Raw genomic sequence first — 133530 nt, 5'->3', positions numbered from 1 at the left:
CTGTGTTGCCATCTGGTCCTGACTTCGGGTGCTGTTGTTGTGGTTCCCTGATCCTCAAAATTAAGACAGGCGACACGGAGAATTCTTCGAGAAGTTAAAAGCCTTTATTTGCAAACAACGGCTGGAACAATCAGGAAGCCAACCGCCTGACTGCCCACTTAGTACACCGGGCAGTCTATGTTTATAGGATTATTCCAAACCTTATCTTCTTTACATTACCTCTTACCCACACTCCTTTCTTCAGTCATTCATTTCTTTGCAGTCACCCGTCTGTCCCGTCACCATTAAATCCCATTCAGTAATTTATCCATATCTCAATGCTCACATCCCTTCATACTTGGCCTCCCTTGTTTCCCTGCTAGTCCATCCCTCACATCCATCCATCACCCCAACGCTTATGTCTTTCCTTATCTGCCACCATTATCTTTCATCCAAATGTAACAAGGTTACAGACAGTTGCAATGTACTAAAGTATAAGGAATGCCTACGCTGTTAAATTTAAATGGCTAATAATGATTACAGCAGTTACAATGTAACAAACTAACATACAAAATACAACACTGTCTGTATGGAGTTTGCACGTTCCTATTATGACCACATGGGTTTTCTCTAGGTGCTCCAGTTTCCCTCCCACGTTCCCAAGCTGTGTGAAGGAAGAAACGGCAGACGCTGGTTTAAACCGAAGATAGCCACAAAAAGCTGGAGTAACTCTGGAGCATCTCTGGAGAGAAGGAATGGGTGACGCTTCTGGACGAAATCCTTCAGACTCGTTCCGACCCGAAACGTCACCTATTCCCATTCTCCAGAGATGCTGCCTCACCCACTGAGTTACCTGAGACCCTGCATTAGACTGTAGACCGGTCTCGACCCAAAACCTGAATGGTGGCCGATTAGGAGAAGGGGAGATGCAACGAGACCTGGGTGTCATGGTACACCAGTCATTGAAAGTAGGCATGCGGGTGCTGCAGGCAGTGAAGAAAGCGAATGGTATGTTGGCATTCATAGCGAGGGGATTTGAGTATAGGAGCAGAGCAGGGAGGTTCTGCCGCATTTGTACAGGGCATTGGTGAGACCACACCTGGAGTATTGCCTACAGTTTTGGTCTCCTAATCTGAGGAAAGACATTCTTGCCATAGAGGGAGTACAGAGAAGGTTCACCAGATTGATTCCTGGGATGGCAGGACTTTCATATGAAGAAAGGCTGGATAGACTCGGCTTGTTCTCGCTGGAATTTAGAAGATTGAGGGGGGATCTTATAGAAACTTACAAAATTCTTAAGGGGTTGGACAGGCTAGATGCAGGAAGATTCTGAAGAAGGGTCTCGACCCGAAACGTCACCCATTCCTTCTCTCCCGAGATGCTGCCTGACCTGCTGAGTTACTCCAGCATTTTGTGAATAAAAAGATTGTTCCCGATGTTGGGGAAGTCCAGAACAAGGGGTCACAGTTTAGGGATAAGGGGGAAGTCTTTTAGGACCGAGATGAGAACGTTTTTTTTCACACAGAGAGTGGTGAATCGGTGGAATTCTCTGCCACAGAAGGTAGTTGAGGCCAGTTCGTTGGCTATATTTAAGAGGGAGTTAGATGTGGCCCTTGTGGCTAAAGGGATCAGGGGGTATGGAGAGAAGGCAGGTACGGGATACTGAGTTGGATGATCAGCCATGATCATATTGAATGGCGGTGCGTACAGGCTCGAAGGGCCGAATGGCCTCCTCCTGCACCTATTTTTTATGTTTCTATGTCACCCATTCATCCCTTCTCTCCAGAGATGCTGCCTGTCCTGCTGAGTTACTCCAGCTTTTTGTGTCCATCGTCCCAAGCTGTCTGCTCGCCCCGCACCAGATGGCGATGCAGGTAGCTTTCTGTAACATTGCGCCACTGGGCACAGGCAACGCAGTTACCGTTCCAGAGAGCCGCTGCAAAGCTGGGCAGGAGCAAACCGATGAGCAGAGTTGGCTACAAGTCTGACTGAAATTCACTCACTGAATAAAAAAACTTTTTGCTTTCAGGCAGACGGTGAAAACACATCCCCTCAGACCCTGGAACAGCTTCTTCCCCCAAGCAAAGCACTGGAGTGCCTCCGCGGGTCAGGCAGCATCTGTGGAGGGCATGTCTTGAGTTGAGTTAACAGAGGGTGGTGGGTGCCTGGAATGCGCTGCCAGAGGTGGTGGTGGAGATGGATATGACGGTGGTGTTTAAGAGACTTTGACGGGTCTGAGCCTGCACTCGAGGGGTGAACTCATTGAAACATACCGAATAGTGAAACATAGAAAGGCCTGGAAAGAGTGGATTGGTTTAGTTTAGAGATATAGCAGGGAAACCTGCTATATATGCAGCGTGACCTGGGTGTCATGGTGCACCAGTCATTGAAAGTAGGCATGTAGGTGCAGCAGGCAGTGAAGAAAGCGAATGGTATGTTGGCATTCATAGCGAGGGGATTTGAGTATAGGAGCAGGGAGGTTCTGCTGCAGTTGTACAGGGCATTGGTGAGACCACACCTGGAGTATTGCGTACAGTTTTGGTCTCCTAATCTGAGGAAAGACATTCTTGCCATAGAGGGAGTACAGAGAAGGTTCACCAGATTGATTCCTGGGATGGCAGGACTTTCATATGAAGAAAGACTGGATAGACTCGGCTTGTACTCGCTGGAATTTAGAAGATTGAGGGGGGATCTTATAGAAACTTACAAAATTCTTAAGGGGTTGGAGAGGCTAGATGCAGGAAGATTGTTCCCGATGTTGGGGAAGTCCAGAACAAGGGGTCACAGTTTAAGGATAAGGGGGAAGTCTTTTAGGACCGAGATGAGAAAACATTTCTTCACACAGAGAGTGGTGAGTCTGTGGAATTCTCTGCCACAGAAGGTAGTTGAGGCCAGTTCATTGGCTATATTTAAGAGGGAGTTAGATGTGGCCCTTGTGGCTAAAGGGATCAGGGGGTATGGAGAGAAGGCAGGTACGGGATACTGAGTTGGATGATCAGCCATGATCATATTGAATGGCGGTGCAGGCTCGAAGGGCCGAATGGCCTACTCCTGCACCTATTTTCAATGTTTCTATGTTTCTATGAAACAGGCCCTTCAGCCCACGATCAAGTCCAGCGATCACCCGTACAAGTTCTATCCTAACACTCGGGACAATTTTACGGAAACTAATTAACCTACAAGCCTACAATGTGGAAGGAAACCGGAGCAGCTGGAAGAAACTGATGCGGTCACGGGGAGAACGTGCAAACTCCGAACAGACAGCAACCGTAGTCAGGATCAACCCGGGTGTCCGGTGCTGAGGCAGCAACTCTACCTCTGTACCACCGTTCCGCCCTGAGGATGTGGAGAGGATGTTTCCACTAGTGGGAGAGTCTAGGACCAATGGGCACAGCCTCAGAATTAAAGGATGGACCTTTAGAAAGATGAGGAGGAACGTCTTTAGTCAGGGACAATAGACAATGGACAATAGGTGCGGGAGGAGGCCATTCGGCCCTTCAAGCCTGTACGCACCGCCATTCAATGTGATCATGGCTGATCATTCTCAATCAGTACCCCATTCCTGCCTTCTCCCCATACCCCCTGACTCCGCTATCCTTAAGAGCTCTATCTAGCTCTCTCTTGAATGCATTCCAGAGAATTGGCCTCCACTGCCTTCTGAGGCAGAGAATTCCACAGATTCACAACTCTGACTGAAAAAGTTTTTCCTCATCTCAGTTCTAAATGGCCTACCCCTTATTCTTAAACTGTGGCCCCTGGTTCTGGACTCCCCCAACATTGGGAACATGTTTCCTGCCTCTACACTTGTCCAACCCCTTAATAATCTTATACGTTTCGATAAGATCTCCTCTCATCCTTCTAAGTGGTGAATCTGTGGAATTCATTGCCACAGATGGCGATGGAGGCCGTCATTGGCTATTTTTGAAGTGGAGATTGATAGGTTCTTGATTAGTAAGATTGTCAAGGGTTATGGGAAGAAGGCAGGAGAATAGGGTTGAGAGGGAAAGAGATCTAGCTGAGTCTCGATGGGCCGAATGACCTAATTCTGCTCCTAAGAAATATGAGATGCTGTTCTGGTCTGCACGCGGCCTCCCTCAGGCAATGGAGGAGGTCCAGGACAGAAAGGTCAGCATAGGAATGGGAAGGAGAGGCAAAACCGTGAGATCCAGCAGGCTCTGGTGGACCGAGTTCGGGCAAACGGTCGATGAGTCTTAGCTTGGTCTTGCAGGAGGCCACTTCGGAAATACTGGATGCAGTAAATGAGGTTAGAGGAGGTGGACGGGGCAGCACAGTAGCACAGCAGTAGAGGTGCTGCCTTGCAGTGCCAGAGACCAAAGTTTGATCCTGACTGTGGGCGATGTATGTACAGAGTTTGTACGTTCTCCCTGTGACCACGTGGGTTTTCTCCGGGCGCTCGTTTCCTCCCACACTCCAAAAGACGTGCGGTTTTGTAGATTAATTGGCTTCGGTAAAAACTGTGCCTGGTGTGTAGGATAGTGTTAGTGTAAGGGGTAATTGCTGGTTGGCGCGGACTCAGTGGGCCTTTTCTTGCATTGTATCTCTACAGTAAGGAAAGGTAAAGTGCATGTGAACTTTTGACTCACCTGGAAGGACTACTGGGGTCCCCGGAGAGAGGTGAGAGAGGAGGTGCAGGGGTAGATGTTATATCTCTCGAGGTAAAAATGTATCCTCTGGGGAGATTATGCTTGGAATTGATCTGTAGAGCATTTGACAAGGGGGAAGCACTTCACTTCAAGTTACATAAAACAAGCCTGGGGGAAAATTACTGGTAGTGCTAATGTTTAGACACAGCACAAAAGTTGTATAATTGGTGTATAATGCAGTCTATGTCTGCATTGTGACATCAATCGGCCATGGTGCTGAACTATTGAGTCTACCCCAGAAGGCCGTGTATGTCAAGACTTTCCTATGTTCCAGGGCGTATTTTGTGGCCAGTGGAATTAACTGCCGCTGCAAATGCAGAGTTGCTAATTGCCACAAAGCAAGGAGCCACAGTTTAGTTAACCTCACAATGATCAGTGTGTTTCAGTGCTTGAAGCCATTTCAAAGATGAAAAGGTTAGAGTGTGTGGGGTTATAGACAATAGGTGCAGGAGGAGGCCATTCGGCCCTTCGAGCCAGCACCGCCATTCAATGTGATCATGGCTGATCATTCTCAATCAGTACCCCGTTCCTGCCTTCTCCCCATACCCCCTGATTCCGCTATCCTTAAGAGCTCTATCTAGCTCTCTCTTGAATGCATTCAGAGAATTGGCCTCCACTGCCTTCTGAGGCAGAGAATTCCACAGATTCACAACTCTCTGACTGAAAAAGGTTTTTCCTCATCTCAGTTCTAAATGGCCGACCCCTTATTCTTAAACTGTGGCCCCTTGTTCTGGAACACAGGGTTTGGCCTGTGTCTCTGGTCATTGTGTAAATCACTGTATGGACAGACAGCTACGGGCTAAATGCAGGCATTAAAAAACTGAACACCGGGACCACTGGTTGCAGTTGGATAAGACGTTGATGGGGCCACATTTAGAGTATTGTGTACAGTTTTGGTCACCATGTTATAGGAAAGATGTTGTCAAGCTGGATTTACAAGGATGTTGCCAGGACTCGAGGGTGGGGCGGGCAGGCTAGGACTCTATTCCTTGGAGCGCAGGAGGCTGAGGGATGATCTTATCTGAATGGTGTCAAGTTAGGAAAAGGGGACAACGTGATCTGGGTGTCTTAGTGCATCAGTCACTGAAAGGAAGCAGGCAGGTACAGCAGGCAGTGAAGAAAGCCAATGGAATGTTGGCCTTCATAACAAGAGGAGTTGAGTATAGGAGCAAAGAGGTCCTTCTGCAGTTGTACAGGGCCCTAGTGAGACCGCACCTGGAGTACTGTGTGCAGTTTTGTTCTCCAAATTTGAGGAAGGATATTCTTGCTATTGAGGGCGTGCAGCGTAGGTTTACTAGGTTAATTCCCGGAATGGCGGCACTGTCATATGTTGAAAGACTGGAGCGATAAGATAAGATAGGTTTGTATACACAGGAATTTAGAAGGATGAGAGGGGATCTTATCGAAACGTATAAGATTATTAAGGGGTTGGACACGTTAGAGGCAGGAAACATGTTCCCAATGTTGGGGGAGTCCAGAACCAGGGGCCACAGTTTAAGAATAAGGGGTAGGCCATTTAGAACAGAGATGAGGAAAAACTTTTTTAGTCAGAGAGTTGTGAATCTGTGGAATTCTCTGCCTCAGAGGGCAGTGGAGGCCAATTCTCTGAATACATTCAAGAGAGAGCTAGATAGAGCTCTTAAGGATAGCGGAGTCAGGGGGTATGGGGAGAAAGCAGGAACGGGGTACTGATTGAGAATGATCAACCATGATCACATTGAATGGCGGTGCTGGCTCGAAGGGCCGAATGGCCTACTCCTGCACCTATTGTCTATTGTCTATTATGAAGGTGTAAAAAAATAATGAGAGGAATAGATCGGATAAATGCAGAGGGGAATCAAGAACCAGAGGACATAGGTTTAAGGTGAGGGAGGAAAGATTTAATAGGAACCCGAGGGGTAGCTTTTTACACAAAGGGTGATGGGTATATGGAATGAGCTGCTGGAAGTAGTTGAGGCAGTTTCTATCGCAACGTGTAAGAAACATTTATGACTCTATGACCAGGTTCAAGAACAATTTAGTAGAACAGTACAGCACAGGAATGGGCCCTTCCGGCAATCAAGTGAATGCTAGTTCTATCCTACACAGTAGGGGGCGATTCACAGAGGGTCAATTCACCTACAAACCCGAACGTCTCTGGAATGTGGTAGGAAACCAGAGCACCTGGAGGAAACCCATGCCATCAGAGGGAGAATGTACAAACGCCACACAGACAGTAGTCAGGATCCAACCCGGGTCTCTAGCGATGTAAGGCAGCAACTCTACCGCTGCGTCACTATGCCGCCTTAAATATTAGTCTAACTTGGCAACATGTTTGGCACAAACATTGTGGGCCGAAGGGTAGCTCAGCAGGTCATGCAGCATCTCTGGGGGACACGGATAGGCGACGTTTCAGGTCAAGACCCTTCTTCGTTAAACACTCTTGAATCTTGACAAATAGAACTAGCCCAGAATACTGTTGGTCAGCATGGATAAGGTGGGCTGAAGGATCTGTTTCCGTGCTGTACGGCTCTACGAGTCAATGTAGTTTCTGGGAGCTCGCTGGGTTGCAACAGACCCGCTCATCTCCATCTCTCTGCTACTGAGAGTGGTGCAGAAACATTGTTCCGTCAGAAAATCTCTTGACGTGCAAAAAATTTATGACTCTACGACCAGGTTCAAGAACAGTTTAGTAAAACAGTACAGCACAGGAATGGGCCCTTCCGCCAATCAAGTGTACGCTAGTTCTATCCTACACACTAGGGGGTGGCTGATCTGGCACTCTGGTGTCAGGACAATAGCCTCCTCTTGAATGTCAAAAAAACTAAGGAACTGATTGTGGACTTTAGAAGGGCTCAACATCCAAGGCTGTACACGCCACTGGAAATAAATGGGTCCACTGTGGATAGGGTGAGCAGCTTTAAATACCTGGGAGTCCACATCACAGAGGATCTGACATGGGCAACGCACATTGCCGCACTGGTGGGTAAGGCAAAGCAGCGCCTTTACCACCTTAGACAGCTGAGGAAATTCAGAGTGTCTCTGAGGATCCTTCATTGCTTCTACTCTGGGGCTGTAGAGAGCATCCTGTCCGGCAACATTACAGTCTGGTTTGGGAACAGCTCTGCCCAGGACAGGAAGGCCCTGCAGAGAGTAGTGCGTTCGGCAGAACGCACCATGGGAACTACACTCGCCCCCCTGCAGGACCTATACATCAGGAGGTGTAGATCGAGAGCAAGCAAGATTATGAGGGACCCCTACCACCCCAGGCAAACGCCTCCGCCGTCACGCTGTGAAAACGGAGAGGATGAGACGGACTTTCTTCCCACAGGCCATCAGGACTGTTAACTTTTATAACTCCAGGGACTAAATTTTGTCTTCTCTGTATTAACTTTAATTTATATGCTGTAACTGTAATTCTTTTTTGTGCACAATCCGCAGGCATTGCCACTTTCATTTCACTGCACATCGTGTATGTGCATGTGACAAATAAACTTGACTTGACTTGAAATCCTGGTGAGTGCAGGAAAAAGAATCAAGGGCCACACAGTGCAGGACAAGAGCAATGTACAGTTACATTCGTCTTTTTGCACACTATTCAGTGGCAACCCTGCTTTACATTCAGTGACACATTCATATGAAGTATAAGAGTGTAAGAAAGTAGACCACACGGAATCAGTACAAAAGAGTCGCCACATTTTGGGTGCCATCATGTACCCTTCAATTTGTCATATGTAGGTTGGCACAGGGTCAACGGTACAATGAAATGTATTTGACAAGACAACGGGTCACCTCAGCAGTAATATTCTAAGGATAAATAAGACTTAAAAATGACATTAGTAAGGTAAAAAGACAATATTAAAAATAGTTAAAAAGACAATATTAAAAAAATAATCGACATATATGATTTGAAATGTGTTTATAAGTTCAGAAACCTGATGGTAGAAACTGTTCTTGAGTCTGGTGGTACGTGCAGCCATACTCCTGTATCGTCTGCCTGACGATAACAAGGAGAACAGCCTGCGTGCTGGGTGGCTGTGGTCCTTGATGATGCTGCGTGCCTTCCGCAGGCACCGCCGGTAGAAAATGTCCTGAATGGCCGGGACCTGTGCTGTGCCGTCTTCACCACTCTCTGTAGTGATTTGTGGCCATGGGCAGAACAGTTCCCGTACCAGACTGTAATGCAGCCCGTCAGCAGGCTCTCGATGGTGCATCTGTAGAAGTTTGTGAGGATGCTGGCGTTCATGCCAAACTTCCTCAGTCTTCTCAGGAAAAAGAGCCGCTGGTGGGCCTTCTTTGTTATTGTGTTTGTTTTGAATTTCTTTAAGTCTTTGTGGCCAAATCTTAACTTAGCCATGAAGGCCCTTGCCCTGGCGGCTGCACTGGGTCAGAGTTGCAGGGGTTGGGACGAGTCATAGAAACATAGAAAATAGGTGCACAGTTGAGTATAGGAGCAAAGAGGTCCTTCTGCAGTTGTACAGGGCCCTAGTGAGACCGCACCTGGAGTACTGTGTGCAGTTTTGGTCTCCAAATTTGAGGAAGGATATTCTTGCTATTGAGGGCGTGCAGCGTAGGTTTACTAGGTTAATTCCCGGAATGGCGGGACTATCATACGTTGAAAGACTGGAGCGACTAGGCTTGTATACACTGGAATTTAAAAGGATGAGAGGAGATCTTATCGAAACGTATAAGATTATTAAGGGGTTGGACACGTTAGAGGAAGGAAACATGTTCCCAATGTTGGGGGAGTCCCGAACCAGGGGCCACAGTTTAAGAATAAGGGGTGGCCATTTAGAACTGAGATGAGGAAAAACTTTTTCAGTCAGAGTTGTGAATCTGTGGAATTCTCTGCCTCAGAAGGCAGTGGAGGCCAATTCTCTGAATGCATTCAAGAGAGAGCTAGATAGAGCTCTTAAGGATAGCGGAGTCAGGGGGTATGGGGAGAAGGCAGGAACGGGTTACTGATTGAGAATGATCAGCCATGATCACATTGAATGGCGGTGCTGGCTCGAAGGGCCGAAGGGCCGAATGGCCTCCTCCTGCACCTATTGACTATTGTCTATTCAGCCCTTTGAGCCAGCACCGCCATTCAATATGATCATGGCTGATCACACCCTGGCCGCTCCCTCTTCTCCCCTCTTCCATCGGCAAAAGGTACGCCTCCAGATTCAGGGACAGTTTCTACCCAGCTGTGAAGTGGCAACTGAGCCATTGTACCACAACTAGACAGTGTTCCTGACCTGGCATCTAATTCATTGACGGCCCTCGAACTTTACTGGACTTTATCTTGCACCAAATGTTATTCCCTTATCATGTATCTGTACACGGTGGACGGCTCAATTGTAACATAGAAAATAGGTGCAGGAGTAGGCCATTCGGCCCTTCGAGCCTGCACCGCCATTCAATATGATCATGGCTGATCATCCAACTCAGTATCCCGTACCTGCCTTCTCTCCATACCCCCTGATCCCTTTAGCCACAAGGGCCACATCTAACTCCCTCTTAAATATAGCCAACGAACTGGCCTCAACTACCTTCTGTGGCAGAGAATTCCACAGATTCACCACTCTCTGTACTCCCTCTATGGCAAGAATGTCTTTCCTCAGATTAGGAGACCAGAATGTCTTTCCTCAGATTAGGAGACCAGAATGTAATCATGTAGAGTGTAGTTTAGTTTCGGAGGCACAGGACAGAAACAGGCCCTTCGGCCCACCGAGTCTGCAATATCCGCACATTAACACTATACACGCATTAGGCATTATTTTACATTTATACCAAGGCAATTAACCTACAAACCTGCACTTCTTTGGAATGTGGGCGAAATCCGAAGATCTTGGAGAAAACCCACGCAGTCACGGGGGAGAAACGGTCAGGCGCATGGACCACTCCCGTCAGTGAGAGAGGAGACATAGAGTGATACAGCGTGGAAACAGGCCCTTCGGCCCAACTTTTGCCCACACCAGCCAACATGTCCCAGCTACACTAGTCCAAGGTCCATATCCCTCCAAACCTGTCCTATCCAAGTGGGAAAGAAAACTGCAGATGCTGGTTTAAATCGTAGACACAAAATGCTGGAGTAACTCAGCGGGTTAGGCAGCACCTCTGGAGAGAAGGAATGGGTGACGTTTCGGGTCGAGACCCTTCTTCAGACTGTCTGAAGAAGGGTCTCGACCCGAAACGTCACCCATTCCTTCTCTCCAGAGATGTTGCCTGACCTGCTGAGTTACTCCAGCATTTTGTGTCTACCTGTCCTATCCATGTACCTGTCTAACTGTTTCTTAAACGTTGGGATAGTCCCAGCCTCAACTACCTCCTCTGGCAGCTCGTTCCATACACCCACCACCTTCTGTGTGAAAAAAGGTTACCCCTCAGATTCCCATTAAATTTTTTCCCCTTCACCTTGAACCTATGTCCACTGGTCGTCGATTCCCCCGACTCTGGGCAAGAGACTCAGATCTACCTGATCTGTTCCTTGTGATTTTATACATCTCCATGAGATCTCCCCTCATCCTCCAGCGTTCCATGGAATAGAGACCCAGCCTACTCAACCTCTCCCTGTAACTCACACCCTCTAGTCCAGGCAACATCCTCGTTAAATCTTCTCTGTACCCTTTCCAGCTTGACGACATCTGTCCGACAACATGGTGCCGAGAACTGAACGCAATACTCTAAATGCGGCCTCACCAATGTCTTGTACAACTGCAACATCACCTCCCAACTTCTATACTTGAGGAGGGAGGGAAGGGAGAAGGAAAGGGAAGTAAAAGAAAGGGAGGGAAGCAGGGGGAGGGGCGGGGGCATGGGGGAGGAGGGGGGAGGGAGGGAAGGGAGAGAGGAAAGGGAAGTAAAGGAAAGGGAGGGAAGCAGGGGGAGGGGCGGGGGCATGGGGACGAGGGGCTGGGAGAAGGGAGGGGAGGAGGAGGGGAGAGGGAGGAGGGGAGAGGGAGGAGGGGAGAGGGAGGAGGAGAGGAGGAGAAATGGGGGGGAGGGGGAATGGGGGGAGGCGGGTGAATACGGGGAGGGAGTAGAAATGGATGTGGAGGTTGGAATGAGGGGAGGGGGAATGCGGGGGGGAGGGGGAATGGGGGAGGGGAGGAGAAATGGGGGGAGGGGGAATGGGGGAGGGGAGGAGAAATGGGGGTGAGGGGGAATGGGGGGAGGGGGAGGCGGGGGAATGCGGGAGAGGGAATGGGGGGAGGGGGAGGCGGGGGAATGGGAGGAATGAGGGGAGGGGGAATGGGGAGGCGGGGGAATGGGTGGGGAGGAGAAATGGGGGTGAGGGGGAAATGCGGGGGAGGGGGAATGGGGGAGGGGGAGGCGGGGGGAATGGGGGGGAGGAGAAATGGGGGTGAGGGTGGGAATGCGGGGCGGGGCGGGGGAATGGGGGAGGCGGAATGGGGGGAGGGGGAATGGGGAGGCGGGGAATGGGGGGGAGGGGGGGAATGCGGGGGAAGGGGGGATGCGGGCTGATTGGTAGAGGGGGAGAGGGATGGGGGGGAGGAGGAGAAACGGAGGGGGGAAGAGAAACAGTCCCCGCCCCCGCCAGTAAGAGAAATGTAGAGGGGGGAGGAGAAACCGTGGCCTGTTGGAAGGAGGAGGGGGAGAAGAAACAGTCGTCGCGCGGCTCCGCCCTCGCCAATGATTGAGATGTGGGGGGGAGGAGAAACCGTCGCCACGCCTGTTGGAAGGAGGGGGGGAGGCGAAACAGTCCCGCCCGAGACAAAGGGGGAGGAGAAACGGTCGCCACGCCCCGCCTGTTAGAAGGAGGGGGGGTGGAGAAACAGTCGCCACGCCCCGCTTGTTGGAAGACGGGGGGGGGGGGGAGAAACAGTTGTCCCGCCCGAGATGAGGGAGACGGAGGGGGGGAGGAGAAACCGTCGCCACGCCCCGCTTGTTGGAAGGAGGGGGGAGGCGAAACAGTCGTCCCGCCCGAGACGAGGGAGACGGAGGGGGGGGGGGGAGGAGAAACCGTCGCCACGCCCTGCCTGTTAGAAGGAGGGGGGTGGAGAAACCGTCTCCACGCCTGACAGAACAGTCTTGCGCGCGCGTCCCCGTCAGTGAGAGGAGGAGGGGAGAGGGGGGAGGAGGAACCGTCACCCCGCCTGACAGAAGGAAAGGGAGGGGGGGGGGGGTTGGAGAAACCGTCACCCGGCCCGACAGACGAGGAGGGGGGGGAGGAGAAACCGTCGCCACGCCCCGCCCGACAGGAGGGGGAGGGGGATTTTAGAAACCGCCTCGCGAGAGCCCGGCGCCCATTGCCACTGTGACGCGCTGGAAATAATTTGAAAATGGCCGCCGCGCCGAGCGGAGGAGAGAGGCTGTGAGTAGCCGCGGGGAGCGGGATAGGGAGAGGCGGCGGCTGGGTGGGTGGGTGCGTGTGTGAGAGAGGGAGGCGGGGAGCGGCGGCTGGGTGTGTGTGTGTTTGTGTGAGAGGGGAGGGGGGGGGAGAGAGAGAGGGGAAAAAAAACCCCGGGCGGGGCGGCGGAGAAGTTGTTGAGGGGGAGCGGGAGGGGAGGGAGGGTTTGGACTGAGGCGGGCCCCTTTAAGAAGCTGGGCGGAATTGTAATTGTAATCGGGAGGGCGAATAAAATATTATAATAAATAAACGGCCCCGACGATGAGGGGGGGAGGGGGCAAAGCGGGTGTATTTTTTATTGTGAGGGGGGGGGGGGCGGAGGGTCGGTACTCACCAGCCGACGCCGCCGCCACCGGCGGTTGGAGTGAGGGCGGGAAGCGAGCAACGGCCGAGCGCGGCTCCCATGGCAACGGCGGGCCCTCGAGCGCCGCCCCCCCCCCCCCCCATGGCAACCCTCCCCTTCATGGCAACCGTCCCCAGCCAATGGGAATGTCACTCACTGCATGGCCCCTGCTCCCCCCCCCCCCCCCCCCCCCCCCCCCCCCGGCCAATCGGAAAGCCTCCCGCCAACCGGGCCCCGGCCAATCGGACCGTCCTCACCGACCGGCCCCGGCCAATCGGAAGATCCCTACGGACCGGCACCGGCCAATCAGAACATCCCAGCGGTTTCGGCCGATCGTAACGCCCTCGCCAGCCGCCCCCCCGGACATTCGGAGCGTCCTCCCCGACAACCGGAACGTCTCCGCCGACCGCCCCCCGGACAATCGGAACGTCCTCGCCAGCCAGCCAGCCCCGGACAATCGGAATGTCACCAATGACCAGCCCCGGACAATCAGGACATCCCCGCCAACCGGCACCGGCCAATCAGAACATCCCTACGGTTTCGGCCAATCGGAACATCCTTGCCAGCCGCCCCCCGGACAATTGGAACGTCCCCAACAACCGGCACCGGTCAACAGGAAAGTCCTCACCGACCGGCCCCGGACAATCGGAGCGTCCCCAACAACAACCGGCCCCGGACAATCGGAACGTCTTCGCCGCCCCCCGGACAATCGGAACGTCCTCATCGACCGGCCCCGGACAATCGGAACGTCCCCAACAACAACCAGCACCGGACAATCAGAACGTCTTCACCGACCCTCGGACAATCGGAACGTCCTCATCGACCGGCCCTGGACAATTGGAGCGTCCCCAACAACAACCGACCCTGGACAATTGGAACGCCTCTCGCAACTGGCCCGGACAATCGGAACGTCCTCACCAACAGGCCGCGGACAATCGGAAAGTCTCCCGCAACTGGCCCGGACAATCGGAACGTCCCTGCAAACCGGCCCCGGACAATCGGAACATCCCAAACAACCGGCCCCGGACAATCGGAACGTCCCCACCAACAACCAGCCCTGGACAATTGGAACGTCCTCAACAACCGGCCCCGGACAATCGGAACGTCCCCACCAACAACCAGCCCTGGACAATCGGAACGTCCCCGACAACTGGCCCCGGACAATCGGAACGTCCCCGACAACCGGCCCCGGACAATCGGAACGTCCTCATCGACCGGCCCCGGACAATCGGAACGTCCTCATCGACCGGCCCCGGACAATCGGAACGTCCCCAACAACAACCGGCCCCGGACAAGCGGAACGTCCCCAACAACCGGCCCGAGCCAATCGGAACGTCCCTGCACACCCCCCCCGGACAATCGGAACGTCCTCATCGACCGCCACCGGACAATCGGAACGTCCCCAACAACCGGCCCCGGACAATTGGAACGTCCTCACCGACCAGCCCCGGACAATCGGAACGTCCCCAACAACCGGCCCCGGACAATCGGAACGTCCTTGCCAACCGGCCCCGGACAATCGGAACGTCCTCGCTGACCGGCCCCGGACAATTGGAACGTCACCAACCACCAGCCCCGGACAATCGTAACGTCCTCGCTGACCGGCCCTGGACAATTGGAACGTCACCAACCACCAGCCCCGGACAATCGGAATGTCCTCGCTGACCGACCCCGGACAATTGGAACTTCACCAACCACCAGCCCCGGAAAATCGGAACGTCCTTGCCAACCGGCCTCGGACAATCAGAACGTCCTCAACAACAACCGGCCCCGGACACTCGGAACGACTCCCACCGACTGGCACCAACCAATCGGAATGTCCTTCCACCAACAGGTTTTGGCCAATCGGAACATCTCCCGCCGACAGACCCCGGCCAATATGGCATCGCCGCAGCCAACCAGCCCCGGCTGTTCACGGTGTTACCCCCACCCGCCAATTGGCATTTAATGGAAAGGCAAGGTTGCGATGGCACCTTCGTCTGTTTGTGGGCATTAGCTGGTTTATCCGACTAGTTTTGCCGTGTATTTTGGTACCGTCTTTCTGTTCGGAGAAGAGGGTAACAGTAAGACAATTAACAAGCTCTTAATACAGTTATTTCTTTATTTTTAGTTCCCTTCAGTATTGTGGTGAACACAATATTATATTTATATTTAACATATATAACGGAAAATATTCCTATTTGCGTTGGTGAGTCTACAATGCAGGCTTAACGTAATTGCAAAGGGGATAGGCGTTTTTTTTTTACACTCAATGAGATTTGACTAAGAACCATGAAATGCATTCAGTAACGACTTTCAAAGAAGAAATGGATAAATACTCAAGGAAACGTGCAGCAGCTTTTCGGAAAGTCTAATGCTAAATATATAACTCTTGATGTCTTCCTGTCTGTACAGTTCTGTGCATTATGGTCAGGTAGTGACAAACTTGGTTTGACTAATATGGTGATATTTTTGTTTGTCATATCAAAACTTGGCCACATAATGCCGCTTTTTAAAATCGTTGCAGTGCGGTTATATTTTTCTCATTGCTTGCTTGCCTTGAGCCATAAATATAGAAAAAGTGTGATTTTAATAAAGAAGTGCTTCTTTTAAAAAATCCCCTTACACCTCCCATATACTGGATATGACATTCTTTGTAATTAAAAAAAATCTTATTATTACTTTATGCTGAGCTGTTTAGTTGTCTTGAAACAAAAATGTTGGAAATTTTTAGCGAGTCATTTAGCGACTGTGGGGAGAGAAACAGAAATAACAGTTCAAGTCAAAGATTCTTGTGCAACGAAGATTTACGAGTATGTTGGCTAGACTTGAGGGCCTAGATTGGGCAGACTGATTTGATTCCTTGGAGCGCTGGGGGGTGAGGGGCGATCTTATAGAGGTGTAGGGCAATCATGGACCAGAGGAAATGTGTAGGAAAGAACTGCAGATGCACACTAGAGAACACAGGTTTAAGATGAGCGGGAAAAGATTTAATAGGAACCTGAGGGGCACTTTTTCCACACAGAGGGTGGTGGGTATATCGAACGAGCTGCCAGTGGAGGTGGTTAACAACATTTAAAAGACATTTGGACAGGTACATGGATGGGAAAGGTTTGGAGAGAGAGATATATGGGCCAAGCACAAGCAGGTGGGACAAATGTAGATGGGGCATGTTGTCCCAAGGGACGAGTTGGGCCCAAGGGCTTGTTTCCACGCTGTTTGACTCTATGACACTTTGTTTGAGTTTTACGTCGTTGTCTTGACTCGTAATGGAAATAGAACTTATGATGTGAAATGTCTGAAGGCAGGAGTCCTCTGCCACACACAATATTTTAGCTGGCGCAAATACTGTTAGTGGCATTTCCTTGCAAATATGCTCGGTCCTGTGAATGACTAGGATGTTTTTTAAAATTCATGTTACAGAGTGAGTGAGTGTGTGTGTGGCACGCTGGTGAGGCTGATATTTGTTGCCCCTCGCTAATTGTCCCTTGAGATCGTGACTGATGAACCTCTGTCTTGAACTGTTGCAGTGGTAGAACAGTACGGCACAGAAGCAGGCCATTCGGCCCAACTCATCCATGCTGACCAATATGCCCCATCAAAGATGGTTACAATCCCTGCAGTGCATTGGATGGGCAGTTCCAGGATTGGGATCAGTCTGTTTAGTTTATTGTCACGTGTACCGAGGTACAGTGAAAAGCTTTTGTCGCGTGCTATCCAGTCAGCAGAACGACAACAGATGATTACAGTCGGCACTTTGACAGTGGTCGGCTGAAGGACCTGTTTCCATTCTGTATCTCTAAACTAAACTGATTTGGTATGATGACAATTCTTTGTGTTCGATGGCGCAGTGTTAGAATTGCTGCCTTGCAGCGCTAGAGACCCGGGTTTGATCCTCACTATGGGTGCTGTCTGTACGGAGTTTGTACGTTCTCCCCGTGACCTGCGTGGGTTTTCTCCAAGATCTTTGGTTTCCTCCCACTGTCCAAAGATGTACTTGGAAGATGTAGGTTAATTGGCTTGGTATAAATATAAAATTGTCCCGAGTGTGTGTAGGGTAGTGTTAGTGTACGGGGATCGATGGTCGGTCGGACTCGGTGGGCCGAAGGTCCTGCTTCTGCGCTGTATCTCTAAACTAAACTAAATTACTGAAGATAGACACAAAATGCTGGAGTAGCTCAGCGGGACAGGCAGCATCTCTGGAGAGAAGGAATGGGTGACGTTTCGGGTCGAGACCCTTCTCCAGACTGTAGAAGGGTCTCGACCCGCAAAGTTACCCATTCCTTCTCTCCAGAAATGCTGCCTGACCAGGGTTTGTGTCTATCTTCGGTTTAAAGCAACATCTGCAGTAAATTACTGGCAAGTCAAACTCCCCATCTGTTGCTCCTCAAACTGTGAATTTTTCGTTTGAGAGGGAAACTGAGGGCATCAGGTTAACATCTCATCCAAGAGGACCTTGCAATGCTGCCAGGCATGTTTCTGTTCAAGTCAGAGGGGTGAGGCAAGAAGCTGATGGACTGAGTGGCGTTTAAACAGTCGATTTTGAATTGTCCCTGTGGTTTGGGGTGGGAGGTGGAACTGAAATTCAAGTTGCTGTTGTTTGGGGCAATTATGGATTGATTTTCCTGAAAACGTCCTAAACAACAGCAGTATCATTTGAAAGCTGCACTTGCAAAAACACCTGCTGAGCGTGACTTATGCTGCAGACAGTTGTCGTATGGAACAGCGGAAATCTGAATGCTGACAGTCACAGTGGTGAAGAAAGGAAAATGATTCACCCCACTGGACCCAGACCTCGCCCTCTTATTACCAATGGGCAGTGGAGATGGGTGCCTGTACGTTGTTTGTACGTTCTCCCAGTGACCGCTTGGGTTTTCTCTGGGTGCTCCGGTTTCCTCCCACCCTCCAAATACATGCCTGTGCAGGGTTGTAGGTTAATCGGCCCTTGTCTATAGGATGCAAAAATGGGATAACATAGAACTAGTGTATGTGATCGATGGTCAGAATGGGCTTGGTGGGGCTGTTTCCACGCTATCACTAAACTGAACTGTGTTTTTTTTGCTGTCTGTGATCGTTTTGTCGGTACTCAGGAAAGACTGATTTTAAGCAGTGTGTGTGGTGTGTGTGTGTCATGCCACATACACAATTGTTTGGAAATTGTAAAACATTTCATTGTTGTTTTTAATTTGCTATTTGAACAAGAGGATTATGAAAGCAACTCCGATTCGTTAAGTCTTGTCACAAATTTCATGAGACTTTTGAAATGGAAAAAAATGTTTTAAGCTAACAAGTCGAAGGAGACACAGCGGTAGAGTTGCTGCGCTTATAGCGCCAGAGACCCGGGTTCAATTCTGACTATGGGTGTTGTCTGTGCGGAGTTTGTTCGTCCTCCCCGTGACCTGCGTGGGTTTTCTCCGGTTTCCTCCCACACTCAAAAGACGTCCAAGTTTGCAGGTTAATTGGCTTGGGCATAATTGTAAATTGTCCCTAGTGTGTGTAGTAGGATGGTGTTGAGGTGCGGGGATCGCTGGTCGGCGTGGGCAGAGGGCCTGTCTCCACGCTGTATCTCTAAACTAAACTACGCTGAAAAATTCTTCTTGTTCTGTACTTGGCACTGCCGACTTCGGATTTGTGTTGGAGCATGACGATAAAAAGACGGAAAGTAATGATTCTCATTCTGAAACATGGCTTTGGTTACAGAGAGAGTTCCATTGGTGGTTCCCCACATCACCCTGCCTGTGTGCGTTCTCCCCCTCTGGACGACCTTCTCCCCTCCCCTCCCTTCCGTGTGACCATTGCCTTTCTAAATCGAGGAGCTGCATATGACAGTTTATGCGAAAAGTGCTGGAATAAGTCAGCGGATCAGGCAGCATCCTTGGAGAACATGGATAGGTGACGTTTCGGCTCAGAACCCTTCCTCAGACTGTCATCAAACTTTAGTTTAGAGATACAGCACCTTCAGCTCACTGAGTCCACGCCGACCATTAATCACTCGCTCGCACTAGTTCTACGTTGTCCCACTTTCACGTCCACTCAACTACACACTGGGGACAATTTAGCAGTTTACACAAAAAGAGACAAAGTGCTGGAATAAGCACGCTGGCGCAGCGATAGGGTTGCTGCCTTACAGCGAATGCAGCGCCGGAGACTCGGGTTCGATCCTGACTACGGGCGACGTCTGTACGGAGTTTGTACGTTCTTCCCGTGACCTGCGTGGGTTTTCTCCGAGATCTTCGGTTTCCTCCCACACTCCAAAGACGTACAGGTTTGTAGGTTAAAGGTTCAACTTTAGATAGCTCCTCTGTCCCTCCCTTCCCCTCCTCCTTCCCAGATCTCCCTCTATCTTCCTGTCTCCACCTATATCCTTCCTTTGTCCCGCCCCCCTGACATCAGTCTGAAGAAGGGTCTCGACCCGAAACGTCACCCATTCCTTCTCTCCCGAGATGCTGCCTGACCTGCTGAGTTACTCCAGCATTTTGTGAATAAACAGGTTTGTAGGTTAATTGGCTGGGCAAATGTAAAAATTGCCCCTAGTGTGTGTAGGATGGTGTTAGTGTGCGGGGATCGCATGGTGGCACGGAACTGGTGGGCCGAAGGGCCTGTTTCTGCGCTGTATTCTCTAAATCTAAATCTAAAATAACTCAGCGGATCAGGCAGCATCCTTTTAAAAAAAAGTTTGCAGTTAAGTAAGCATTGTAAATGGGCTGTGTATCTTGGTCCCTGAGAAACTAATAGTGGCTGTGTTGTCTTTCTAATTCAATGAGCATGACTTCAAATACCTTCCATCAAGTGGGCAGCACGGTGGCTCAGCGAGTAGAGCCGCTACCTCACAGCGCCAGAGGCGTGGGTTGGATCTTTGATGCTGTCTGTGTGGAGCCTGCACGTTCTCCCTGTGACCGCGTGGGTTTCCTCTGGGTGCTCCAGTTTTTCCCAAAAGTGCGGGTTTGTAGGTTAATTGGCCCGTTTGTAGGTTAATTGGCCCACTGTGATCGGTGGTCGGCGCAGTCTCGATTAGCCGAAGGGCCTGTTTCCATGCTGTATCTCTAAACTAAAGTGGATTTGCAGATGAGGATCTGTATCTGGGCATTGTGGGTTTGCAGCAGCGAGAGTTGAAAGATCATTCTGCATTGCCTGGATGTTGGATCAGATCCAAATTGGGGCCCCAATTTTAACCCCCTCCGTCATCTGGCTGCAATTAGCATTGAAGCCTTGCGTGTTTTTACAAGGAGACAAAAAGAACTGCAGGTGCTGGAATCTTACGTAAAACACAAACCGCTGGAGTAACGCAGCTGGTCGGGCAGCATCTGTGGAGGACGTGGGTGGCATTTCAGGTTGAGACCTTTCATCAGATTCTCCTGTCTATGTCCGCCACAGATGCCGCCCCGCTGCTGAGTTACTCCAGCACTTTTTGTATGTATCGCTCAATCCTGACCACGTATGGCAGTACGGTGGCACAGCTGGTGGGGCTGCTGCCTCACAGCACCAGTGATCCGGGTTCCATCCTCACCTCTGGGTGCTTTAGTTTTTTTTAGTTTTAGTGATACAGGGCGGAAACAGGCCCTTTGGCCCACTGAGTCCGCGCCGACCAGCGCTTCCCATTAAAGGTCTCGACCCGAAACGTCACCCTTTCCTTCTCTCCTGAGATGCTGCCTGACCTGCTGAGTTACTCCAGCATTTTGTGAATAAATACCCTCGATTTGTACCAGCATCTGCAGTTATTGTCTTATACTACCCGTTAAACAAGTGCACACTACACTAAAGGAACAATTTATAATTTTTACCGAAGCCAATTAACTTATAAACCTGTAAGAAGGTAACTGCAGATGCTCGTAAAAATCAAAGGTATTTATTTTACAAAATGCTGGAGTAACTCAGCAGGTCAGGCAGCATCTCAGGAGAGAAGGAATGGGTGACGTTTCGGGTCGGGACCCTTCCCGTCCCGAAACGTCACCCATTCCTTCTCTCCTGAGATGCTGCCTGACCTGCTGAGTTACTCCAGCATTTTGTGAAATAAACTTATAAACCTGCACGTCTTTGGAGAGTGGGAGTAAACCGGAGCACCCGGAGAAAACCCATGCGGTCACAGGGAGAACGTGCAGACAGCACCTGCGGTCAGGATCTAACTTCTGACTCAGGCGCTGTGAGGCAGCAACTCTACCACTGCCACCTGTCTGTGTGCAAGTTGTGCGTTTGCCCTGTGACCTGCGTGGGTTTTCTTCGGTTTCCTCCCATATCCGAAGATAGACGCAAAATGCTGGAGTAACTCAGCAGGACAGGCAGCATCTCTGGAGAGAAGGAATGGGTGATGTTTCTGGTCATGACCCCACTTCAGAGTCTGAACAAGAGTCTCGACCCGAAATGGAACCCATTCCTTCTCTCCAGAGATGCTGCCTCTCCCGCAGAGTTACTCCAACATTTTGTGCCTATCTTTGATTTAAACCAGCATCTGAATGTCCTTCCTACACAGGTTTGTAGGTTAATTGGCCCTCTGTAAATTTGCCAAGTGTGTGGATCACACAGAACTAGCATGAATAGGTGATCGTTGGTCGGCATGGACTCAGTGGGCCGAAGGGCCTGTTTCCTTGCTGTATTTCTAAACGAATGTACGTCAAACGTGAGGGGCTCGGTTTAGAAGGACATGGGCCAAACACAGGCCGTTGGGATTAGTGTAGATGGGGCATGTCGGTCGGCGTGGGCAAGTTGTGCCGAAGGGCCTTTCTCCGTGCTGTATCACTATTATGTAGCAACTCCGGGTGGAGTGAGGGGTTAGGTTTCCACCATTTGTTGAAATCCGCAGGGTTTTGTTTGTGTGACCAGAGCCTGTAAGACCCTAAAGTACGGAGTCGCTGGTTAGATCTATTCCTTTCGGTTTACACGCAGCGATTTTTTTTTTAACAAGAAGAAAATAAGCCTGGAGGTGCAGTGGTGTATGTGGTAATAATTATAATTTACAATGCTTCAATGTGCTATAATATTCTGAAGCAACTATTATTCTGCAGTGGGGCAGAGCCTGCTAATGGGCTTCATGTTGCTGAGTTTGTTTGTAAATTAGTTTTTTTTTCTCCCCCGATCCATCATGGAAACCACTTCGTTTTCAAAATAGGTTGTTGGTTTTGTAACGAAGGCCCCCGTTACTGCTTTTAAAACGTTGCGGGTTTGCTGTACGTTGGTGCCTACTTCCAGCTGTTTGTTTTCCCCCCCCACCCCCCTCTCAACTGGAGAGATCACTCATAAATTGCATTTTTTAAACTGTCTGGGAGTGTCCAACAGTTGTCTCCCTGCGGTGACGTGATTGCAATGAGGAACACTGCATGCAGGAGGCTGTGGATGCGCATCTCGATCGCGCTGGGGCTGAGAAGCCTCTGGCATGCTGTGGCGTTGCAATCTATCTAATAAACTGCGTCTTATCTTCTGCTTATTTGTAATTCCTGTGCCTTAAGTGTTTTTTTGCTACAAGTTGCAGCGGTAGAGTTGCTGCCTCATAACGCCAGAGACTCGGGTTCAATCCCGACTACGGGTGCTGTCTGTGTGGAGTTTGTACGTTCTCTCCGTGACTTGCGTGGGTTTTCTCCAAGATCTTCGGTTTCCTCCCACACTCCAAAGACGTGCAGGTTTGTAGGCTAATTGGCATGGTATATATGTAAATTGTCCCAACTGTGTGTAGGATGGTGTTAGTGTGTGGGGATCGCTGGTTGGCACAGACTCGGTGGGCCGAAGGGCCTGTTTCCACACTGTAAACCTCTAAACTCACACATTTCTTGTCTATTGATCGTTGTGTGCAGTTCCCTGATTCAGAAGGCAAGTTTGTTGTGAATCGGTGTGAGAGGATTGATCAGGGTGTCTTTATTAAAATCTGGTAGCCTAATTTAAATTGAGAGATGTTTGTTTGGTATGTCAAACTTGGGTCTTTGTTGTGAAGGCCTAAAGAAGGGCCCTGACCCAAAATGTCACCTATCCATGTTCTCTAGAGATGCTGCCTGTCCCGTTGAGTTACTCCAGCGGTTTGTGTCTAATTTTGTGTAGGTCCGTGAGCAGGGCTCTCCCACAACCTCAGGAGAGACCTGACGGAAGTATATAAAATGATGAGAGGCATGAATAGATAGAGGGCATAGCTTTAAGGTGAGAGAGGCAAGGTTTACAGGAGTACAGGGCAAGTTTTTTTTTTTTTTACACAGAGTGTGGGGTTAATGCCTGGAACGCACTGCCAGGGATGGTGGTAGAGGGAGTTATGATAGAGCTGTTTGAGAGGCTGTTAGATAAGTACATGGATATGGATCACATGCAGGTAGAGGACATTAGTTTGACTTGGCACTGTGTCTGGTGGGCTGAAGCGTTTGATCTATTTTCTAAAGCTAAGGAGTTTATATTTAAACGATGGCTTCTTTCTGCACTCGTGTACGTTCCCCAACATCATGTTGGGGCCCTGGCGGATTTTTCTCCCGCTGGCTAACTTCACTGCCCTTTTGAGATTGGATAAGAACTGCCTGGGTACAGAAGGGGCTGAACATTTGTTCCTGACAAAGCAACAGTTGAGTTGTGTGATCAGCACATCGACTCATCAAGTACTTGTGCCCGCATCAAAATGGATCTGGAGTTATATCTGGGTCAGGCAGGATGTGTTTGGCAGCTTTCAGAGAATTTGTTTAGTTTAGCGTGAAAACAGGGCCTTTTTCCCACCACGTCTGCACCGACCAGCGATCCCCGCACACTTAACACTACCCTACACACTAGGGACAATTTACAGAAGCCAATTAACCTACAACCCTGCACGTTCAGTTTAGTTTAGAGATACAGCACAGAAACAGGCCCTCCAGTCCACTGGGTCCGTGCCAACCAGCGATTCCTGCAAACTCGCACTATCCTACACACACTAGGGACACTACAATTTTACCAAACCGATTAACCTACAAACCTGTGCGTCTTTGGAATGTGGGAGGAAACCGGAGCACCCGGAGAAAACCAATACAGGTCACGGAGAAAGTACAGATTCTTTATAAGCGGCACCCATAGTCTGGATCAAACCCAGGTCTCTGGCGCAGTAAGACAGCAACACTACCACTGTGCCACCCTAGCCCACACTCGAGCTTCAATCAGAACTCTGCCCATGCCAGCCACTGGGCTGCCCTAAAAGTTAAAGCTTCGGTTTTCCAAAAATCCAACTGTTTCACTGTTTTTTTCTGTTATTTCAGCTTTTTCAAATACAGTTCCTTGAAACCATACCTGCAGTTATACTAATTTCAGCTGAGGTTCTCCAGAAGAGTAGCAAAGGCTTTGGATTCATATTTTGGGAACAGCCACTGCAGTAAATCAGTAGAAGCAAAGTCCAAAACGTCTCCTATCCATGTTCTCCAGAGATACTACCTGACCCGTTGCGTTACTCCAGCACTTTGTGTCCTTTTGTGTAACTCTGTGAATCTGTAGTTTCATACAGCTTTAGATCCTGAATATCTGATTGGCTTCATCCCACAACACATGGGTGTTATGGTGGATTAAATTTCTGCCGTCTTGCCAATCTTTCTCTTGGCCATTTCTGTCTTTTCTGTGGGGATATTAGCCGCAGGAATACTCAGCAGTTGAGGGAATGTGGCAGAACTCTTTTAAGGGCCTGTCCCACTTAGGCGATTTTTAAAATTTAGGCGACTGTTGGCGACTGTCATGGTCGTAGCAGGTCGCGAAAAACCAGCCACTGAACCCCCCCCACGATAATGTCTACGACAACCTACCACCTAGTCGATGGCAAGTTACCGACAACCGGCGACCCAATCGTCACGAGTAGGACGTCCACCTACGACCGCACCTATGACCACACAGGTGACAGCCAAAATCAACCTACGTCCACCCGCGACAAGCTAGGACCCTGTCGGCGACAACTGAAGACAATTCACGTCATTTTCCCCTCCGGTCAGGAGACGTCAAGCTGCGATCATTGGTGTCAAATCCGCTGTCGCCAAATTTTTTTAACATTCTGAGAATCCAGCGGCGACCAGAAAAACGCTACGACTCTTTAGAGACGACTCACGACCGTACAGGCGACACCCTGGCAACCGTGTGGCGACAGCCTAGTCACCTGTAGTCGCCTAAACAATCGCCTAAGTGAGACAGGCCCTTTATAGACACAAAGCTCTGGATTAACCCAGCAGGTCAGGCAGCATCTCTGGAGAACACGGATATGTGAACACGGCTGGGACCCTTCAGACTGATTGTAGTTGGGGGGAGGGAAGCTGGAAATAAAAGAAAAAACAGAACAAGTCGGGGCCGGCAACAGATTTCCTCAGGCAAGGTGGTTTCCTGATAGGCAGATTGTTGGCTCAGGATGGTGTGAGCCCAAGAGGACTTCACGGTGTATTGTTGCTAACTGTGGAACTGGTAAACGGCCTCTGGGGGGGGGGGTTTGTAGATGTTACAATAGGTGCAGGAGTAGGCCATTCGGCCCTTCGAGCCAGCTCCACCAAAATTGGAGAATGTGAAGTTCATACCAATCTGTAGTAAAAATAGTGTACGAAAATAACTGCAGATGCTGGTACAAATCGAAGGTATTTATTTCACAAAATGTTGGAGTAACTCAGCAGGTCTGGCAGCATCTCAGGAGAGAAGGAATGGGTGACGTTTCGTGTCGAGACCCTTCTTCAGACTGATGTCAGGGGGGCGGGACAAAGGAAGGATATAGGTGGAGACAGGAAGATAGAGGGAGAACTGGGAAGGGGGAGGGGAAGAGAAGGACAGAGGAACTATCTAAAGTTGAAGTCAATGTTCATACCGCTGGGCTGCAAGCTGCCCAAGCGAAATATGAGGTGCTGTTCCTCCAATTTCCGGTGGGCCTCACTATGGCACTGGAGGAGGCCCATGACAAAAAGGTCAGACTGGGAGTGGGAGGGGGAGTTGAAGTGCTGAGCCACCGGGAGATCAGGTTTGGTAAGGCAGACTGAGTGGAGGTGTTGAGCGAAACGATTTCCGAGCCTGTGTTTGGTTTCGCCGATGTAAAGAAGTTGACATCTAGAGCAGCAGATACAACAGATGAGGTTGGAGGAGGTGCAGGTGAACCTCTGTCCCACCTGGAAAGACTGTTTGGGTCCTTGGATGGAGTTGAGGGGGGAGGTAAAGGGACAGGTGTTGCATCTCCTGTGGTTGCAGGGGAAAGTGCCCGTGGATGGGGTGGTTTGGGTGGGAAGGGACGAGTGGACCAGGGAGTTACTGAGGGAATGGTTTCTGCGGAACGGAGAAAGGGGAGGGGATGGGAAGATGTGGCCAGCAGTGGGGTCCCGTTGTAGTTGACAGAAATGTTGGAGGATGATTTGTTGGATCCGCTGGCTGGTGGGGTGGAAGGTGAGAACGAGGGGGATTCTGTCCTTGTTACGAGTGGGGGGAGGGCGAGCAAGAGCGGAGTTGCGGGATGTAGAAGAGGCCCTAGTGAGAGCCTCATCTATAATGGAAGATATAGTAAGCTACACGAGTGAGGTGCTGTTCCTCCAGTTTGCGTGTGACCTCACCTTGACAACAGAGGAGGCCCAGGACAGGAAGGTCAACGTGGGAATGGAACAGGGGAGTTCGAGTTGTTAGCAACCGGGAGATCCAGTAGGCCTTGGCGGACCGAGCGCAAGTGTCCAGCGAAACGATGGCCGTGTCTAGCTTTGTCTCACCAATGTGCGGGGGCTCACATTGGGAACACCGAATACAGTCGATAGGGTCAACACTCAATGCCACCTTCGCCGGATCATTCACCTAATAATAATGGACACTTTCCTTAGTTTAGTTTAGAGATACAGCGTGGAAATGGGTCCTTCGGCCCACTGAGGCCGTGCCCACCAGCGATCCCCGCATACGTGCACACACTAGGGACAATTTACAATTATACCAAGCCAATTAACCTACAAACCTGTACATCTTTGGAGTGTGGGAGGAAACCGGAGCACCTGGAGAAAACCCATGCAAGTGACGGAGCGAGCGTACAAACTCCGTACAACCAGCGCCCGTGGTCAGGATGGAGCACAGGTCTCTGGCGCTGTAAGGCAGCAACTCTACCGCTGTGCCGCCCGCATTTGAGTTTCAATCAGAACTGCACTTTCTCTCCCTAACCCTTTTGTTCTGACGTCGTTTGTTGGACCCACCACCCCTGAGAAGATGCCAAGTGCGTGGATCCAGTGACATTCCTTGCAGGATATTAATAAACCACTAATCCACCTGGCTTACTGCCAGGTAACAACAGGAAGAGTATAAAACGTATCTTAAACCCCCGTGCCTGTTTGTTTAGGGAGGGGAGAGCGTCTCGCAAACTAATTTCAACTTTCCCCATCTAAAATGTGCCCGAATCGACACATTCATCTCTTGACTTATTTGGGGTTGCTGAGTTGGGGGATTGGCTGATCGCAGAGAGGTCTGACGTGCGTTGAAGACGGTTTGTGACGTTGCTGCCAGTCTTCGGGGAAATAATCTGTGACTGAATACTAGGAAATGGTGTGTTCAGTCAACCAGCCGAGTGAGTGAGCTTTCTTACACAGAAGTTGGTGGGGTTCTGGTACGCATTGTCAGAGTTGGTGGTGAAGGCAGATAGATTAGAGGCGTTTAAGAGGCTTGTAGAGGGATCTAAATATGTACAGGCACATAACATCAGTTTAACTTGGAATCATGTTCTGCACCACCATAGTGGGCCGAAGGGCCTGTTCCTGTGCTGTGCTTTTATGTTGTGAAATAATGGTTTCCACGTCTCTATCAAAGAAATATTTTCTTGTAGGTAGGCACAAAATGCCGGAGTAACTCAGCGGGTCAGGCAGCATCTTGGGAGAGAAGGAATGGGTGACTTTTCGGGTCAAGGCCCTTCTTCAGACTGAAACGTCACCCATTCCTTCTCTCCAGAGATGCAGCCTGACCGCTGAGTTACTCCAGCATTTTGTGTCTACCTTCGATTTAAACCAGCATCTGCAGTTTTTTTCCGAAAGTTAGGAGGAGGGGGAGTTCAACGAGATCTGGGTGTCCTAGTGCATCAGTCAATGAAAGGAAGCATGCAGGTACAGCAGGCAGTGAAGAAAGCCAATGGAATGTTGGCCTTCGTAACAAGAGGAGTTGAGTATAGGAGCAAAGAGGTCCTTCTACAGTTGTACCGGGCCCTGGTGAGACCGCACCTGGAGTACTGTGTGCAGTTTTGGTCTCCAAATTTGAGGAAGGATATTCTTGCTATGGAGGGCGTGCAGCGTAGGTTCACTAGGTTAATTCCCGGAATGGCGGGACTGTCGTATGTTGAAAGGCTGGAGCGATTGGGCTTGTATACACTGGAATTTAGAAGGATGAGGGGGGATCTTATTGAAACATATAAGATAATTAGGGGATTGGACACATTAGAGGCAGATAACATGTTCCCAATGTTGGGGGAGTCCAGAACAAGGGGCCACAGTTTAAGAATAAGGGGTAGGCCATTTAGAACGGAGATGAGGAAGAACTTTTTCAGTCAGAGGGTGGTGAAGGTGTGGAATTCTCTGCCTCAGAAGGCAGTGGAGGCCAGTTCGTTGGATGCTTTCAAGAGAGAGCTGGATAGAGCTCTTAAGGATAGCGGAGTGAGGGGGTATGGGGAGAAGGCAGGAACGGGGTACTGATTGAGAGTGATCAGCCATTATCGCATTGAATGGCGGTGCTGGCTCGAAGGGCTGAATGGCCTACTCCTGCACCTATTGTCTATTGTCTATTGTCTATTGTCTATTTCCTTGTCACAGCCCTAAATGGCCGATCTGCCTTGAGGATCTAAAACTTCCGGCTGGAGGGATCTCTCTCTCAGGCAAGTGCTGTCCTCGCCCGCTCCGCTCCGAGCTGGGGAATATGGAGAGATGCCTACAGTTGTTCAGCTTCCCCTGCGTGCGTGTGAATCGGAGAGATGTGAGGAAATTGTGCACATTGCCCCGAGTGTGTAGGATGTGAAACCGGGATAAGATAGAACTATGGACAGCACAGTGGCGCAGCAGTAGAGTTGCTGCCTTACAGCGTCAGAGACCTGCGTTCGATCGTGACCACGGGTGCTGTCCGTACGGAGTTTGTACTTTCTCCCTGTGACTGTGTGGTTTTTCGTAAAGTCATAAGGTCGCAAGTGATAGGAGCAGAATTATGCCATCTGGCCCATCAAGTCTACTCCACCAATCAATCGTGGCTGATCTATCTATTCACAAAATGCTGGAGTAACTCAGCAGGATAGACTCGGCTTGTTCTCGCTGGAATTTAGAAGATTGAGGGGGGATCTTATAGAAACTTACAAAATTCTTAAGGGGTTGGACAGGCTAGATGCAGGAAGATTCTGAAGAAGGGTCTCGACCCGAAACGTCACCCATTCCTTCTCTCCCGAGATGCTGCCTGACCTGCTGAGTTACTCCAGCATTTTGTGAATAAATCGATTTGTACCAGCATCTGCAGTTATTTTCTTACACTACTTGTGACTGATCTATCTCTCCTAACCTCATTCTCCTCCTCCTCCCCATAACCCCTGATACCCGAACTTGGTGGGTTTTCTCCGGGTGCTCTGGTTTCCTCCCATCAGCAGGTTTGTAGGTTAATTGGCTTGTCTAATTTGTCCAATCCGTGTGTCGAATAGAACTAACGTACGTGTGATCGCTGGTCGACATGGACTCGTTGGGCCGAAGGGACTCTTTCCATGCTGTATCTCCAAAACTAAAACCAGCGTGACCAGGTGATTGATGGTCGGCGTGGACTCGGTGGGTCGAAGGACCTGTTTCCAAGCTGTATCTCTAATCTAAAGTAATCTACAAATGCAGGAATCTTGCATAAAAGGCAAAGTGCTGGAGGAATTCAGCGGGTCAGGAAGCACCTGTGGACGACACTTCAGGTCGGGCCCCTGCTTCAAACTGGGTGAGAGAGTGGACAGTTAGATTGCAGGAATTGTCATCGGCTTAGAGATACAACATGGGAAGCAGGCCTGAGTTCACACCGACCATAGCAAACCATTCACACTAGCCTCCCAATACAATACAATACAATACAACATATCTTTATTGTCATTGTACAGGGGTACAACGAGATTGTGAATGCGCCTCCCATACGTCAATAGTCAATAGTCAATAGTCGTTTATTTGTCACATACACATAAATGTGTAGTGAAATGAAACATTACCCGCAGTTGAACAATAAGACCAATAAGATTAATTAATCAATAAAAATGCAATAACACATACAATTACAACTAACACCAAACAAAAAGAAACATCCATCACAGTGAGTCTCCTCCAGTCCCCTCCTCACTGTGATGGAAGGCCAAAATGTCTTTTTCTCTTCCCTGCCGTCTTCTCCCGCGGTCAGGCTGTTGGAGTTGCCACGTCGGGGCGGTCGGGGCTCCCGATATTGAAGCCCCCGCAGGCCGCGCCGGAGGGTGAAAGGTCCGCGGGGGGCCGACCCAAGCCCCGCGATTCGGGGCGGGCGAACACGCTGCCTCTGCCGCTGCCGGAGCTCCCGATGTCGGCCCCCATCCAGGGGCCTGCGGGCTTCCGACGTCCACGCGGCCCGCGCCGGAGCCTCCGGAGACGAGTCGCAGCCGCGCCCGCAGCATCCGCAGGCAGCCAGCGCCGCAGGTGGTGAGTCCGGGCCGTGGGCTCTGCGAACCAGAGCCCCAGGTGGTCCCAGGTGCATGGCCGGTGGTAGGCCGCAACGGGAACGGAGACACGACACAGAACAAAGGTCGCGTCTCTGTTCGGGAGAGAGAATTTTACAGTTCCCGTTCCCTCCCACCCCCCCCCCCCCCCCCCAAAACATAACATACAACACTACATCATATTAAAACTACAATTCAGACAAAAACAACAAAAAACACAAAAGACAGACGGACTGCAGGCAAGCCGCAGCTGCGACGGCAGCGCTGGCTCCTCCCTCTTTAAGCGATGCAATAATTTAATTAGCTAGTCAGTATTAATTTAAACAACAACAACCCAATGAAACAAATTGTAACAGTTTTAAGACAGAATAAAGTGCAAGTAGACAATAGACAATAGGTGCAGGAGGAGGCCATTCGGCCCTTCGAGCCAGCACCACCATTCAATGTGATCATGGCTGATCATTCTCAATCAGTACCCCGTTCCTGCCTTCTCCCCATACCCCCTGACTCCGCTATCCTTAAGAGCTCTATCTAGCTCTCTCTTAAATGCATTCAGAGAATTGGCCTCCACTGCCTTCTGAGGCAGAGAATTCCACAGATTCACAACTCTCTGACTGAAAAAGTTTTTCCTCATCTCAGTTCTAAATGGCCTACCCCTTATTCTTAAACTGTGGTCCCTTCTTCGGAACTCCCCCAACATTGGGAACATGTTTCCTGCATCTAACGTGTCCAACCCCTTAATAATCTTATTTGTTTCGATAAGATCCCCTCTCATCCTTCTAAATTCCAGTAGATCTGTGCCGGTTCACTGTGCGTTGTGACCATCCGGCTCAGTCGGACCGGTTCATGGCAGCTATGGCCCTGGGGATGAAGCTGTTCCTGAGTCTGGAGGTGCGGGCGTAGAAGGCCTTGTATCGTCTGCCCGATGGAAGGAGTTCGAACAGACTGTTGCACTTAACCCTTCAAACCCGTGCATCTTTGCGATGTGGGAGAGAACCCGGAGGTAACCCAAACGGTCACGGGGGAGAACGTGCAAACTACATACAGACAGCACCCGAGCTCAGGATCGAACCTGGGCCTCTGGCGCTGTGAGGCAGCGGCTCTACCAGCTGCACTATTGTGCCGCTCTGCTTCATTGATTCTCTGCCGATGCATTCTAGTAACAGCGGAAGTCAGTCAGACACCAGACCTAAGAAGCAGTCTTCCCAGTTCTCAGTTTAGTTTATTGTCACGTGTACCGAGGTACAGTGAAAAGCTTTTGTTGCGTGCAAATGGCCAAGGTGCAACTCGTCCTTGATTAGGCTGCTGGCCTTGCATGAGGTATAAATGGAGTTAATGGAAGAGAGGTTGGTTTGTGTGATGGTCCACAATTCTCTAAGATTTCTTGCGGTCTTGGATGGAGCTGTTCGCAAACCAAGCTGTGATGCATCCCAATAAAACGTTTTCCATTATGCTGGAGTATCTCAGCAGGTCAGGCAGCATCCTACAGGTCAGGCAGAATGGCCTACTCCTGCACCTATTGTCTATTGTCTATCTCAGGAGAGAAGGAATGGGTGACGTTTCGGGTCGAGACCCTTCCTCAGTCTGAAGAAGGGTCTCGACCCGAAACGTCACCCATTCCTTCTCTCCTGAGATGCTGCCTGACCTGCTGAGTTACTCCAGAATTTTGTGAATAAATACCTTCGATTTGTACCAGCATCTGCAGTTATTTTCTTATAAAACCTTTTCCATGACAGGCAACTGTGGACGTTGGTGAGGGTTGTTGGGGACGGGCCGAAATTCCTAATCCTTCTTTGGAAGTAGAGGCGTTGGTTCCCCCTCTCTCACCCCGAAGGTACGTGAGGCAGGCTGAGGTGTGCAAAACAAGATACTTGAAAGCACAAAGGAATTTCCCACTCTACACATGACTGCTGTAGTGGGAGCTTATTTCTAATGTGAAAATATTTCAGCTTTTCTCTGACTAAATCTGTAGCTGCTCTGTTTACTATCTTCCGCTTTGTTGTTATGGAAATCTGCCTGGGGTGTTTCTCTCCAGAGGCGGCTGCCTCATTGAAAGCATTTGAAGATTTAAAGGAAACGCTGTCCAAGAACTGTTTTGATAAATGTTGCAAGGAGCTGTGAATTGCGGTGGGGAGGGAGTTCGGGGGGGGGGGGGGGGTGAGGAATTGAGAGGTTTCCTGTTGGTACTCAGCTGCCAATGGAGATATAATCCCTTCGGCCCAACAAGTCCACGTCGACCAGCGATCACACGTACGTTAGTATTTATTCACAAAATTCTGGAGTAACTCAGCAGGTCAGGCAGCATCTCAGGAGAGAAGGAATGGGTGACGTTTCGGGTCGAGACCCTTCTTCAGACTGATGTCAGGGGGGGGCGGGACAAAGGAAGGATATAGGTGGAGACAGGAAGATAGAGGGAGATCTGGGAAGGGGGAGGGGAAGAGAGGGACAGAGGAACTATCTAAAGTTGGAGAAGTCGATGTTCATAACGCTGGGCTGCATGCTGCCCAGGCGAAATATGAGGTGCTGTTCCTCCAATTTGCGGTGGGCCTCACTATGGCACTGGAGGAGGCCCATGACAGAAAGGTCAGACTGGGAGTGGGAGGGGAAGTTGAAGTGCTCGGCCACCGGGAGATCAGTTTGGTCAATGCGGACCGAGCGCAGGTGTTGAGCGAAGCGATCGCTGAGCCTGCGCTTGGTTTCGCCGATGTAAATAAGTTGACATCTAGAGCAGCGGATGCAATAGATGAGGATGGAGGAGGTGCAGGTGAACCTCTGTCTCACCTGGAAAGACTGTTTGGATCCTTGGATGGAGTCGAGGGGGGAGGTAAAGGGACAGGTGTTGCATCTCGTGCGGTTGCAGGGATGCAACCTACCTGTAACTACCTGTACGTTAGTTCTATTCGACACACACAATGGCCAAATTACAGAAGCCAATTAACCTACAAACCTGCAGGTGGGAGGAAACTGGAGCACCCGGAGAAAACCCACTGAGTTCAGGTATCGGGTTATGGGGAGAAGGCAGGAGAATGGGATTAGGAGGGAGAGATAGATCTGCCACGATTGTGTGCTACACCGAGCATCTTTCAGTAGACAACGACATTTTGTTTTCTGTTTAAAACGCCTTTACAACTGACGAATGAAATTGGGTGCGAGTCCTGAAAAGGACATTTGTTTTTCCTCTTTGATGTTTTTTGGATCTGCCGCAAAAGTGCGGCACGGTGGCGCAGCAGTAGAGTTGCTGCCTTACAGCGAATGCAGCGCCAGAGACTCGGGTTCGATCCTGACTACGGGCGCCGTCTGTACGGAGTTTGTACGTTCTCCTCGTGACCTGCGTGGGTTTTCTCCGAGATCTTCGGTTTCCTCCCACACTCCAAAGACGTACAGGTATGTAGGTTAATTGACTGGGTAATATGTACAAATTGTCCCTAGTGTGTGTAGGATAGTGTTAATGTGCGGGGATCGCTGGGCGGCGCGGACTCGGTGGGCCGAAGGGCCTGTTTCTGCGCTGTATCTCTAAATCTAAAAACTCTAAATCTAAAATCTAAAATAAGGTGTGTGTGACGGGTACTGTCCTCAAGGGATCTACAGGAGGCACTGCCTCAAAAAGGCAGTGGGCATCATTAAAGGCCCACACCACCCTGGCCACGCTCTCATTGGGAAGAAGGTTTAAGAAGAGAGAAAGGACACAAAGTGCTGGAGTAACTCAGTGGGTCAGGCAGCATCTCTGGAGGAAAAGGATAGGTGATGTTTCAGGTCAAGCCTTCTTCATACCAGTCTTGACCCGAAATGTCATTATCCGTGCTCTCCAGAGATGCTTGGTTGCGACCTTTCTTCAGACTCGATAGGTGATGTTTCATGTTGAGTCCCGTCTGATGAAGGCCCTCGAACTGAAACATTGCCTATCCATGTTCTCCAGAGATGTTTGCTGCCTGACCCGCTGAGATACACCAGCACTTGGTGTCCTTTTATGTATTAGCCAACATCTGCAGTTCTTTGCTTCTCCATTAAGAGTAGAGAAACAAGAATTATAATGTAGGTGCTGGCTTACACAAAAAAGACGCAGAGGTGCTGGAGTAACTCTGGGCCAGGCAGCATCTCGACAAAACATGGATAGGCAACCCAAAACTGCCTATCCAAATTCTCCAGAGTTGCTGCCTGGCCCGCTGAGTTACTCCAGCACTCTATGAAACGCCACCTATCCATGTAGTCCAGAGATGCTGCCTGACCCGCTGAGTTACTCCAGCACTCTGTGAAACGTCACCTATCCATATTCTCCAGAGTTGCTGCCTGGCCCGCTGAGTTACTCCAGCACTCTATGAAACGCCACCTATCCATGTAGTCCAGAGATGCTGCCTGACCCGCTGAGTTACTCCAGCACTCTGTGAAACGTCATCTATCCATATTCTCCAGAGATGCTGCCTGACCCGCTGAGTTACTCCAGCACTCTGTGAAACGCCACCTATCCATATTCTCCACAGTTGCTGCCTGGCCCGCTGAGTTACTCCAGCACTTTGCGTCCTTTCTGGAAGTTTTGCTGCTTGTTTCTATGCCCTTTGTTCGATGGTTCTTTATTACCACATGTGCCAAGGTACAGTGACATTTTTTTTTTACACACGGTAAGATCAGTAAGAGAAGATAGACACAAAATGCTGGAGTAACTCAGCGGGACAGGCAGCATCTTTAGAGAGAAGGAACGGGTGACGTTTTGGATTGGGGCCCTGTCAGATTCTTCTGTCTGAAGAAGTGCCTCCAAAGACGTACAGGTATGTAGGTTAATTGGCTGGGTAAATGTAAAAATTGTCCCTAGTGGGTGTAGGATAGTGTTAATGTACGGGGATCGCTGGGCGGCACGGACTTGGTGGGCCGAAAAGGCCTGTTTCCGGCTGTATATATATGATATGATATGAACCCGAAACGTTGCCCATTCCTCTCCAGGGGTACTGCATGTCTATCTTTAGTGTGAACCAGCATCTGTAGTTCCTTCCTACACAAGATCAGTAAGAGTATTAGTTTTGAGATACAGCACGGAAACAGGCCCTTCGGCCCACCGGGTCCGCGCCGACCAGCGATCCCCACACATTGACACCATCCTACATCTACTAAGGACACTTTTTACATTTATACCAAGCCAATTAACCTACAAACCTGTGCGTCTTTCGAGTGTAGGAGGAAACCGAAGATCTCGGATAAAACCCGCGCAGGTCACGGGGAGAACGTGCAGATTCCGTGCAGACGGTGCCCGTGGTCGGGATGGAACCCGGGTCTCCGGCGCTGCATTCGCTGTAAGGCAGCAACTCTACCGCTGTGCCACCGTGACTGCCCATTGCTGGGCGGTCCAGGTATTGCCATACATCAGTACAATCCCCGATTAAGTGTAGGTCACTGAGACGATGCGCAAGTGCCAATTCCAAAGATCAACTGCAGCCGGCCAATAAAGGCCCGTTGCAGACGTCCGCACCGTTCCGCAAACTGACGTCCAGCGAAACGATGTCCCTCCCCTCCACCGACCACCTTATGGGTGAGCCAAGGCCCTGCTTTTATTATCCTGGAGGTTTTATGTCCAACGTGGAAATAGCTGGAATCTTACTACATTGCTGAGGATAACATTGGAAAAGAAAGCTGCAGCAAAATCCAACAGTGAGTTTCTGTTGCCAACTGAGAGGCCAGAAGCTGATTCTTTGTGGGTGAGGGGTTTAGTTTAGTTTAGAGATACAGCGCAGAAACACGGCCCACCGAGTCCGCACCGACCAGCGATCCCCGCACACTGGCACTATCCTACACACACCAGGGACAATTTTACATTTTTACCAAGCCAATTAACCTACAAACCTTTTCGGCTTTGGAGTGTGGGAGGAAACCGAAGATCTCGGAGAAAACCCACGCAGGTCACCGGGAGAACGAACAAAGGCCAGTAGTCAGGATCGAACCCGGGTCTCTGGCGCTGTGAGTCAGTAGCACTACCGCTGTGCCACCGTGCCGCGGTTTATATTGGACTTAAACCTCCAGTTTAATTGACTGTCATATGATGACTCCATTTCAGAGGGAAATTGTCCATTTCTCTTCTTATCGCCTAAAATTAAGATAAGGATTAGTAGAGTTTTTTTAACGGGGGGGAAAAAAGCCATTAGGATGTTATAATTGTGCCACACGCAGCGAATTTCAATTTATCTTTATAAATTGTGATGTGCAATGGAAGTGCGCTGGATTTCCCTAATGTATGTAAAGAGGATCGTCAAGCTGGAAATTAAAACCCCAAGCCTGCTCAGCCAAAGCTGTGCATTTTTAATAGCTCTGGGAGGCGGCAGGCCAATGTGACTGGCTTCTAACGGAATAGAAATGAGGGATGCTGGTGAACTGAGAAGCAAAATGGAGAGCGGTGGGAAATCTCAGCAGCTAGACACCTGCAAATGGAACAAGGCTGACGCTGTCCCCAGTTTGTTTCCGATGTCGTTAGGGTGGGTAGAGTGCGGGGAAGGTTTACGAGGATGTTTTGTATCGTTTAGTTTTAGTTTAGATAGCCGGGCGTGGACATGTTGGGTCCAAACCTCACCTGCGGGCCCGGCAACCCTCCCCAACTGACGATCCATGGACCATTGCCGGCCGGGGAGTGTCTCCCGGGGCCGTGGGCGGGTGAGAGGGGAGAGGGAGCCACTCATCCCGGTCCCGGGCGGCCATCGCGAGCCGTGGACCCGTTGGGTGCAAACCTCTCCTGCAGCAGCAGCTCGACGGCGACAGCCATCTTCTTTGACCCTCTGCCGCGGCACTGCACCATGGGAGGAAGGTCAGGAGCGGGGCACGCTGGGAGCGTATTTATTAACGTTTATTAAGTTCATTGCTTTTAAAATGTAACCAATCTTGATCAATCAAGACCGCAGGGGACTGGTGAGTAAGGTCGGCCTAAAATTGTTGCGCTATCGTGTGCCGTTTTTGCTGTATTTTGGGAACAAACTGATATACAATCAAAGTGTAAGAAAATAACTGCAGATGCTGGTACAAATCGAAGGTATTTATTTCACAAAATGCTGGAGTAACTCAGCAGGTCAGGCAGCATCTCAGGAGAGAAGGAATGGGTGGCGTTTCGGGTCGAGTCTGAAGAAGGGTCTCAACCCGAAACGTCACCCATTCCTTCTCTGCACGGTGGCACAGCGGTAGAGTTGCTGCCTTACAGCGAATGCAGCGCCGGAGATTCAGGTTCGATCCTGACTACGGGCGCCGTCTGTACGGAGTTTGTATGTTCTCCCCGTGACCTGCGTGGGTTTTCTCCAAGATCTTCGGTTTCCTCCCACACTCCAAAGACGTGCAGGTATGTAGGTTAATTGGCTGGGCAAATGTAAAAATTGTCCCTAGTGTGTATAGGATAGTGTTAATGTGCGGGGATCGCTGGGCGGCGCGGACTCGGTGGGCCGAAGGGCCTGTTTCCGCACTGTATCTCTAAATCTAAAAAAATCTAAAATCAAACTGATGTACAATCAAAGTGTAAGAAAATAACTGCGGGTGCTGGCACAAATCGAAGGTTTTTATTTCACCAAATGCCGGAGTAACTCAACAGGTCAGGCAGCATCTCAGGAGAGAAGGAATGGGTGACGTTTCAGGTCGAGTCTGAAGAAATGGTCTCGACCCGAAACGTCACCCATTCCTTCTCTCTTGAGATACTGCCTGACCTGCTGAGTTACTCCAGCATTTTGTGAAATAAATACCTTCGTATTACAATCAAATATATGAATTTGTTAAATATATGAGTTTTGATAATGTAATAATAATATAGATAGATACAGCGTGGAAACTGGCCCTTCGGCCAACCGTGTCCACGCCAACCAACGATCCCCGCACACTAACACTATCCTACACACACTAGGGACAATTTACAATTTATGCCAAGCCTAGTAACCTACAAAACTGTACGTCTTTGGGGTGTGGGAGAAAACCAAAGATCACCGAGAAATCCCACGCAGGTCATGTGGAGAACGTACAAACTCCATAGCGACAGCACCCGGAATCAGGATCGAACCCGGGACCTGGAGCTCTGGCGCTGTAAGGCATTCTGGTGAACCTCCTCTGCACCCCTCCTGTAATGGGACGACCGGAACTGCACGCAGTTGCAGGCTTTCTATCCTTGCACATTGACTGGAAGATATTTTCCATTTGTCCATGTAACTATCTAGTAGAGTGTTGACATTCAACGATCTATTTAAAACCACAATGATCATTATGTAAAGGGACCCCAGGATATCCCAAAATACTCCTCAGTCAAAATAGATCCTTTGATGTGGAGCCTGTTCAATAGAGGAAACATCTTGACAAATGTCTGCCTGCGGGGGGGGGGGGGGGGGGGGAGAAGAAGAGTGCTGCTACCTTAATGCTCCAGCAACCAGGGTTCTTAGTTCTAACACATAGAAACAGGCCCTTCGGCCCGCCACATTCCTGCTGACCTTTTTGTTGTTGCTCTAATCGTATTTGCGCACATTAGATCTGTATCTTTCTATAACGTGTCTACTTAAGTACCAATATAAATGCCTTCATAAGACATGAGGGTGGCACAGCGGCAGAGTCGCTGCCTTACAGCGATTGCAGTGCCCGAGTCCCCGGATAGATCCCGACTACGGGCGCTGTCTGTAAGGAGTTTGTACGTTCTCCCCGTGACCGCGTGGGTTTTCTCCGAGATCTTCGGCTTCCTCCCACACTCCAAAGACGTGCGGGTTTGTAGGTTAATTGGCTTGGTATAGTATAAAAATGATCCCTAGTGAGTCGAGTAGTGGTAATGTGCGGGGATCGCTGGTTGGCGTTGCCTCGGTGGGCCGAAGGGCATGTTTCCGCGCTGTATCTCTAAACTAGACTAATCATAGGAGCAGAATTAGGCCATCAAGCCAACTCGCCATTCAGTCACGGCTGATCTATTTTTCCTCCTACCCCATTCATAGAAACAGAAAATAGGTGCAGGAGTAGGCCATTCGGCCCTTCGAGCCTGTACGCACCGCCATTCAATATGATCATGGCTGATCATCCAACTCAGTATCCCGTACCTGCCTTCTCTCCATACCCCCTGATCCCTTTAGCCACAAGGGCCACATCTAACTCCCTCTTAAATATAGCCAATGAACTGGCCTCAACTACCCTCTGTGGCAGAGAATTCCACAGATTCACCACTCTCTGTGTGAAAAATAACGTTCTCATCTCGGCCCTAAAAGACCCCCCCTCAATTTATGACTTGGTTACTGTGGTGTATTATGATAAGAATCGACGAGTGAGACAGGTTAGCATACAACATATGGCTGCTTTACTTCAACACCACCAGAGAGTGTAATCAGGTATCCCACAATGCTTTATACCCGGAACTACGGCAAGGCTCAGCTGCCAAAACACAAAACTCAAAATGGTAAATACACCACATTACCCCCTTTTTAAAATGAAGGTAATCTTAAATAACTGAAATTAGCAAGTGCCTTATTACTAACAATAACCATTCCCAAAATTACTACTATGCAAAGTTACTTGTTATCACTAGAGACCCTCTTGTAGTTTTAACAAGTCTCAGTCCATCTGTGTGTTCATATTAATGAAAACAACTTAAACAACTAAACAGTCCTTCATGCCGAACATTTCCCCTTTTAAAAAAAAAAAAAAAAATGAAGCTTAAGGGACATAGCGGTCTGGAGGCTTCCTGACCCTTGATGATCGGCGTGGACTCAGCGGCGCAGCAGCTGCAGCTGTACGGTCCACAGTCCCTGGCTCGCTGCATGATGACATGTCCTCCGGCTGTGCGGGTTGGCTCGGTGCAGAAGTGTCAGTGGTTGAGTTTTCAGTGTCCTGATCCAGTCCATCTCCCATGACTCTGAATCTCAGCTGATCTCCATGTCTCCTGTAGGTGATGTCGGTGTCTCCTCCTTGTACTTTGTAAGACACCAGTCCTGTTTGATCCACTATGACTCCAGGAATCCATTTGCGTCCTCCCCCAGCCGTATTGTATAAATACACTGGGTCATCCACTGAGAAACACCTGTCTGCTGCACGGAGGTCATGGTGAAACTTCTGCTTGTACTGTTTTTTACGAACAGCGGCTGCTGTGTCCGGACGGATGAAATCCAGACGGGTGCGCACGTGTCTGTTCAGAAACAGGTCAGCAGGTGACTGACCAGTAGTGCAGTTTGGTGTGGTGCGATACTGCATCAAAAAGATGGAGACCCTGTCCTCCACATCCATTGCGGTGTGTGTCAGCTTTTTCATTCCACCCTTGAATGACTGAACGTACCGTTCTGCCAGGCCATTCGAGGCAGGGTGACCAGGAGCACTTGTAGAATGAAGGATTCCATTCTGCTGCATGAAGTTTTTAAACTCCTCTGACGTGAACTGCGTTCCATTATCCGTGACAATGTGCTCCGGCAATCCATAAGCTGCGAACAGTCTTCTCAGTCGTGTGATAGTGGCTTGTGATGTGATGCTAGACATTTTAAACACCTCCAACCACTTGGAGTAAGCATCCACCACCAACATGAAAGTGTGTCCCAAAAATGGACCAGCAAAGTCTATGTGTAGTCTTTTCCAGCTCTGGCCAGGAAATTCCCATGGATGCAAAGGCACCTGACGAGGCATCCTTTGCTCCAATTGACATGACTCACATGCTCTGCAAACTTGCTCCACCTCTGCATCAACTTTAGGCCACCATACGTACTTGCGTGTTAGTGCTTTCATTTTCACAATTCCTGGATGGCCAGAATGCAGCTCCTTTAAAACAGTTTTTCTCAACTTTTCAGGAATCACCACTCTGGTGCCCCACAGGACACATCCTCGCTCTACTGAAAGTTCACATCTACGCGTGTGGAAAGCTTTCAGAGTCTCATCCACTTCAGCAGGCCAGCCATCCATGACAAATTTCAGCACCTTTGACAACACGTTGTCTGTGCGTGTTGCACGTGCCACTTGGTCTGCGTTCAGTGGAGCCTGCTCAAGATGTTCAGTTAACAGTGTGTATACGCTGTCAGTGATGGCTGTGGTCCCTGCGTCGTTTGTGTCAGGCAGCGGAACTCTTGAGAGGCCATCTGCATTACCATGTTTCCCTGAGGCACAGTACTCAATGTGATAATCATAGGCAGAGAGAATTATTGCCCATCTTTGGATTCGAGCTGCAGCCATGGTAGGCAGGCTTTTGTGTTCTCCAAACAGTGTTAGCAGGGGTTTGTGATCAGTCACAAGTTTGAATTTCCTCCCCCACAGGTATTGGTGAAACTTCTTTACACCAAAAATGAGCGCCAGTCCCTCTTTCTCAATCTGAGAATATTTCTTCTCAGCAGGGGATAATGTGCGTGATGAGAAGGCGATGGGGCGCTCCTCCCCTGTAGGCATTTTGTGTTGTATGACAGCTCCAATGCCATACGCTGAGGAGTCACAGGCCAGAGTGAGAGGAAGCTTTTGGTCATAGTGCACCAGGATCTTGTCACTTGTGAGCAGCGATTTGCACTTGTCAAAAGCTTTCTGCTCTCGACTTTTCCACTCCCACGACACCTGGTCTTTCAGCAACCTGTACAGGGAAGCAAGCACGGTGCTTTGGTTGGGCATGAACCGTCCATAATAATTCACTAGTCCCAAGAAAGCTCTCAGCTCTTTCACACAGGTGGGGGCTGGTGCATCCTTTATTGCTCTGACTTTCTCCGGTGACGGCTGAATGCCCTGGCTGTTTAACACATGACCCAAGTATTCGATTTGTTTCTTTCCAAACTCACACTTTGTGTCCCTGACTCTCAGTCCGCTCTCCTGCAGTCTCTGTAGCACTTTATGCAGGTTTTGCAGATGCTCTCGTTCAGTTTTTCCTGTGATGAGGAGATCATCCAGATACACCACTACATTCAGATCTTTCATGAGGTTCTCCATGATTCTTTGGAAGATGGAGGGTGCTGCGCTCACACCAAAAGCCAGTCTGTTATAGACAAATAAGCCTCGGTGTGTGTTAATGGTCAACAGTTTTTTTGATTCTTCCTCCAGAAGTACCTGCTGGTACGCTGAGGCGAGGTCAATCTTTGAAAACACCTTTCCTCCACTGAGGGTTGCCATCAGCTCCTCTATCCGTGGCAATGGATAAGTCTCTGTAGTGGCAGCTTGGTTTACAGTGAGTTTGTAATCTCCACACAGACGGATGGTATGGTCCTTTTTTTCAACCGGAACAACGGGTGCTGCCCATTCACTATGTTTGACTGGAGTAATTATATTGGCCTTTTCCAGTCGGTCCAATTCAGCCTCCACTCGTGCTTTCATGGCAAATGGCAGTGGGCGGCTTTTGCAAAACTTTGGGCGGGCCCCTGGTTCCACCAGAATTGTTGCTTTGACATCACGCAGAGTGCCAAGTTCATCTTTAAACACTTCAGCGTGTAACTCCAGTACATCCTGTATTGATGTCAGGTGAGGCATCTCCTTAATATGCTTTATGTCTTCCTGATAAGACTTGTCACTGGCATGTTTAATTTCTTTCCAGTTTAAGGTGAGCTTTTTTAACCAGTTCCTTCCACACAAAGCTGGTCCTGCTCCCTTTACCACAATCATTGGTAGCTGCTCACTCTGACTCTCATATTTGACAGTGGCTTCAAACTGTCCCAACACAGGAATAACCTCCCCTGTGTATGTCTTCAGTGTGACTTCAGCAAGCCCTAGTGGTTGCTTTAAAAAGGTGGTCTGGAACAACTCCTCTGAGATAATGCTCACGGCAGCTCCGGTGTCAATTTCTAGTTTGACTTCTTTGCCATTAACCACAAAACATGCCCGGTATGCTTGTTTACAGTTGTTGCCATTTACTAATGAAAACATTGGCAACACTATTTCCTCTGCCTCCACATACTTTGTGTTTTTATCAGTCTGTCGTTTATATCTGCTCTGTGTCGGTGCCGCCGCCACTTTTCCTCTGCATGCCCTTTTAATATGCCCGGTTTTACCACAGTTGTAACACTTTGCATCTTTAAAGCGACACACCTGTGGGCTGTGATTTTTGCCGTTACATCTATGGCAGTTCCTCCCCGTTTGCTTAACCGTGTGCGCATCCACTTTATGCACTTGGTTCGGACGTACCTCGTGTCCCCGCAGCTGCTGCGTGTCTCTCCCGCAGTCTCCATGCTGAGGGCGATTTCAAATGCCCGTGCAAAAGTCAGGTTGGACTCCGACAACAGCCGTCGCTGGCTTACCTCATTACAAATCCCACTGACAAAACGGTCCCGAAGCGTCTCGTTCAACGTCGCTCCAAACTCACAGTTAACTGCACACTGTTTCAGCTCCGCAACGTAACTGGTCACAGATTCATCCGCCCGCTGGTTGCATCGGTTAAAGCGGAATCTCTCCGCAATAAGCAACGGCTTGGGTTCAAAATGAGTCTTTAAAATGTTCACAATGTCATCGTAGGACTTATCTTTTGGCTTCAGCGGCTGCACCAGGTTCCTTAACAGACCATATGTAGATGCTCCCATCACACTTAACAGAGTAGCTACTTGCTTCTCCACTGCAATGTCGTTAGCCTCAAAAAACTGCTCTAAACGTTCCACATACGCCGACCAAGACTCTGTCTTCGGGGCGAACTCCCCTATGGAACCTATGATAGGCATTTTCTGCTTGTTTTATCCTCGTCGCCAACTTTAACTGTGGTGTATTATGATAAGAATCGACGAGTGAGACAGGTTAGCATACAACATATGGCTGCTTTACTTCAACACCACCAGAGAGTGTAATCAGGTATCCCACAATGCTTTATACCCGGAACTACGGCAAGGCTCAGCTGCCAAAACACAAAACTCAAAATGGTAAATACACCACATTTACGTTCCGAGAAACCCATCATAAACCTAAAATATCGTACGTCTAAATGCATTTAATACACCTGATCACGTGGCCGGAAGCGAGCTGTGGCTCGCTACGTGGCACTGCCGTTTGTACCGTCGCACAGTGGGAATATCACGTCAAAACATCGTAAGATGGGGAGCATTTTGTTTAGAGATACAGCGTGGAAACAGGCCCTTCGGCCCACCGGGTCCGCGCCGACCAGCGATCCCCACACACTAACACCATCCTACACCCACTAAGGACAATTTTTACATTTACCAAGCCAATTAACTTACAAACCTGTACGTCTTTGGAGTGTGGGAGGAAACCGAAGATCTCGGAGAAAACCCACGCAGGTCACAGGAAGAACGTACAAACTCCGTACGGACAGCGCCCGTAGTCGGGATTGAATCAGGGTCTCTGGCGCTGTATTCGCTGTAAGGCAGCAACTCTACCACTGCTGCACTTACTGCAGCTGTATACCTTTTGCCTAATGGGAGAGGGGAGAAGAGGGTGTGGCCAGACTGCGATGTCCTTGATTATGCTGCTGGCCTTGCCGAGGCAGCATGAAGTATAAATGGAGTCAATGGAATGGAGGTTTAACCCAAAACGTCACCTCTCCATGTTCTCTAGAGATGCCGCCTGACACGCTGAGTTATCCCAGCATTTTGTGTCTTTTGGTAACCCAGTATCTGCCGACATTATTACACAAAGGTTCGATGGTTCTTTATTGTCACGTGTGCCTTAGCACAATAAAATTCTGTTTTTGCATACAATTCAGTAAAATAAATCTTGCCGTACGTTGGCACATCATACCAGAGAACAAGAGTGAGAATAGTACATTACACTGAAGCAATTCACAAGAGTTGCCGCATTTCTTGTATCCGTCAAGTTTCAAAATGAAAAAATGTTATGCTTCAACTTGGCCATAAATGCCCATTGTCCGGGTCAGCCTTGGACAATCGTTAGTCTTTGGACCTTTGCTGCTGATGCAACTGAGCTAGGGTTTGTATGCATCTTATTGAGGGGGGGGGGGGTGCGTGGAGATTGTGTGCTGTTCTCAATCGGATTTAGGTCGCTTTGTTAAATCTTCTTGGGTTACGGAAGGGAAATAATGGGATGGCAGGACTTTCATATGAAGAAAGACTGGAAAGACTCGGCTTGGACTCGCTGGAATTTAGAAGATTGAGGGGGCATCTTATAGAAACTTACAAAATTCTTAAGGGGTTGGACAGGCTAGATGCAGGAAGATTGTTCCCGATGTTGGGGAAGTCCAGAACAAGGGGTCACAGTTTAAGGATAAGGGGGAAGTCTTTTTGGACCGAGATGAGAAAGTTTTTTTTTCACACAGAGAGTGGTGAATCTGTGGAATTCTCTGCCACAGAAGGGAGTTGAGGCCAGTTCATTGGCTATATTTAAGAGGGAGTTAGATGTGGCCCTTGTGGCTAAAGGGATCAGGGGGTATGGAGAGAAGGCAGGTACAGGATACTGAGTTGAATGATCAGCCATGATCATATTGAATGGTGGTGCGTACAGGCTCGAAGGCTGTTAAAAGGCTGGAGCGATTGGGCTTGTATACACTGGAATTTAGAAGGGTGAGGGGGGATCTTATTGAAACATATAAGATAATTAGGGGATTGGACACATTAGAGGCAGGAAACATGTTCCCAATGTTGGGGGAGTCCAGAACAAGGGGCCACAGTTTAAGAATAAGGGGTAGGCCATTTAGAACGGAGATGAGGAAGAACTTTTTCAGTCAGAGAGTGGTGAAGGTGTGGAATTCTCTGCCTCAGAAGGCAGTGGAGGCCAGTTCATTGGATGCTTTCAAGAGAGAGCTGGATAGAGCTCTTAAGGATAGCGGAGTGAGGGGGTATGGGGAGAAGGCAGGAACGGGGTACTGATTGAGAGTGATCAGCCATGATCGCATTGAATGGCGGTGCTGGCTCGAAGGGCTGAATGGCCTACTCCTGCACCTATTGTCTATTGTCTAAGGGCCGAATGGCCTACTCCTGCACCTATTTTCTATGTCTATGTATTCTATGTAATTCTTCTGTCTTCAACTGGATGTTGTAGTTTAGTTTAGAGATACAGCATGGAAACAGGCCCTTCCAAATGGGACTGGGCGGGCTGCAACACCCTTCGTTCACCTTGTCTGAATTCACTTGTGAAGAACAATCACTTGGTTCAAGTTAGACTTCAACAAATACTCAGGCCAAGTGGGAACTGGAATTGGTAAAAAGATTATCGAGGTCAAAACTGAGCTGAATACTAACTGTGCCTTTTTCAAGAGAGAAATTACAAAGTGTGATGATTCACTGATATTGTGTGTAAATATTGAATTGGTACGTGCTAATGATCTGCTATGATTTTTGTTGTTTTGTTGGTTGGGGTTGTTATTTAGACTGAAGTTGCCACTGCGTTAATTAATACCGGTTACGACATTTATTAATTCAGGAGTCCCCCAGTATTTGTGCTATTTTAAGCTGTCTGCACTTAATTTAACACCTGTACAGTTTTTCCACAATTCTGGCACCTTGCCTTAACTTAGTCAATGCTCAGTGTTTCAAATAAAACAAGGGAAACAATCAGTTCATTTTATTGTCGCGTGTACCGAGGTACAGTGAAAAGGTATTGTTACGCGCGAACCAGCCTGCGGAAAGACAATACATGATTACAATCGCGACATTTACAGTGTACAGATACATGATAAGGGAATATAAGAATATAACTGCAGATGCTGGTACAAATCGAAGGTATTTATTCACAAAATGCTGGAGTAGCTCAACAGGTCAGGCAGCATCTCAGGAGAGAAGGAATGGGTGACGTTTCGGGTCGAGACCCTTCTTCAGACTGAAGAAGGGTCTCGACCCGAAACGTCACCCATTCCTTCTCTCCTGAGATGCTGCCTGTCCTGCTGAGTTACTCCAGCATTTTGTGAATAAATACCATGGTAAAGGAATAACATTTAGTGCAAGGTAAAGCTGTAAAGTCCGATCAAAGATAGTCCGAGGCACAATGCTGGAACTTTGCAGATGCTGGAACTTTGAGCAAAAAAAACCTCTGACTCTTGGACACAAAGTGCTGGAGTAACTCAATAGACAACAGGTGCAGGAGGAGGCCATTCGGCCCTTCGAGCCAGCACCACCATTCAATGTGATCATGGCTGATCATTCTCAATCAGTACCCCGTTCCTGCCTTCTCCCCATACCCCCTGACTCCGCTATCCTTAAGAGCTCTATCTAGCTCTCTCTTGAATGCATTCAGAGAATTGGCCTCCATTGCCTTCTGAGGCGGAGAATTCCACAGAAAAAGTTTTTCCTCATTTCCGTTCTAAATGGCCTACCCCTTATTCTTAAACTGTGGCCCCATGTTCTGGACTCCCCCAACATTGGGAACATGTTTCCTGCCTCTAACGTGTCCAACCCTTTAATAATCTTATACGTTTCGATAAGATCTCCTCTCATCCTTCTAAATTCATAAGATCTCCTCTCATCCTTCTAAAAGGTTGGAGGGATATGGGCCAAACGCAGGCAGGTGGGACTAGTGTAGATGGGACATGTTGGCCGGTGTGGGCTAGTTGGGCCGAAGGGCCTGTTTCCACACTCTGAGTCCATGTGGCTATAAATCCATGTGCCTATCTAAAAGCCAGTTAAACTACACCATCGTATCGGCCTCCATCACCCCTGGCAGCTTGTCCCAGGAATCCACCACGCTCTGTGTAAAATACTTGCATTAAACGTTTTGCTCTTCCCACCTTAAATCCATGCCCTCTGGTCTTTGACATTTCAACCCCTGGGGAAAGATTCTGCCGGCTACACTGTCTCTGCCTGTTTAGCGGAGTCCCTGGATCTCATTGTTAGTTCGGGGTTGAAGGGATTAAGAGACGGCAGAGCTTGCTGTTTGCGTCAGTCAGGCCCCAGAGGAAGCGGGCCGACTAGCGTTCAGTACGCAGTTGCAAATGAATGCGAGAAGATCAAGTGTTTCTGTTTGAGCGCTGAGGTCTTCTGACCCTGTCGGGGGAGAATGGCAGCAGTTAACCAGGCCTGACGCTGTGCAAACGTTCAATTAATGCCTCGCAGCGTTAAGCTGAAGGATTCCCTCTCCTCCCCGGGGGTTAATAGCTCTGTCGTTGGACTGTGCGACTCGCCTCGGCCATTTTCCTTTGTTAATGTCCCGCCACTTGCGGTTCAAGCAAATATTAAACGTAATAGTCGGTGGCAATGGAGGGGGATGAGAAAATGTTAACGCTGACGGCCCTTTATTTCTGCAAGACCCATCAAGGGGGATCCCTGTTGGGTTAGCAGACACGTAAAGTGATGTGGTTACTTAATTGTACTCCTGAGACTTTGTGCATGCATTCACACATACATCACTGATGCAATCTGATGGCAGGCTTAATTTCTATGCCTTAGAAATTCTGAATGCTGGGTTTTGTTTTCCTAAATTGCTGCGTGTTTCTGTCTGGTTACATTTCCCTAGATTTGCCTGCAGCTATTCTTGGACACAGCCTTCTCTTGGATTTAACAAGATGCCTTTAGCTGCTAAAAAAGACACTCAGTGCTTAAATCGAAGGTAGACACAAAATGCTGGAGCAACTCAGCAGGCCAGGCAGCATCTCAGGAGAGAAAGAATGGGTGACGTTTCGGGTCTCGACCCGAAACGTCACCCATTCCTTCTCTCCCGTGATGCCGCCTGACCCGCTGAGTTGCTCCAACATTTTGTGTCTACCATCGATTTAAACCGGCATCTGCAGTTTTTTTCCTACAAGGTCCCGACCCAAACCGTCGCCTATCCAATTCTCCGCCTGACCCGCTGAGTTACTTTAGCACTGTGTGTAGGAAAAAAACTGCAGATGCCGGTTTAAATCGATGGTAGACACAAAATGCTGGAGTAACTCAGCGGGTCAGGCGGAGAATTGGATAGGTGACGTTTTGGGTCGGGACCTTTCGGACATCTGCAGTTGCTTTGTTTCCTTCGTCAGTTATCAGTTTCGTTTATTGTCACGTGTACTGAGGTACAGTGAAAAGCTTCCTGACTGGGCTATGGGGATATTGGTTACAAGGAGAGGTTGGATAAGCAGATGGTTTTCCCTGAAATGCCAGAGGTTGGGGGGGGAGACCTGATAGAAGTAAATAACATTAAGAGGCATACATAGGGTATCTCATAACCTTTCTCCTAGCGTGAAAATGTCAAAGGCTAAAGGGCGTAGTTTAGTTTAGCGATATAGCGCAGAAACAGGTCCTTCGGCCCACCGAGTCCGCACCGACCAGCGGTCCCCACACATTATCTCTACGCTACGCACACTAGGGACAGCTGGGTAGAGCTCTTAAGGATAGCGGAGTCAGGGGGTATGGGGAGAAGGCAGGAACGGGGTACTGATTGAGAATGATCAGCCATGATCACATTGAATGGCGGTGCTGGCTCGAAGGGCCGAATGGCCTCCTCCTGCATCTATTGTCTATTGTCTTTACATTTACATTTACACCAAACCAATCAACCTGCAAACCTGTACGTCTTTGAAGTGTGGGAGGAAACTGAAGATCTCGGAGAAAACCTACACAGGTCACGGGGAGAACGTGCAAACTCTGTACAGACAGCGCCCGTGGTCAGAATTGAACCTGGGTCTCCGTTGCTGTAAGGCAACAACTCCACCGTGTCGCCTTAAGATGGCAGCTTTCAGATGAGGTGGGCAAAGTTGAAAGATGTGTGGGGCTTGTTTCTCATCGAGAGGGTGGTGACTACGTGGAACACAAGGCCACAGGGTCTGGGGGAGGCAGATCCGATCGTGGTATTTAAGGGGCTTTTCGACAGGCACGATGGTCTGCAGGGAATATGTATGGATCACGTGCAAGCTGATGACATCTTGGTGTCATGCACAACACGGCCATTGTGGGCTGAAGTGCCTGTCCTGTGCTGTACTATTCTATATTTAAGGAACTGCAGACGCTGCAATCTTGAGCAAAACCCCAAGTGCTGGAGGAACTCAAGGGGTCAGGCAGCACCCATTGGAGGGATTGGGCAGACAACGTTTTGGGCCGGGACCCTTCTTCAGTCTGAGGTCCACCTGCACTTTGTATTTTGTCTTCATGTATGTGTTGCGCAAACATCTTTGGGTGGGAGCAGAAGAAATATGATGTATTTTTTAATTTGTAACCAAAAACTGCAGATGCTGTATATTCAAAGCAAAATGACATAATGTCGAAGCATTCAACAGATCAAGTTTCATCCTTGAGGAGGGAAAAATGTGTGGGGAGGGGAAGAGAGGGACAGAGGGACTATCTTACAGCAGACAACTGCTCTAGATGTCAACTTATTTACATCGGTGAAACCAAGCGCAGGCTCGACGATCGCTTCGCTCAACACCTGCGCTCGGTCCGCGTTGGCCAAACTGATCTCCCGGTGGCCTAGCACTTCAACTCCCCCTCCCTTTCCCAGTCTGACCTTTCTTTCATGGGCCTCCTCCAGTGCCATAGTGAGGACCACCGGAAATTGGAGGAACAGACGCCAAAGATAGACACAAAAAGCTGGAGTAACTCAGCGGGCCAGGCAGCATCTCCGGAGAGAAGGAAAAGATGACATTTTGGGGCGAGACCCTTCTTCAGACTGAGAGTCAGGGAAAGGGGGAAAACAAGAGATACAGACTGTGATGTAGAGAGATATAGAACAAATGTCCAATGTTTTGGGTCAAAGAATCTTCATCTGAACTGTACAAGCCTTTGTTCTGCCTTTGTTCTATGACTGCGAATTTAATTCTCTGTCCCATTCCCACTCTGAACCTTCTGTCTTTGGTCTCTTACACTGATCTTTGTTGTAGCATTGAAGAACAGTGTCTCATCTTCTGTCTTTCAACCCTTGGCACATACAATCTCAGGAAACCACTCCTGTATTTATTTCTGCGCAGCCTTGTTTCAATTATTTTCTAGTTCTCTCGCTGTTTTTTGAGAGCAATTGGAAATAGACAATAGACAATAGGTGCAGGAGTAGGCCATTCAGCCCTTCGAGCCAGCACCGCCATTCAATGCGATCATGGCTGATCACTCTCAATCAGTACCCCGTTCCTGCCTTCTCCCCATACCCCCTCACTCCGCTATCCTTAAGAGCTCTATCCAGCTCTCTCTTGAAAGCATCCAACGAACTGGCCTCCACTGCCTTCTGAGGCAGAGAATTCCACACCTTCACCACTCTCTGACTGAAAAAGTTCTTCCTCATCTCCGTTCTAAATGGCCTACCCCTTATTCTTAAACTGTGGCCCCTTGTTGGTCGGCAACATTTCTTCTGTTCTCTCCCCACCTCCACAACGTAAAATGTCTGAAACAGGGAGATGCTGGTTTAACCAAAGGACACGATATGCTGGAGTAACTCAAGCGGGTCAGGCAGCATCTATGGACAGGTGACGTTTCAGTTCAGGACTTTCCTTCAGACGGATTGTGGGGAGATGGGGTGGTGAGGGAAAGAGGAAGTAGGACAAAGTGTGTAGGGCATGTAAAATGTTCTCACAAGGAGCTGCAGACTCTGGCGTACACCAAAGATAGACACAAAATACTTGTGTAACCCAGCGAAGGTATTTATTCACTAAATGCTGGAGTAACTCAGCAGGTCAGGCAGCATCTCAGGAGAGAAGGAATGGGTGACGTTTCGGGTCGAGACCCTTCTTCAGTCCGATGTCAGGGGGGCGGGACAAAGGAAGGATATAGGTGGAGACAGGAAGATAGAGGGAGAACTGGGAAGGGGGAGGGGAAGAGAGGGACTATCTTACAGCAGACAACTGCTCTAGATGTCAACTTATTTACATCGGCGAAACCAAGCGCAGGCTCGACGATCGCTTCGCTCAACACCTGCGCTCGGTCCGCGTTGGCCAAACTGATCTCCCGGTGGCCGAGCACTTCAACTCCCCCTCCCATTCCCAGTCTGACCTTTCTGTCATGGGCCTCCTCCAGTGCCATAGTGAGGACCACCGGAAATTGGAGGAACAGCACCTCATATTTCGCCTGGGCAGCTTGCAGCCCAGTGGTATGAACATCGACTTCTCCAACTTTAGATAGTTCTTCTGTCCCTCTCTTCCCCTCCTCCTTCCCAGTTCTCCCTCTATCTTCCTGTCTCCACCTATATCCTTCCTTTGTCCCACCCCCCTGACATCAGTCTGAAGAAGGGTCTCGACCCGAAACGTCACCCATTCCTTCTCTCCCGAGATGCTGCCTGACCTGCTGAGTTACTCCAGCATTTTGTGAATAAACACCTTCGATTTGTACCAGCATCTGCAGTTATTTTCTTAAACTAAGTCTGCAGTTCCTTGTTATTACGTCACCTATCCATGTTCCTTGGAGATGCTGCCTGACCCGCTGCGTTACTCCAGCACTTTGTGTCTTTTTGTTTTGTAAACCAGCGTCTGCGGCTGGTTACGTCTGGCGACTAAGAATGTGCCCTGTTCAAGGTGTGGGGTTTGGAGCTCGTTCCACTCGGGCTGAGGCACACCACAGATGCTGATCTCGCTCCCACTTCCTGCTGGCACCGGGCCATCTTCAGCCCAGTATTTCGCAGCCTGAGCGTTGGCAGGCTCTCCGATTGTTAATCCAATTGGAATTCTTCCCTGGATGTTCCACGGCTCGGCTGAACTGTTCTTTCTTTCATTTATTTGCATATTATTTTCGCTGGCAATTTTTTTTAATCCAGTCGGCTCGCAGCAGCACGGGCTTTTTGCGACGTTTAAAACTCACCTGATCTTTGGGCCGTTGTCCTGTTTGCTCGGCCCGGCTTTCTTTCGGTGCTGCTTTGAAGTTAAGGTGGCTCCTTTGCCTTGGAACTTTGGAATGAAGTTAATCCTAAAGAGCAGACTGCACAGCGCTGGCAGAGAGCGGAGCCGTTCCCTGCCAGACTGTCCTGGCTGGTGAGTCAACTCTAAACCGTCCGCATTTGGCTTTCATGGGGGGGGGGGGGGTGGGCTCTTTTCAGCTCTACATGGTGTTGTGTTGTCATAGGTCCGACCCGAAACGTCACCTCGCCGTGTGTAGTTTAGAGATACAGCGCGGAAACAGGCCCTTCAGACCACCGAGTCCGCGCCGACCAGCGATCCCCGCACATTAACTCTATCCCACGCACACTCGGGACAACAAGCCAATTAAGGATCGAGATGTCTTTTAGGACAGAGATGAGAAAGTTTTTTTTCACACAGAATCTGTGGAATTCTCTGCCACAGAAGGTAGTTGAGGCCAGTTCATTGGCTATATTTAAGAGGGAGTTAGATGTGGCCCTTGTGGCTAAAGGGATCAGGGGGTATGGAGAGAAGGCAGGTACGGGATACTGAGTTGGATGATCAGCCATGATCATATTGAATGGCGGTGCAGGCTCGAAGGGCCGAATGGCCTACTCCTGCACCTATTTTCTATGTTTCTAACCTACAAACCAGTACATCTTTGGAGTGCGGGAGGAAACCGAAGATCTCGGAGAATACCCACGCAGGTCAATAGACAATAGGTGCAGGAGGAGGCCCGTTCGGCCCTTCAAGCCAGCACCGCCATTCAATGTGATCATGATTGATCATCCACAATCAGTACCCCGTTCCTGCCCTCTCCCCATACCCCCTGACTCCGCTATCATTAAGAGCTCTATCTAGCTCTCTCTTGAAAGCATCCAGAGAATTGGCCTCCACTGCCTTTTGAGGCAGAGAATTCCACAGATTTACAACTCTGACTGAAAAGGTTTTTCCTCATCTCCGTTCTAAATGGCCTACCCCTTATTCTTAAACTGTGGCCCCTGGTTCTGGACTCCCCCAACTTCGGGGACATGTTTCCTGCCTCTAGCGTGTCCAATCCCTTAATAATCTTATATGTTTCGATAAGATCCCCTCTCGGGGAGAACGTTCAGACAAGCCAGGCTGGAACTCGGCTCTCTGGCGCTGTGAGGCAGCAACTTTACCGCTCTGTTCTCCAGGGATGCTGCCTGACCCGCTGAGTTACTCCAGCACTTTGTGTCTCTGTAGTGTTGACATAGTTGGTCGAGAACAAGAACATTTTACCACGGTTTCTGTAGTTTTTGTTTTAGTTAGTAAAACTTCCAAAGAGTGTTTATTTTGGATCGGTGGAATGGAGCAACTGAATGTTAGCACTTTCTGCCAGTTCTGCCTAAATGCTTTGGATTTAGATGCACGATTAAAATCTGTGTATCTAATGAGTTATCCCGTGTGAGGACTGACAAATTTGGGCGGCATGGTGGCGCAATGGTGGAGCTGCTGCCTCACAGCGCCAGAGATCCGGGTTCCATCCTGACCTCGGGTGCTGTCGGTACGGAGTTTGTACGTTCTCTCTGACCACGTGGGTTTCCTCATCCCAAAGACGTGCAGGCTTGTAGGTTAATCGGCTACTGTAAATTGCCCCTCGTATGCAGGATAGAACTTAGTGTCTGGATGATCGTTGGTCGGCGTGGACTCAGTGGGCCGAAGGGCCTGTTTTCATGCTGTATCTGTAAAACTAAAAACTAAAAAAAATTAAAATTCTGTATCGGAGTTTACTGCTGGGTCAATGTGATCCCTGGATTGTACGTGAAGCTTCGGGCTGTTTGGACAATAAATATTGGCCTTCACCGTCGAAATCCTGCACAAAGGCATTGTGTGTGTGTGTGGTTTTTTTTGTGTGTGTGTGGGTTTTTTTGTATGTGTGTGTGTGGGTTTATTTTGTGTGTGTGTTTTTTGTGTGTGTGTGTGTGTGCAGGGTGGTGTGGCTTTGCAGTGGGTGAGTTTATGTTGGAGGTGGGCAGGGTGGCGTTTGCTGCAGCTATTGTACACTTGATCCTGCACCAGATCTTGGACTTGTGATGGGAGAGAGTTGGTCTTCACAGTTAGCAGCATAGATTGTTGTCATTGGCGATATTAAATCCGCCGTATCCGTTTTGTAACTCTGGTGCGAGAAGGTTGGTGACAAAAAGATGACAATACACTCAATAAAATAACGTGTAATTTTCAATGATTCACGCTTTAGAATTATGCCCATAAAGAGCTTGGAGTGTGTGCGTGTGCATGCTAGTGTACGCAGGATCAATCCTCACTCATTCAGAAGATAAACACAAAATGCTGGAGTACTTCAGCGGGACAGGCAGCATCTCTGGAGAGAAGGAAGGAGTGACGTTTGGGGTCGAGACCCTTCTTCAGACCCGAAACGTCGCCCGTTCCTTTTCTCCCGAGATGCTGCCTGTCCCGCTGAGTTACTCCCAGCGTTGTGTGTCTGTCTTCGGTGTAAACCATCCTTCCTACACACTCGCTCATTCGGGGAAGCTGGCCGCGTGATAAACCAAAGCGCTATTCCCTGGTTGCAAATGTTGTTTTGTTTAAATCTTCCTCCTCCATGCTTCCAAACAGTTTTTCAGAAACATTGATAGCATTGGCATTTGTGGAGAGCAAGGCAGACTGGGGCCTTGTCTGACCAGTCGGTGGAATGTGTGTTAATAGGTCAGCTCACTCGTCAGGTGTAAATACTCTGCTGCCAGTGGCTGCGATGTTTCCTCTGGGTGCAGTTAAATCACCTCTAACCTGAATGCCTTTGCTGATGCTGCATGTGCCTGCTCTGCACATACCTCTGCGCTAGCACTTCAACTCCATTTACTGAGCGTTGCCAAGTGCCTGTCGGACAAGTGTCGGGTAGTATAAGAAAATAACTGCAGATGCTCGTTAAAATCGAAGGTAGACACAAAATGCTGCAGTAACTCAGCGAGGAAAAAAACTGCAGATGCTGGTTGAAATCGAAGGTAGACACAAAATGCTGGGGTAACTCAGCAGGTCAGGCAGAATCTCGGGAGAGAAGGAATGGGTGGAAAAAAACTGCAGATGCTAGTTAAAATCGAAGGTAGACACAAAATGCTGGGGTAACTCAGCAGGTCAGGCAGCATCTCGGGAGAGAAGGAATGGGTGGGAAAAAACTGCAGATGCTAGTTAAAATCGAAGGTAGACACAAAATGCTGGAGTAACTCAGCGGGGAAAAAACTGCAGATGCTGGTTAAAATCGAAGGTAGACACAAAATGCTGGAGTAACTCAGCGGGGGAAAAAAACTGCAGATGTTGGTTAAAATCAAAGGTATACACAAAATGCTGGAGTAACTCAGCGGGGGGAACAAACCCGCAGATGCTGGTTAAAATCAAAGGTAGACACAAAATGCTGGAGTAACTCAGCGGTGCTGAGTGTTGTACAGTGTCTGGAATATCAAACCTGCATGCCCAGTGCCTGCATTTACGAGTCAAGTGTTTTATTCTCAAATGTCCTGAAACACAGCAATAAAATCTTACTTGCAGCAGCACAACTGATATGTAACCATAGTATACTGTATGTATGTGTGTGTATATAGGAATGAAAACTGCAGATGCTGGTTTAAATCGAAGGTAGACACAAAATGCTGGAGTAACTCAGCGGGTCAGGCGAAGAAGGGTCTCGACCCGAAACGTCACCCATTCCTTCTCTCCAGAGATGCTGCCTGACCCGCTGAGTTACTCCAGCATTTTGTGTCTACCTGTGTGTGTATATATATACATATGTGTGTGTGTGTGTACACATATAATATGTGCAAGACCACACCTGGAGTATTGTGTGCAGTTTTGGCCTCCTTATTTTTCTTGCTGTTGAGGAAGTGTTAGAAACATAGACATAGAAAATAGTTGCGCAGGTTCACCAGGTTATTTCCCGGGATGGCGGGACTGACATGGGTCAACTGGGCTTGTATTCACTGGCATTTAGAAGGATGAGAGGGAATCTTATAAAATAGAAATATATAAAACCCATAAAGGATTGGAAGATGAGATGCAGGAAAAATGTTCCCCATGTTGGAGTCCAAAACCAGGGATAAAGGGTAGGCCATTTAGGCCTACCCTTTAAAACAAGAATAAAGGGTAGGCCATTTAGGACTGAGATGAGGAAAAGCTTTTCACCCAAAGAGTTGTGAATCTGTGGATTCTTTGCCACAGAAGGCAGTGGAGGCCAATTCACTGGATATTTAAAAAAGAGAGTTAGATTTAGCTCTTAGGGCGAAGGGAATCAAGGGATATGGAGAGAAAGCAGGAACGGGGTTACCGATTTTGGATGATCAGCCATGATCATATTGAATGGCGGTGCAGGCTCGAAGTGCCAGATGGCCTCCTCCTGCATCTATTTCCTATGTTTCTATGAATGGGTGACATTTCGGGTTGAGACCCTTCTTCAGACTGAGTCAGCGGAGAGGAAAACCTGAAGAATGGACATGACCCAAAACGTCTCTATTTCTTTTCTTCAGGTTTACAGATTAATTGGTTTTGGTAAAATTGTAAAATTTGTCCTCGGTGTGTAGGATAGTATTAATGTTTGGGATGATCGCTGGTGGGTCTATTTCCAATGTGTCTCTAAAGTCAAAAGCATCTGCAGTTTAGTTTCGTTTAGAGATAAGGCACAGAAACCGGCCCTTCAGCCAACCGAGTCCGCTCTGACCAACGATCCTCGCACACTAACACTATCCTACACACACTAGGAACAATTTACAATTAGGCTAAGCCAATTAACCTCAAACTTATGCATCTTTGGAGTGTGGGTGGAAAACGAAGATCCCGGAGAAAACCCACGGGGAGAACGTACAAACTCCGCACAGACAGCATCCGGATTGAACCCGGGTCTCTGACGCTGCGAGGCAGCAACTCATATTCCTTGTGCCTACCTACATGGCACTTGGAGTTTAATCACCAGCCCCTCTCTGGTGTGGACTCCGTTCACTAATCTGCTCTGTCCCTTCACTAGGACACTGCTCCAGCTAGGGAATTGGCAGCTTAAAAGTAGAATTTGGTGCTTTCCAGGGTCCCTGTGAATGGCTACACTATTCCCAGTGATTTTCAAGCTTCTGAGGCACGCAGGAAATAGATTGAAAAATCTGGGCATCAGAAACTCAGGCAGGAGATTTCAACATTCTTGAAGAAAATCGATAATCTGTTTCCAGTTCTCCATCCAGCTGGAAACTGTGTGTGCGTGTAATAGTTGTTTAATTTAGAGATACAGAGTGGAAACAGGCCCTTCGGCCCACCGAGTCCGCACCGACCAGCGATCACCCCATACACTAACACGATCCGACACACAAGGGACAATTTTACAACTTGCCGATGCCAATTAACTTACAAACCTGCACGTCTTTGGAGTGTGGAAGGAAACTGGAGCACCCGGAGAAAACCCACAAGGTCAGAGGGGGAACGTCCAAACTCCATGATGAGAGGAGATCTTATCCAAACGTATAGGATTATTAAGGGGTTGGACACGATAGAGGCAGGAAACATGTTCCCAATGTTGGGGGAGTCCAGAACAAGGGGCCTCAGTTTAAGAATAAGGGGTCGGCCATTTAGAACTGAGATGGGGAAAAACTTTTCAGTCAGAGAGTTGTGAATCTGTGGAATTCTCTGCCTCAGAAGGCAGTGGAGGCCAATTCTCTGAATGCATTCAAGAGAGAGCTAGATAGAGCTCTTAAGGATAGCGGAGTCAGGGGGTACGGGGGAAGGCAGGAACGGGGTACTGATTGAGAATGATCAGCCATGATCACATTGAATGGCGGTGCTGGCTCGAAGGGCCGAATGGCCTCCTCCTGCACCTGTTGTCTATTGACCTGCGTGGGTTTTCTCCGGGTGCTCCGGTTTCCTCCCGCACTCCACAGATTCACCACCTTCTGGCTGAAGAAAGTCCCCCAGATCTCTCCTCTAAAGGAGTGTAAGAAAATGACGGTGCTGGCTCGAAGGGCCGAATGGCCTCCTCCTGCACCTATTGTCCATGCAGACAACACCAATGGTCAAGATGGAACCCGGGACTCTGGCGCCGTGAGACAGCAACTCTACCACTGTGCTGCTGTGCCAACCCTATCAGAACAGAGAACAGTGCAGCACAGGAATGTCCAAATACCATGGCTTTTGATTTGCTGCCCATGTTTGCTTTTGTACTGATGCGGAACAGGTGGTTGCAGTTACGAGCTGGCTGTTTCCATGTACCCACTCAGTCTGTGGACGGGCAACGCGGGCAGAGCCTGCACTCGTGTGGGTGTGGACAGGGGGGGCAGCAGGGTGGGGCAGTCCTTGAACACTTGCCCTTTCCGAGCCAGTGTGGAAACAGATTCGACCCTTTGTACCTCTGAATCGGATTCCCGCCTTCCATTTGCAGCTTGTAGGTTCAAGGACTTCAAACTCTTGTCATTAATTTATTTCCCGATCAGTTTAAATCGACGCTCTGAGCAAATTTTAAACAGTTCTGCAGTGCCCACTTAAATCTTTCTGATATATACTCATGAACATTTAAAATTCTGCTTCTTTCTGCAATTTTAGGTAACTACCCTACCATCAACTCCTTCCCCCCCCCCCTTTAGCCCACCTAGATTAGCACTGTTTCTCATCTCCCACCCCATCTCACCCTCTTTTACTTCCCCACTCCCTGCCTGGAATCACACATTTCTTCTCCTTACCCCCCCCTTTCCCCTATCCTGGTCAGTGTGGGCCGAAGGGCCTGTTTCTGTGCCGTTTCTCTAAACTAAACATTCCCTCCACAGTTGCTGCCCGACCTGCTAAGTTCCTCCAGCACTGGATATTTTCATAAGGCAAAACACAAACTGCTGGAGGAACTCAGCGGGTCAGGCAGCATCTGTGGAGGGAAATTAACAGAAGATGTTTTGGAAAGGCAGACACAAAATGCTGGAGTAACTCAGCGGGTCGGGCAGCATCTCGGGAGAGAAATAATGGGTGACGTTTCGGGTCGAGACCCTTCTTCAGACTGAAGAAACGTCACCCATTCCTTCTCTCCAGAGATGCTGCCTGACCTGCTGAGTAACTCCAGCATTTTGTGTCTACCTTCGATTTAAACCAGCATCTGCAGTTTTTTGTTTTTTTTTCCCCCCTACTATGTTTTGGAAAGGTCCTGACCCGTAACGCCCTCTGTCCATTCCCTTCACAGTTGCTGCCTGACCTGCTGAGATCCTCCAGCACTTGGTATATTTACAGGGCAAACACTAAATGCTGTTCCCTCCACAGTTGCCGCCTGACCTGCTGAGATCCTCCAGCACTTTGTGTTTGGCCATGTAAATATAACTTGTCTGACACACACGAGACCTGGGTTGGATACCAACCTATAATTCAATCCCAGCTATCCGCTATTCCATCTGAAACCCCTCTTGCTCTCAACACTGAAACCTTCAATTAGGTTACTGCCTGGTGAATGCATTGAGGTGTATCCACAGTGAAGAAGCCGTGGTTTAAATTGCTGCCTTGTCATGGCTTGAGCTGTCTGCTACTCCCTGCTGAATAGCTCGTCATCTGCTGCGTAGCTCCATAGCTCTGCAGCAGTGCGAGTCTGTGTGGCGTCTGACAAAATCCTTCAATTGGGATTCTCTATCTTTCTCTCCTGCGCACTATAAATAGCACCCTTTCCCCAACTCTCATCTCTCTGGAGGAGTAGATCGGGTAGAGTCTCCTGCCCAGAGTAGGTGAAACGAGGACCAGAAGACATAGGTTTAAGGTGAAGGGGGAAACTTAATGGGAATCTGAGGGGTAACTTTAGATTTTTAGATTTAGAGATACAGCGCAGAAACAGGCCCTTCGGCCCACCGGGTCCGCGCCGCCCAGCGATCCCCGCACACTAACACTATCCTACACCCACTAGGGACAATTTTTACATTTGCCCAGCCAATTAACCTACAAACCTGCACGTCTTTGGAGTGTGAAGATCTCGGAGAAAACCCACGCAGGTCACGGGGAGAACATACAAACTCCGTACAGACGGCGCCCGTAGTCAGGATCGAACCAGAGTCTCCGGCGCTGCATTCTCTGCAGGGCAGCAACTCTACCGCTGCGCCACCGTGCACAAAGGGAGGTGGGTGTATGGGACGAGCTGCCAGAGGAGGTAGTTGAGACTGGGACTATCCCAACGTTTAAGAAACAGTTAGGTACATGGATAGGACGGGTTTGGAGGAATATGGACCAAACGCATGCAGGTGGGACTAGTATAGATGGGGCATGTTGGCCGGTGTGGGCAAGTTGGGCCAAAGGGCCTGTTTCCTCACTGTATCACTCTATGTCAACAGAGTACTCTGTAAACAATATAATAAACGAGAAAAAAAAGTTCAGTGTGTGTGTGTGTATACCTACACCGATCAGCCTAAATGTTACGACCACTGATAGGTGAAGTGAATAACATTGATTATCTTGTTACAATGGCACCCGTCAAGGGGTGGGATATATTGGGCAGCAAGTGAACAGTCAGTTCTTGAAGTTGATGTGTTGGATGCAGGAGAAATGGGCAGGAGTAAAGACCTGAGCGACTTTGACAAGGTCCAAATTGTTCTGGCCAGACGACTGGGTCAGAGCATCTCTGAAACGGCAAGGCTTGTTGGGTGCTCCCGGTCAGCAATGGTGAGTACCGACCGACAGTGGTCCGAGGAGGGGACAAACCACAAACCGGCGACAGGCAGGGTGTTGGGCGCCCAAGGCTCATCGATGCGCGAGGGCAACGAAGGCTATCCCGTCTGGTCCGAGCCGACAGAAGTTCGACTGTGGCACAAGTCACGGAAAATGTTAATGGTGGTCACGGGAGGAATGTGTCACAATACACAGTGCATCGCACCCTGCTGCGTATGGGGCTGCACACGGAGGACCAACAGCATATTAGGCAGGTGGGCGTAATGTATTGACAGTGATATCGAGAGATCTCGAACAAATGAATGAAAGATATGCAAAAAGGTAACCATGATAAAGGAAGCAGCAAAATGAGGTGTTGTACCTACAGTTTGGCTGCACTCTGACAGTGGAGGAAGCCCTCAACACTTCTTTGCTCTCATACCTCTGATCAGGAATCCAGATTGGACTGACGGGGAGGGGACTCTTGGCATTAAAACTATGCATTCTTGCTATTGAGGGTGTGCAGCGTAGGTTTACTAAGTTAATTCCCGGAATGGCGGGACTGTCGTACGTTGAAAGACTGGAGCGACTAGGCTTGTATACACTGGAATTTAGAACGATGAGAGGAGATCTTGTTGAAACATATAAGATTATTAAGGGGTTGGACACGTTAGAGGCAGGAAACATGTTCCCAATGTTGGGGGAGTCCAGAACCAGGGGCCACAGTTTAAGAATAAGGGGTAGGCCATTTAGAACTGAGATGAGGAAAAACTCTTTCAGTCAGAGAGTTGTGAATCTGTGGAATTCTCTGCCTCAGAAGGCAGTGGAGGCCAATTCTCTGAATGCATTTAAGAGAGAGCTAGATAGAGCTCTTAAGGATAGCGGAGTCAGGGGGTATGGGGAGAAGGCAGGAACGGGGTACTGATTGAGAATGATCAGCCATGATCACATTGAATGGCGGTGCTGGCTCGAAGGGCCGAATGGCCTCCTCCTGCACCTATTGTCTATTGTCTAAAACCATGGGTCACAGTTTAAGAATAAAGGGTCGGCCATTTAGGACTGAGATGAGGAAAAACTTTCCCACCCAGAGAGTTGTGAATCTGTGATTCTCTGCCACAGAAGGCAGTGGAGGCCAATTCTCTGGATGTTTTCCATAGAGAGTTAGATTTAGCTCTTAGGGCTAACGGAATTAGGGGATATGGGGAGAAAGCAGGAGCGGGCACTGATTGTGGATGATCAGCCATGATCATATTAAATGATTAGTTAACTCTCTTCCCCCCTCCCCCCTCACCTTAAACCTATGTTTTCTGGTTTTTGATTCCCCTACTCTGGGCAAGGGACTCTGTGCGTCCACCCGAGCTATTCTCATGATTTTGTACACCTCGATAAGATCACCTCAAATCCTCCTGCGCCTCAAGGAACAGAGTCCCAGCCCGCTCAGCCTAATGTTGACACAAGGTTTGACTATTTATCTAGCCTGATAAGAATGGGTGCAGGTACAAGGTCAGCACACAGTTTCACACTGCACCGGTTAATATTCCAATGGCAAAATGGTGTGCAAAGACATTTACGTTTTACAGCATAGAGCCGTGGGTAAAATCAGCCCAAGAGCAGTGTGACGATGCAAAGCTCCCAGCCCCGACTATCTGAAGTAGACACAGCAAGAGGGAAAGGAGGCACGCGCCCATTGTTACAGGCAAGCAGCTGATGCTAGTTTAAACCCCAACAAAATTAAATGTTCAAAGTCACCAAACTTAGGGGCGGCACGGTGGCGCAGCGGTAGAACTGCTGCCTCACAGCGCCAGAGACCCGGGTTCCATCCTGACTACGGACGCTGTCTGTACGGAGTTTGTACGTTCTCCCCGTGACCGCGTGGGTTTTCTCCGATTTCCTCCCACATTCCAAAGACGTGCAGGTTTGTAGGTTAATTTAGCTTTGGTTAGAAATTTTAATTGTCCCTAGTGTGTAGGATCATCGCTGGTTAGCGTGTGCTTGGTGGGCCGAAGGGCCTGTATCTAAACTAAACTATACTGCTGTTGAAACACAGAATGTTTGTTCATTGAAAAGAAGGACTTTTAACTTGGCATCACGTTCAGCACTGACATTGTGGGCCGAAGGGCCTGTTCCTGTGTTGTACTGTTCTGTGCTGTGTGAAGTCTAATCACCATTTTGATGGTGATAACACAAAACGCTGGAGTAACTCAGCGGGTCGGACAGCATCTCTGGAGGACATGGGTCGATAACGTTTTGGGAAGGGGCCCTTCTTGTAGTCTGAAGAAGGGTCCCGACTCAAAATGTCCCCTATCCACGTTCTCCAGAGATGCTGCCTGACCCGCTGAGTTACTCCAGCGTTTTGTTGTTTTTATATTAAAAATATCTTGCTATTGTGCTGCCACATTTCTACATGAAAGGCTGCTATACAATGGTTAAACCTAGAGAGCTTTGTGCTCCCATAAGCAAAGAACTTCACAGCAAGTCACTGAAATACTGAGCAGCTCACGGCAGGGATGGTGCTTGATCAGAGAGAGAGAGAGTGGTTTAACAAATTATCCATTCTTAGGAAAAGGCTTTTTGAGAAATTCCTTCGACTTAACCAATCCTTCATTTGCAAATGGGAGCACAAAGACTGGCCTTGCACATAGAACATAAAACACAGCAGCACAGGAATGGGCCCTTTGAACCACAATGTTTGTGCCGAACACGATCAATTAGACTAAATCTCTGGTATTTATTCACAAAATGCTGGAGTAACTCAGCAGGTCAGGCAGCATCTCGGGAGAGAAGGAATGGGTGACGTTTCGGGTCGAGACCCTTCTTCGGTCTGAAGAAGGGTCTCGACCCGAAACGTCACCCATTCCTTCTCTCCCGAGATGCTGCCTGACCTGCTGAGTTACTCCAGCATTTTGTGAATAAATACCTTCGATTTGTACCAGCATCTGCAGTTATTTTCTTATACTTAGACTAAACCTCTGACTCTTCGGCACGGTGGCGCAGCGGTAGAGTTGCTACCTTGCAGCGCCAGAGACCCGGGTTTGATCCTGACTACGGTTGCTGTCTGTACGGAGTTTGTATGTTCTCCCCGTGACCGTGTATGGTTTCTCCGAGATCTTCGGTTTCCACCCACACCTGCAGGTTTGTAGGTTGATTGGTTTAGTATAAATGTAAATTGTCCCCAGTGTGTGTGGGATAGAGTTAGGGATCGTTGGTCGGCGCGGGCCGAAAGGGCCTGTTTCTTCGCCGTATCTCTAAACTAAACATTAGTAGACAGGAGGCATAAGAGGCTGAAATCCTGAGCAAAATACTAAGTGCCGGAGGAACTCGGCAGGTAAGGCAGCATCTGTGGAGGGATTGGACATTTTGTGTTGGCATCCTTCTTCGGTGTTTGTAGCAGGGAGAAGAAAGCTTGAAATGAGAGGTGGGGCGGGACAAAGTCTGGTGAGTGATAGGGGGAGGGGGTGGGGGTGGCTGGTAAATGCATGGAGTACGTAGGGCGGCACGGTGGCGCAGCGGTAGAGTTGCTGCCTTACAGCGAATGCAGCGCCGGAGACCCGGGTTCCATCCCGACTACGGGCGCTGTCTGTACGGAGTTTGTACGTTCTTCCCGTGACCTGCGTGGGTTTTCTCCGAGACCTTCGGTTTCCCCCCACGCTCCAAAGACGCACAGGTTGGTAGGTTTATTGACTCGGTAAATGTAAAAATTGTTCCTGGTGGGTGTAGGATAGTGTTAGTGTGCGGGGATCGCTGGGCGGCACGGACCCGGTGGTCCTGTTTCCGCGCTGTATCCAAAAGCACAGGCAGAGGTGAAATGGCGTTGGCACCTGCAGTCGGGTTGAATGTGGGTCTCTGGCGCTGTAAGGCAGCAACTCTACCGCAGTGCCACCTGAGGGTATCGCAAACGATCCTGTGGGCTCTCTCTCTCCAGTATCCAAGGTCAGCCCTTGCCATCATTTCTAAAAACTGATTAGCTGGTGAACATGGAGAGCTTCCTGCGTGCCAATTAGCCACTCTAGCTCTGATGTTGCAGAAGTGCTGAAGAAATGTTGTGCCGGCACAAAAGCAAAGACCGGGCAGGACACCAATCAATAATTACATCTCACTGAGTTTTTTTTAATTTAAAAATTCTCCTAAATGGAACCGGGAGGGCAAAAAATAATCGAGAGAGACACCAACAACTGCAGATGTTGGTTTACAATAAAAAAGCACAAAGTGTTGGAGCAGACACTAAATGCTGGAGTAACTCAGCGGGCCAGGCAGCATCTCGGGAGAGAAGGAATGGGTGACGTTTCAGCCTGAAGAAGGGTCTCGACCCGAAACATCACCCATTCCTTCTCTCCCGAGATGCTGCCTGGCCCGCTGAGTTACTCCAGCATTGTGTGTCGAAAGAACTGCAGATGTTGGCTTAAATCTAAGGTGGACACAAATTGCTGGAGTAACTCAGCGGGACAGGCAGCAGGAATGGGTCGAGACCCTTCTGCAGACTGATGTCGGGAGTGGGCGGCACAGAGATAAAATGTAACTCGTCCGAGAGAGGAGGAGAACGTTCGCAGTGCAGCAGACACTGCATAGGAAAGAACTGCAGGTGCTGGTTTACATCTAAGGTAGACACAAAATGCTGGAGTAACTCAGTGTTCAGTGCTGGAGTAACTCAGCGGGTCAGGCAGCATCTGTGGAGAACGCAGATCGGCGACGTTTCACAGTGTGCTGGAGTAACTCAGTGTTCAGTGCTGGAGTAACTCAGTGTTCAATGCTGGAGTAACTCAGCGGGTCAGGCAGCATCTGTGGAGAACGCAGATAGGCGACTTTTCACAGAGTGCTGGAGTAACTCGGTATTCAGTGCTGGAGTAACTCAGTGTTCAGTGCTGGAGTAACTCAGCGGGTCAGGCAGCATCTGTGGAGAACGCAGATAGGTGACGTTTCAGGTCTGGGCCCTTCTTTTCGTCTGATCTATCGTTCCCTCTCAACCCCATTCTCCTGCCCCATAACCCCTGACGCCCATGCTAATCAAGAATTTGTCAATCTCCGTCTTACATTTTTCCATTGACTTGGCCTCCACTGATGTCTGTGGTAATGAATTCCACAGATTCACCACCCTCTGGTTAATTCCTCATCTTTCTAAAGGTACATCCTTTTATTCTGAAGCTGTGCCCTCTGGTCCTAGACTCTCCCACTAGTGGAAACATCCTGTCCACACCCACTCTATCCAGGCCGCTCACTATTTGGTACGTTTCAACGATGTCCCCCCTCATCATATCATATCATATCATATATATACAGCCGGAAACAGGCCTTTTCGGCCCACCAAGTCCGTGCCGCCCAGCGATCCCCGTACATTAACACTATCCTACACCCATTAGGGACAATTTTTACATTTACCCAGCCAATTAACCTACATACCTGTACGTCTTTGGAGTGTGGGAGGAAACCGAAGATCTCGGAGAAAACCCACGCAGGTCACGGGGAGAACGTACAAACTCCTTACAGTGCAGCACCCGTAGTCAGGATCGAACCTGAGTCTCCGGCGCTGCATTCGCTGTAAAGCAGCAACTCTACCGCTGCGCTACCGTGCCGCTATCCTTCTGAACCCCAGTGAGTACAGGCACAGTGCCGACAAACGCTCATCATTTGTTAACCCGCTCATTCCTGGGATCGTTCTCGTAAACCTCCTCCGGAACCTCTCCAGGGCCGGCACATCCGTCCTCAGATATGGGGTCCAATTTCTGTGTAAAGTGCCCGCGCAACTTTTTATCTATGCCTGTACGGAGTTTGTACGTTCTCCCCGTGACCTGCGTGGGTTTTCTCCGAGATCTTCGGTTTCCTCCCGCACTCCAAAGACGCACAGGTTTGTCGGTTAATTGGCTTGGTAAACGTAAAAATTGTCCCCAGTGTGTGTAGGATAGAGTTAGTGTGCGGGGATAGCTGGTCGGCATGGACTCGGTGGGCCGAAGGGCCTGTTTCCGCGCTGTATCTCTATAAACTAAAATAGAGAAAGTGGTGGGGGAGCTAGGCCAAGATTCCTAAGCGAACTTATGCGAGTGTGCGAGCATTTGCAGAGGAAGGTGTGTCTGAGTTGATCCTTGCCCTCTGGATTCTCGATGCGGGTTTCCACCCTGTTTTCACACGGGCGGGATGGAGGAACGTTGGAGCGAGCGGGAAGTTTGTGTTTGAAAATTTAAAACAGCCCAATGACCGCACCGCAAAGCGATTTGTCGGACTAACAAGCAGCAGGGCATGAAGCCAATCTGCCTGGCTTGTACTTGCGTCTCTTCCCACTCTGGAGCCTACGTAGAAACCAGAGCTGAATCACATTCCAGTTAGCTCAGGGGAGAACTTGCAAGTGCGAGGAAGGGCCTCGACCCGAAACGTCACCCGTTCCTTCTCTCCAGAGACGCTGCTGAGTTACTCCAGCTTTCTGTGTCTGCCTGCAGTGCCATTGTTGCCCTGTGCTGGCCTTGGTTTTGCCTGCATTTAAATGAAAGAATCAGATTCTGAGCCCACCCAACCTTCTGTGGATTACTCAGTTCAGTTTAGTTTATCGTCACGTGTACTGAGGTACAGTGAAAAGCTTTTGTTGCGTGCTAACCTGTTAGCAGAAAGACAACACATAGAAACATAGAAAATAGGTGCAGGAGTAGGCCATTCGGCCCTTCGAGCCTGCACCGCCATTCAATATGATCATGGCTGATCATCCAACCCAGTATCCTGTACCTGCCTTCTCTCCATACCCCCTGATCCCTTTAGCCACAAGGGCCACATCTAACTCCCTCTTAAATATAGCCAATGAACTGGCCGCAACTCCCTTCTGTGGCAGAGAATTCCACAGATTCACCACTCTCTGTGTGAAAAAAAAACTTTCTCATCTCGGTCCAAAAAGACTTCCCCCTTATCCTTAAACTGTGACCCCTTGTTCTGGACTTCCCCAACATCGGGAACAATCTTCCTGCATCTAGCCTGTCCAACCCCTTAAGAATTTTGTAAGTTTCTATAAGATCCCCCCTCAGTCTTCTAAATTCCAGCGAGTACAAGCCGAGTCTATCCAGTCATTCTTCATATGAAAGTCCTGCCATCCCAGGAATCAATCTGGTGAACCTTCTCTGTACTCACTCTATGGCAAGAATGTCTTTCCTCAGATTTGGAGACCAAAACTGTACGCAATACTCCAGGTGTGGTCTCACCAATGCCCTGTGCAACTGCAGCAAAACCTCCCTGCTCCTATACTCAAATCCCCTCGCTATGAATGCCAACATACCATTCGCTTTCTTCACTGCCTGCTGCACCTGCATGCCTACTTTCAATGATTACAATCGAGCCATTTACAGTGCAGAGATACATGAGAAGGGAATAAGGTTTAGTGCAAGGGAAAGCCAGTAGAGTCCGAGGGTCACCAATGAGGTAGATAGTAGTTCAGCACTGCTCTCTGGTTGCAGGGGGATGCTTTTGCAACTATGCGATTTTGCAATTACTGAAATCTAAAGGAAGTCTCGACCTGAAACGTCACCCTTTCTTTCTCTCCAGAGATGCTGCCTGTCCCGCTGAGTTACTCCAGCTTTTTGTGTCCTATCTTTGCAATTACTGTGACTATCTTTGCTGTACCTGTTACTTTCTTCGGTTAGGAAGGTAACTATTTGCCTCCCACTCTCTCTCTCCCTCGTCCTTTTATTGTTGTGGGCTCCTCGCTGCGAGGCGGGTATCAGAGGGCAGCCAACTTGCCTCGTGTCTTGCTGCACAATGAGCCCAGCCTTCAGCAGCTCCGAAATAAAAATGCCTCGCTGTGGTCTCCGTGAAATGGAAGGAACTGGAACAACAGGAGTGTTATTGACCTTCCCTGCAGGAGTAAAATGGGTTTGAAGTACTCAGCTGCAAAGGCCAAGTGGAGTTTGACAAACGATGTCCAGAGGAGGTTTACGAGAACGATCCCAGGAATGAGTGGGTTACTGTACAATGAGTGTTTGTGGGCACTGGGCCTGTACTCGCTGGAGTTTAGAAGAACGTGGGGGGACCTCATTGAAACGTACAGAATAGTGAGCGGCCTGCATCGAGTGGATGTGGAGAGGATGTTTCCACTAGTGGGAGAGTCAAGGACCAGAGGGCACAGCCTCAGAATTAAAGGACGTTCCTTTAGGAAGGAGATGAGGAGGAATTTCTTTAGCCAGAGGGTGGTGATTCTGTGGGATTCATTGCCACAGAAGGCAGTGGAGGCCAAGACATTGGGTGTTTTTCAAGTGGTGATGGAAAGATTCTTGATGAGTAAGGGTGTCGAGGGTAATCTTCAGAAGGCTTTGTGGAGGGAAATGTACAATCAATGTGGCGCAGAGGGTAATATAAGAAAATAACTGCAGATGCTGGTACAAAACTAAGGTATTTATTCACAAAATGCTGGAGTAACTCAGCAGGTCAGGCAGCATCTCAGGAGAGAAGGAATGGGTGACGTTTCTGGTCGAGACCCTTCTTCAGACTGATGTCAGGGAGGCGGGACAAAGGAAGGATATAGGTGGAGACAGGAAGATAGAGGGAGATATGGGAAGGAGGAGGGGAAGAGAAGGACAGAGGAACTATCTAAAGTTGGAGAAGTCGATGTTCATACCGCTGGGCTGCAAGCTGCCCAGGCGAAATATGAGGTGCTGTTCCTCCAATTTCCGGTGGGCCTCACTATGGCACTGGAGGAGGCCCATGACAGAAAGGTCAGACTGGGAATGGGAGGGGGAGTTGAAGTGCTCGGCCACCGGGAAATCAGTTTGGTCAATGCGGACCGAGCACAGGTGTTGAGCGAAACGATCACCGAGCCTGCGCTTGGTTTCGCCGATGTAAATAAGTTGACATCTGGAGCACCGGATGCAATAGATGAGGTTGGAGGAGGTGCAGGTGAACCTCTGTCTCACCTGGAAAGACTGTTTGGGTCCTTGGATGGAGTTGAGGGGGGAGGTAAAGGGACAGGTGTTGCATCTCGTGCGGTTGCAGGGGAAAGTGCCCGGGGATGGGGTGGTTTGGGTTGGAAGGGACGAGTGGACCAGGGAGTTACGGAGGGAACGGTCTCTGCGGAACGCAGAGAGGGGAGGGGATGGGAAGATGGCACAGCGGGTAGATCGCCAGAGACCCGGGTTCCATCCTGACCGCGGGAGCTGTCAGTGCAGAGTTTGCACGTTCTCCATGTGATCCTGTGGATTTCCTACCACATCCCAAATGCGCGCGGGTTAGTAGGTTAATTGGCTTCAGTATAACGTTCCCCAGAGTGTCGGGCGTGGATGTAAAACCCACGCTGAACACTCCATACACACAAGGGGGCAATTTTACACAGGGCCAATTATCCTTCAAACCCACCCATCTCTGGGATGTGGGGGAAATCCCACAGTCACAGGCAAACGTGCAAACTGCACGCAGACAATCTGCGGACAGGATGGAGGTCACGGTGTGTGGCAGCAGCTCTCCCCAGTTATTATCTTGTGCCTAATTTCTCCCTTAACTGGCTCGCGAGATCATTTCGCAGCACAATTAAGTCAGCCAGTCAAATTAATGTCAGATTCAGATGGGGACTACAGGTTTCACGTAAATGCACCAGATGAGTTTTTAACGACAGGCACGTAGTTTCATAGTCATAATGACTGATTTTAGCTTTCATTCCAGATTTAACGAATCTGACTGACGCACGGCTGATTGACCTCTTGTCCCATGGCTTCAGCAAGCCTGGTTCATAGAAAATGTAACACAGCAACAACCCCCTCAGCGAGGGTTGCCAACTATCTCACTCCCAAATAAGGCACAACAGGTGACGTCACCGCTCCGCGCCCCACGTGACCTCGCCCTGCCAGCGGCCACAGGCTCCCGCTCCACCAATAGCGGCCGCCTGGGCCGGGAGGCAGGTTGCTAGGCAACCGCCATTAGGTGGCCTCCGGGCCTACACTGTCCGGCCCTACAGTGGCCCCCGGGCCGACGGTGTCCGGGCCTACAGCGCCCCCGGGGACTAATAAGGGACAAGGGCGGTCCTAGAAACATACAAAATAGGTGCAGAAGGAGGCCATTCGGCCCTTCGAGCCTGTACGCACTGCCATTCAATATGATCACGGCTGATCATCCAACTCAGTATCCTGTACCTGCCTTCTCTCCATACCCCCTGATCCCTTTAGCCACAAGGGCCACATCTAACTCCCTTTTAAATATAGCCAATGAACTGGCCTCAACTACCTTCTGTAGCAGAGAATTCCACAGATTCACCACTCTCTGTGTGAAAAAAAACTTTCTCATCTCGGTCCTAAAAGACATCCCCCTTATCCTTAAGCTGTGACTCCTTGTTCTGGACTTCCCCAACATCGGGAACAATCTACCTGCATCTAGCCTGTCCAACCTCTTAAGAATTTTGTAAGTTTCTATAAGATCCCCCCTCCATCTTCTAAATTCCAGCGAGTACAAGCCGAGTCCATCCAGTCTTTCTTCATATGAAAGTCCTGCCATCCCAGGAATCAATCTGGTGAACCTTCTCTGTACTCCCTCTATGGCAAGAATGTCTTTCCTCAGATTAGGAGACCAAAACTGTACGCAATGCTCCAGGTGCGGATTCACCAATGCCCTGTACAACTGCAGCAGAACCTCCCTGCTCCTATACTCAAATCCCCTCGCTATGAATGCCAACATACCATTCGCTGTATGGGACAACCCAATAGATGGGATGTCCCGGCTAATACGGGACAGTTGGCAATCCTACCTTCGGCACACAATGTCCGTGCCGAACACAATGCCAAGTTAAGCTGATCTCCTCTGCCTGCTCGTGATCCGTTTCCCTCCATTCCCACCAGATCCATGTGCGATCTAAAAGCCTCTTAAAACAATAGACAATAGGTGCAGGAGGAGGCCATTCGGCCCTTCGAGCCAGCACAGCCATTCAATGTGATCATGGCTGATCATTCTCAATCAGTACCCCGTTCCTGCCTTCTCCCCATACCCCCTGACTCCGCTATCCTTAAGAGCTCTATCTATCTCTCTCTCGAATGCATTCAGAGAATTGGCCTCCACTGCCTTCTGAGGCAGTGAATTCCACAGATTCACAACTCTGACTGAAAAAGTTTTTCCTCATCTCCGTTCTAAATGGCCTACCCCTTATTCTTAAACTGTGGCCCCTTGTTCTGGAACCGTTTAAAAAAACAAAATGGCGGAGTAACTCAGTGGGTCAGGTAGCATCTCTGAAGACCATGGCTGGAACGAACTGCCGGGATCAATCACAGACTGTCATAGAAACATAGAAAATAGGTGCAGGAGTAGGCCATTCGGCCCTTCGAGCCTGCACCGCCATTCAATATGATCATGGCTGATCATCCAGCTCAGTAACCTGTACCTGCCTTCTCTCCACACCCCCTGATCCCTTTAGCCACAAGGGCCACATCTAACTCCCTCTTAAATATAGCCAATGAACTGGCCTCATAGGGGTTCTTAGCATTGGAACAGGCCCTTCGGCCCAACTTGCCCATACCGGCCAAGATGCCCCATCTGCACTAATCCCACCTGTCTGCGTTTGGCCCATATCCCTCTAAACCTTTCCTAATCATGTACCTGTTCAAGTGTCTTGGGCAGGTACATGGCTGGTGGAGGCAGACACGATGGGGGCATTTAAGAAACATTTAGACAGGCATGTAGATATGCAGAGGGTAGGGGGCATGGATTATGTGCAGGCAGCTAAGAGTATAGGGCAGCACGGTGGTGAAGCGCTGGTGTTTCTGCCCCTCAGCGCCAAAGCCCCATGTTCGATCCTGACTTCGGACGCTGTCTGTATGGAGTTTGTACATTCTCCCTGTGATGGCGTGGGTTTTCTCTGGGTGCTCCGATTTTGTCCCATCCTCCAAAGCCGTGCAGGTTAATTGGCTTTGGTAAAGATTGTAAATTGCCCCTAGTGTGTAGCGTCGTGCTAGTGTACGGGGATCGCTGGGCGGCGCGGACTTGGTGGGCCGAAGGGCCTGTTTCCGCTCTGTGTCTCTAAAGTCTAAAGTTGGTCTTGGCATCATGTTCGGCGCAGATTGTGGGCTGGACTGTTCTGTGTTCGACATCAACTCGATCTGATAGGGCTCTCGGGGCTAGTGGAATCAAGGGATATGGGGAGAAGGCAGGCACGGGTTACTGATTGTGGATGATCGGCCATGATCACAATGAATTCTTTTAGAAAATCTTTTAGGACCGAGATGAGAACGTTTTTTTTCACACAGAGAGTGATGAATCTGTGGAATTCTCTGCCACAGAAGGTAGTTGAGGCCAGTTCATTTGTTATATTTAAGTGGGAGTTAGATGTGGCCCATGTGGCTAAAGGGGTCAGGGGGTATGGAGAGAAGGCAGGTACGGGATACTGAGTTGGATGATCAGCCATGATCATATTGAATGGCGGTGCAGGCTCAAAGGGCCGAATGGCCTACTCCTGCACCCATTTTCTATGTTTCTATGAATGGCGGTGCTGGCTCCTATTTTCTATGTTTTCTATGTTTCTATGACTGTGAATGGGAAGTAAAGTAAAAGTAATTTCTTGGTTTAATGTGCTGGGCAGTGGCCTAGATAACTGGAACAGCTGCTGATAGCTGACATTGTTCAGCCATTTCAAGCTTTATTATTTCCCAGTGATTTTTGTGTCCTGGTGAGTTATCTGAAACAGCAATCAGGGCATTTTTCTGAAACGTGTTTAGTTTTTGTTGAACAGGCCAGAACAAAAGCTTGCTTTGATGAAGCAAAAAAATTCCAAGTAACTGGGGGGAGGGAAATGAATTGAGTTTCAGAAATGCTCGGCTCAAACTGAGACTGAATGGAAGGCGAGACTGAAGTGAGCTTTTTGCTCACGACTCCTCTGGCTGTGGCAGTGGTCGTGGGACAACTCTTATCAACCCACGAGCCCTGCGTTCCACCGGAGCGTTGCCCAGTCATACTCCATGGAAAAAACTGCAGATGCTGGTTAAAATCGAAGGCAGATACACAATGCTGGAGTAACTCAGCGGGTCAGGCAGCACCTCGGGAGAGAAGGAATGGGTGATGTTCTGGGTCGAGACTGAAGAAGGGTCTCGACCCGAAACGTCGCCCATTCCTTCTCTCCCGAGATGCTGCCTGACCCGCTGAGTTACTGCAGCATTTTGTGTCTGCCTTCAGGTTCCTAAGTGATAGGAGCAGATTTAGGTCATTCAGCCCATCGAGTCTACTCTGCCATTCAATCCTGGCTGATCTATCTCTCCCTCCTAACCCCATTCTCTTGCCTTCCCATAACCCCTGACACCCGCACTAACCAAGAACCTATCTCTGCCTTAAAAATATCCACTGACTTGTGGCCTCCACCGCCTTCTGTGGCAATGAATTCCACAGATTCACCACCCTCTGGCTAAAGAAATTCCTCCCCATCTCCTTCCTAAAGGAGCACCCTTTAATTCTGAGGCTGTGCCCTCTGGTCCCAGACTCTCCCACTAGTGGGAAACATCCTCTCCACATCCACTCGATGCAGGCCGCTCATTATTCGGTGAAGTTTCCGTGAGCTCCCCCCCTCGTTCTTCTAAACTCTAGCGAGTACAGGCCCAGTGTCGGCAAATGTTAACCCACTCATTCCCGGGATCATTCTGGTAAACCTCCTCCTCTCCAGGGCCAGCACATCCTTCCTCAGATATGGGGTGTAAAACCGCTTGTGTTGCTCCCAATGCGGCCTAATTCTCAGCATTGCTTTCCTATTTTAATGTTCCAGTCCGCGTGAGATTAATGCCAGACGAGAAGGCGATGTTCGGACGTCAGCCAGCTTTTTGTTTTCACTTTTAATTTCACATTTTCTTTTTTTCTTTTTCTTTTTTTAATTTAAATTTTTTTTTTAAAGCATATGTACAAATAATAATAAACAACAAACTGGTTATAGAATTCTTACATAGCTTCAATTTTTTTAATTTTTAAAGAAAAAATAAAGATGAAAAGAGACTGGAAAAAAAAGACTATAAACTAATAGAGAGAAAGCAAAGAAAAAAGAGAATTACAAATTTAAAGATTATGGGGATAGATCCGGGAGTTAATGATTTATTCACAAAATGCTGGAGTAACTCAACAGGTCAGGCAGCATCTCGGGAGAGAAGGAATGGGTGACGTTTCGGGTCGAGACCCTTCTTCTTAGCGGGAGTTAATGAGTATAGTTGTACATCCAACCTTAAACTCAAGTTTTAACTTTAGTTTTAAATTTTAGTTTTTGTGACAAACCCATTTACTTTTTTAAAAATTCAATAAATGGAGACCATATTTTAAAAAATAGATCTGGTTTGTCAATTAAGGCAAACCTTATTTTTTCCAAATGCAATGGTCTCGGTCATTTCCGTAATCCACATTTTAATTGTGGGGGGTTACTGTTTTTCCCCAAAATTTGAATATTAATTTTTTCGCAGTTATTAAACTGTAGTCAAGAAAGCGTCTCTGACTTAGCGTAAAGTTTGTAATGTAAGAAAATAACTGCAGATGCTGGTACAAATCGATTTATTCACAAAATGCTGGAGTAACTCAGCAGGTCAGGCAGCATCTCGGGAGAGAAGGAATGGGTGACGTTTCGGGTCGAGGCCCTTCTTCAGAAGGGTCTCGACCCGAAACGTCACCCATTTCTTCTCTCCCGAGATGCTGCCTGACCTGCTGAGTTACTCCAGCATTTTGTGAATAAAGTTTGTAATGTGTTCTGATAATCCTAAAATTATTAATTTTGGATCTAAATCCAGTTGGTTATCGATAACTTTGGAAATGTTTTTTAAAATCATCCGTCAGGACAAATCTTTTGTTTGTTTATTTTTATGTCTTGTTTGCGCTGTAAAGCGTCTTTGAGTTTCCTGAAAAGCGCTGTATAAATTAAATGTATTATTATTATTATTATAAAATATCGATCCAAAAATTTTGCATATTTGTACAAGTCACAAAAGTATGAGTTAAATTGGCTTCTTGAAATTGACATTTATCACAAATAGGGGAGATAATTGGGAAGATCCTGTTTCACATTTACCTCATGTATTGTGACTGTTGGCTGATCAATGCCCCTCCAGGGATGAATAAAAGTGTATCGTATCGTAAATACTGCAGCTCCCAATTGAATGTCTTACTGGAAAAGGGGCATTTGGAACTGTGTCCATGTACACGGAATGAATTTAAGCAGTGAACCTGTGGGCTGATGGATTGAACGTTGGAATAGTTGCTGCTGTTTACAATGTTTTGCCGACGCAGTCACCTTTGTACGTTTGCACCAAACTATGACAAGATTAGTGGTGAATTTGGTACGGGGCGGTGGCACAGCGGTGAAGTTGTTTCCCCTTGAGCGCCAGAGACCCAGGTTCCATCCTGACCTCGGGTGCTGCCTGCACGGAGTTTGTACGTTCTCCCAGTGACAGCGTGGGTTTTCTCCAGGTGCTCCGGTTTCCTAGGCAGACACAAAATGCTGGAGTAACTCAGCGGGACAGGTAGCATCTCGGGAGGGAAGGAATGGCTGCCGTTTCGGGTTGAGACCCTTCCTCAGACTGGGGTCTCGACCCGAAATGTGAGTCTGAGGAAGGGTCTCGACCTGAAACGTCACCCATTCCTTCCCTCCCGAGATGCTGCCTGACCCGCTGAGTTACTCCAGCATTTTTTTTTTTCTACCTACGATTTTAACCAGCATCTGCAGTTTTTTTTCCCCACAAATGCTCCGGTTTCCTCCCACACTCCAAAGATGAACAGGTTTATAGGTTAATTGGATTTGGTAAAATTGTAAGTTATCTCTCGTGTGTAGGATAGTGCTAGTGTACGGAGTGATCACCGGTTGGCTCAGACATGCTGGGCAGAAGGGCTTGTTTCCACGCAGTATCTATAAAGTAAAGCATAGAGGCAGGTCCTGCGACCTATCGTCCATGCTGACCAAGATTTCCTCGTCAGCAAGTTCCATTTTCCCGCGTTTCGTACGTATCCTTCTAAACCCTCAATGATATCGTATTAGGGAGGCTGGTGTCAGTTGCATGATTTGGCAGGAGAAAAACTGCAGATGCTGGTTAAAATCGAAGGGAGACACAAAGTGCTGGAGTAACTCATCGGGTCAGGCAGCATCTCAGGAGAGAAGGAATGGGTGATGTTTCGGGTCGAGACCCTTCATCAGTCTGAAGAAGGGTCTCGACCCGAAACGTCACCCGTTCCCTATCTCCCGAGGTGCTGCCTGACCCGCTGAGTTACTCCAGCATTTTGTGTGTACCTGCATGATTTGGCAGATTGCACAACCTAAAAACATGACTTGGTGAGTATTGTATTCAGGTTTTTATTCACAAAATGCTGGAGTAACTCAGCAGGTCAGGCAGCATCTCGGGAGAGAAGGAATGGGTGACGTTTCGGGTCGAGACCCTTCTTCAGACTGATGTCAGGGGGGCGGGACAAAGGAAGGATATAGGTGGAGACAGGAAGATAGAGGGAGATCTGGGAAGGGGGAGGGGAAGAGAGGGACTATCTAAAGTGGGAGAAGTCGATGTTCATACCGCTGGGCTGCAAGCTGCCCAAGCGAAATATGAGGTGCTGTTGGATCGAGACCCTTCTTCAGACTCGACTCGAAACGTCACCCATTCCTTCGCTCGAGAGATGCTGCCTGTCCCGCTGAGTTACTCCAGCATTCTTGTGTCTATCTTCGGTTTAAACCAGCGTCCTACACAAAGGTGCAGAGGGACATGGGCCAAATGCGGGCAGGTGGGGCTGGTGTAGATGGGGCATGTTGGTCGGCCTGGATGTTGGGCCGAGGGGCTGGGTTTGCTCTGATTGTCTCAGTGACTCTAATAACGGGATCTGTCGATGGGATGCGCGTCGGTGAATGCCCCACTTTCCTCCTCGTCTCACAATGCGCTTAAAATTCAGCTCTCTTGGCAAATCTCGTCACTGCCGCTTTGGCTCCGTGTCAGTTTTAGTCTGCTTGCAGTGCTGTGAAATGCCCTGGGACATTTTACCACATTACAGACGGTTTATAAATACCAGTTACATCTCAAACATCTCCAAACCTCTGGACCCGGGGCTCGACACCCCCACTCTGCAACTGGATCCTCGACTTCCTCATCAGTCAGTAAGGATTGGCATTAAACATCCTCCACGATAATTCCTGACCACCGCCTCTCTCCCACTCTCTCTCTCACTCTCTTTTTTCTCTTCCTCTCCCCTCCCTCTCTTCCCCTTCCCCTCCCTCTCTCTCTCTCCCCCTCACTCTTCCCCTTCCCCCTCCATCTCTCTCTCCCTCTCTCTCTCTCCCCCTCCCCTCCCTCTCCCCCCCCTCCCTCTCTCCCCCTCCCCTCCCTCTCTCCCCCCTCCCCTCCCTCTCCTCCCCTCCATCCCTCCCCTCCCTCTCTCTCTCCCCCTCCCTCTCTCTCTCCCCCTCCCCTCCCTCTCCCCTCCACCCTTCCCCTCTCCCCTCCACTCTCTCCCCTCCCCCTCTCTCCCCCTCCCCTCCCCTCTCTCTCTCCCCTCTCTCTCTCCCCCTCCTCTCTCCCTCTCCTCTCCCCTCCCCCTCTCTCTCCCCCTCCCCTCCCCTCTCTCTCTCCCCTCTCTCTCTCCCCCTCCCCACTCTCTCTCTCTCTCTCTCTCTCTCTCTCTCTCAGGATGTGTGGAATTCTCTGCCTTAGAAGGCAGTGGAGGCCAATTCTCTGAATGCATTCAAGAGAGAGCTAGATAGAACTCTTAAGGATAGCGGAGTCCGGGGGTATGGGGAGAAGGCAGGAACGGGGTACTGATTGAGAGTGATCAGTCATGACCACATTGAATGGCGGTGCTGGCTCGAAGGGCCGAATGGCCTCCTCCTGCACCTATTGTCTGTTGTCTATAGGATCCGTAGTCGGGATTGAACCCGGGTCTCTGGCGCTGTAAGGCAGCAACTCTACCGCTGCGCCCCAATGCTGCCCCTAACCGTACTCTGACAACATTTAAGGATGTATATGAGGGGCAGGACATGGAGAGGGCTGGTTTGGAGGGATGTGGGCCAAACGTGGGCAGGTGGGAGCAGTAGCTGGGGCATGTTAGTCAGCGTGGACGGGTTGGGTTGAAGGGCCTGTTTCAGCGCTGTGTGACTGTGTGCATTGTTCATGTTGCAGTGAGCAGAAGGCCGAGGACAACGATCAGGCCGGCCCGAGGGAGAAGCTGGTGAAGGTCAAGAAGCACAAGAAGAAGGATGAGCGTGAGGAGGACAAGGTGCGTGAGGCCCAGTCTGCCGAGGCTCTGGAGCCGGCCGACGGGACCAAGGCCGAGACGGCCGAGAGGGAGGGGGCAGTGGCGGCCACCCCCAAGCCCCGCCGTTCACTGATCCGAGACCGGGGGCCCCTGTACGAAGACCCCACGCTGCCCGAGGGATGGACCCGCAAGCTGAAGCAGAGGAAGTCTGGCCGCTCAGCGGGCAAGTACGACGTCTACATCATCAAGTGAGTGACGCTGCATGCAGGTTAGCGCGGCGGGTAGAGCTGCTGCCGTGCCCAGCCGCTCCTGAGACCCGGCTTCCATCCTGACCCCTCCCGGCCTCTTTAGTGCGTAGGCAGACGCTGGTTTAAATCAAAGATAGACGCAGAATGCTGGAGTAACTCAGCGGGTCAGGCAGCATCTCTGGAGAGAAGGAATGGGTGACGTTTCGAGTCGAGACCCTTCGTCAGACTGATGTCAGGGGAGATAAAATGTAGTCGGAGACACTAAGACTGGTTCCCAGATGTATGAACATTGAGTATAAGAAGATAACTGCAGATGCTGGTACAAATCGAAGGTATTTATTCACAAAATGCTGGAGTAACTCAGCAGGTCAGGCAGCATCTCGGGAGAGAAGGAATGGGTGACGTTTCGGGTCGAGACCCTTCTTCAGACTGATGTCTTCAGTCTGAAGAAGGGTCTCGACCCGAAACGTGACCCATTCCTTCTCTCCCAAGATGCTGCCTGACCTGCTGAGTTACTCCAGCATTTTGTGAATAAATACCTTGTATGAACATTGATTTCTCTAACTTCAAGTAGCCCTTGCTTCCCCTCTCTCTCCATCCCCTCCCCTTCCCAGTTCTCCGACCAGTCTGACTGTCTCCGACTACATTTTATCTCTGTACCGCCCCCTCCCCTGACATCAGTCTGACGAACGATCTCGACCTGAAACATCACCCATTCCTTCTCTCCAGGGATGCTGCTTGTCCCGCTGAGTTACTCCAGCATTTTGTGTCTATCTCGGGTTCTTTTATTCAGTTTAGAGATACAGCATGGAAAAAAGCCCTTCAGCCCACCAGGTTGGACCCCGACCAGTGATCCCCGCTCACTAACACTATCGTACACACACTCGGGACAATTTACATTTAAACCACGCCAATTAGCCTATAAACCCGCACCTCTTTGGAGTGTGGGAGGAAACCGGAGCACCCGGAGAAAACCCACGCAGTTCACAGAGAGAACGTACAAACTCTGACAGATAGCACCCGTGGTCAGGATCGAACCCGGGTTTCTGGTACTGAAAGGCAGCAGCTTGACCCCCGTTTCACAAGTCTGATAACGGCCGGGGAAAAACTGTCCCCGAGTCTGGAGGTGTGCGTTTTCACACTTCCATACGTCTTGCCCGATGGGAGAGGGGAGAAGAGGGAGTGAGCGGGGTGCAATATCCTTGATTCTGCTGCTGGCCTTGCCGAGGCCAGCGTGAGGTGTCGATTGGAAGGGAGGTTGGTTTGTGTGTGTGATGGTCTGGGCTGCGTCCACAATTCTCTGCAATTTCTTGCGGTCTTGGATGGAGCTGTTCCCAAACCGTGCTGTGATGCATCCCGATAAAATGCTTTCCCCGGTGCATCTGTAGATGTTGGTGAGAGTTGTCGGGGAGATGCCAAACATCCTAAGCCTTTTAAGGAAGTCGAGGCATTGGTTTGCTTCTTGGCGATTGATTCCATGTGGCTGGTCCAGGAGAAGTTGCTGGTGATATTTACTTATAGACCGATCAGCCAAAACATTGTGACCACTGACAGGCGACGTGAATAACATTGGTTATCTTGTTACAATGGCACCTGTCAAAGGGTGGGATATATTAGGCAGCAAGTGAACAGTCAGTTCTTGAAGTTGACGTGTTGGATGCGGGAGAAATGGGCAGGAGTAAGGACTTCGACAAGGGCCAAATTGTTCTGGCCAGACGCCTGGGTCAGAGCATCTGTGAAAGGGCAAGGCTTGTAGGGTGCTCCCGGTCAGCAGTGGTGAGTACCGACCGACAGTGGTCCGAGGAGGGACAAAACCACAAACAGGTGACAGACAGGGTGTTGGGCGCCCAAGGCTCATCGATGCGCGAGGGCAACGAAGGCTATCCCGTCTGGTCCGAGCCGACAGAAGGTCGACTGTGGCACAAGTCACGGAAAATGTTAATTGCGGTCACGGGAGGAATGTGTCGCAATACACAGTGCATCGCACCCTGGCTGCGTATGGGGCTGCACACGGAGGACCAACAGCATATTAGGCAGGTGGGCGCAATGTTTTGGTTCATCAGGTCATAATGTTTTGGCTGATCGGTGTAAGAACTTATCTATATACTAAAATTCTTGTTTGTTTGTTTGTTTGTTCCTGAACTGCAGCAAAACTGTACACGATAGCGTGACAATTTTAGGTCCACCTAACTCACCGTCGTCCCTTTGGTGCTAATGGAAGAAGTTTCATTGAAATCGGTGTTATATTTTTAAAGTTATTTACATTTTAAAGTTTAAATCTATCTCCTAGGGAGGGAGGGTGGAGGGGGAGGAGGGAGGATAAGGGGGGTTGAGGGGGATGGAGCGGGGGGGGTGGGGAGGGAAGGAGAGGGGAAGGGGGGGTGAATGGAGGGAGGGGGGAGTGGGGATGGTGAAGGGTGGGATGGGGAAGAGGGGGAGAGGGGAGGGGGGGTGAATGGAGGGGGGATGGAGGGAGGGGAAGGGGGGGAGAGGGGAGGGGGGGAGAGGAGAGGAGAGGTTTGGGCCCAACAGCTCCACTTGGTCTGGTCAAAACTCATCAGTGTGTACTGCCTGGCTTGCTAAAGTCCATCACAATCTGACAAATGTACATGGCACTTTTATTTTGCTGCAGTGTTATAATTTTGTCCCCTGTTGCTCTTTGTGTTTGCAGCCCACAAGGAAAGGCGTTTCGTTCCAAAGTGGAGTTGCTGGCACACTTCGAGAAGGTGGGAGACACCACGCTGGACCCCACCGACTTTGACTTCACCGTCACGGGCCGGGGCAGCCCGTCGAGGAGGGAGAAGAAGCAGCCCAAGAAGCCCAAGGGCCCCAAGTCCACGGGCGGCACGGGGAGGGGGCGAGGCCGACCCAAGGGCAGCGGCAAGGACAAGATGGTGCGGAAGGGCAGCGCGTCCAAGAGGCTGTCGGACAAGAGCGCGGCCAAGCTCCTGGTGAAGATGCCCTTCTCCGCCCCGCTGCTGCAGAAAGCCGAGGGCGCCACGTCTTCCGCCGTGCCGCCCCCCAAAGCGCGCAAGGGGGTCCCGGGGAGGAAGAGAAAGTCTGACGCCAACCCGCAGACGGTGCCCAAGAAGAGGGGCAGGAAGCCGGGCGGGGCAGTCGCTGCTGGTGTTGGTGGGGGTGGCGGTGGTGGCCTGGGCGGGGGCGGAGGAGGAGGAGGAGGAGGAGGAGGTGGAGGCGTTGGCGGCAACGCGGTCCCGGCGGTGAAGAAGAAGGCGGTGAAGGAGTGCCTGGCCAACCCGGAGGAGGTCACTGTGCTGCCCCTGAAGAAGCGCAACCTGGGCGAGGAGAGCTCGCCGCTGAAGAAGAGGAAAAGCAGCCGCATGTTCGACGACGATGCCAGCGTGCCGCCCCTGCTCGGCATCCCGGCGGCCAGCGTGGCGGCGGCGCGGGAGGGCGGCGAGGCGGCGCCAGCAGACGGGGGCGAGAGGAGCGGCAGGGGACTGAGGGGCACCGTGCCCAAGGCTCGCGACGGCAGCCCCAAGGGCCGGGGTCCCGCCGCCTTCAAGAAGGAGCCCCCTCACCCGGCCGAGGACAAGGAACCGGGACCCAAGGACGCGTCGGCCCAGGAGGCCGAGGGCTCCAGGGAGAGGGGCTGCCCTCCGGAACCCAAAGACTTGAGCGGCCGGCCGTGCGCGGAGGACAAGCTTCCCCGCGGCCGTGCCGACCACGACCTGCTCCCCACAAAGACTGAGCTCGCCGACAAGGGCCGCCCCGTGATCACCAGCGTGCCCCGGCCCGCCCGCGACGACGTAGCCGACAGCCGGGCTACCGTCTCCGAGAGGGTTAGCTGACTCTGGACGGGCGATCGCAGGGGAAAGAAACTCGACAAAAACAAACGACATACAAACAAACAAACAAACAAACAAAAAACCCCGAACGAGGCAGCTGTGGTGTTTTTTTTTTTTCTCGTTGTGAGTAGGGCTCTCTGAAGGAAAAAATACCCGAAGGCTTTTACGGACCCAGTGATGCTGGACCACCTTGGATGTTTCTGTGGGGCAAGATTTAATTTCTGATTTCCTCCTTTTGAAGTGTTTGCATCTGTTCAGTGGTCAAAATGTTCCGTCTGTCTTTCTGTGTTTTGCTCGGCCCTTAAAAAAGGTAACCAGCTGGAGATTGGGAACCCCCCGCCCCCATTCTCCGTCCCTCCCTCTCCCTCCCTCACCTTCCCTCTCCCTCTATCCCCTCAGAGGGAGGGAGGGAGGGTGGGGTAGAGAGAGGGATGAAAAGCTTACTGTGCCTTCTGTGATGTGACCGTATATCTTGGTCCCCGGGGAGGGGCGGAGGTTAAAGCCGGGGCTGGGGTTTAAAACCAGGACGGGTCTCATAGTTTCGCCCCTTCCTCTCCCCTCCCCTCCTCTGGGCGGCCAAGCCGTGCTGCAGAGACCAGCGGTGGGTGGGACGGGACGGGACGGGGTGGGTCTGGTTTAGGGGAAGGCGGTGAATTTTAGTGAGGGGGTGGTCTTTTGCTTCCACGCGTCGATCGGGAGCGAAGCTGGCGCCCGGAGGCGAGAGACCGTTAAAAAAAAAAACGAGACAAAAAAAGTGCGTAAAATGTTTTATATTTGTGGATCTGTCGTGACTCCCGGGTGTAAAGGCTCCTTTGGCAGATCAGCGGCTGAATGAGGGGGGGGAGGGTTGCACAGTTGCAGTCAACAGCTGTTGAGCGGTGGGGGTGGGGGGAGGTTTGGGGATGTGCAGGCCGCGAGAAAGGCCGTTTGTCCCCGGCCCGTCTCCCATACCTTGTTGCACCGGCTGCCGTCCGGGAAGGGCCGGCAGACGCCAGCCGCAGACACGCACAAAATGCCGGAGTAACTCGGCGGGACAGGCGGCGACTCTGGAGAGAAGGAATGGGCGACGTTTCGGGTTGAGACCCTTCTTCACACTGAGAGTCTTGGGAGAGAAACATTGAGGGATGAAAACCACACATCAATGGGGACGCTGATCTGGGAGAATGTAGGATAGCTGATTGTTAGCGGAGGGCAAGGTGCCAACGAGGCATACGATCCTCCTCCTGCATGCGGGTCTCACCGTCCTGATTAAATATTACTGATTGTATGCCTCCCCTCAGCGAACAATCAACCGTTCTACGTTCTCCTTCATCGGCATCCCCTTTAATCTGTCGTTCCCACACCTTGCCCTTCCATACCGTTTCCACACTGCGCCAGCACGGTGGCGCAGCGGTAGAGTTGCTGCCTTACAGCGAACGCAGCGCCGGAGACTCAGGTTCGATCCTGACTACGGGCGCCGTCTGTACGGAGTTTGTACGTTCTCCCCGTGACCTGCGTGGGTTTTCTCCGAGATCTTCGGTTTCCTCCCACACTCCAAAGACGTACAGGTATGTAGGTTAATTGGCTGGGGAAATGTAAAAAAAAATTGTCCCTAGTGTTAGTGTGCGGGGATCGCTGGGCGGCGCAGACTCGGTGGGCCGAAGGGCCTGTTTCCGCGCTGTATATCCAAATCTAAAAAAAAAACAAAAAAAACTATATCTCTGTCTCCCTCTCTTTCCCCGGACTCTCAGTCTGGAGAAAGGTGGAGCCAAAGACGTTGCCCATTCCTATCCGGAGCTGCTGCCTGCGTTACTCCAGCGTGTCGTGCCTTCCAGGGGAGGGGAAGGGGGGGCAGGACCTGGCGCACCAAGGCCGGGGGCAGCAGACAGTACAGGGGTCGCTGGTGTAAGGAGGTCACAAGATGGGATGGGGTGGGAAGGAACCTGTGCTATTCTGATAGAAATCCTTTCGGCTCGGACTTTTTTTTTTTCAACCTATGGAAGAGGGCAAGCTTTCAAAAGCGTCGCACGCCCCTTTCTGTTGTCACGTCCACAGCCCCTGAGTGCTGCAGGTCTTGTCTCTGCGTGTGTTTGCACGTTATATATATTTTTTCTAACCACAGTACACACTCGGGGCTTTCCCCCCTCTTTCTTCCACGCTATCTGAGATTCCACCCCGTGGCCGTGATCGCGGCGGCCCCATCTCACCGAGACGGGGGCGTGGTGCCGTACGAGTCCGTGCATGCTTCCACGGAGTCCAGTTCTCCGCCGCAGTCTAGTCCGGGGCTGAGGGGGGGGGGGGGGGAGGAGAAGGAAGCGAGAGAGGGAATTTATACGTTTAAAACAAAAATCTCCTGTCCGGAAAACTCGCCAACTCTATCTTAGGTAGGACTAATATTTGAGTGGAGTTGTATTTGTCTTTGGTATTTGCGCCTGTGAAAGATCGCACGCTACGACAAAGTGTGTGGACACTTTGACACGGGGGCTGCATCTCGTGGTAACCGAGACCCTCGCCCAGCCGAGCAGCCTCGGACTCTTATTCTTCCTGCCTGCACTGTCAACTAGAGGTTTTCACAGTACTGTACTGTAGGATGTTCTTTATATTGTGATATTATTTATATTTTGAGAGGGTTTTTTTTCGTTTCAATTGGGTCTTTTTTTTTTAGTCTCTCCTTCTAAACACCAATCAAGCTTCCTAAAATGTACTGATGCCCTCCCTCCCCCCCCCCCCCCAAAACTACCACCGAGCCAGTCGCAGGTTCAACATGAAGCCACCTGCCCCTCAGACCAAACAAAGAACTGCAGACGCTGGTTAAATGCACAGAGTACTGGAGTAACTCAGCGGGTCAGGCAGCATCTGTGGAGAACGTGGATAGGTGACGTTTCACAGAGTGCTGGAGTAACTCAGCGGGTCAGGCAGCATCTCTGGAGAACATGGATAGGTGACGTTTCACAGAGTGCTGGAGTAACTCAGCGGGTCAGGCAGCATCTGTGGAGAACATGGATAGGTGACGTTTCACAGAGTGCTGGAGTAACTCAGCGGGTCAGGCAGCAACTCTGGACAACACGGATAGGTGACGTTTCACAGAGTGCTGGAGTAACTCAGCGGGTCAGGCAGCATCTGTGGAGAACATGGATAGGTGACGTTTTGGGTCGGGTCTGGCTAAGGGTCCTGACCCGAAACAACACCTATCCATGTGACCCTTGCATCTCTCCGTCCCTCCCCCACCCTAATCAATGTCTTCCTGATGAGTTTCATTGTCTGTAACTGGTTTTCACCTAGCCCACGGCTAACAAGGGGGCCTGTTTCCTTTATTGGTACTTTTTTGCACATCTTTCATTCATTTTTTCTATATCTCTCTATAATCACCGTCTATATCTCTCATTTCTCTTTCCCCTGACTCTGCCCAAAGAAGGGTCTCGACCCGAAACGTCATCTTCAGAGATGCTGCGTGAGCCACTGAGTTACTCCAGCTTTTTGTGTCTTTCTCCAGGGATGCTGCCCGACCGGCTGAGTTACTCCGGCACTTTGTGTCCTTCAGGTTTACATTTGGTCGCCTTGGCATAGTCCTCTGCACTCCCAGTGCCCTGTGTGCTGGCCAGTGTGGGCATGGTCCCAATAATGGTCTCGTGTTCTTCCGAAAGCCAATTCGTCATCCCTTTCTGGCTCCTTAAGAATTCCACCTCCATCCTACCAAAGCCTTTCCCTCCCGTGACAGATCTCGGCTTGGAATCTTGTCTTCTTCCTGATCGCATGGTTCAGCTCTTCAAAGCAAGGAAGGGAATTTATATGTCAAAAAATATTTCTATATTTCTTCCAACATATAAAATTCTGTCGGTACTATACACCGATTAGCCAGAACATTATGACCTGATGAGCCCACCTGCCTAATATGCTGTTGGTCCTCCGTGTGCAGCCCCATACACAGCAGGGTGCGATGCACTGTGTATTGTGACACATTACTTCCGTGACCACCATTAACATTTTCCGGGACTTGTGCCACAGTCGACCTTCAGTCGGTTCGGACCAGACGGGATAGCCTTCGTTGCCCTCGCGCATCGATGAGCCTTGGGCGCCCAACACCCTGCCTGTCGCCGGTTTGTGGTTTGTCCCTCCTCGGACCACTGTCGGTCAGTACTCACCACTGCTGACCGAGAGCACCCCACAAGCCTTGCCGTTTCAGAGATGCTCTGACCCAGTCGTCTGGCCAGAACAATTTGGCCCTTGTCAAGGTCACTCAGGTCTTTACTCCTGCCCATTTCTCCTGCATCCAACACGTCAACTTCAAGAACTGACTGTTCACTTGCTGCCTAATATATCCTGCCCCTTGACAGGTGCCATTGTAACAAGATAATCAATGTTATTCATTTGTCCTGTCAGCGGTCATAATGTTTTGGCTGATCGGTGCATATGGTGCTGTTGGTTGGTCTGGTGTCGTGCCAAAATGTGTTGCTGGGAGACGGGGTGAGGCTAAGGGAAAGGACGTTAGTCAGCGCCAGCCATTTTTGAGAGTACAGTGATGATAGCAACTTCTTCCACCAGAGAGGTGGCACGGTGGCGTAGCGGTAGAGCTACTGCCTTACAGCGCCAGGGACCCAGGTTCAATCCTGACTACGGGTGCTGTGTACGGTTTGTAAGTTCTCCCTATAACCTGCGTGGATTTTCTCTTGAGACCTGTTCCCACACTCCAAAGACGTACAAGTTTGTAGGTTAATTGGCTTGGTATAAATGTAAGATTGTTCCCAGTGTGTGTAGGATAGCGTTAGTGTGCGGGGATCGCTGGTCGGCGCGGACTCGGTGGGCCAAAGGGCCTGTTTCCGCGCTGTATCTCTAAGCTAAAGTACGGTAGGATGTCCTTCCACCAGGTCAGACTGAAGGAACTGCAGATGCCTGTTTGCAGAAAGCAAAGGCACACAGTGCTGGAGTAACACAACGGGTCAGGTGGCATCAGTCTGAAGTAAGAAAACGTCACCTCTCCATGTTCTCCAGAGCTGCTGAGTTACTCCAGCACTCTGTGTCCATTTCCTCTCCTTGATCGATTGGGACAACCGTAGGCAGAACTCCAATTCCCTGCTCCGCAGTAAACAGTGGGCGTGCTGTTGATGTGTTGCGTAGACGAAGGCTGTGGGCTGTCGTATTAGGACCAGTGCTTTTCCGCTGTTGGCCTGCCAAAGTGCATTAGAGTGGAATTGCTGACTGCACAGCTGACCCAGTGTACAGAACTGGGTGCAACGTAAGTTTCTAGTGGTGTACAAGACCTTTAGGTTACCCTGCTCTGAAATGCATGCTGTGACTTCACCTCGGGTGCTCCGCTTTCCTCCCACACTCCAAAGAAGTACAGCTTTGTAGGTTAATTGGCTTCGGTAAAAATTGATCAATATTGTGTGTATAGGATAGTGCTAGTGTCACTCAACCAAGTGTCTCAATGCCTTAAAGTGTACCCGATGGCATCCTCTTTTTACACTCTCTATCAATGCAAATATACTACGCCCCTCTGCTCCCTTCCCACGCCTCCCCATCCACAATCAGCGACCATTCAATGGGCATTACCGCACTGTCGGCGCCTGTCTCTCCTCTCCCCACAATCCCCGTGCTGGACGTGAATGCCTCTTTCTGACGGGGAAATCCCTCCAGGATCTTTCACAAAAGTCCAGTGATTTTCCATACGCCCACCCTCGTGTGACAAGACGTTTTGCCCCTAAGGATGTCCGTTTGTTCAGTGTGGGCTCCATCTGGACCTCCGTGTATGTTCTGTGCTGCTCCCCTGACCGCTCCAGCCAGTCACCTCTTCATCCAGTTCATAGAAGGGTCACCTGTCCATGTTCTCCAGAGGTCTGCCTGACCCGCTGAGTTACTCCAGCACTTTGTGTCTTTTCCTAACCAGAAACGTCACCTACACACATTCTCCAGAGTTCTGCCTGACCCGCTGAGTTACTCCAGCACTTTGTGTCTTTTCCGCCATTCGATATGATCACGGCTGATCATCCACAATCAGTACCCCATTCCTGCTTTCTCCCCATATCCCTTGATTCTTTTCACCCTAAGAGCTAAATTTAACTCTCTCTTGAAAACATCCAGTGAATTGGCCTCCACTGCCTTCTGTGGCAGAGAATTCCACAGATTCACAACTCTCTGGGTGGAAAAGTTTTTCCTCATCTCAGTCCTAAATGGCCGACCTTTTATCCTTAAGCTGTGTGGCCCCTGGTTCTGGACTCCCCCAACATGGGGAACATTTTTCCTGCATCTAGACTGTGCAATCCTTTAAGAATTTTATATGTTTCTATAAGATCCCCTCTCATCCTTCTAAATTCCAGTGAATACAAGCCCAGTTGATCCGTTCTTTCATCATATGTCAGTCCTGCCATCCCGGGGATTAACATCCCGGGGATTAACCTGGTGAACCTGGCAGTGTCCACCATGGCCCATCATGGCCTGCGTTTTGTTTCGAGGGATCTCCAGTGGTGGGGCCAGTGATGTCCCAGGACTCCATTTTTCCTGCATCTTTTCCTGACTAGAAATGTCACCCATCCAGGTTCTCTTTCTGAACAACTGAGTTACTCCAGCACTTTGTGTCTTTTCCTGACGAGAAGCATCAACCCTTCTTCATAAAACTATATCAATGCAGACGCTAGCAGTCTTAGATTGTTTTTAAAATGTCATTTCCACCAATAATTCAGGAGATCCAATGTATGCCTCTCTTATTCTGGATAGCTCTTTGTCCACCCATCTGCAATTGACCCCCCCCCCTCACCAGTATCCACCTATCTGCCTGCAGAAGGGTCCCAACTCGAAATGTCACCTGTCCCAGGTTCTCCAGACCTTCTGAGTTACTCCAGCACTTGGTGCTTGGCTCAAGATTGTCGCATCTGCAATTCTCGGGGGTCCTCATTTGACTAAAATTGCCTTCCCTCCCCATCACCAATAGCTACAGAAACGCCACCCATCCACCTTCTCCAGACCCTCTGAGTTACTCCAGCACTTTGCTAAATATTTGAGCGCTTGCAATTCCTGGGGTGGTCTTGATACTGAAAATGTGTTCCCCCCTCCCCCCCCCCTTTATATCTGACGAAGGGTCCTGACCAGAAACGTCATCTATCCAATTACTCCACATCTGCTGAGTTACTGCAGCACTTTTTTTCCTCTGCTCAAGATCTTAGCATCTGCAATTCCTGAGATTATCACGCTGCTGAAATTGGCCTCTCTTCCCCCCCCATCCCGACCTAATATCTGAGGAAGGGTCCCAACCTGAAACCATTCAATCATGGCTGATCTATCTCTCTCTCCCTCCTAACCCCATTCTCCTGCCTTTGCCCCAAAACCCCTGACACCCGTACTAATCAAGAATCTATCTCTGCCTTAAAAATATCCACTGGCTTGGCCTCCACCGCCGTATGTGGCAAGTAATTCCACAGATTCACCACCCTCTCTCTGACTGAAGAAATCTCCCTCTCCATGTTTCCACGCATGCATCTGCAGTTCCCTGTGTCTCCATTATACCACTGGTGTCGTAGTTTAATTGGACTCCACCTTCAAAGAGCTGAGGCCTCTTGCTTTTGGTTTAGTCTGTTTTCTTAGGGGTGGGTCCGTGTGGGATGGGAGGAGGGGGAAGGGGGGGGGGGGGAAGAGTGGTGTTACTCAACGTAGATGTAAGTGTCCCCTTATACATGTGCCTGCTGTTCCGCTCTGCGGAGATCGCTGGAGTAAATCGGGACCTTTGCTAGTGTCTAAACCAGCAGCCAGTGTGTGTGTGTGTGTGTGTGCTGGCACCTGGCCCAACGGCAGGGAAACAAGGCTGTAGAAACTCGCCCTCGTGGAGTGATACGGCACGGAAAACAGACCAACTCTCCCACGCCGGCCAACGTGCCCCCATCTCCGCCCGCCCCTCCCGCCCGCATTTGGCCCACGTCCCTCGGAAACCTCTCCTCTCCATGTACCTGTCCAAACGTTTCCTAAACATTGTGAGAGTGCCTGCCGCAACAACCTCCTCTGGCAGCTCGTTCCATATACCTACCACACTTGGGTGGTCTTCCTGGGGTGGTCTTGTTACTGAAAATGCCCCCCCCCCCCCCCCACTTAATATCTGATGAAGGGTCCTGACCAGAAACGTCATCTAAAAAAAAAAGTTGCCCCTTCGATCCGTATTCAACCCCCAGACTGACCGATATCCTCTGGTTCTTGATATCCCTGCTCTGTAAAATACGACATTTATTCTATCTATTCCCCTCATGACTTTATACACCTCAATAAGATCGCCCCTTATCCTCCTGCGCTCCAAGGAATAATGTTCTAACCTGCCCAACCTCGCCCTGTAGCTCAGGCCCCTCGAGTCATAGAAAGATAGAAAAAGGTGCAGTTGGAGGCCATTTGACCCTTCGAGCCAGCGTCGCCATTCAATGTGATCATGGCTGATCATCCACAATCAGTAACCCGTGCCTGCCTTCTCCCCATATCCCTTGATTCCACTAGCCCCTAGAGCTCTATGTAACAGAGTCCTGGTAACTATACTCGGAACAGCCCTTGTAGCTTGACCCGGCCCTTGTAGCTAGGGCGGCACGGTAGCGCAGCGGTAGAGTTGCTGCTTTACAGCGAATGCAGCGCCGGAGACTCAGGTTCGATCCTGACTACGGGTGCTGCACTGTAAGGAGTTTGTACGTTCTCCCCGTGACCTGCGTTGGTTTTCTCCGAGATCTTCGGTTTCCTCCCACACTCCAAAGACGTACAGGTATGTAGGTTAATTGGCTGGGTAAATGTAAAAATTGTCCCTAGTGGGTGTAGGATAGTGTTAATGTACGGGGATCGCTGGGCGGCACGGACTTGGTGGGCCGAAAAGGCCTGTTTCCGGCTGTATATATATGATATGATGATATGACCCCCTCCGAGTTAAATCTCGGGTCTCAAGGTATTTGTTCCTTCCAGTTTGTCATAGTCATAGAGTGATACAGTGTGGAAACAGGCCTTTCGGCCTAACCTGCCCACATCGACCAACTTGTCCCATCTCCTCTGGTCCCACTTGCCTGCATTTGGCCCATATTCCTCTAAACCTGTCCTGTCCACGTACCTGTGTAGGAGAAGCCCAGCCAATGCCCCCATTAATCCCACCCCACCTTCACTCCCACCTATTTCTCCCCTCCCCATCCTCCTCCGTTCCTTCCTCTGACTTCACAATCCGCAAATCTTCAATCCTGCCTCACCTTCCCCTTTCATCCCTGGCCTTTGTTTTCCAACCATTTGCCTACCAAGTTCCCTAGAGATGCTGCCTGACCCTCTGAGTTACTCCAGCACTCTGTGAAACGTCACCTATCCATGTTCCCCGCAGATGCTGCCTGACCCGCTGAGTTACTCCAGCACTCTGTGAAACGTCACCTATCCATGTTCCCCGCAGATGCTGCCTGACCCGCTGAGTTACTCCAGCACTTCAGGTGGTGCAGTGGTAGAGTTGCTGCCTCACAGCACCAGAGACCTGGGTTCAATCCTGACTGTGGGTGCTGTCTGTACGGAGTTTGCACGTTCTCCCCGTGACCGCATGGGTTTTCTCCGGGTGCTCCAAAGACTTACACCATGGTAGGTTATTTGGCTTAGGTTCAAATTGTCCCTAGTGTGTAGCATAGTGCTACTGTACAGGATGATGGATGATCAGAGTGGACTCTGGGCCGAAGGGTCTGTTTCCCCACTGTATCTCTAAAGACTAAAGAAGGGTTCCCAACAGAAAAAGCTGGAGTAACTCAGCAGGTCATCCCTGGACAACACTAATAGGTGACGGGTCTGAAGACGGGTCGTGCAATAGACAATAGGTGCAGGAGGAGGCCATTCGGCCCTTCGAGCCTGTACGCACCGCCATCAATGTGATCATGGCTGATCATTCTCAATCAGTACCCCGTTCCTGCCTTCTCCCCTTACCCCTGGCTCCGCTATCCTTAAGAGCTCTATCTAGCTCTCTCTTGAATGCATTCAGAGAATTGGTCTCCACTGCCTTCTGAGGCAGAGAATTCCACAGATTCACAACTCTCTGACTGAAAAAGCTTTTCCTCATCTCCGTTCTAAATGGCCGACCCCTTATTCTTAAACTGTGGCCCCTTGTTCTGGACTGCCCCCAACATTGGGAACATGTTTCCTGCCTCTAACATGTCCAACCCCTTAATAATCTTATCCCCTCTCATCCTTCTAAATTCCACAAGACATAAAGCGTCACCTGTCCACGTTCTCCCTGGATGCTGCCTGACCCGCTGAGTTCCTCCAGCACTCGTGTCTTGTGACACCTGTCTTGTTTCTTGTGCCCTGGTGTACTTTGCTGGCAGTAGCGCCATACTCCGCTCCCTCTGCCAGCCCAGAATAAGGTCAGTGGGACTTCGACGGTCAAGTCAGGCAAGTGGCGCAGCGGGTAGTGCTGCTGCCTCACAGCGTCAGAGTCCCGGGTTCAATCCTGACCCCAGGCACTGTCTCTCTCTCGATGTGTGTGTGTGTAGTTTGCACGATCTCCAAGTGACCCGCGTAGGTTTTCTCCGGGTGCTCCGGTTTCCTCCTACATCTCCAAAGACGTGCCCATGCTGGTTTGTAGGTTAATCGGCCCTCTGTAAAAAAACTTGCCCCTCCCCAAGAGTAAGGAGAGTGGATGTGAAAGTGGGATAGCATCGAACTGGTGTGTGAACGGGCGATCGATGGTGGGCCGAAGGGCCTGTTTCCACGCCGTATCGCTGAACTAAACACACGAGCTCCATCTGCACCACTTAGAGGTTCCACAATGAGTCAAGAGAGGTGGGAGGGAGTTTAGCCTGTTTGTCCCATGAACACTCCAGCCCACAGGAGACTGCTCCCGGAGGTTATTACTCCAGACATGCTGTCCGGCCCGCTGAGTTACTCCAGCACCTTGTGTCTCTCCCCTGATTTCTTTCCCCGAACCCATCAGAATAAAAAGGATGTGTCGCACTCCCCAAGAAGGCTCCATGTTCGTCTAGGGTTGCCAACTTTCTCACTCCCAAATAAGGGACAAAAGGTGACGTCACCGCCCCATGTGACCTCACCCAGCCAGAGGCCACGTGCTCCCGCTCCACCAATGGCGGCCGCACTCGGCCCCTCTCCAAGAACACACTCCGTTAGCCCACAGTGTCCGGGCGTACAACGGCCCCCGGGCCTACAGTGTCCAGGCCTACAGCGCCGTCCAGGCCTAATACGGGACAAGGGCGGTCCCGTACGGGGCAAACAAATTTAGCCCCAAATACGGGATGTCCCAGCTAATACAGGACAGTTAGCAACCCTAATGTCGTCTGACCACCTTGTTTGATCAGAAACTCCCTCCTCTTCCTTCCATTCTCAAGCACATCCTTCAGAAAACAAAATACAATTCCTACTCTAGGAAGGACACTGCAGCATTAGCCATGTTATCTTGACAGCTGAAGGCTGCAGTGGCTAGAATCTACCAGAACCTTCTTGTAGTCCGCACTCCCCTAACTAAATCGTTCTGTGTGTGAGTGTGCGTGCGTGCGTGCGTTAGTAACGTTTTCTCGTAAATCGATAGCCGACACCACCTAGGTCTAACCCGCGACTCTTCGATTCTTTAGGATAACGCTTTTTTTTTTCCTTTTTGTTTTTGCACGCGAATAGAAGAAAAAAAAAACAAGTTTATATTTTTTTTTAAGAAAAGAGAAAAATTCATAAATGTAAAACTGTTCTGCTTGTGAATTCACCAAAAACCCTGTTTCAGTTTAAAAAAAAATAATAATATATACATATATATAAAAAAAATATATATCTATAAATAAAATGTTGCTTTTACAGTGTTCATATTTACCATCATGTAGGTAACACGGTTGGTGTGCTCTGCGTTTTATTTTTTAGTGACTCCAATTTAAACAAAAAACAAGTTAAAATAGCGTTGCCTTGAAAACGGATTGATGCTACTTTGAACTGGCTTTTTATTGCCCCCCCTCCCCTTGTTTTTATTTTTGGTTCTCGCCCACAGACGGCCCTGTTTTTGTAATTTAAAGCAAAAGGTTAAAAAAAGTCTCTTTTAAAAAAATAAAAATAAGTGTGTGACCTTTTTCCAGAGAAATGGCAGGGGTTGGGGCGGAAAATACGATGGGGGGGGGGGTGGGAGGAGGAGGGGGGAGGACATGGGAGGGGAGGGTGTGGGTGGGTGGGGAGGGGTAGGGAGCAGGAGGGTCAGAGAGGATTTTCGGATCGGCTCTGAGCATCCACCTTTCAGTACCTGCAGCGTGGATGTGTGATTGAGTTTTTTTTTAATATAAGATAGATAATCCATTTGTCCGGTAAAAAATATTGACCGGATGGGGGACCACATGGTTTATATTTTTACATTTTAGTAATATATAGAGCTTCCTATAGAATATAAACATATAGTTTCCTATAGAATATATATGTATAGTCACATCATAGATGATAGTTCAGTGCTTCCTTCCTTTCTTCACGTTGTAATTACTCGCGACAACAAATCCTGGCTGGTTTGTGGGTGTTTGGAGCAGTGCTGAGGCCTACCCCATGGTTGGTGTTTAGTTTTTAACTGTGTGTTTCTTGAATTATCCTTGCAAAGTCTCTGCTTAACCAGCAGCGGGAGGTGAGGACGACTCATTGAGACCCTTGTCGTCTCTCTCTCTACCTCTCTCTGTCTCTCTCTCTACCTCTCTCTGTCTCTCTCTCTCTGTCTCTCTGTCTCTCTCTGTCTCTCCCTGTCTCTCTCCCTCTCTGTCCCTCTCTCTGTCTCTCTCTCTGCCTCTCTCTGTCTCAATAGACAATAGGTTTCTCTCTGTTTCTCTCTCCGTCTCTGTCTCTCTCTGTGTGTGTCTCTCTCTCTCTCTCTGTCTGTCTCTCTCTCTGTTTCTCTCTCTCTTTCTATCTCTCTCTCTCTCTCCTGCTCTGTCACCTGCGTTGAGTTTATCCTCAGTCGGGATAAGGATAGCACCTGTGTGGTTATGTTCGCTGTTGAAGGGGGGAGGTAATTCTGCAGCGTTGTGTGGGCAAGAGTTTCGAGGTGCAGAGGTTCCTCGTTCAGTAGTTGCTGGGGTTTGACTTTGCTCCTCCGTGTGTGTGTGTGTGTGCGCGCGCGCGCGCGCGTGTGTGTGACGTTCGGCGAGATCGCCGTGACAACCGCGACGTGGCGTGGGCCGGGCGTAGGAGCCCGATCGGTCTCTCATTTAACCTTCCGAGCGACCCGCAAATGTGGCTTCCATGACTTTCTCCGCACGTGCAATGAACTAATGTGGTCTCCCATCACTGTCGAAACGCAAATAAAAACTTCCAAGTCCTTTCATTTTAACCACTTGTGAGAGTTTGCTTTCTTGTCTTTTCACATCCTGAGGGCCGGACGGTGGTCAGAGCTGTGGCCCATGTGCTCGGGTGTTTTCACCCAACTCTCCCTCACTATGTTGGCTGTTCTTCACCCCCTCGGGCAAGGGGAGGGCAAAGCCGGGGCTTTCTGCTGCTTACAGGGGTCATTGGGCAGCACGGTGGCGCAGCGGTAGAGACCAAAGATATTAGAGGAACAAGATAGACCACTCGACCCTAAAAACCGTCGTACGTCACGGCGCCATTTTAGTAGGCAGAAACAGACTGGGAACAGACATCGCCACCTCCTCAATTCACTGTCGCACCGAACACCACAGCCCCACCCGGCTCGGACGCGCCCCGCAAAGAGTGGGTCGCCCTGAACCGGCTCCGCACAGGGGTCGGCCGGTTGAACGCCAACATGCATCGTTGGGGGTTACGTCCATCTGCAGCCTGCGTGTGTGGGGCAGACCAGCAAACCGCAGCAAACACGGCATGTCCGACTGCACTGTCCTCCGTCCCCCTGGTGGAGGGGTAGGCCTCATGGCCCTCGACAACAGCACATTGCACTGGCTACAGCGCCTGGAGGGTGTCACATAACTTCTGCTGCCTCAAACGTTAAAAATAAAAATAACAAAAATCTGTGAATTGATAGATGAGATATATTCTGCATTTTAATGGTATCATCACACATACTGTTCCCCCAAAACACTGATTACACTGCGAGAGGCGGAGCGAACGGCGGGTTTGGCCTACTACAATGGTGGACGTTCCGCTCCTTTGCGTACTACACTTCAGTACAGGCAATTTCAACAGAATGGTCCATCTTGTTCCTCTAGTATCTTTGGTGGAGACCCCGGTTCGATCCTGACCACGGGTGCTGTCTGTACGACGTTTGTACGTTCTCCCCGTGACCGCGTGGGTTTTCTCCGGGTGCTCCGGTTTTCTCCCACACTCCAAAGACGTACAGCTTTGTCAGTTAATTGGCTTTGTATAATTGTAAATTGTCCCTAGTGTGTGTAGAATAGTGTTAATGTGCGGGGATCGCTGGTCGGTGCGGACACGGTGGGCTGTTTCCACGCTGTTTCTCTATACTAAAAGAAACAATGGCTCGATGGTAGGGGTGCCAACTTGCTCCCAAATAAGGGACAAAAGGTAACGTCACCGCCCCGCGCCCCACGTGCCCTCACCCAGCCAGCGGCCACGTGCTCCCGCTCCACCAATGGAGGCCGCCCGGGCCGGGAGACGGGTTGCTATGCAACCTCCATTAGGCGGCGCCCTGGCCTACACTGTCCAGGCCTACAGCAGCCCCCGGGCCTACAGTGTCCGGGCCTAATATGGGACAAGGGCGGTCCCACACAGGACAAACCAATTTAGCCCAATATGTGGGATGTCCCGGCTAATAAGGGACAGTTGGCAACCCTACTCGATGGTGCTATCCAATGGCACATTGAAATTTTTTGCAAACGCAGAAGTTAAATTTATTTCTTACATACAAAGTCCAGTCGATTATTGCCACACCCAAGCAGATCCTCGATTAGCAAAATGCACCAAAATAGTCATCTGATTCCAGAGGCGCCCGGTTTAGACACCATTTTCAAAGTCCAGTCGGCACTCTAGTTCTCATGAGCGGGGCCTGATCCAGGCGAGCCCCAGGCTGCTGCAGGGCCTCCAGCCGCCGCCATCCCTTAATCGTGAGGGTCAACCAGCGAACCGATGGCCCTATGCGGGGTCATAAGTAAGTCATTGGAGCAGAATTAGGCCATTCGGCCCATCCAGTCTACTCCGCTATTCAATCATGGCTGATCTACCTTTCCCTCCCAACTAGGGTTGCCAACTTTCTCACTCCCAAATAAGGGACAAAAGGTGATGTCGCCGCCACGTGACCTCACCCAGCCAGCGGTTACGTGCTCCCCCTCCACCAATGGCAGCCACCCGGGGGGGGCGGGTTGCTACGCAACCTCCGTTAGGCGGCCTCCGGGCCTGCACTGTCCTGGCCTACAAAGGCCCCTGGGCCTACAGCGCCCCCCGGGCCTAATACAGGACAAAGGCGGTCCCGTATGGGACAAGCAAATTTAGCCCAATATACGGTATGTCCCGGCTAATACGGGACAGTTGGCAACCCTGCTCTCAACCTCATTCTCCTGCCTTCTCCCCGTAAGCCCTTGCGAATCAAGAATCTGAGAATCTCTGCCTTACAAATATCCAATGACTTGGCCTCCACCGCCGGAGGCTGTACCCTCTGGTCCTACACTCTCCCATGAAATCCTGTCGGGCAATCCCTCGTCAGTGAACTGTCCGTGGGGGAGTCATCCGCCATTTCCCTGGCAGCCATCTTGTTGCCCAGCCTCCCACCTATCCCATTGCCACCAGGGTAATTCCATCGGCCCTTGTTTGCCAGCCTTTGAGGCACTGAAGATTGCCAATGCATGGTGTATCGTGGGCTTTTGTCCGATTTATAAATCTATATATTTATATTTTAAAAGTATTAGTGATGTATGTAGTTTGACTGCGGGGTGGGTGGGAGGGGGAGAGGGAGGGTGGATTTAATCTTGCTCAGTGCTTCGGGTTAGGGAATGGGTGATTGAAACAGATCTCAAATCCAAAAAGGCAACTTGCTCTATCGAAACCAGGTGTGGGTGGCATGGTGGCGCAGCAGTAAAGCTACCGCCTCACAGCGCCAGAGACCCGGGTTCAATCCTGACTACGGGTGCTGTCTGTACGGAGTTTGTACGTTCTCCCCGTGACCCGCATGGGTTTTCTCCAAGATCTCTGGTTTCCTCCCACACTCCAAAGATGTGCGGGTTTGTAGGTTAATTGGCTTGGTATCATTGTAAATTGTCCCTAGTGTGTGTAGGATAGTGTTAATGTGCGGGGATCGTTGGTCGGTGCGGACTCGGTGGGCCGAAGGGCCTGTTTCCGCGCCGTATCTCTAAACTAAATTGTCTGTATTAAGTTATGAAATTGTCCCTATTGTATGTAGGATTCCTCCAAAGACTTCTGGCTTGTAGGTTAATTGTCTTCTGTAAATTCTGCCCAGTATGTTGGATAGAACTAATGTACGGGAGAACGCTGGTCGGTGTGGACACTATGGGCCAAAGGGCCTGCTTCCAAGCTGTAGCTCAACTAAACTAAACAATTCTAAACCCCTCTGGTCAGTCAGTGTCTGAAGGTGAGTAACCCCCTAGAGCGACAGGCAAAAGTAAAAGATGGAACGTAAGATCGCCCGGGTGTTCCTGTCTGTTCTGGCCATCGATCTCTCCCTTCCACGACTCGCTGCGCTCAAAGGCCAAATTGTGAAGCATCGCTCAAAGCGAAAGCCAAATTGTGAACCCCTACCCCACTTTGCCTGTGTTGTTGTTTGCAGCTACATTTTTGTGCGTTTTTTTTAATATACAGTGCATTCTCCTTCCTTACTAAATTCCCAACAACAAAAGCTTTTCACTGTACCATAAACTAAACTGCTAAATTAAGACCCAATGTTTTTTTTATTATCGCGTGTACCAAGGCCCTGGGGTCGCCAACTGTCCCGTATTAGCCGTATTTTGGGCTAAATTGGTTTGTCCCGTACGGGACTGCCCTTGTCCCGTATTAGAAACATAGAAAATAGGTGCAGGAGTAGGCCATTCGGCCCTTCGAGCCTGCACCGCCATTCAATATGATCATGGCTGATCATCCAACTCAGTATCCCGTACCTGCCTTCTCTCCATACCCTCTGATCCCTTTAGCCACAAGGGCCACATCTAACTCCCTCCTAAATATAGCCAATGAACTGGGGGGGGCGCTGTAGGCCCGGACGCTGTAGACCCAGTTTAGGCCCGAACAGTGTAGGCCCAGACGCTGTAGACCCAGACGCTGCAGGCCCAGACACTGTCGGTCCGGAGGCCCGGGCGCCGCCTCACGGAGGTTGCGTAGCAACCCGCCTCCCGGCCCAGGCGGCCACCATTGGTGAAGCGGGAGCACGTGGCCGCTGGCTGAGTGAGGTCACCTGGGGCGCGGGGCGGTGACGTCACCTTGTCCCTTATTTGGGAATGAGATAGTTGGCACCCTACAAGGTACAGTGAAAGAGGTTTTTTGCACACAGCTCAGCCAGCAAGCCTATCACCATACAGAGGCACCATCTCCTGGTTAGTGCAGAATGTACAGAACTGCCCACTGAGTCTATGGAAGAGGTGACATTTTACAGTCTCAGCTGCAGCTAGCCACAAAGGCACCGTTGGCAAGGAAGTGGCTTCACGCCTCACGCAGAATGACGGAAGGGGAGATCAGTTCGGTGGCGCAGCGGTAGAGTTGCTGCCTTACAGCACCAGAGACCCGGGTTCAATCCTGACTACGGGTACTGTCTGTACAGAGTTTGCTCGTTCTCCCCGTGACTACGTGGGTTTTCTCCGGGTGCTCCGGTTTCCTCCTACATTCCAACAGGTTTGAAGTTAATTGGCTTCGGTAAAGTTGTAAATTGTCCCCAGTGTGTTTAGGATAGTGTTTGTGTGCGGGGATCGCTGGTCAGTGCAGATCAGTGGGCCGAAGGGCCTGCTTCCACACTCCATCTTTAGTTTTCCTTAGTTTAGATTCTTGTCCCGCGTGGCAAGGTACAATGAAAAGCGTTTTTGTTGCATGCTATTCAGTCAGCGGAAAGACGATACAGGCTTACAATGAAGCTGTCCACGGTTACAGATACAGGATTAAGGGAATAACGTTTAGTGCAAGGTAAAGCCCAATTAATGATAGGCCAAGGCTCTCTAATGAGGTAGATGGGAGGTCAGGACCGCTCTCTGGTTGGTGAGAGGACGGTTCAGTTGCCTGATAACAGCCAGGAAGAAACTGCCCCTGAATCTGGAGGTGTGCGTTTTTACACTTCTGTACCTCTTGCCCGATGGGAGAGGGGAGAAGAGGGAGTAACCAGGGTGAGATTGGTCTATGGGGTTGCCAACTATCTCACTCCCAAATAAGGACAAGGTGACGTCACCGCCCCGCGCCCCACGTGACCTCACCCAGCCAGCGGCCACGTGCTCCTGCTCCACCGATGGCGGCCGCCCAGGCTGGGAGGCGGGTTGCTATGCAACCTCCGTTAGGCGGCACCCAGGCTTCCGGGCCTACACTGTCCAGGCCTACAGTGTCCGGGCCTACACTGTCCAGGCCTACAGCGCTCCCCCGGGCCTACAGTGTCCGGGCCTACAACGCCCCCCGGCCCTACAACGCCCCCCGGCCCTAATCCGGGACAAGGGTGGTCCCGTACGGGACAAACCAATTTAACCCAAAATACGGGATGTCCCGGCTAATACGGGACAGTTGGCAACCTTCGATTGGTCCTTGATTATGCTGCTGGCCTTACCGAGGCAGCGTTTTGGTGTAGACGGAGCCGATGGAAGGGAGGTTGGTTTGCGATCGTAGTCAGGATCGAATCCGCTCAGGTCTCTGGCGCTGTTAAGCAGTAACTCAACAGCTGCGTTCCTAAGATGTGTAGGTTCATTGGCTTCTGTAAAATCGTCCTTAGTTAGTGTCGGACGCTAGAGGAACAAGATAGACCACTCGACCCTAAAACCGCAGTACCTCATGACGCCATTTTAGTAGGCAGAAACTTCCGGAAATAGACAATAGGTGCAGGAGGAGGCCATTCGGCCCTTCGAGCCAGCACCGCCATTCAATGTGATCATGGCTGATCATTCTCAATCAGTACCCCGTTCCTGCCTTCTCCCCATACCCCCTGACTCCGCTATCCTTTTCTCTCCCGAAATGCTGCCTGACCTGCTGAGTTACTCCAGCATTTTGTGAATAAACCGCTATCCTGAAGAGCTCTATCCAGCTCTCTCTGGAATGCATTCAGGGAATTGGCCTCCACTGCCTTCTGAGGCAGAGAATTCCACAGATTCACAACTCTGACTGAAAAAGCTTTTCCTCATCACAGTTCTAAATGGCCTACCCCTTATTCTTAAACTGTGGCCCCTTGTTCTGGGCACATTTTCAAAGAAAAATAACAGCAATCTGTGAATTGATAGATGAGGTATATTCTGCATTTTAATGGTATCAACACACATACTGTTCTCCCTAAACACTGATTACATTGCGAGAGGCGGGTTTTTCCTACTAAAATGGCTCCTTTGCGTACTACACTTCAGTATAGGCGATTTCAACGGAGTGTTCCAGCTTGTTCCTCTAGTATCTTTGGTATACGGGGTGATCGCAGGTCGGCGCTGACTCGGTGGGCCGAATGGCCTGTTTCACGCTGTTACCTCTAAACTAAAACGAAAACGAAGTCGCGTACTTCCAGGCATTCAACTTGCGAGACTCCTGGTGCCCAATGCTTCACATCTCCAGTCAATGGCCGGTCTGGGGGGGGTGCCGGAACCAGGTGAGTGCAGTCTGATCTCTCTTGCCCGCATCGCCTGCCGCCCGTCGTCTTCCGTCCCCGATCTCGGACAAGCGCTCAGAAACCGGCAGGCGGGGAAATTGCCAGTTAAATCCGCGTGCTTCACCGCGCCACAGCGGCTGTGCTTCCCGCCGAAACAATACCCGGGTCGCAAGACCCTACTGCGAATGGTGTCGCTGGCAATCCTCCCCCAGACGTCCTCCGCAGTCTCCAGGGACCCAATGCTGCAGAAAGACCAGAACAGATTCCTGGCAGTTTTGTGTCATCTCACTGAATTTGCTCGAGCAGAACGGTTTAACAAGAATCCAAGCAAACTCCAGACCAAATACACGAAGGACTGTTATTCAAAATGTACACCGTGCATGTTGGTGTTAAAGATGCGTACATCTCTCTCTTTCCCCTCCCTTCTCTTCCCCCTCTCTCTCCCCTTCTCTCTCTCTCCTCTTCCCTCTCTCTCCCCTTCTCTCTCTCTCCCCTTCCCTCTCCCTTCTCTCTCTCTCTCTCCTTCCCTCTCTCTCCCCTTCCCTCTCCCCTTCCCTCTCTCTCCTTCCCTCTCTCCCCTCTCTCTCTCTCTACTTCCCTCTCTCTCTCTCCCCCCTCTCTCTCTCCCCTTCTCTCTCTCTCCCCCTCTCTCCCCTTCCCTCTCTCTCTCCCCTCTCTCTCTCTCTCCCCCCTCTCTCTCTCCCCCCCTCCCCTCTCTCTCTCTCTCCCCCCTCTCTCCCTGTGGCTCTTTCCACCTGTCACTATCTCCCTCTGTTTCTCTATTTCTGTTTCTCCCTCCCTCTCCTCCCCCCTCTCTCTCCCCCCCTCTCCTATCTCTCCTTCACTCTCTCTCTCTCCCCCTCTCTCTCCCCCCCTCTCTCTCCCCTTCTCTCTCTCCCCTCTCTCTCTCTCTCTCTCTCCCCATCTCTCTCCAGCCTCTCTCTCTCTCTCCCCTCTCTCTCTCCCCTTCTCTCTCTCTCCCCCTCACTCTCTCCCCCCCCCCGCTCTCTCCCCCCTTCTCTCTCTCTCTCTCTCTCTCTCTCTCTCTCTCTCCCCCCTTCTCTCCCTCTCCCCCCTCTCTCTCTCTCTCCCCCTCAAGTACCATCAATATTAAACTGTTACCTAGCCTCTAGTCCGTAACGCTTCGTAAACCCATTCATCGCCTGTGATTCACCATCTCGCATTAGATCTTTTGATTTTCAGAGCAGATTAACGCACCTTTCTCGAGACTTTAAGACAGTTCGAAAAGTATTTCTTCAGAACTTTTCTTTCTTTTGAGTTTCCTTTCGGTTGGTTGTCGAAAGGGAGAGGACTTTGATTTGTTTAACGTGAGGTCTATAGATTAAAGAGAAAAAACTAACAGAAGGTTCTATTTTCTAAATGAAGTATTGGGTTCTTTGTATTAACAAATGAAACAGCATAAAGCACGCTCAGAAAACCACGTGATTTGTTTTGGAGATTTGTATCATTTCAGTTACTGACTTGTCTGAATGTGTATCCGTATAAGTAAGATGGATTCCCTACAACATATTTATTAAAAAAAAGCAATCAAAGCAAAAAAAAAAGACATCCTTGTTGCTTCTGAGGTGCCTGTGTGTGTCTTGTTTTCCTTCAGGTCTGTGCTTGCCAACGTTTCAAACAGGCTGCAACGTTGAAGGTAGGCCCAAAACGCTGGAGTAACTCAGCGGGGCAGGCAGCATCTCTGGAGAGAAGGAATGGGTGACGTTTCAGGTCGAGACCCTTCTTCATAAGGTCATAAGGAATAGTAGAATGAGGCCATTCGGCCCCACACATCTCCAGTAAACATAGAAAATAGGTGCATATCATATCATATCATATATATACAGCCGGAAACAGGCCTTTTCGGCCCACCAAGTCCGTGCCGCCCAGCGATCCCCGTACACTAACACTATCCTACACCCACTAGGGACAATTTTTACATTTACCCAGCCAATTAACCTACATACCTGTACGTCTTTGGAGTGTGGGAGGAAACCGAAGATCTCGGAGAAAACCCACGCAGATCACGGGGAGAACGTACAAACTCCTTACAGTGCAGCACCCGAGTCAGGATCGAACCTGAGTCTCCGGCGCTGCATTCGCTGTAAAGCAGCAACTCTACCGCTGCGCTACCGTGCCCTTCGAGCCTGTACGCACCGCCATTCAATATGATCATGGCTGATCATCCAACTCAGTATCCCGTACCTGCCTTCTCTCCATACCCCCTGGTCCCTTTAGCCACAAGGGCCACATCTAACTCCCTCTTAAATATAGCCTATGAACTGGCCTCAACTACCTTCTGTGGCAGAGAATTCCACAGATTCACCCCTCTCTGTGTGAAAAAAAACTCTCATCTCGGTCCTAAAAGACTTCCCCCTTATCCTTAAACTGTGACCCCTTGTTCTGGACTTCCCCAATAACGGGAACAATCTTCCTGCATCTAGCCTGTCCAACCTCTTTAGAATTTTGTAAGTTTCTATAAGATCCCCCCTCAATCTTCTAAATTCCAGCGAGTACAAGCCGAGTCTATCCAGTCTTTCTTCATAAGAAAGTCCTGCCATCCCAGGGATCAATCTGGTGAACCTTCTCTGTACTCCCTCTAAGGCTAGAATGTCTTTCCTCAGATTAGGAGACCAAAACTGTACGCAATACTCCAGGTGCGGTCTCACCAATGCCCTGTACAACTGCAGCAGAACCTCCCTGCTCCTATACTCAAATCATATCATATCATATCATATATATACAGCCGGAAACAGGCCTTTTCGGCCCACCAAGTCTGTGCCGCCCAGTGATCTCCATACATTAACACTATCCTACACCCACTAGGGACAATTTTTACATTTACCCAGCCAATTAACCTACATACCTGTACGTCTTTGGATCGTTATGAATGCCAACATACCATTCGCTTTCTTCACTGCCTGCTGCACCTGCATGCCTACTTTCAATGACTGGTGTACCACGACACTCAGGTCTCGTTGCATCTCCCCTTCTCCTAATCGGCCACCATTCAGGTAATAGTCTGCTTTCCTGTTCTTGCCACCAAAGTGGATAACCTCACATTTATCTACATTATACTGCATCTGCCATGCATTTGCCCACTCACCTAATCTATCCAAGTCACTTGTGACGTTTCAGGTCGAGACCCTTCTTCATAAGGTCATAAGGAATAGTAGAATTAGGCCATTCGGCCCATCAAGTCTACTCCGCCATTCAATCATGGCTGATCTATCTCACCCTCCTAACCCCATTCTCTTGCGTTCTCCCAATAACCCCTGGCATCCGTACTAATCAAGAATCTCTGCCTTAAAAATATCCACTGACTTGTGGCCTCCACAGCAGTCTGTGGCAAAGAATCCCACAGATTCACCGCCCTCTTGGCTAAAGAAATTCCTCCATCTCCTTCCTAAAGGAAGAAGGGTCCTTCTTCAGTCTGAAGAAGGGTCTCGACCCGAAACGTCACCCATTCCTTCTCTCCCGAGATGCTGCCTGACCTGCTGAGTTACTCCAGCATTTTGTGAATAAATACCTTCAATTTGTACCAGCATCTGCAGTTATTTTCTTATATCCTTCCTAAAGGAACATCCTTTAATTCTGAGGCTGTGCCCTCTGGTCCTGGACTCTCCCACTAGTGGAAACATCCTCCCCACATCCACTCTATCTAAGCCGCTCACTATTCGGTACGTTTAAATGAGCTCCCCCCCCCTTCATTCTTCTAGGGGTGGATGTTTTCACACTTCTGTACCTCTTGCCCGATGGGAGAGGGGAGAAGAGGGAGTGACCGGGGTGAGACTGGTCCTTGATTATGCTGCTGGCCTTGCCGAGGCAGTGTGAGGTGTAGATGGAGTCGATGGATGGGAGGCTGGTTTGCGTGATGGTCTGGGCGAAGTCTAGCAATACCAGTTTTGGGGCTCGACCGTGTCGCTGAAGATCTGACCATCCCTGCATCGTGAGGGAGATATCAGTTGGAATTTACGCAACACATTTCCAGGAGACATGAGCAACTGCAAAACACAGTGAGTCATAAAGTCACAGAAACATAGAAAATAGGTGCAGGAGGAGGCCATTTGGCCCTTCGAGCCTGTACGCACCGCCATTCATTGTGATCACGGCTGATCATCCACAATCAGTAACCCGTGCCTGCCTTCTCCCCATATCCCTTGATTCCACTAGCCCCTAGAGCTCTATCTAACTCTCTCTTAAATCCATCCAGTGAATCAGCCTCCACTGCCCTCTGTGGCAGAGAATTCCACAAATTCACACCCCTCTGGGTGAAAAACACTGTACAACCGGAAACCTCCCCTGCCCACCAACTCACAGAAAATAGGTGCAGGAGGAGGCCATTTGGCCCTTCCAGCCAGCACTGCCATTCATTATGATCATAGAAACATAGAAAACAGGTGCAGGAGGAGGCCATTTGGCCCTTCCAGCCAGCACTGCCATTCATTATGATCATTGAAACATAGAAAATAGGTGCAGGAGGAGGCCATTCGGCCCTTCGAGCCTGCAGCGCCATTCATTATGATCATAGAAACATAGAAAATAGGTGCAGGAGGAGGCCATTCGGCCCTTCCAGCCAGCACCGCCATTCATCGTGATCACGGCTGATCATCCGTAATCCGTGCCTGCCTTCTCCCCATATCCCTTGATTCCGCTAGTCCCTAGAGCTCTATCTAACTCTCTCTTAAATCCACCCAGTGAATCGGCCTCCACTGCCCTCTGTGGCAGAGAATTCCACAAATTCACACCCCTCTGGGTGAAAAAGTTTTTTTTTTCTCACCTCAGTTTTAAATGGCCTCCCCTTTATTCTTAGACTGTGTGGCCCCTGGTTCTGGACTCGCCCAACATTAGGAACATTTTTCCTGCATCTAGCTGGCCCAGTCCTTTCATAATTTTATACGTCTCTATAAGATCCCCTCTCATCCTTCTAAACTCCAGTCAATACAAGCTCAGTCTTTCCAATCTTTCCTCGTATGTCATAAAGCATGGAAACAGGCCCTTTGATTCAGCATGTCCACACTGACCAACATGCCCCATGTACACTCGTCCCACCTGCCCATGCTCAGCCTATATCCTTAGAAACCTTTTCTACCCACGTACGTGTCCAAATGTCTTTTAAATGTTGTTATGCAGGTCCACCTGCATAATAGCCAATAGACAATAGGTGCAGGAGGAGGCCATTCGGCCCTTTTTTTGTGCAAAGCAGGGCCGAATGGCCTACTCCTGCACCTATTGTCTATTTCCGGAAGTTTCTGCCTACTAAAATGGCGTCATGAGGTACTGCGGCTTTTAGGGTCGAGTGGTCTATCTTGTTCCTCTAGTATCTTTGCCGTACACTAGTTCTGTCCGACACTAACTAAGGACGATTTTACAGAAGCCAATGAACCTACACATCTTAGGAACGTATCGGTGGATCGAAGGTATTTATTCACAAAATGCTGGAGTAACTCAACAGGTCAGGCAGCATCTCAGGAGAGAAGGAATGGGTGACGTTTCGGGTCGAGACCCTTCTTCAGACTGAAGAAGGGTCTCGACCCGAAACGTCACCCATTCCTTCTCTCCCGAGATGCTGCCTGACCCGCTGAGTTACTCCAGCATTTTGTGTCTACCTTCGATTTAAACCAGCATCTGCAGTTTCTTTCCTAAACATCTTTCCTAAACTCCACCATTCAATCATGGCTGATCGACAGTAGACAAAAAATGATGGGAGTAGCTCAGCGGGTCAGGCAGCATCTCTGGAGAGAAGGAATGGGTGACTTTTGGGTCGAGATCCTTCTTCTGATCTATCTTTCTCTCTGTTACCTATTTGTTGGGTGAGAACGAGAAGCTGGTGTGACTTGTTTATTTCACAAAATGCTGGAGTAACTCAGCGGGTCAGGCAGCATCTCAGGAGAGAAGGAATGGGCGACGTTTCGGGTCGAGACCCTTCTTCAGACTGATGTCAGGGGGGCGGGACAAAGGAAGGATATAGATGGAGACAGGTAGAGGGAGAACTGGGAAGGGGGAGGGGAAGAGAGGGACAGAGGAACTATCTAAAGTTGGAGAAGTCGATGTTCATACCGCTGGGCTGCAAGCTGCCCAGGCGAAATATGAGGTGCTATTCCTACAATTTCCGGTGGGCCTCACTATGGCACTGGAGGAGGCCCATGACAGAAAGGTCAGACTGGGAGTGGGAGGGGGAGTTGAAGTGCTGAGCCACCGGGAGATCAGGTTGGTTAAGGCGGACTGAGCGAAGGTGTTGAGCAAAACGATCGCCGAGCCTGCGTTTGGTCTCGCCGATGTAGAGAAGTTGACATCTTAGAGCAGCGGATACAATAGAGCTGGTGTGACTTGGGTAGGGGGAGTGATAGGGCTTGCATGGAGAGATTTGAAGTTCGAGAAGCTAATATTCATCCCCCTGGGGCTGCAAGCTGCCCAAGCGAAGAATATCAGATGCTGTTCCTCCAATTTTGGCTTTGCAGGTTCTTATTATAGCAGCTGGGGCTTTTTCAGTGCAAAGCACAATGAAAGTTTAAAATAAACTTTATTTTGCGGGCTTTCATTTTGCAAAAAGAGGAAGAAGGAGCAAAACCAGTTTAAAAAAACTCCACTCAATAAGGTCTCAATGTTGTGCAGAAAGCAAGGCGGGGCTTTGTAATGATTGGCAGGGGTGGGCTCACGCCCACGGGTTGTTACGGGACAGCCAATGAGGGGAGTGGACGTGGGCAGGACGTGCTGAGTGATGGTGGAGGCAGCCAATGGGGAGCGGAGGGTGTGAGGGAGGGAGTTGTGCGATGGCCAATGAGGGGAGGGGAGGAGGCCGGGACGTGCAGAGTGACCGCGGTGCGGGCCAATAGGGCGAGGAAGTCGTAGCCTGCGGGTCAATTGGGGGCAGGGGAGGTGGGCGGGACTTGCTGAGTGACGGTGGAGCGAACCAATGGGGATAGGAGGATGGTAAGGAGTTGCTGGTGGGCCAATGAGAGGAGGTCAGGTAGGCGGGATATGTTGAGTGACCGCGGTGGGGGCCAATAGGGCGAGGATGACGTCGCGGGAGAACCAATGAGAGGAGGGCATGTGGGCGGAACATGCTGAGTGACCGCGGTGGGGACCAATAGGGCGAGGAGGGCGTCGCGGGGAACCAATGGAAAGAGGGAGTGTGGGCGGGACGTGCTGAGTGACGATGGAGGGAACCATCGGGGATAGGAGTGGGTTAGGGCGAGGAGGGCGTCGCGGGAGAACCAATGGGAGGAGGATTGGTGGGCGGGACCGGATGAGTGACTGCGGTGGGGACCAATAGGGTGAGGAGGGCGTCGCGGTATGGCCAATGGAAGGAGGGCAGGTGGGCGGGATCTGTCGGCCGCGTTGCCATGGTGACGGCGGGGCCTGGTCGGGCCGTGAAGCCTGAAGGCCGCGCCAGGATGTCGGAGTGGAGCCGGAGGCCGGCCCCGGCCGCGGACTATATCCACCGCCTGCCCGCCTACATCATGCACGAATTCTGCGCCGTCATGGACTCGCTGGACAACGGCGACTGGGGGCGCTTCGGTGAGGGAGCGCCGCGATGGGGGGGAAGGAGGGAGCGCCGCGGTGGGGGGGGGGGAGGAGGGAGCGCCACGGTGGGGGGGGGAGGAGGGAGCGCGGCGGTGTGGGGGAGGGAGGGAGCGCCGCGGTGGTGGGGGGGAGGGAGCGCCGCGGTGGGAGGAGGGGAGGGGAGGGGAGGGAGGGAGCGCCGCGGGGGGGGAGGGAGGGAGCGCCGCGGGGGGAGGGAGGGAGCGCCGCGGTGGGGGAGGGAGGGAGCGCCGCGGGGGGGGAGGGAGGGAGCGCCGCGGGGGGGAGGGAGGGAGCGCCGCGGGGGGAGGGAGGGAGCGCCGCGGGGGGGGAGGGAGGGAGCGCCGCGGGGGGGGAGGGAGGGAGCGCCGCGGGGGGGGAGGGAGGGAGCGCCGCGGGGGGGGGGGAGGAGGGAGCGCCACGGTGGGGGGGGAGGAGGGAGCGCGGCGGTGTGGGGGAGGGAGGGAGCGCCGCGGTGGTGGGGGGGAGGGAGCGCCGCGGTGGGAGGAGGGGAGGGGAGGGAGGGAGCGCCGCGGGGGGGGAGGGAGGGAGCGCCGCGGGGGGAGGGAGGGAGCGCCGCGGTGGGGGAGGGAGGGAGCGCCGCGGGGGGGGAGGGAGGGAGCGCCGCGGTGGGGGAGGGAGCGCCGCGGGTGGAGAGGGGAGTGAGGGAGCGCCACAGTGGGGAGGATAGGGGAGAGAGCGCCGCGGTGGGGGGGGAGGGAGAGAGGGAGCGCCGCAGTGGGGGAGGGGAGGGAGCGCCGCGGTGGGGGAGGGAGAGGGGGAGCGCCGCGGTGGAGAGGGAGGGAGTGCTGCGGTGGAGAGGGGAGGGAGGGAGCGCCGCGGAGGGGGAGAGGGAGGGAGGGAGAGCCGCGGTGGGGAGGGGAGGGAGCACCGCGGTGGGGGAGGGGAGGGAGGGAGCGCCGCGGAGGGAGGGGAGGGAGCGCCGCGGAGGGGAGGGAGGAGGGAGCGCCGCGGTGGGGGAGGGAGGGAGGGAGGGAGCGCCGCGGTGGGGGAGGGGAGGGAGGGAGCGCCGCGGTGGGGGGGGGGGGGGGGAGCGCCGCTGTGGAGAGGAGGGGATGGAAGGGGAGGGAGCGCCGCGGTGGGGGGAGGGGAGAGGAGAGAGCGCAGGGCAAGGGAGGAGGGGAGGGAGGGAGCGCCGCGGTGGGGGAGGGGAGGGAGGGAGCGCCGCGGTGGGGAGGGGAGGGAGGAGGGAGCGCCGCGGTGGGGGAGGGAGGGAGGGAGCGCCGCGGTGGGGGAGAGGGAGGGAGCGCCGCGTTGGGGGGGGGGGGGAGGGAGCGCCGCGGTGGAGAGGAGGGAGCGCCGCGGTGGAGAGGAGGGAGCGCCGCGGTGGAGAGGAGGGAGCGCCGCGGAGGGGAGGGAGGGAGCGCCGCTGTGGAGAGGAGGGGATGGAAGGGGAGGGAGCGCCGCGGTGGGGGGGAGGGAGGGAGCGCCGCGGTGTGGGAGAGAGCGCCGCGGGTGGAGAGGGGAGTGAGGGAGCGCCACAGTGGGGAGGATAGGGGAGAGAGCGCCGCGGTGGGGGGGAGGGAGAGAGGGAGCGCCGCAGTGGGGGAGGGGAGGGAGCGGTGGGGGAGGGAGAGGGGGAGCGCCGCAGTGGGGGAGGGGAGGGAGCGGTGGGGAGGGAGAGGGGGAGCGCCGCAGTGGGGGAGAGGGAGGGAGGGAGTGCCGCGGTGGGGAGGGGTGGGAGCGCCGCGGTGGGGGAGGGGAAGGAGGGAGCGCCGCGGAGGGAGGGGAGGGGAGGGAGCGCCGCGGTGGGGGGGGAGGAGGGGAGGTAGAATTCAATGTTCATACATGTGTAGGAAGGAATTGCAGATGTTGGTTTAAATGTAAGACCGACACAAAATGCTGGAGTAACGCAGGCAGTAAATGCTGGAGTAAAATAAGTATAAGAAGATAACTGCAGATGCTGGTACAAATCGAAGGTATTTATTCACAAAATGCTGGAGTAACTCAGCAGGTCAGGCAGCATCTCAGGAGAGAAGGAATGGGTGACGTTTCGGGTCGAGACCCTTCTTCAGACTGAGTAACTAAGCGGGACAGGAGGCACCAGGGCACATTCCTTGTATGTGAATGAACTGAATTTATCAGTGTGCAGGAAAATAACTGCAGGTGCTGGTACAAATCGAAGGTATCAAAAAAACGCCGGAGTAACGCAGCAGGTCAGGTAGCATCTTAGAGGAAGGGTCTCGACCCGAAACGCCACCCATTCCTTCCGAGTCTGAAGAAGGGTCTCGACCCGCAACATCACCCATTCCTTCTCTCCTGAGATGCTGCCTGACCTGCTGAGTTACTCCAACATTTTGTGAATTCCTCGCTGGAATTTAGAAGATCGAGGGGGGATCTTATAGAAACTTACAAAATTCTTAAGGGGTTGGACAGGCTAGATGCGGGAAGATTGTTCCCGATGCTGGGGAAGTCCAGAACAAGGGGCCACAGTTTAAAGATAAGGGGGAAGTCTTTTAGGACCGAGATGAGAACGTTTTTTTTCACACAGAGAGTGGTGAATCTGTGGAATTCTCTGCCACAGGAGGTAGTTGAGGCCAGTTCATTGGCTATATTTAAGAGGGAGTTAGATGTGGCCCTTGTGGCTAAAGGGATCAGGGGGTATGGAGAGAAGGCAGGTACGGGATACTGAGTTGGATGATCAGCCGTGATCATATTGAATGGCGGTGCAGACTCGAAGTGCCGAATGGCCTACTCCTGCACCTATTTTCTATGTCAGGCAGCATCTCTGGAGGAAGGGTCTCGACCCGAAACGCCACCCATTCCTTCTGAGTCTGAAGAAGGGTCTCGACCCGCAATGTCACCCATTCGGACAATCTAGCCGACTGTGACGCCTAAGAAAAAGAGTCCCACAAGGCTCGGTACTGGCCCCCATGCTCTTCAACCTCTATGCACAAAATGCTGGAGTAACTCAGCGGGTCAGGCAGCATCTCAGGAGAGAAGGAATGGGTGACGTTTCGGGTCGAGACCCTTCTTCAAGCTCTATATCAGCGATCTGCCACGCACGACATCGCGCCAGTATGGATACGCAGATGACTTGGCCCTACTGCACTCGGACAGGAGCTGGTCAAATGTTGAGGATGTCCTCTCGGCGGATATGGAACTTGTCGCGGGCTACCTTAAGACCTGGAGACTAATACTGAGTGTGGCAAAGACCACCACAACGGCCTTTCACCTGAACAACAAGGAAGCTCAATGCCAGCTAACCGTCACCCTCAATGGGTCACCCCTACCCTACAACCCATTTCCTACATACCTCGGGGTGAAACTAGATCGGCAGCAGACCTACAAGCAACACCTTGAAGCTCTCCGTGCTAAAGTCTCAGCACGGATCAACCTCCTGCGTTGCTTGGCCGGATCGTCATGGGGCGCCAGGACATCTACTCTTCGACTCAGTGCTCTTGCACTCGTGTACAGCGGCGCTGAGTACGCCTCCCCAGCATGGTGCCGCTGCGCTCATACCAGCAAGCTAGACGCCACCCTCCAACGATACCATACGGATCATCACTGGCTGCCTACGTCCTACTCCGACGGATCTCCTGCCGATGCTCGCAGGTATCGCACCCGCCAAGCTTCGCAGAGAGTTCTTCACTCACAGGCTGGTGTGCAAGGCCCCATCGGACGTCAAACATCCTCTGCACCACCTCGCCCAGGGTTCACGGCAACTGGGACCTCAACGCCTGTCGTCTCGTCACCCTTTCGCCCGTAATGCAGCGACCCTCTGTGGCTCCGGTTTCAACATACTAGGAGCATGGAGAACCAGCTGGGAACAAACATCGCCACCTCCTCAATTCACCGTCGCACCGAACACCACAGCCCCACCCGGCTCGGACATGCCCCGCAAAGAGGGGTCGCCCTGAACCGGCTCCGCACAGGGGTCGGCCGGTTCAACGCCAACATGCATCGTTGGGGGTTGCGTCCATCTGCAGCCTGCGTGTGTGGAGCAGGCCAGCAAACAGCGCAGCACGGCATTTTCGACTGCACTGTCCTCCGTCCCCCTGGTGGAGGGGTAGACCGCACGGCCCTCGACAACAGCACATTGCACATTGCACTGGCTACAGCGCCTGGAGGGCGTTACATAACTTCTGCTGCCTCAAACGCAAGAAGAAGAAGAAGTTCACTCATTCCTTCTCTCCTGAGATGCTGCCTGACCTGCATTTGTGATACAGACTCCAGCATTTTGTGACACACAAACATAGAAACATAGAAAATAGGTGCAGGAGTAAGCCATTCGGCCCTTCGAACCTGCACCGCCATTCAATATGATCATGGCTGATCATCCAACTCAGTATCCTGTACCTGCCTTCTCTCCATACCCCCTGATCCCTTTAGCCACAAGGGCCACACCTAACTCCCTCTTAAATATAGCCAATGAACTGGCCTCAACTACCTTCTGTGGCAGAGAATTCCACAGATTCACCACTCTCTGTGTGAAGAAATGTTTTCTCATCTCGGTCCTAAAAGACTTCCCCCTTATCCTTAAGCTGTGACCCCTGGTTCTGGACTTCCCCAACATCAGGAACAATCTTCCCGCATCTAGCCTCTCCAACCCCTTAAGCTGGAGTAACTCAGCAGGTCAGGTAGGGTCTCAGGAGAGAAGGAAATGGGTGACGTTTCGGGTCGAGACCCTTCTTCAGACTGAGTAACTAAGCGGGACAGGAGGCACCAGGGCACATTCCTTGTATGTGAATGAACTGAATTTATCAGTGTGCAGGAAAATAACTGCAGGTGCTGGTACAAATCGAAGGTATCAAAAAAACGCCGGAGTAACGCAGCAGGTCAGGTAGCATCTTAGAGGAAGGGTCTCGACCCGAAACGCCACCCATTCCTTCCGAGTCTGAAGAAGGGTCTCGACCCGCAACATCACCCATTCCTTCTCTCCTGAGATGCTGCCTGACCTGCTGAGTTACTCCAACATTTTGTGAATTCCTCGCTGGAATTTAGAAGATCGAGGGGGGATCTTATAGAAACTTACAAAATTCTTAAGGGGTTGGACAGGCTAGATGCGGGAAGATTGTTCCCGATGCTGGGGAAGTCCAGAACAAGGGGCCACAGTTTAAAGATAAGGGGGAAGTCTTTTAGGACCGAGATGAGAACGTTTTTTTTCACACAGAGAGTGGTGAATCTGTGGAATTCTCTGCCACAGGAGGTAGTTGAGGCCAGTTCATTGGCTATATTTAAGAGGGAGTTAGATGTGGCCCTTGTGGCTAAAGGGATCAGGGGGTATGGAGAGAAGGCAGGTACGGGATACTGAGTTGGATGATCAGCCGTGATCATATTGAATGGCGGTGCAGACTCGAAGTGCCGAATGGCCTACTCCTGCACCTATTTTCTATGTCAGGCAGCATCTCTGGAGGAAGGGTCTCGACCCGAAACGCCACCCATTCCTTCTGAGTCTGAAGAAGGGTCTCGACCCGCAATGTCACCCATTCGGACAATCTAGCCGACTGTGACGCCTAAGAAAAAGAGTCCCACAAGGCTCGGTACTGGCCCCCATGCTCTTCAACCTCTATGCACAAAATGCTGGAGTAACTCAGCGGGTCAGGCAGCATCTCAGGAGAGAAGGAATGGGTGACGTTTCGGGTCGAGACCCTTCTTCAAGCTCTATATCAGCGATCTGCCACGCACGACATCGCGCCAGTATGGATACGCAGATGACTTGGCCCTACTGCACTCGGACAGGAGCTGGTCAAATGTTGAGGATGTGCTCTCGGCGGATATGGAACTTGTCGCGGGCTACCTTAAGACCTGGAGACTAATACTGAGTGTGGCAAAGACCACCACAACGGCCTTTCACCTGAACAACAAGGAAGCTCAATGCCAGCTAACCGTCACCCTCAATGGGTCACCCCTACCCTACAACCCATTTCCTACATACCTCGGGGTGAAACTAGATCGGCAGCAGACCTACAAGCAACACCTTGAAGCTCTCCGTGCTAAAGTCTCAGCACGGATCAACCTCCTGCGTTGCTTGGCCGGATCGTCATGGGGCGCCAGGACATCTACTCTTCGACTCAGTGCTCTTGCACTCGTGTACAGCGGCGCTGAGTACGCCTCCCCAGCATGGTGCCGCTGCGCTCATACCAGCAAGCTAGACGCCACCCTCCAACGATACCATATGGATCATCACTGGCTGCCTACGTCCTACTCCGACGGATCTCCTGCCGATGCTCGCAGGTATCGCACCCGCCAAGCTTCGCAGAGAGTTCTTCACTCACAGGCTGGTGTGCAAGGCCCCATCGGACGTCAAACATCCTCTGCACCACCTCGCCCAGGGTTCACGGCAACTGGGACCTCAACGCCTGTCGTCTCGTCACCCTTTCGCCCGTCATGCAGCGACCCTCTGTGGCTCCGGTTTCAACATACTAGGAGCATGGAGAACCAGCTGGGAACAAACATCGCCACCTCCTCAATTCACCGTCGCACCGAACACCACAGCCCCACCCGGCTCGGACATGCCCCGCAAAGAGGGGTCGCCCTGAACCGGCTCCGCACAGGGGTCGGCCGGTTCAACGCCAACATGCATCGTTGGGGGTTACGTCCATCTGCAGCCTGCGTGTGTGGAGCAGACCAGCAAACAGCGCAGCACGGCATTTTCGACTGCACTGTCCTCCGTCCCCCTGGTGGAGGGGTAGACCGCACGGCCCTCGACAACAGCACATTGCACTGGCTACAGCGCCTGGAGGGCGTTACATAACTTCTGCTGCCTCAAACGCAAGAAGAAGAAGAAGTTCACTCATTCCTTCTCTCCTGAGATGCTGCCTGACCTGCATTTGTGATACAGACTCCAGCATTTTGTGATACACAAACATAGAAACATAGAAAATAGGTGCAGGAGTAAGCCATTCGGCCCTTCGAACCTGCACCGCCATTCAATATGATCATGGCTGATCATCCAACTCAGTATCCTGTACCTGCCTTCTCTCCATACCCCCTGATCCCTTTAGCCACAAGGGCCACACCTAACTCCCTCTTAAATATAGCCAATGAACTGGCCTCAACTACCTTCTGTGGCAGAGAATTCCACAGATTCACCACTCTCTGTGTGAAGAAATGTTTTCTCATCTCGGTCCTAAAAGACTTCCCCCTTATCCTTAAGCTGTGACCCCTGGTTCTGGACTTCCCCAACATCAGGAACAATCTTCCCGCATCTAGCCTCTCCAACCCCTTAAGCTGGAGTAACTCAGCGGGTCAGGTAGGGTCTCAGGAGAGAAGGAAATGGGTGACGTTGCGGGTCGAGACCCTTCTTCAGACGATTTATTTGTCATTCAAAACAAGTTTGAACGAAATTTAGTTACCATGCAGTCATAACACAAAAAAAAGCAACAAAAACACACAGCTACATAATACAACACAAACATCCCTCACAGTTCAATCCCTTAATAATCTTATATGTTTCAATAAGATCCCCTCTCATCCTTCTAAATTCCAGTGTATACAAGCCCAGTCGCTCTAATACCAGTAGATAGGCACAAAAACCTGGAGTAACTCAACAGGTCAGGCAGCATCTCTGGAGAAAAGGAATAGATGACGTTTCGGGTCAAGACCCTTCTTCAGACTGAGAGTCAGAGAAAATGGAAACGAGAAATATAGATGGTGATGTAGAGAGATATTTAAAAAATGAATGAAAGATATGTAAAAATATATCTCTCGTTTCTCTTTCCCTTGACTCAGTCAATCGACAATAGACGCAGGAGGAGGCCATTCGGCCCTTCGAGCCAGCACTGCCATTCAATGTGATCATGGCTGATCATTCTCAATCAGTACCCCGTTACTGCCTTCTCTTCTGAGGCAGAGAATTCCACTTTGTTTCCTGTTCATCAAATACTGGTTTTGGTTTGTGTTGGCAGGAACTGCAGATGCTGGTTTAAACCGACCATAGACACACAAAGCTGGAAAAAAGGAAGCGTGCAGGTACAGCAGGCAGTGAAGAAAGCCAATGGAATGTTAGCCTTCATAACAAGAGGAGTTGAGTAGAGGAGCAAAGAGGTCCTTCTGCAGTTGTACAGGGCCCTAGTGAGACCGCACCTGGAGTACTGTGTGCTGTTTTGGTCTCCAAATTTGAGGAAGAATATTCTTGCTATTGAGGGCGTGCAGCGTAGATTTATTAGGTTAATTCCCGGAATGGCGGGACTGTCGTATGTTGAAAGACTGGATTGACTAGGCTTGTATACACTGGAATTTAGAAGGATGGGAGGAGATCTTATCGAAACGTATAAGATTATTAAGGGGTTGGACACGTTAGAGGCAGGAAACATGTTCCCAATGTTGGGGGAGTCCAGAACAAGGGGCCACAGTTTAAGAATAAGGGGTAGGCCATTTAGAACGGAGATGAGGAAAACCTTTTCAGTCAGAGAGTTGTGAATCTGTGGAATTCTCTGCCTCAGAAGGCAGTGGAGGCCAATTCTCTGAATACATTCAAGATAGAGCTCTTAAGGATAGCAGAGTCAGGGGGTATGGGGAGAAGGCAGGAACGGGGTACTGATTGAGAATGATCAGCCATGATCACAGTGAATGGTGGTGCTGGCTCGAAGGGCCGAATGGCCTACTCCTGTACCTATTGTCTATTGTCTAAGTGCTGGAGTAACTCAGTCCTGGAGAACGTGCTTAGATGACCTGCTGAGTTTGGTTTTAGTTTAGATTTAGTTTAGTTTTAGAGATACAGCGCAGAAACAAGCTCTTCGGCCCACCGAGTCCGTACCGACAAGCGATCCCCACAGACTAACACCATCCTACACACACGAGGGACAATTTACAATTTTACCAAGCCAATTAACCTGCAAGTGTTTGAAGTGTGGGAGGAAACCGAAGCACCTGGAGAAAACCCACGCTGGTCACGGGGAGAATGTACAAACTCCGTTCAGACAGCGCCCGTGATCAGGATGGAACCCTGGTCTTTGGCGCTGTGAGGCAGCAACTCTACCGCTGCCACCTGATCAGTGATACAGTGTGGAAACAGGAACTGTGGCCCACTCACTACTCCAACAAGCCACCATCTGTACACTAGTTTCACATTATCCGAGTCTTGCATCCGACACACTAGGGGCAATTTACAGAAGCCAATTAACCTGCACATTTTTGCAGCATGGGGGAAGCTTGGCAGATGCAGTTTAATGTGGGTAATGTGAGGTTATCCACTTTGGTGGTAAGAACAGGAAGGAAGATTAGGAAGTTAGGAAATGGGGAGGTACAAAGAGATCTGGGTATCCTTGTTCATCAGTCACTTAAAGGTAGCATGCAGGTACAGCAGGCAGTGAAGAAAGCTAATGGCATGTTGGCCTTCATGACAAGAGTTGAGTACAGGAGCAAAGAGGTCCTTCTGCAGTTGTACAGGGCCCTAGTGAGACCGCACCTGGAGTATTGTGTGCAGTTTTTGTCTCCAAATTTGAGGAAGGATATTCTTGCTATTGAGGGCGTGCAGCGTAGGTTCACTAGGTTAATCCCCGGAAATGCGGGGTTTCTTGAAAGACTGGAGCGACTAGGCTTGTGACATCAGTCTGAAGAAGGGTCTCGACCCGAAACGTCACCCATTCCTTCTCTCCTGAGATGCTGCCTGACCTGCTGAGTTACTCCAGCATTTTGTGAATAAATACCTTAGGCTTGTATACACTGGAATTTAGAAGGATGAGAGGGGATCTTATTGAAACATATAAGATTATTAAGGGATTGGACACATTAGAGGTAGGAAACATGTTCCCAATGTTGGGGGAGTCCAGAACCAGGGGCCACAGTTTAAGAATAAGGGGTCGGCCATTTAAAAGGGAGATGAGGAAAAACTTTTTCAGTCAGAGAGTTGTGAATCTGTGGAATTCTCTGCCTCAGAAGGCAGTGGAGGCCAATTCATTTGGATGCATTCAAGAGAGAGCTGGATAGAGCTCTTAATGATAGCGGAGTCAGGGGATATGGGGAGAGGGCAGGAACGGGGTACTGATTGTGAATGATCAGCCATGATCACATTGAATTGCGGTGCTGGCTCGAAGGGCCGAATGGCCTCCTCCTGCACCTATTGTCTATTGTCTAACTCTACGGGTCAGGCAGCATCTCGGGAGAGAAGGAATGGGTGACGTTTCAGGTCGCGACCCTTCTTCAGACTGAAGCATGGGTCTCGACCTGAAACGTCACCCATTCCTTCTCTCCCAAGATGCTGCCTGACCCGCTGAGTTACTCCAGGAGTTTGTGTCTACCTTGGATCTGTAGGTTAATTGGCTTGACCCAATGAGTGCATCCAGCACTTTGTCTCTCTCTCTGCTTTACGCCAGAATCTGCAGGGTTTTGGTTCAGACACATGAGCAGAACTAGGCCATTTGGTACCTTCGAGTCTACTGTGCAATTCGATCATGGCTGATCTACCATTCTCTCAACCCCATTCTCCTGCCATCTCCCCATCACCTTTGACACTCTTTACCAATCAAGAACCTACCAGTCTGTTTTAAAAATGTCCATATGATCCACCATTTCTAATGGCCTCGCAGGTAGATAATAGTTCAGCACTGCTCTCTAGTTGGTGGTAGGACGGTTCAGTTGCCTGATAACAGCCGGGAAGAAACTGTCCCTGAATCTGGAGGTGTCCGTTTTCATACATCTGTATCTCTTGCCCGATGGGAGAGGGGAGAAGAGGGAGTGGCCGGGGTGAGACTGGTCCTTGATTCTGCTGCTGGCCTTGCCGAGGCAGCGTGAGGTGTAGACGGAGGCGATGGAAGGGGAAGTTGGTTTGATTGTGCGTGCGTGTGACGGTCTGGGCTGCTGGCCTTGCCGAGGCAGCGTGAGGTGCAGATGGAGTCGATGGAAGGGAGGTTGGTTTGTTTGTGCGTGCGTGCGACGGTCTGGGCTGCTGGCCTTGCCGAGGCAGTGTGAGGTGCAGATGGAGTCGATGGAACTGGGAGGCTGGTTTGTGTGGGACTGAAGTTAGAGTTGTATTGACAAATTGGGAATATGAAGATGGAGTTAAAGGGGAAGCAAATACAGGAGAAATTGCAAAGGACTCTCGAATAAATGGGAAGGGAAGTTCTAGATGGGATAAGAGAGTAAGGTCAGGGCCAATTGTGACCGGTGTGAGAGGGGAGGTGAATACCGAAGTTAAAGTGTTGTATTTAAACGCGCGAAGTATGAAAAATAAAGTGGACAAGCTTGGGGCTCAGTTAGACATTGGCAAGTATGATGTTGTGGGAATTAGAGACATGGCTACAAGAGGACCAGGGCTGGGAACTGAATATTCAGGGGTACACAACGTATAGAAAAGACAGACAGGTGGGCAGAGGGGGTGGGGTCGCTCTGTTGGTAAGGACTGATATTCACTCCCTTGCAAGGGGTGACATAGAATCAGGAGATGTTGAATCAGTATGGATAGAAATGAGGAATTGTAAAGGTAAAACGACCCTAATGGGAGTCATCTACAGGCCCCAAAACAGTAGCCTCGACATAGGGTGCAAGTTGAATCAAGAGCTAAAATTGGCATGTCGCGATTGTAATGCTACGGTGGTTATGGGAGATTTCAACATGCAGGTAGACTGGGAAAATCAGGTTGGTAATGGACCCCAGGAAAGAGAGTTTGTGGAGTGTCTCCGAGATGGATTCTGAGAACATCTTGTACTGGAGCTTACTAGGGAGAAGGCAATTCTGGATTTAGTGTTGTGTAATGAACCTGATCTGATAAGGGGACTCGAGGTAAAAGAGCCATTAGGAGGCAGTGATCACAATATGATAAGTTTTACTCTACAAATTGAGAGGGAGAAGGGAAAATCGGAAGTGTCAGTATTACAATATAGCAAAGGGGATTTCAGAGGCATGAGGCAGGAGCTGGCCAGATTTGACTGGAAGGAGGCCCTAGCAGGGAAGATGGTGGAACAGCAATGGCAGGTATTCCTGGGAACAATGCAGAATTTGCAGGATCAATTTATCCCAAAGAGGAGGAAAGATTCTAAGGGGAGTAAGAGGCACCCGTGGCTGACAAGGAAGTCAAGGACAGCATAAAAATAAAAGAGAAGAAGTATATCATAGCAAAGAAGAGTGGGAAGCCAGAGGATTGGGACTCTTTTAAAGAGCAACAGAAGATAACTAAAAAGGCAATACGGGGAGAAAAGATGAGGTACGAGGGTAAGCTAGCCAATAATATAAAGGAGGATAGCAAAAGCTTTTTTAGGTAAGTAAAGAGGAAAAAAAATAGTCAAGGCAAATGTGGGTCCCTTGAAGACAGAAGCGGGGGAATTTATTATGGGGAACAAGGAAATGGCAGACGAGATGAACCGGTACTTTGGATCTGTCTTCACTAAGGAGGATACAAGCAATCTCCCAGATGTTCTAGTGGCCAGAGATCCTAGGGTGATGGAGGAACTGAAGAAGATTCACATTAGGCAGGAAATGGTGTTGGGTAGACTGATGGGACTGAAGGCTGATAAATCCCCAGGGCCTGATGGTCTGCATCCCAGAGTACTTAAGGAGGTGGCTCTAGAAATTGTGGACGCATTGGTGATCATTTTCCAATGTTCTATAGATTCAGGGTCAGTTCCTGTGGATTGGAGGGTAGCTAATGTTATCCCATTTTTTAAGAAAGGAGGGAGAGAGAAAACGGGAAATTATAGACCAGTTAGTCTGACATCAGTGGTGGGGAAGATGCTGGAGTCAATTATAAAAGACAAAATTGTGGAGCATTTGGATAGCAGTAACAGGATCGTTCAGAGTCAGCATGGATTTACGAAGGGGAAATCATGCTTGACTAATCTTCTGGAATTTTTTGAGGATGTAACTAGGAAAATTGGCAGGGGAGAGTCAGTGGATGTGGTGTACCTTGACCTTCAGAAAGCCTTCGACAAGGTCCCACATAGGAGATTAGTGGGCAAAATTAGAGCACATGGTATTGGAGGTAGGGTACTGACATGAATAGAAAATTGGTTGACAGACAGAAAGCAAAGAGTGGGGATAAATGGGTCCTTTTCAGAATGGTAGGCAGTGACTAGTGGGGTACCGCAAGGCTCGGTGCTGGGACCGCAGCTATTTACAGTATACATTAATGACTTGGATAAAGGGATTAAAAGTACCATTAGCAAATTTGCAGATGATACAAAGCTGGGTGGTAGTGTGAACTGTGAGGAAGATACTATGAGGTTGCAGGGTGACTTGGACAGGTTGTGTGAATGGGCGGATGCATGGCAGATGCAGTTTAATGTGGATAAGTGTGAGGTTATCCACTTTGGTGGTAAGAATAAGAAGGCAGATTATTATCTGAATGGTGTCAAGTTAGGAAAAGGGGACGTACAATGAGATCTGGGTGTCCTAGTGCATCACTCACTGAAAGGAAGCATGCAGGTACAGCAGGCAGTGAAGAAAGCCAATGGCATGTTGCCCTTCATAACAAGAGGAGTTGAGTATAGGAGCAAAGAGGTCCTTCTGCAGTTGTACAGGGCCCTAGTGAGACCGCACCTGGAGTACTGTGTGCAGTTTTGGTCTCCAAATTTGAGGAAGGATATTCTTGCTATTGAGGGCATGCAGCGTAGTTTTACTAGGTTAATTCCCGGAATGGCGGGACTGTCATATGTTGAAAGACTGGAGCGGCTAGGCTTGTATACACTGGAATTTAGAAGACTGAGGGGGGATCTTATTGAAACATATAAAATTCTTAAGGGGTTGGAGAGTCTAGATGCGGGAAGATTGTTCCCGATGTTGGGGAAGTCCAGAACCAGGGGTCACATCTTAAGGATAAGGGGGAAGTCTTTTAGGACCGAGATGAGAAAACATTTCTTCACACAGAGAGTGGTGAATCTGTGGAATTCTCTACAACAAAATGTAGTTGAGGCCAGTTCATTGGCTATATTTAAGAGGGAGTTAGATGTGGCCCTTGTGGCTAAAGGGATCAGGGGGTATGGAGAGAAGGCAGGTACAGGATACTGAGTTGGAATGATCAGCCATGATCATATTGAATGGCGGTGCAGGCTCGAAGGGCCGAATGGCCTTCTGCACCTATTTTCTATGTTTCTATCACATTGAATGGCGGTGCTGGCTCGAAGGACCGAATGGCCTCCTCCTGCACCTATTGTCCTTTGCACACCCTACATTGCTGAAATCTCTGCCGTGATGTTATCTCTGTATGACTAAGCCCAGTGGCACAGTTGATCTCGCTGAGTAATACTAAAGTCAGCAAGAATGTCTTGCCCTTTTGACGTGAGATCGTGAGTTGTTTTTGTCCGCAGTGAGGGTTTATCGGGTGATTCATTACTAGATATATCTCGAGGGGAAGGCTGCAAGAGTCATCGCTCAGTGAGAGAGAGAGAGAGACTCAGTGCCAAAGTGCTAACTGCTGGAGAGAAAGCAGACCAAGTGCTGGGGTAACTCAGCGGGTCAGGCAGCATCTCTGGAGAACATGGATAGGTGACGTTTCACAGAGTGCTGGAGTAACTCAGCAGGTCAGGCAGCATCTGTGGAGAACATGGATAGTTCACGTTTCACAGAGTGCTGGAGTAACTCAGCAGGTCAGGCAGCATCGGTGGAGAACATGGATAGTTCACGTTTCACAGAGTGCTGGAGTAACTCAGCGGGTCAGGCAGCATCTGTGGAGAACATGGATAGGTGACGTTTCACAGAGTGCTGGAGTAACTCAGCGGGTCAGGCAGCATCTCTGGAGAACAGGGATAGGTGACGTTTCACAGAGTGCTGGAGTAACTCAGCGGGTCAGGCAGCATCTCTGGAGAACATGGATAGGTGACGTTTCACAGAGTGCTGGAGTAACTCAGCGGGTCAGGCAGCATCTGTGGAGAACATGGATAGGTGACTTTCACAGAGTGCTGGAGTAACTCAGCGGGTCAGGCAGCATCTGTGGGGAACATGGATAGGTGACGTTTCACAGAGTGCTGGAGTAACTCAGCGGGTCAGGCAGCATCTGTGGAGAACATGGATAGGTGACGTTTCACAGAGTGCTGGAGTAACTCAGCGGGTCAGGCAGCATCTGTGGAGAACATGGATAGGTGACGTTTCACAGAGTGCTGGAGTAACTCAGCGGGTCAGGCAGCATCTGTGGAGAACACAAATAGGTGACGCTTTGGGTCGGGACCCTTCTTCGCACTGGAGGAACAAGGCGGCACGGTGGCGCAGTGGTAGAGTTGCCGCCTCACAGTGCCAGAAATCCCAGTTTGATCCTGACTACGGGTGCTGTCTATACGGAGTTTGTACGTTCTACCTGTGACCGCGTGGGTTTCCTCCAGGTGCCCCACGAAGACATGCTCGACTTGTAGGTTAATTGGCCCTAGTGTATAGACAGTGGATGAGAAAGTGGGATGTCATAGAATTAGCGTGAACGGGCGATCGATGGTTGGCATGGATTTGGTGGGCCGAATGGTCTCATTGAATGATACAGCGTGGAAAGAGGCCTTTTGGCCCAACTTGGCCAATGCCGACCAATATGCCCCATCTACAACGATCAGCCAAAACATGACCACTGACAGGCAAAGTGAATAACATTGATTATCTTGTTACAATGGCACCTGTCAAGGGGTGGGATATATTAGGCAGCAAGTGCACAGTCAGTTCTTGAAGTTGACGTGTTGGAGAAATGGGCAGGAGTAAAGACCTGCGCGACTTTGACAAGGGCCAAATTGTTCTGGCCAGACGACTGGGTTAGAGCATCTCTGAAACGGCAAGGCTTGTGGGGTGCTCCCGGTCAGCAGTGGTGAGTACCGACCGACAGTGGTCCGAGGAGGGACAAACCACAAACCGGCGACAGGCAGGGTGTTGGGCGCCCAAGGCTCATCGTTGCACGAGGGCAACGAAGGCTATCCCGTCTGGTCAGAGCCGACAGAAGGTCGACTGTGGCACAAGTCACGGAAAATGTTAATGGTGGTCACGGGAGGAATGTGTCACAATACACAGTGCATCGCACCCTGCTGCGTATGGGGCTGCACACGGAGGACCAACAGCAGGTGGGCGCAATGTTTTGGCTGATCGGTGTAGCTGCACTATTCCTTCTACCTGCATGTGGCCCATATCCCACTAAACCTATTCCATTCATGTGTCTGTCTAAATGTTTCTTAAACGTTGTGATAGTACCTGCCTTGAATATCTCCTCTTGCAAGTCGTTCCAGACACCCTCCATCCTTTGTGTAAAGAAGTTTCCCCTTGGGTTCCTGCAGGTTCAGCAGGCAGTGAAGAAAGCCAATGGTATGTTGGCATTCATAGCGAGGGGATTTGAGTATAGGAGCAGGGAGGTTCTGCTGCAGTTGTACAGGGCATTGGTGAGACCACACCTGGAGTATTGCGTACTCTCCTAATCTGAGGAAAGACATTCTTGCCATAGAGGGAGTACAGAGAAGGTTCACCAGATTGATTCCTGGGATGGCAGGACTTTCATATGAAGAAAGACTGGATAGACTCGGCTTGTACTCGCTGGAATTTAGAAGATTATGGGGGGATCTTATAGAAACTTACAAAATTCTTAAGGGGTTGGACAGGCTAGATGCAGGAAGATTGTTCCCGATGTTGGGGAAGTCCAGAACAAGGGGTCACAGTTTAAGGATAAGGGGGAAGTCTTTTAGGACCGAGATGAGAACGTTTTTTTTCAGACAGAGAGTGGCGAATCTGCGGAATTCTCTGCCACAGAAGGTAGTTGAGGCCAGTTCGTTGGCTATATTTAAGAGGGAGTTAGATGTGGCCCTTGTGGCTAAAGGGATCAGGGGGTATGGAGAGAAGGCAGGTACGGGATACTGAATTGGATGATCAGCCATGATCATATTGAATGGCGGTGCGTACAGGTTCGAAGGGCCGAATGGCCTACTCCTGCACCTATTTTCTATGTTTCTATGAATCTAGTCCTGGATTCTCCCATTAGTGGAAACAAAAATAGGGCGCAGTGGTCGAGTTGCTGCCTTACAGTGAATGCAGCGCCGGAGACCCGAGTTTGATTCCGACCACGGGTGCTGTCTGTACGGAGTTTGTATGTTCGGCAGCGGCTCTACCCGCTGCACCACCAGCTGCTGCCCGTGACTGATAAGATTTGTCAACAGTGGAAGTTTACGCCTGAGGTCAGAGGGTCAAACAGATCCCGGCCGAGCCGTAACAAAGAGCCATTCACTGATAAATACAGAGCTGTCTTGTCGCATTCCGCACACCACACTTCACTGAGTTTACCCAGAGATTAACCACCCTGTCATTTTCCAGCTGGCTGCCCTTCTCTGGCTCTGAGCCCTGGGCTAGAGTTGGGGAAAATTAGGCAGGGATCGCTGGCAGCTGACCTTTATAAAGTGACTATCAACTAAATGTGGGCCGAGGGAATACACATCTGGAGTATTGTGTGCAATTTTGGTCTCCTAATTTGAGGAAGGACGTCCTTGCTATTGAGGCAGTGCAGCGTAGGTTCACCAGGTTAATCCCCGGGATGGCGGGACTGTCATATGAGGAAAGATTGGAAAGACTAGGCTTGTATTCGCTGGAGTTCACAAGGATGAGAGGTGATCTTATAGAGACGTATAAGAAAATAACTGCAGATGCTGGTACAAATCGAAGGTATTTATTCACAAAATGCTGGAGTAACTCAGCGGGTCAGGCAGCATCTCGGGAGAGAAGGAATGGGTGATGTTTCGGGTCGAGACCCTTCTTCAGACTGATGTCAGGGGGCGGGACAAAGGAAGGATATAGGTGGAGACAGGAAGATAGAGGGAGATCTGGGAAGGAGGAGGGGAAGAGAGGGACAGAGGAACTATCTAAAGTTGGAGAAGTCAATGTTCATACCGCTGGGCTGCAAGCTGCCCAGGCGAAATATGAGGTGCTGTTCCTCCAATTTCCGGTGGGCCTCACTATGGCACTGGAGGAGGCCCATGACAGAAAGGTCAGACTGGGAATGGGAGGGGGAGTTGAAGTGCTCGGCCACTTTATAGAGACGTATAACATTATAAAAGGACTGGACAGGCTAGATACAGGAAAAATGTTCCCAATGTTGGGCGAGTCCAGAACCAGGGGCCACACGGTCTTAAGAATAAAGGGGAGGCCATTTAAAACTGAGGTGAGAAAAATATTTTTCACCCAGAGAGTTGTGAATCTGTGGAATTCTCTGCCACAGAGGGCAGTGGAGGCCAATTCACTGGATGGATTTAAAAGAGAGATAGATAGAGCTCTATGGGCCAACATACCATTCACTTTCTTCACTGCCTGCTGCACCTGCATGCCTACTTTCAATGACTGGTGTACCACGACACCCAGGTCTCGTTGCATCTCTCCTTCTCCTAATCGGCCACCATTCAGATTGTGGATGATCAGCCGTGATCACGATGAATGGCGGTGCTGGCTGGAAGGGCCGAATGGCCTCCTCCTGCACCTGTTTTCTATGTTTCAATGATCATAACGAATGGCGGTGCTGGCTGGAAGGGCCAAATGGCCGCCTCCTGCACCTATTTTCTATGTTTCAATGATCATAATGAATGGCGGTACTGGCTGGAAGGGCCAAATGGCCTCCTCCTGCACCTATTTTCTATGAGTCGGTGGGCAGGGGAGGTTTCCGGTTGTACAGTGTTATAATATATTTTTTGTCCGCGCTTTCAGCCTCGTCGGTGGTGAGCGACGTGACCGATCTCCGGTTGATGGAGAACCGAGGGGAGCCTGGGAGGACACAGAAAGTCATGTGGTACTGGATGAACCGAAACGGGACGGTGGGGCAGCTCGTGGACCTTCTGGCCAGCCTTAATCTGTGGAGACCCCAAGCCATCATCCTGCAGTGTGAGTCTCATCTTCAGTTCCGTTTATAGAGAACTGGCTGTTTATCGAGAACAGTTCCGTTGTGGATAGAGAACTGGCTGGCAGACAGGAAGCAAAGAATAGGAATAAACTGGTCCTTTTCAGAATGGCAGGCAGTGACTAGTGGGGTACCGCAAGACTCAGTGCTGGGACCCCAGCTATTTACAATATATATTAATGATTTGGACGAGGGAATTGAATGCAACATCTCCAAGTTTGCGGATGACACGAAGCTGGGGGGCAGTGTTAGCTGTGAGGAGGATGCTAGGAGGCTGCAAGGTGACTTGGATAGGTTAGGTGAGTGGGCAAAGGCATGGCAGATGCAGTATAATGTGGATAAATGTGAGGTTATCCACTTTCGGCAAGAACAGGAAAGCAGACTATTATCTGAATGGTGGCCGATTAGGAGAAGGGGAGATGCAACGAGACCTGGGTGTCGTGGTATACCAGTCATTGAAAGTAGGCATGCAGGTGCAGCAGGCAGTGAAGAAAGCGAATGGTATGTTGGCATTCATAGCGAGGGGATTTGAGTATAGGAGCAGGGAGGTTCTGCTGCAGTTGTACAGGGCATTGGTGAGACCACACCTGGAGTATTGCGTACAGTTTTGGTCTCCTAATCTGAGGAAAGACATTCTTGCCATAGAGGGAGTACAGAGAAGGTTCACCAGATTGATTCCTGGGATTGCAGGACTTTCATATGAAGAAAGACTGGGTAGACTCGGCTTGTACTCGCTGGAATTTAGAAGATAGAGGGGGGATCTTATAGAAACTTACAAAATTCTTAAGGGGTTGGACAGGCTAGATGCAGGAAGATTGTTCCCGATGTTGGGGAAGTCCAGAACAAGGGGTCACAGTTTAAGGATAAGGGGGAAGTCTTTTAGGACCGAGATGAGAAAGTTTTTTTTCACACAGAGAGGGGTGAATCTGTGGAATTCTCTGCCACAGAAGGTAGTTGAGGCCAGTTCATTGGCTATATTTAAGAGGGAGTTAGATGTGGCCCTTGTGGCTAAAGGGATCAGGGGGTATGGAGAGAAGGCAGGTACGGGATACTGAGTTGGATGATCAGCCATGATCATATTGAATGGCGGTGCGTACAGGCTCGAAGGGCCGAATGGCTTAGTCCTGCACCTATTTTCTATGTTTACTGTCACCTGTACCGAGGTACAGTGAAAAGCTTTTGTTGCGTGCTAACCAGTCAGCGCAAAGACAACACGTGATTACAATCAAGCCGTCCGCAGTGTACAGATACAGGATGAAGGGAATAATGTTTAGTGCAAGATAAATGAACAAGTTTATTGGCCAAGTATGTGGATATACAAGGAATGTGCCTTGGTGATCCGCTCACAAATGACAACACAAACACACAGTTAACAATTAAGAATAAAGCATAAACACATCAAAACAATAAGGATACAACATTGCGATCCAAACATGTGGGTGAAAATAAACCAGAGCAAAAAAGAGTCTACAAACTTTGGTTATTGAGTAGAACTACCACTCGTGGATACAAAGCTGTTTTTATGTCTGGCTGTGGTTGCCTTCCAGAGGGAAGTGGTTCGAAGTGTTTGTGGCCAGGGTGAGAGGGGTCAGGGACGATCTTGCCCGCTCGCTTCCTGGCCCTTGCAGTGTACAGTCCGTCAATGGGGGGGGAAGGTTGCAGCCAACAACCTTCTCAGCTGTGCGAACGATCCGTTTCAGCCTCCGGATGTGGTGCTTGGTGGCTGAGCCAAACCAGATCATGATGGAGAAGGTGAGGACGGACTCAATGATAGCGGTATAGAATTGGACCATCGTTGCCTGTGGCAGATTGTGTTTCCTCAGTTGCCGCAGGAAGCACATCCTCTGTTGGGCCTTGTTGACTGTGGAGTCAACCGTTCAACAGTTCAACAACAACAGTTCAACAGAGCTTTATTTGTCATTCGGTACCAAGGTACCGAACGAAATTACATAGCAGTCATACACAAAAAAGAACACAAGACACATGACCCCAACACAAACGTCCATCACAGTGACTCCAAATACCCCCTAACTGTGATGGAGGCAACAAAACTTCCACTCTCTTCCCCACGCCCACGGACAGACAGCTCGTCCCCGACCGACCCGCACAGTCCCCGCAAGGGGATGGAAGTCCCCGCGGCCGAGCCGCACCGGGCGCTGAAACATCCCGCGGCCGAGCCGGGCGACGGAAGGCCCCGCGGCCGAGCCGCACCGGGCGATGTTAAGTCCAGCGGCCGAGCCGCACCAGCGATGTTAGGCCCCGCGGCCGAGCCGCGCCGGGCGAGGTTAAGTCCAGTGGCCGAGCCGCACCGGGCGATGGAAGGCCCCGCGGCCAAGCCGCACCGGGCGATGTTAAGTCCAGCGGCCGAGCCGCAACAGCGATGAAAAGTCCGCGGCCGAGCCGCGACGGGCGATGTAAAGTCCCGCGGCCGAGCCGCACCGGGCGATGTTAGGCCCTGCGGCCGAGCCGCGCCGGGCGATGTTGCGCCCCGCAGCCGAGCCGCACCGGGCACTGTTAAGTCCCGTGGCCGAGCCGCACCGGACGATATTAAGTCCAGCGGCCGAGCCGCACCGGACGATGTTAAGTCCAGCAGCCGAGCCGCACCGGGCGATGGAAGGTCCCGTGGCCGAGCCGCACCGGACGATGTTAAGTCCAGCGGCCGAGCCGCACCGGACGATGTTAAGTCCAGCAGCCGAGCCGCACCGGGCGATGGAAGGCCCCGCGGCCGAGCCGCACCCCGCGCCGTGAGGAAGAGACCTAAAAGAGAAAGGTTTCCCCCCCACCCACACCACCACCCCCCACACATACACAACCAAAAAAAAAAAAAAACCATCCCAACACCGACACACAACAAAAAAAAAGGAAAAAAGACGAACAGACTGCTAGCGAGCCGCAGCCGTTAGGCGCTGCCACTTCCGACTCTATTTAAGGTCCCCCCATTTAAGGTCCCTGGAGATGATGGTTCCAAGGAACTTAAATGACTCCACAGATGTGACTGTGGTGTTGTTGATGGTGAGTGGGGGGAGGTGAGGGGGATCTCTTCGAAAGTCTACAATTAGTTCCACTGTCTTGAGAGCATTGAGCTCCAGGTTGTTGCGATGGCACCAGGACGCCAGCTGTGTCACTTAAAGTCCAGTAAAGCCCTATTAAAGGTTATCCGAGGGTCTTCAATAAGGTAGATGGGAGGTCAGGACCGCTCTCTAGTTGGTGGTAGGAAGGTTCAGTTGCCTGATCACAGCTGGGAAGAAACTGTCCCTGAATCTGGAGGTGTGCCGTTGCCAGTGTACAAATACATACGATACAATATCGTTGAAAGACTGGAGCGACTAGGCTTGTATACACTGGAATTTAGAAGGATGAGAGGGGATCTTATCAAAAGATATAAGATTATTAAGGGGTTGGACACGTTAGAGGCAGGAAACATGTTCCCAATGTTGGGGGAGTCCAGAACCAGGGGCCACACAGTTTAAGAATAAGGGG

General features: G+C 50.5%; 2 protein-coding genes across 2 annotated transcripts in view; both read left to right on the top strand.

The window, feature by feature from the left end:
* The first annotated feature begins 12810 nt into the window (after positions 1 to 12810).
* On the top strand, positions 12811 to 85028 carry mecp2 (methyl CpG binding protein 2). Its single transcript, XM_078430106.1, has 3 exons — positions 12811 to 12942; positions 80064 to 80387; positions 83059 to 85028. The coding sequence occupies exons 1-3, from the start codon at positions 12911 to 12913 to the stop codon at positions 84197 to 84199; spliced, it is 1497 nt and encodes a 498-aa protein (XP_078286232.1). The 5' UTR covers positions 12811 to 12910; the 3' UTR covers positions 84200 to 85028.
* Positions 85029 to 111158: 26130 nt separating this feature from the next.
* The window catches only part of irak1 (interleukin-1 receptor-associated kinase 1), a 63836-nt gene continuing 41464 nt past the window's right edge, over positions 111159 to 133530 (top strand). The window contains exons 1-2 of the mRNA XM_078430105.1: positions 111159 to 111320; positions 129861 to 130034. Coding sequence (XP_078286231.1) covers positions 111197 to 111320; positions 129861 to 130034 — 298 coding nt within the window. The 5' untranslated portion in view covers positions 111159 to 111196. The remainder of the gene's footprint in view (positions 111321 to 129860; positions 130035 to 133530) is intronic.

This window comes from Rhinoraja longicauda, chromosome 39 (assembly GCF_053455715.1).
Source record: "Rhinoraja longicauda isolate Sanriku21f chromosome 39, sRhiLon1.1, whole genome shotgun sequence".
Taxonomy (NCBI): domain Eukaryota; kingdom Metazoa; phylum Chordata; class Chondrichthyes; order Rajiformes; family Arhynchobatidae; genus Rhinoraja; species Rhinoraja longicauda.
This window is presented reverse-complemented; position numbering and strand designations above follow the sequence as displayed.

Coding starts and splice junctions, on each gene's coding strand:
- mecp2 (XM_078430106.1), top strand. CDS start 12,911: ATGGCCGCCGCGCCGAGCGGAGGAGAGAGGCT. Junction 12,943..80,063: donor CCGAGCGGAGGAGAGAGGCT/GTGAGTAGCCGC, acceptor TTCATGTTGCAG/TGAGCAGAAGGCCGAGGACA. Junction 80,388..83,058: donor TACGACGTCTACATCATCAA/GTGAGTGACGCT, acceptor TTGTGTTTGCAG/CCCACAAGGAAAGGCGTTTC.